The 137,662-nt window shown below is 52.5% G+C and overlaps 5 protein-coding genes and 4 long non-coding RNA genes across 39 annotated transcripts in view; 5 read left to right on the plus strand and 4 right to left on the minus strand.

Moving 5' to 3' along the window:
* The first annotated feature begins 18,220 nt into the window (after positions 1–18,220).
* Positions 18,221–22,402, plus strand: LOC103559914 (uncharacterized). The gene is made up of 2 exons (XR_547078.2): positions 18,221–18,374; positions 20,339–22,402. It is a non-coding gene; the product is annotated as an uncharacterized lncRNA (long non-coding RNA).
* A 5,235-nt stretch (positions 22,403–27,637) lies between these two features.
* CSF2RB (colony stimulating factor 2 receptor subunit beta) lies at positions 27,638–51,854 on the plus strand. 2 transcript variants are annotated; one of them, XM_070600621.1, is made up of 14 exons: positions 27,638–27,737; positions 34,579–34,827; positions 35,833–35,956; positions 38,352–38,542; positions 41,757–41,908; positions 41,993–42,161; positions 42,706–42,841; positions 43,003–43,160; positions 44,315–44,454; positions 45,423–45,585; positions 46,678–46,768; positions 46,995–47,052; positions 47,909–48,012; positions 48,695–51,854. In XM_070600621.1, exons 2-14 carry the CDS (start codon positions 34,752–34,754, stop codon positions 49,818–49,820), a joined length of 2,688 nt encoding a protein of 895 aa, XP_070456722.1. In that variant the 5' UTR covers positions 27,638–27,737; positions 34,579–34,751; the 3' UTR covers positions 49,821–51,854. The 2 variants fall into 2 exon arrangements, with proteins under 2 accessions (XP_070456722.1, XP_070456723.1); XM_070600622.1 differs by having other exon boundaries at positions 42,026–42,161.
* A 2,434-nt stretch (positions 51,855–54,288) lies between these two features.
* Positions 54,289–77,371, minus strand: LOC103544407 (cytokine receptor common subunit beta-like). 7 transcript variants are annotated; one of them, XR_011534834.1, is made up of 15 exons: positions 77,279–77,364; positions 70,909–71,125; positions 69,780–69,903; positions 67,930–68,120; positions 66,838–66,933; positions 64,961–65,096; positions 64,642–64,799; positions 60,856–60,995; positions 59,740–59,902; positions 58,730–58,820; positions 58,446–58,503; positions 57,486–57,589; positions 55,727–56,823; positions 55,365–55,494; positions 54,606–55,010 (listed from the first exon to the last, which is right to left on the minus strand). XR_011534834.1 is itself a non-coding variant. In XM_070600624.1 (14 exons), the coding sequence occupies exons 2-13, from the start codon at positions 70,982–70,984 to the stop codon at positions 55,743–55,745; spliced, it is 2,418 nt and encodes an 805-aa protein (XP_070456725.1). In that variant the 5' UTR covers positions 70,985–71,125; positions 77,279–77,364; the 3' UTR covers positions 54,606–55,494; positions 55,727–55,742. The 7 variants fall into 7 exon arrangements, 5 of the variants coding, with proteins under 5 accessions (XP_070456725.1, XP_070456728.1, XP_070456724.1 ...); XR_011534836.1 differs by lacking the exon at positions 66,838–66,933 and having other exon boundaries at positions 54,289–55,010; XM_070600624.1 differs by having other exon boundaries at positions 54,606–55,494.
* Positions 77,372–81,484: 4,113 nt separating this feature from the next.
* LOC139080177 (uncharacterized) lies at positions 81,485–92,763 on the plus strand. 2 transcript variants are annotated; one of them, XR_011534457.1, is made up of 4 exons: positions 81,519–81,688; positions 86,074–86,299; positions 87,945–88,743; positions 91,940–92,763. It is a non-coding gene; the product is annotated as an uncharacterized lncRNA (long non-coding RNA). The 2 variants fall into 2 exon arrangements; XR_011534456.1 differs by lacking the exon at positions 91,940–92,763 and having other exon boundaries at positions 81,485–81,688; positions 87,945–89,245.
* Positions 92,764–93,165: 402 nt separating this feature from the next.
* LOC139080178 (uncharacterized) lies at positions 93,166–101,472 on the minus strand. 3 transcript variants are annotated; one of them, XR_011534461.1, is made up of 4 exons: positions 101,153–101,472; positions 94,419–94,568; positions 93,837–94,022; positions 93,166–93,511 (listed from the first exon to the last, which is right to left on the minus strand). It is a non-coding gene; the product is annotated as an uncharacterized lncRNA (long non-coding RNA). The 3 variants fall into 3 exon arrangements; XR_011534459.1 differs by having other exon boundaries at positions 100,984–101,472; XR_011534460.1 differs by having other exon boundaries at positions 94,419–96,760; positions 100,984–101,449.
* Positions 101,473–108,355: 6,883 nt separating this feature from the next.
* On the minus strand, positions 108,356–124,787 carry CIMIP4 (ciliary microtubule inner protein 4). 12 transcript variants are annotated; one of them, XM_070599152.1, is made up of 9 exons: positions 124,636–124,765; positions 124,473–124,561; positions 122,912–122,994; positions 121,371–121,583; positions 120,845–120,904; positions 118,505–118,956; positions 116,552–116,696; positions 108,690–108,752; positions 108,356–108,505 (listed from the first exon to the last, which is right to left on the minus strand). In XM_070599152.1, the coding sequence occupies exons 5-9, from the start codon at positions 120,864–120,866 to the stop codon at positions 108,408–108,410; spliced, it is 780 nt and encodes a 259-aa protein (XP_070455253.1). In that variant the 5' UTR covers positions 120,867–120,904; positions 121,371–121,583; positions 122,912–122,994; positions 124,473–124,561; positions 124,636–124,765; the 3' UTR covers positions 108,356–108,407. The 12 variants fall into 12 exon arrangements, with proteins under 12 accessions (XP_070455253.1, XP_070455249.1, XP_070455252.1 ...); XM_070599148.1 differs by having other exon boundaries at positions 108,690–108,800; XM_070599151.1 differs by having other exon boundaries at positions 120,845–120,949.
* Positions 124,788–124,816: 29 nt separating this feature from the next.
* Positions 124,817–125,830, plus strand: LOC139080179 (uncharacterized). Its single transcript, XR_011534462.1, has 2 exons — positions 124,817–124,892; positions 125,534–125,830. It is a non-coding gene; the product is annotated as an uncharacterized lncRNA (long non-coding RNA).
* A 2,419-nt stretch (positions 125,831–128,249) lies between these two features.
* On the minus strand, positions 128,250–135,538 carry TST (thiosulfate sulfurtransferase). Its single transcript, XM_070600312.1, has 3 exons — positions 135,386–135,538; positions 134,146–134,777; positions 128,250–128,713 (listed from the first exon to the last, which is right to left on the minus strand). The coding sequence occupies exons 1-3, from the start codon at positions 135,478–135,480 to the stop codon at positions 128,415–128,417; spliced, it is 1,026 nt and encodes a 341-aa protein (XP_070456413.1). The 5' UTR covers positions 135,481–135,538; the 3' UTR covers positions 128,250–128,414.
* A 5-nt stretch (positions 135,539–135,543) lies between these two features.
* MPST (mercaptopyruvate sulfurtransferase) overlaps positions 135,544–137,662 on the plus strand; it is a 7,875-nt gene continuing 5,756 nt past the window's right edge. The window contains exons 1-3 of one of the 10 annotated variants that reach the window (XM_070600307.1): positions 135,749–135,855; positions 136,718–136,916; positions 137,356–137,662. The exon at positions 137,356–137,662 is cut by the window's right edge and continues 1,938 nt beyond it. Coding sequence is in view for 4 of the 10 variants with exons in the window: in XM_070600304.1 (XP_070456405.1) it covers positions 136,734–136,916 (183 nt within the window). In the remaining 6 variants the exon portion in view is untranslated. Of the gene's footprint in view, positions 136,247–136,406; positions 136,917–137,355 lie in introns of those variants that run through there. The other 9 variants (XM_070600304.1, XM_070600303.1, XM_070600308.1 and 6 more) reach the window with 9 other exon arrangements.

Raw genomic sequence — 137,662 nt, forward strand, 5'->3', positions numbered from 1 at the left:
ATTTAAGGCTGTTGATACTTATTAACAAGTAGCCCCATTGAAAGTTTAAAACAATTTACACTCACCAATAGTGTGTGAGAATTTGAGTTTCTCTTCTTTTACCGACACTGAAAATTACTACTGTTTTCAGTCCTTGTCATTCTCGTTGACAAAATGGTAGGAAGTGGTATTTTCTTGGTTAAACATCTTTTCGCATTTATTGGCCATTTGTATTTCTTCCTTTATGAATTATTGTTAACTGGTGTGTTCATATTTTTCCTTGTATCTGGAATAGCTTTGTTCAGCTTGAGATCAGCTCTGTACCTGGCATGTTTTGCAAACTTTTGTCCTCAGTTTGTCACTTTCTCCTTGTCTCGGAAGATGGTTTGTCGTGTCCTGGCCCCGTGCGATGGTACAGGTTAGCACAGGGGGTGGGGTCTCCTTTTTAAATTCTGGAAGGACGTCCCTCAGTACCTCCCAGAGGAAACCAAGCAATTCTCTGATCAACTTGGCCACAGGAATTCAATTGTCGTTTTTTTTTTTAAGTAGGAAAGTTTTTTTTTTAATGTGGTAAAATATATAGGACAAAATTTGCCATTTTAAGTGTACAATTTGTTGGCATTAATTATGGAATTCATCTTTTTATTGGACAATCCAGCCGCTTCCCCCCTCCCCAACCCTTTTCCTTATTTTCCTCCCGTATAGATAACCCGCCTGTGCCGGTTATTAAGCTGTCATCTCTCTGCTCCGAGTCCATCCGTCTGTGCTCCGCTTCGTTGCGATGCTGCACCTGGGACTCCCCAACCAGGTTTCCGCCCTATCAGCTGGTTCCCTGTTAGTGTCTGTTGATGGGGACACTGGAGGGAGGCTGGGAGGCTGGAGGAGGGAGAAAGGACCGGCTCCTTCCTGCCTGCACTCTGCCCCTCGCTTCCCCTGGCAGCAGTGGCAGCAGCCATTCTCTCCAGCGGCAGCAATTAAATCCAGTTTGTAGTTTTTCCAGCACTGGCAGAACCAGCTTCCCTGAGCAACTCCACCCACCCTGCTCCCCAAGACACCAGCACCAGCCGAGAAAGAGGCACCCTCTCCCCAGAGGCCTGTGTCCCCTTTATGGGGGCCCTCCTCTCAATATCTACATTCCTATAATTCCAAACTCTTCCCTTTGTTCTGCCAGCCCTACGGCTGGGAGCTGCTTCCTCCATGACACCTCCAAGTTCTCTCTCTCTCCTCTTTTTTTGTAACCATTTAGTTACCTAATTAACAAATTTAAACTTGATTAACAATTCCTTATGTTAAACTCTCTCTGTTCAAATAATTGGTGTGATTTTTGTCTCTGGATTGGACCCTGGCTTATACAATAAATATAAGTGAACAATATTTATTATATTGGGACTTAGAGGTCATTGTCTGAGACTTAGAAGGCCTGTAATGCAGACCTATTTCTATCATTAGTATAGAAAGTAACCAAGTCAACAGTCTCTTGAGTTGTCCTCTCTCTTACTCTGCTCCTTCCTGGGTTACAAAACTCTACCTGTAGACTGCTCTTATTTTGAGGAAATAATAGCAATAACAGCATTTATTATGAGTTTATTATTTACCACATAGTTCTTTATCTGCATTTTCTCATTTAGTCTTCAAAAAACCCCATAAAGTAGATCCTAGGATTATCTTCACTGTACAGACAAAGACATTGAAACCCAGAGAGGACTCAGAGCTCCAGGTGGCAGAGCAGGAAATCAGCCTCATGTGGGCTGACTCTAGAATCCACGAGCTTCACCTATTGGCTGTGCTGTTGTGAACAGAAACAGGCTCTGCCGCTAATGCGATGAGTGGCCAAGAGGCCAAGGTGTTGGATGGATCATCTTGTGACATGACGACCTAAGGAGCAGAGGGGAGAGATGGTGGGCCAGGCGCTCCAGTCGTCAGTGATTGACAGAGGTTGACTGGGGTGTTGGGAGATTCCAGAAACACAGAAGGGAGCCAGGGCGAAGTTTGATGCCATGAGCTTCAAATGAGCTATGGTTTTTAGAAGGCAGGAATGGGAGCAAAACATCCTCCACTGGAGAGAGCTGCGGAGGAAGCAGTGTCTTCTGGGAGGGCAAGCATGACTCAGAGCTAGAGGGACGCATTAGTTCGCTGGGGCTGCCCCAACGAAGTGTTGCAGACTGGGTGGCTTAAGAAACTTAAATTTATTGTCTCATAGTTCTGGAGGCAAGAAATCTAAAATCAAGGTGTCGGCAGGGTTGGTTCCCTCTGAGGGCTGTAGGGGAAGGGTCTGTTCCAGGCTTCTCTCCTTGGCTTGTAGACGGCCAGGTTCATGTTCCCATGGTGTTCTCTGCATGCGTGTCTGTCTCCAAATTTCTATTTTTATAAGGACTCCAGTCCTAGTGGATTAGGGGCCCACCTTGACCTCATTTGATCCATAATGATCTCATTTTAACTTGACTAACTCTGGAAAGAAAGATCTCCAAGTAAGGTCACATAATAAGGTATTGGGGGTTAGGACTCCAACATATGACTTTTGGGGGGATGCCATTCCCCATAACAAAAGTGAAAGAAACAGCCAGCAAAGAGACTAAGAAGGAGTGGGCTTTTGCTAGACCATAAGTTCCCACCAGTACAGGGCAAGGTTTGGGAAGGTTGAGGGATCAGACAAGGGGCCGAGTACTCAGACAGAGTACTCCTGGATGAAGGTCTGGGTTGTGGGGGAAGCCTGGACTTCTGGCAGGGAGTGGGGTAAACCAGGAAGTTGATGTGCTGGCCCTGGCCCTGATGGTCCCTTAGGGAAGGTGGTAACCAGTTCCAGTTGGCCTGGGGCCACCGGACAGCTGACCTCTCTTCCACTCTTGATAGTTCAGCACCAAGCGGACAGTGAAGGCCTCCTCAGGGGCCCGCTCTCTCGGGAGGCATTGAGGGTGCGTGGAGCTCCTCCTCCTAGAAGTAAAAGGACAGGAGGTCTCCCCCAAGGCCATCGAGGCAGAGTTCACTTCACTGAGCACACTGACCATTCTGTGCAGAGGAAAGGCAGGGTCCATGGAAGTTCTGGAACCTTTGTGACCTCCCTTAATTAACCAGATTTATTACCTCTGTCAAGTTTTCTCTTGTAATCAGTAGGAAAACAAAATTCTAAGAATATAGAATGCCCTTCTGGTAATTTGGAGACATCCTGCCTCAGTGGGTGTGGAGGGAGCAGGAATCCCTGAGACTGCAGAGAGAGTGGCCCCTTGAAGAGAGGCAGGTGATACGGAGAATTTCTGGAGCCTACGGGAGAACCAGCTGCATGGAAGACTGGGCGGAAAGGAGGGACAAGTGCTGAGGATCAAGTCCCTGAGCAACACCCAAACAGGAGAGGCCTGCGTGGCCTTGGACCCCATGCTTGATGGATGGCCTTGGATCTCATGGTTGATGGATGGCTTTGGACCCCACGGTTGGTGGATGGCCTTGGACCCCATGGTTGATGGATGGCCTTGGACCCCATGGTTGATGGATGGCCTTGGACCTCATGGTTGATGGATGGCTTTGGACCCCACGGTTGGTGGATGGCCTTGGACCCCATGGTTGATGGATGGCCTTGGACCTCACGGTTGATGGATGGCTTTGGACCCCACGGTTGGTGGATGGCTGAACCCCAGAGCTGATGACCCCACACAGTCTGAATCTACTGAGCTCTCCTCATTGGCCTCCCCATCAAAACCCAACCTCCCCCTGCCCTGTCACTGGAGACCATCTGGTGTCCAGTCAGCTCCCCGACACTGATACTAATCACCCCAAGACACATGCTGACCACTTCCTCTGTTGTACTCGAGAAACTATCAATTCAAAGAACCAAATTAGGCAACAGAGAGAGAGAGGAGTATAGAGATGTGACTAAAACCACAGTCTAGAAATCAGCAGGATCTCACGCAGGCCCCCAGGGAAGATGCGTTTGAAACCAGGAGCAGAGTCTGAGCACTCCCTGAGTTCTGAACAGGTCCCTGCCATGCCACGGTGGGGTGGGGATTCTCAGGGTGGGGAAAGGGGCCACGTGGGCCTCGAGCTCCCTCCCATCTCTCTGTCAACTCCCCCAACGAGGGTTAGTGTCTCAGGTTCCCCATGGCTGTGCAGGGCCCTAGCCCAGCCTGCCCTCTCTGAGCTCAGCACTCCACTTCCACTTCTCCCAGCTGCTCCATCTGCACCTCCACCCTCAGAATGTCCTCGTCAGAGGCAGCTCCACGCCTTGAGTCACACTCACAGGATCTGTCTCTCCCCAAGGCACTTCCTACCAGTCCCTGCATTTTCTCCCCAAGCACAACCTTCAACCCCACAAAGGTATTCTCAGCGATGCCCCCAGGTCCTCCTTTCTCCATGGCCAAGCCACTGTCCCCTCACTCCTCACTTGGAAGCTCAGATCCATCCTCAGCCTTAGGACCAGCCCTGACCCAAGGCAGGAGGGACTCAGAGAGTCGCAGCTGTTCTCCAGTCCTCCTGGAACCTCTGTTCTCACTCCTGGGTCTAGCCCTGCTTCTGAGAGCCATGGCCCACTTACGCCTGACAGCTGAATGCCTATGTTCCTTCTCATGCTGGAGCCTCTATGCTAAAAAACTCAGGATGATCCTTGACTGATAAAGAATATCTACAAAAGCCTACCACTCACATCATACCTAATGGTGAGAGACTCAAAGCTTTCCCACTGAGATCAGGTAAGGCAAGGATGTCCCCTCTCACTATCGTCTCCAACCTTTCACTAGAAGGTCTAGCTAATGCAGTAAGACAAGACAAGACAAGACAAGACAAGATACGCAGACTGGGAAGGAAGACATAAAATTGCTTTGTTCACAGAAGACATGATCATCCGTGTAGAAAACCTAAAGGACTTGACCAAAAAATCTCCTGGAAATAATAAGCAATTATAGCAAGGTCACAGGATACAAGGTTAATATACAAAAGTCAATTGCTTTCCTACAACCAGCAATGAACAAGTGGAATTTGAAATGAAAAACACAATGTTATTTATGTTAGCACTCACAAAGATGAAATACTTAGGTATAAATCTAACAAAATATGTACAAGATCCATATGAGGAAAACCATAAAATTCTGATGAATGAAATAAAAAAAAGAACTAAATAAACGAGAGCCTTGGAAGAGCTAGTATCCACGTTTATGGATAAGGAGACTCAATATTGCCGAGAAGTCAGTTCTTCTCAATTGATCCATAGATTCAATGCACTTCCAATCAAAATGCCAGGAAGTTATTTTGTAGATATCAATAAACGGATCCTAAAGTTTTTAATTCTTTTTTAAAGATTGGCACCTGAGCTAACATATGTTGCCAATCTTCTTTTCTTTTATTTCTTCTTCTCGCCAAAGCCCCAGTACGTAGTTGTATATTCTAGTTGTAGGTCCTTCTGGCTCTGCTGTGTGGGATGCCACCTCAGCATGGCCTGATGAGTGGTGCTAGGTCAGCACCCAGAATCCAAACCGGAAAAACTCTGGGCCACTGAAGTGGAGTGCGCAAACTTAACCAGTTGGCCACAGACCGGCCCCTGTGTAAAGTTTACGTGGTGATGGGAAAGACCCAGAAGAGTCAACACAACATTGGAGGAGAAGAACAAAGTTGGAGGACTGACACTACCCAATTTTGAGACTTACTATAAAGCTACAGCGATCAAGATGGTGTGGTATTTGTGAAAGAACAGACAAATAGATCAAAGGAAGAGAATGGAGAGCCCGGAAATAGACCCACATAAACACAGTCAACTGGTCTCTGACAAAGGAGCAAAGGCAACGCAATGGAGCAAAGGTAGCCTTTTCAACAAATGGTGCAGGAACAAGTGGGCATCCATGTGCAAAATAATGAATCTAGACAAAGACCTTACACCTTTCACAAAAATCAACTCAAATGGATCATAGACCTAAGTGTAAAATGCACAGTTATGAAACTCCTAGAAGATGACCTGGGGAAAGCCTAGATGACCTTGGGTTTGGCAATGACTTTTTGGAAACAACACCAAAGGCATGATCCATGAAAGAAAGAGTGACAAATTGGACTTCATTCGAATTAAAATCTTCTGCTCTGTGAAGCAATGTCAAGAGAATGAGAAGACAAGCCACAGACTGGGGGAAAATATTTCCAAAAGACACATCTGATAAAGGACTATTATCCAAAATATTTAAAGAACACAAAACTCAACATTAAGAAAATTAACTAATTGATTAAAAAATGGTCCAAAGACCTTAAGAGACACCTCACCAAAGAAGATGCATAGATGGGAAATAAGCACATGAAAAGATGCTCCCCATCTTATGTCATCAGGGAAATGCAAATTAATACAAAGATGAGATACTACTCCAGACGTATTAAAATGGCCAAAATCCAGAACATTGACAACACCAAATGCTGGCAAAGATGTGGAGCAAAGGGAATGCTCCTTGCTGATGAGAATACAAAATGGTACGGCTACTTAGGAAGACGGTTTGGCAGTTTGTTCCGAAGGAGTTGAAAACTTATGTCCACACAAAAGCCTGCACACAGATGTTTACAGCAGCTTCGTTTATAATTGCCCAGATTTGGAAGCAGCGAAGAAGTCCTTCAGGAGGTGAATGGATGAATAAACTGTGGTACATCCAGACGACAGAATATTACTCAGCGCTGAAAAGAAATGAGCTATCAAGCCATGAAAAGACATGGAGGAGCCTCAAATGCATATTACCAAGTGAAAGAAACCAGTCTGAAAAGGTTGCATACTGCATGATACCAACCCTGTGACATTCTGGAAAAGGCGGAACGACGGAGACAATAAAAAGACCAGTGGTTGCCTGGGGTTGGAGGAGGGGTGAATAGCTGGAGCACAGAGGACTTTCAGGACGGTGAAACTGCTCTGCATGGTACCATAGTGATGGATACATGTCATTATGCATTTGTCCAAACCCATAGAACGTACACCACCAACCCTAATGTGAGCTTTGCACTTTGGGTGATTATGACGTGCCTATGTAGGTTCATCAACTGTAACAAATGTGCCACTCTGGGGTGGGATGCGATAGTGGGGGGTGCTGTGAGTAGGGGAGGGTAGGAAGTACGTGGGAAATTTTTATATGCTCTGAAATAATAAAATCTTTAAAAAAAATTTTAAAGCTCACAGCAGAGGCTGCCTTGTTCTGTCCCTCCACAGCTGGCTTCCTACCCTTGCACCTGGGGCTCTTGCGCCCCAGCCCTCGGCATGGGGTCCAGCTCCCTGTTGACAGCCTGCCCCTCAGAACAAACTGGCTTTCCTGGTCACTGTAACCAGCCAGGGTTGGGGACATTCCTCTCCTCGTGCAACGGCTGCCCGCCACTGGTCATTGCCTGAAGTCTGCCAGCTCTGAATTCTCCCACCCAGAGACCGTGTGAATCAGCCCCGTCTCTCAGGACGGAGCCGTGTTTGTCAGGCAGGGATTTTCCTGTCACTCCTCCCATGAGGGCAGTTGTCCTATCTTTGCACAGATGAGCCGCTGACAGGCTCTTATCTTCCTCGTGACTTCAAACCACACAGTTCGGTTCCTGGTATCTCCTTCACCACCCTGGCCTACCCTCAAGAAACAGCAGGTGGTTTTGGGGGTGGGGATTTGGGGTTCCTCTACAGTTCCCCATTTTCAGCTCAGCATGCCTTACCGGTGAGGACATGTGTGTTGGATGCTGTTCTGGCCTTGGAAGAGCTAGCTGTCCACGGCAAAGCCACTAAGATGGTTCTGTGAGGGGCATGGTTGGCGGGGCTTGAGGGGGTGGAGGCCTCAAAACACAAATTCTCCAACTCCAGGATGTCAGACCAGCTCCCCCTACCAGGGAGACCAATTTCTTCCACAAATCCTGAAAGAGCATCTTCCACGCACAGGGCTGAGCACTGGCCAATGGTAACTGCCCTCGGAGGCCTCGTCCCCCCCAGACCTGCTCCTGCCCTCCACCCACCCACCCAGCTGCATGAAGAAATACCTAGTGCCACCCCTCCCAGCTCCGTAGGGTTATGTGATAATGTCATCACAAGACCCCAGGATTCTATTCTTTGAATGTGTCTAGAATCTACTCACTCTTCTCTCCCCTCTGGCACCACCAAAGTCCCAGCGAGCGTCATCTTCCTCCTGGTGACTGCCTGCTCAGTGGTGTCCCTGTCTCCAGACTGTTCTCAGCACGGCAGCCTGAGCCATCTGATCCAGAGGCAGATCTGATCTTATCACTCTCCTCTTTGAAATTCTCATAGCTTCTCAGTGCCCGTAGGATAAAGTTTCAAACTCTTACTCAAACTCAAAGCCCCTCAGAATCTGAGCTGTCACCTTACCTCCATCTCCTCGCATCCCCTGCTCGTCCACCTCCCCCTCTGGGCTCCATGCCCAGCTCTTCCAATTTCCTCAAATGCCTCATTTTCTCTCACCTCAAGGGCTCTTATCAGACACTCTCTTCCCCAACCGACTCCTGCCCTCCCTTCCAGCTCAGCTTGAAGGAAACTTCTTCCATGGCGCCTCCCGTAAACCTCCAGGCTGGATTAGGCCGCCCTGCCATTGCTTCCTGTGGCGGCCACGGTTTTCCTTTTACAAAACTTCGAAAGGCCCATCAAACTTTTACTTGTCATCTCTGTCCTGAACAAAATCTTGAGGTTCGCGATGGCAGGACCACGGCTGTTTTGTTCACTGCTCTATTCCCAGGGCCCCACACAGTGCCCAGAACACAGGAGGAGCTTACTGTATTGTTCAGTTAGGGTTGCATCCGTCTGCAATGGTTTAATTTTTTTTCACAGAGTAAAGCTGGAAGTGAGGGATAGCAGTGTTGGCTCAGTGCCTTGGTGATGCCAAGGCCGGTGTGTGAATGGTTCTCTTGGCTTTGCCTCATTTCTGTTGCTCCACGGCTAGCAGACAGCTGGGCTCCAGGCTTCGGGTCCCTGTTCAAGGATGGATGGAGGGGGAAGAAAGGAAGGGTACAAAGATACCTCCTCACAAACCTGTCGTTTTGTTTGGGAAGAGGAGCTCTGTGTGGCGACCATCCTTTCTGTTTCAGTCAAAGGTCAGAAGTTCAACCTTAGGCCAATTACCCAAGCAGAAGGCGGCTTCCAAAACTGCCTTATTGAATCGTTCTTCTTCTTTTTCTTTTTATATTCCTCCCCTTCTCCTCCTCGTCCTCCTCCTCTTCCTCCTTCTTCTTCTTTAAATTGTAATTCTTCTTATGGATCATAATAAAGAACCATTTTCCCTGAGTACAAGGGATCTCCCCAGACACCTGAAACACAATGGTTCTGCTAGAAGGGAAGAAGCTGAAGGGAGAGAAATACAAGAATTGTCTATCGCCTTGTATTGAATTGTCCCAAAGCTTAGCAATTGAAAACGACAAACATTAGTTCACCCAGTTTTTGAGGGTCAGAAATCCTTGAGGAGCTTGGCCACATGGTTCTGGTTCAGGATCTCTCATGAGGTTCCAGTCAAGCTGTTGGCTGGGCGGCTGTCATCTGAAGGCTGGGCTGGGGCCGGGGGAACCTGCTTTGTCGACAAAAGGCTTCGGTTCTTTGACAGGTGGGCTTCTCCACAGGGCTGTTCACAACATGGCAGCTGGTTTCTCCAGAGAGTCACCTGGGAGGGAGGGTGAGCAGGGAGAGAGAGGGAGTGAACACCAAGATGGAAGCCATAGCGTCTTTTATAACCTAATATCAGAAATGATATGCCACCTTCTGCCCAATTCTATTGGTCACACAGAGAAACCTGGCAGTGCGGGATTGGGATCACAGGAGGTCGTGAATTCAGGAGGTGAGGATCACTGGGGGTCATCTGGAGGTGGCTACCGCAGCCTGCAGAGTAGACAACAGACTTTGGCTGCCACAGTGCATGTGGGTTGAGTTGAACTAAATTGAAATGAAGGAAGCAACTTGAAATGAAGTGTTCTTGTTTTTCGGGTGAAGGGAAGGAAAAGGATAAGAAAGTTTACACTAATTTCATGCCCACTCTATGCTAGCCATGCTACACAGGTAATTTCATTGACTTTCCCCAACAGTGCTACTGCAAGTAGGTGGTGATGTCTCCATCATATGGATGAGAGCGCCGGGGAGGCCAACTGAGCACGCCTTGCCTGCATCTGAACCCTTCTAGAGCTGTCCTCCTGGACAGCTGGGTAGCTATCAGGACGCTTGGCTTAGTTGAGTCTGTTTGATTCTCTCTTGTGAACTTGAATGAAGAAGACTTGGTGAGAGAGCGAGGATGTGGGAGTGGGAAGAGAAGCCGAAAGCCACACGGTGGTGGACACTGATACACCACTGGGACGCTTCATCGGTGAAGGACTTGTTACCCCCGGAGCTGGGAACACTGTTGGCTCAGCTGACAGCCTCTCCAGGGGTGGCTGGGGAGCTCCACCTTGCCCAAGGCCGTGTCCTTTCCCAAGAGTGGGGCAGGGGGATATACAGTGACTAATGGGTGCAGCACAAACGCCTGGCCACGTGGCTGAAATCAAGACAACTCTGAAGGGACGTTCTAGCTCCTTCTGGGATCGGCCAGTCTGCTGTTGGGTCTGCATCACAGTTCAACTTCTCCCTCTGCTCAATCCTGCTTCCCTCTCCTCCCTGCCGTAGTGTTTGATGCCAAGGGCACTCCTTAATAAACACCCTGCGTACTATACTGTCACAGAGTCTACTTCCTGGGAAACTCGACTCGTGACAAGTGGTAGCAGGAATGGTTCAAGAAAGCAGGCACCAAGATGGGGTCTTGGATCTGCCCAGCTGGCAGGGAGGACCCCCTGACTGACGGCAGGTGGAGCATAAATAGCACCCAGCACAAAGTAGCAGTTCAATTATTAACACTTTCGCCAGTGACAAATGACGATGGCAAATCTTAGTGTCACTCTTAAAGATCTAACAGATGCAGGCGTGGTGTTCTCCATCATGCCTCCATTTAGTTCACCAGTTAATGGCCCCTGGAAAAAACATACAGGTCCTGGAGAATGGCAGTGATCTACTCCAAATTCACCCAAGTAGCAACAGCTCCAGTCCCAGCTGACGTGCCAGCTGTGAGGTCTTTGAAAGAGTGGAGAAACACGGCCTCAAGCGCGTGGCACGGAGCCATTGACTTGGCGAATGTGTTGTCTTCCATCCAATTGGAAAAAAAGGATCAGAAACAGTTCACACTGGCACGGAATGGACAAGGATATCCATTTACAGGTTTTCCCCAGAGCTGTGTTAACTCTTCTACTCTCAGTCATAATATAATCCAAGGACATCTGGACTATCTGGACAGCCTGTAGGACGTCACGTGGACCCACTGTGTCCATGACATCACACTCACCAAACAAGATGAGCAAGAAATGGCTGGTACGTTAGAGGCCCTTGATAAGACACATATGCTCCAGTGGGTAGGAAATAAACTTTATGAAAATTCGGGGCTCTCCATTTCAGTCTAATTTTTAAGGATCGAGAGGTTAAGAGAGTGCTGGAACATTCCATCCAAAGTAAAAGACCAAGGATTGCATCTTGCACATTTCACCATGAAGGAGAAAGTACAGTGCTCGGTGGGCTTCCGCAGAGCGTACTCCAAACCTGGAACTACTCCTCTGACCCTCCTACTGGGCTGTATAAAAGGCTGCCAGATTTGAGAGGGACCCAGAGAAGGGAAGGGCTCTGTAGCAGGCTGAGCTACAGCGTAAGCAGCCCTGCCTCTTGGGCCATATGGCTCAGCAGAATCTATATCAGAGGTATCAGTGGTGGGAAAAGATGCCACATGGCCAGCCCCAATGGGAGAATCAAAATGGAGACCCCTGGGGCCTCTGGGGCAAGGCTTTGCCATCTGCAGTGGAGGAGTGCATACTTTTTGGAAAATAATCCTTTGCCTGCTGTGCCTGGTAGAGACACAATGCTTATCATAGGGTGTCCGGTGACTACGTGGCCACAACTGGCCATTGTGAATTGGCTTATGTCCAACACGCCAAGTCATGATATGGAGCAGGCTCAGAGCGTTACATCATCAGATGGAAGTGGTCCACCTGGGATCCAGCGCAAAAAATACAGGAGGGCATAAAATCAACAAGCTATAGGAACAGGTTGCCTGTCTGCACCCACGCCTCTCCCTTACGTCATGCTTAGACTGTGCAGGGTGGGAGGGTCCCTTGGGACAAGCCAACAGAGGAAGAAAAAGCTAAGCTTGGTTCCTATATGGGTCAGCGGGTACGTGGGTGTCAGCAGAGAAGGAACGGCAGGTTCCCCACAGCCCCATGTAGGAATGGTCCTGAAAGACGGTGGCAAGGAAGAATCCTGCCAATGGGCAGAGTTTTGGGCAAAGCATTCAGCCACTTACCTTGTGTGGAAAGAAAAGTGGCCCAAGGTCAGAATAAATACAGGCTCATGGGCCAAGGCTGAGGCTGGGCCTGCATCACGACTCACCTTCTGCCAGCCCTGCTCCCTTTCCTTCCCTCCTACAGGTTTTGATCCCAAGGGCACATCTTAATAAACATACACAATACACCAAACTCCATCTCAGAGTCTGCCCGACAGGGACCAACCTGTGACATGGAGAGAGAAGCCAGGGGACAGAGACCCTGGGAGCCATGAGTAATTCAAGGCATTGGGCTGAGAGCGCCAACAGCAGTGGCAGGAGGAATAGTGGCAGAAATAAAGGAGAGCGGTCACAGAGGTGGCAGGTGCTGCGCTGCGTGGCTGACAATGTAAGCAAACCCTAGAGCCCCCCACCTACTGTCTCAGTTCTGCAAGGCTTGGCTCTGTGGGTTCCCAGGAAGCCCCATCATCCTGCGTGAGACAGAGATGCCCATTGTTCCCCAGTGTCAGTACCTCCCTTATCCCCAGTAAAAGAGTTTGTGCTGGATACATAGTGTCGTGGGTTGAACGGTGGCTCCCCCAAGAGATGTGCCCACATCTAACCCCAGAACAAGTGAATGTGCCCTCATTTAGAAAAAGAGTCTTTGCAGATGTAATTAAGGATCCCAAGACGAGCTCATCCTGGATTATCCAAGTGGGCCCCAAACCCAATGACGAGTGTCCTTATAAGAAAGGGCTAGAGGATAGAGCCAGGGAGAGGGCGGGAAGACCATGTGAGGACGAGGCAGAGACTGGAGTGATGCGGCCACAAGCCATGGGATGCCTGGAGTTACGAGAAGCTGGGAAAGGCCAGGACGGACCCTCCCTGAGTCTCCAGAGGGGCCACAGCCCTCTGACATGACAGTTTTGGACTTATGGCCTCTCAAGCTGTGAAAGAAACAATTTCTGTGATCTTAAGCCACCAAGGTTGTGGTAATTTGTTATTGCGACTCCAGGAAGCTAACACACCTAGTCGCCGTGAATAAGACAGCATTTCCCTGTCAGCTAAACGTGGCCATAGGACGAAGTCCTGGTCACTGGGAACAAGCAGAAGTGAGGTGCGCCTCTCCCACGCCCTGTTTCTACCAGACGAGGCAGCTTCGAGACACTTAGGCTCCAGAAGCAGAACAAAATATACGTGCAGAGACGCCCTCCCAGAAAGAGCAATAAACCAGCTGTTCCCAAATTTGAGTCCAAAGCCAAACTTTCATCAGTCTGCAGTCTAATGGGGAAGATAAAAACAATCATTTTGAATTTAAAGGACTATTCTTTATTCTTAGATTATGTCCTTTCCTTAAAAAAAAAATAAAGTAACATGCTTTCCCTGGTGAAATCAACAGTGGTAGATGGTGTGGTGACCGTTTTTCTCTTTTGCATCCCATGGTTCTTCTTATGCAACTAACATTCCAGGAAGGGGACTGGAGGAAAAGTTAACATCCCCAATTTAAGAATCAGGAACTGACAGCAAGTTAGGTGAGCAGCCTTGAACCAGAAGGGAACGGACCGGCTTGTGGTTGTTTTTGAAAATGTCCTTTGTTAGCACCACCCCTCCACCCAAATACCGGCAACCCTACGTTGCTCACTGTCATAATTTGGGGTAAAGTTACTGGCGTGTAAGACTGAGGTCCCTGAGATAGCCCACAACGGGTGGAGCACCACGGCCGGAACGTCTTATTCAAAGAACCCACTTCTGTGAGGGTTCAAGACGGGGACAGATATCGGGGTGGGGAATTAAGGAGGATTTCTTGGAACCAAGTGGGTTTGAAGGATGGGTAGAATTTATAATTTTTGTATATATTTTGAATAGGTAATACAACCAAAAATTAAATGTATAAATGATATGCAATGAACGCTGTCACTCTGATCCTGAGTCTTCCTCTCACCCAAGATAAAATTTAAAAATTTTATTGTATTTTTTTAGTGATTATAAAAATTCGGAAAAGTTCATGTAACCCATCTGGTTAGCATCTTTCTGCCTCTCTACACACCTCTCTATTCATTTTGCTTGGAGGGAAGAGAGTTTATTTCTCATCTGCTCTGGAGACATGGAGACCAGGGCCACTGTCCATGCCTGCACGTTATCCTGCCATGGCCAAGGCTATGCTGGCTTCCAAGGTCGGGAGGGCCAATTTGCAGCCCAGTGCTCTGTCCTTGGGGAGAGAGAAAAGGCTTTCAGTGGATATCTGCGATCATATCGAAGTAAATGGAAAGTTTACCATGCTGCCCATCTTGTGGAGGCCTGTCCAGGTTCTCAGCTGGACATACTAATTGATCAAGGAAAAGATGCCCAGTTCTTTTCAGATGCACGGTAACTTCCTGATAACTTCTTAAGGGTCTTTACAGAACAGAAAACTCCCCTTGTTTTTAGATTGTCTACTCCTTCCTTGCAGCCTTTCTTATCAATCAGCTCAGACATCACGCAAAATAGCTGAATGCGTGAAAAACTTCAGATGCTAGAATCCCTTCAGGATTCCAAAAGATTAGTTATAAATGGAATTGCAGGGAAAAAATTTCAAAATACTGGAGTTAAAAAAAAAGGTGTCCCGGGGCCGGCCTGGTGGTGGAGTGGTTAAGTTCCTGCGTTGCGCTTCGGCAGCCTGGGGTTTGCTGGTTTGGATCCTGGATGCGGACATGGCACCGCTTGGCAAGCCATGCTGTGGTAGGCGTCCCACACATAAAGTAGAGGAGGATGGGTATGGATGTTAGCTCAGGGCCAGTCTTCCTCAGCAAAAAGAGGAGGATTGGCGGCAGATGTTAGCTCAGGGCTAATCTTACTCAAAAAATTTTTTTAAAAAAGTGTCCCTTGGGTGGAAGCTGGGCAGCAGTAATGTCCCACGGCACCTTTTGCACAGGACTGTGTCAGGGCAGAGACGCTGGAGGCCTGAGGCTCACAGAGGGTCTTGCATCTGAGCACCAGGCAGGAAACACCAAAATATTGGGGGCAGGTATGGGGCATTGATCAAAGGGAGGGATCTGTGTTATGAAAGGAAGGGAGAGCATCAAGGAGTTAAATAGGTCAATTCAGTAGTTTAAGTAGCTTTAAGTGAAATAGTTTATGTTGGGCCCTTGCTCCGCCGTCAGATCTTGGTTGGAAAATAAGACAAGACGAAGCCAGAAACCAAGCATAGTGGAGGATGGGCTTATATCCTTTCACCCTCAGGAGTGAGGGGCCCTGGAGCAGAGCTGCGGCTTGGCCTGGTGAAGCCAAGGAGCTCGCTCGAGGCCACCCTGCGCACGCCCCACTCTGGCTGCATCACCCGCCCGTGGAAATGGATTTACAAAGAGAAAAGTCAAATACAGACGAAAGAAGCAGCAGACAAGGCGAGGCGACATGTGGCGTCCTTCAGCACTCCTCGAGCTTTCGTGTGCTCGCACGTCACCTGGGGGTCTCGTTAAAATGCAGATTCTAGTTCACTGGGTCTGCCGTGAGGCCTCACATTCCACTTTTCTATGAAGATGCCAGGTGATGCTGCTGCCAGTGGCCCAGTGGCCACACTTTGAGGAGCGAGGGCCTGGTTGGCATCACCTCGGGGAAGATCTGGGAGGGTTTGTGGAGCAGACAAAGGAGGACGTCATGAAGCGGGAAGAACACATAGGGTGTGAAAGGGTGCAGGAGTGAGGACTCTGTCAGCAGCAGGCAACCAAGAAAGCACTGAAAGTAGCTGAGCAGTGAGACACGGAGCCTGGAGGTGGGGCTGTACTGTGTGAGTCAGCTCAGGAGCTCAACCCCATCACGAACCCAAGTGCTTCCCCTCCCTCTGCTCCAACAGCCCAGGAAGTGGTGATGATGGCTGAGATGGCCCCACATGTCTCAGGCAGAGGATGATGTCCAGACACAAGAATGACACCTTTCCTCGCAAGGGAAGGTTTCCCTTCAAGTCTCATTGGCCAGATGGAGCGCACACGCCCCTTCCTAAGCCAATCGCCAGCAAGAGGAGAATTACCGTGAGTAGCTTAGACGAGTCAAGCTCTTGGGAGTGGGGACAGGAATATATCTTATATTCAAGATCTGATTACTCCAATATCTTCAGTTCTTGGGGGTCTGCTCCCACTGTTTGTTGTTTCTGCTTACTCTCACCCACGGTGGCTTGTTTCCTTGTGAATTTGGTGATTGTTAATTATGGGCTTATGTATGGGAGGATGTGGCTATGTGGAAAGTCAACATGGTTTGGCAAAAAAGTGGTGTCTTCTGCACGCAGTTAACTACAGCTGGGTGACTGACAGACATTTGACATTCAGATGCCCCATTGCCCCTCTGGGTGACTGGTCAAGTTGGTGTTTATAATACGTCATGTAGTTCCAATGTGGATTGTCACACCTGTTCTCTCTGTCAACATGGCTGCCTGGAGGGAAACCATGGAAAGTAGGAACCCAGGACAGGCCGAGAAGGATGTGCTCTCTCCTAACACCCTGTGCTGGGGTTCAAAGCAGTCTTGGCAGCCTCCTTTACCATGACTCCAGGGTTAGGTGTGCACAGAACAGGCCCTCCCCACCAAAAATGGCCATTCCCATTGCAAGGAGCTCTCACTGGTGGTCTCTTTCCCGTGCTTCACTTGTGACAATATTCTCAGGGTCTCTGTGCCCCACCACCAGCCTGCTCCTATTGCTCCTCTTACCTCAGACCTCAGGCCCTAAACCAAAAGCTCCACTGCCTTGTTCCTGCTCTGCCAGGGGACCTTCCAGATTCCTGAAACTTAGTTACACACAGCAGGTTTCTGGCAGGAAGGCAGGGGCCTCACCTTTCATAAACAGAAAGGAACCTGTAAATCTCTCCAAGAGTCAGGACTGAAACAGAGAGTTGGGTTTCACAGCACATACGTGGTTGAAACTCTCGAGGGGATACACAGCTTCAGTTGAGCCAAAGGCATGGGTGGGCCTTGGAAACACCATCACTGAAGGGCTGGGCAGAGAAAGAAGAGATGACAAAGGAGAAATAGAAGAAAATAGGAAAGTGTGGTGTCCTGGAGGCCAAGGCACAAACATGTGTCAAGAACTGAATGTTCTACAGCATCAAACTCTGCTTCCACAATGCAAAGCTGACCCTGGGTTTGCAATATGGAGGTCCTCATATGGAGGTCCAATATGGAGGTCCAATGTGGAGGTCGTCATATGGAGGTCCAATGTGGAGGTCGTCATATGGAGGTCCAATGTGGAGGTCGTCATATGGATGTCCAATGTGGAGCTCCTTGTTGGCCTTGTCGGAAGCAGTGTTTGTGGATCAGATTTCCCTGGGCTGAGGAATAAGTGGGAGGTGAGAAGTGATGACAGTGAATGTAGATGAGACTCTAGAAGTGGCAACCATCTCCCCTGCCCAAGGAGGCATCCTCTGACCATCCCATTTAATGCTGCAATCCGCTCTCCCCTCACCCACCCATCCCCCTTTCTCAGTTCGACTCCTTTTTTTCCATAGCACTTACCCCTTCCAAAATACTGTAAGCATTTTATCCTTTCCCAATTTATTACGTTCCTTGTTGATCACGTGTCTCCCTTTTGAGACCGTAAGAGTCCCGAAGGCAGAGACCCTCATCTGTTTTGTTCACTCATTCATCCTAAGTGCCTAGACTAAAGGCTTGGCACCCAGCAAGTGTTCAAAACATTGGTTGAATGAATGAATGAATGAACGAATGCAGGTTTTTTTTTGGAGATGGAAGCAGCCTGGTTATGTCTATCAGTTAGGGAAACTCTCCAGTATGAAATCACAGGAGAGAGAAGCGGGAATTAATGACTCACGGGCTCAGAAACGATGAGTTTCAGAGCACGCTCAAGAGAAGGATCTGGTTTGGGGAAGTTGGGAGTGGTGACATATAAGACTGGGCGGGTAGGTTCAGGGAGTGTTGTAAACAACTCTGACCGGCTCAGAGTCAATGCCTGGGTAATGGAAATTCCAGAGTTGATGGTCTTTTTGAGCAAGGGAGTGACAGATCACTCTGGTGACTAAATCAGGGGCACTGTGTCACACAACTCAGGAGACTCCATTTGTAATCCCATAGAGCACAGCGTGAATGGCGCGCCCTGGAGCTGGGCGACATGGCTGCCCTGTGAGGAGGGGCTGGTGCTGAGAGGAGCACAGGGCCGGACTGTCCCATACGAAACTCTTGGAGACATAGTAAGTCCTGACTGGTGGGTGGCGGAAGGGACAGGTAGAAAGTGATAGAAGCCTGAGTTTTGGCCCAAGCGGAATTAACACGAATTCAGATTTGACAGCAGGGAGGAGGATGAGAGGCTCAGAAGTATTGGAAGCAAATTGTTTACGGGAAGACCTTCAGACCAGGGACCGGCTGCGCTGGGGAGATAATGAACTGAGGTTTTGGTAGTTGCAGTTGCTCAAGAAAGAAGGAAGTCCACTTAGATAGCATAAATTTTTTCTAAAAAAGTATGATTGCAGATAAATCCCAGACAAGACCCATAGAGGAAACTTAGTACTTACTGAAAAAAGGACAATTGGAAGAGTCTGTGGCTCTTGAAATCGATGGACGGAGGCCACCTATGTCCTATGAGAGCATCCTTTGGTGCCTTACCATTCCTGTCTGATCCGGTCCCATCCTTTCCACCCCGCTCAGTTCAACTACATTCTAGTCCATTCAACAGACATTAATTGAGCATCTGTAACTCCTCAGCATCAGAGATAAGAAATAAGTGGTATGGTCCCTGCTCCTGACTGGCTGTCAGGCTAACAAGGGAGAGAGAAATGCAAGCAGCTGCAATGAACGTGGAAGATGCTAAAATGGAGGTTCCGCAGGGAACTGAGAAGGGGCAGAGGCAGGAGAAGGTTGGGACGGTTAGGATTCCTTCTCTGGCCGAGTTTCCTATGAAGATGAGGCAATGTCGAGCTTTCCTTGGTTCTCTTTTTTCCCAAAGTCCCAGGAGCTGGATTGTGCAGGGAGTTTGGGACGGGGGAGGGTAAAGAAAGCTCAGGATTCCACATTTGCTCCTGCAAGCCTTCAGTGTGCTCAGAGTCATAAGAGTTAGTGTTAGCCTCAACTCAACCGTTAACAGGCTGTGATCTTGGGGTGTCACTCACTGCCTGTGAGCCTGGAAGTGGGGGTGTGGGCCCAGTCTCATGTGGAGGGCCTCTTGACTGCCTGGCGCCCTCCTTAGCTAGCCAGGTCAATAAGTAGACCCCAGGGACGGTAAGTCCAAGGGCAAAAGTCCTCACCTCCAGGAAGGCTACCCAGATTTCCCTTTTCCTCTGCCCAGCAAGACCCTCCATAAACTCTGAGATCCAGCTATGGGGGTGCCTCCTCTGCGGAGCCTCCTCTGACCTCCCAGGAGATGAGTCCTCAGCTTCCACCGTGAGTGGGGGGTCCTCACAGTGCGTGGGCGGGAGAGGTTTGCACACCGCCCTCCCTAGACTGTGAACTCCGTGTGGTCAAGCACCGGGTTTTACTCATCTTCGTGTTCCACACAGCAGGTGCTCGATGCTTATTGAATAGAGGAATAAATGAATAAATGTCAAAATTTTATATCCTTCATGACCCAGAGCCAACGTCACTGCCCTTGGAAGCCCTTCCTTGCCTCCCTGGGTGGAAGTCATCTCTCTTTTCCTCGTATTCTCAGGGATGCTCTTTGAATATCTAAAACGGGGGCTGGCAAACTTTGTCTATAAAGCACAAGATAGTAAATACGGCTTTGCAGGCCATATGGTCTCTGTTTCAACGACTCGACTTTACCATTTACCGCAAAAATTCAGTGCAGCCGTAGACAAAATATGAACGAAGGAGAGTGGCTGTGTTCCTATAAAACTATTTATGGACACTGAAATTTGAATTTCATGTAATTCCCAAATGTCACAAAATATTATTTTTCTTTTGATTTTTTTCCAACCGTTTAAAAATTTAAAACCATTTCTAGCTCACAGGCTGAACAAAATCAGGCTGCAATCCATATTTGGCCTCAAGGCCATTTTGTACCAACGCCTGCTATAGAACTTATTAAGATCTGCTTGCTAACAGGCTTATTTAGGTCTCTCCTATTATTCCATAAAAAGAGGGGACTAATTAAGAACATGGTCTTTGGAGACGGATGGGCCTGTATTCAAATCCTGATTCCAGTCTCCCTCCCTTCCTGAAGTCCGCAGGCAGAGCTGATGAGGACAAGAAGGCAGCCAGGATCCACCAAGGAGGATGTCATCCTTTCTAGGGTAACAGAGTACCAAAAACTGGCTGCTCGAAGCAACAGAAGTGTATCGTCTCACAGTTGTGGAGCCTAGAAGTTCAAAGCAAGGTGTCAGCAGGCCTCTTCTAGCTTCCGGTGATCGCCGGCCATCCCTGGTCATCCTTGGCCTGTGCATATCACTCCAACTACACGGCCTGCGTGTCGGCACATCTTCTTCCCCCTGTGCGCGTCTCTGGGTCCAAATTCCCCTTTTATAAAGACACCAGTCATACTGGATCAGGGCCCACCCTAATGACCTCGTTCTACCTGATTGCTTCTGTAAAGACTGTATTTCCAAGTGAGGTCACATTCTCAAGTACGGGGTGTTAGGAATTCAATGTGTCTTTCTTGAGGGGCACGATTGGACCCCGTAATAGCGGGTGTCAGAGCAGGGAAGCAGCCCAGCAGGGAGGCAGGCTGCAGGTGGGCGGGGGAGCAATGAAGCACGAATGCTGGGGACCGTGGTCTGGTTTCTCACGGCCAAGAAGGGAAGTGCAGATACATCAGGGAGAAAGCCAGAATGAACCCTGCGGTGTGGGACTGGAATTGGGGAGTGTCAGTGTGAACTTATGGTTTTCAAAATGATAGATATAGAAATAAATATAGCTATAAATATGTGTGTTCATTCATGCGTGCATGCGTTCATTCATTTCCTGGCTCTGTCCACCGAGAGGGCCTGAGGGCAGTGACACCCCAGCAGCAGCGAGCTCTAAATACCATTCTCCACTTTTCAGGCTGAGGTCCTTGGAGAAGTGAGTGAAGCTGGGGTCGGAGAAGTCCAAGATGAGACGGGAGTATCTTATGGTGCCTGAAAATCAGGAAAGTCTTAAAGAATGGAGGGAATACGTCAGAAGGACACGGGAGCCAGTCTGAAGGAGCTCTCCTGGCCAAATCTGGGATGACTGAAACATCCAGACACATAATGATAGCAATTGATTGTAATCCATTTAGTAAAATAGGTTAAATAAGCGAGTAAAACATGGCGAGGGAAAAAAAAGCTCTTCCTTCCAGTAGAATGCCAGTTAACAAATGTAGAAGGAATGATGCAATTAGAAAGTCACCATTCGGCAACCATCACAATAATATTTAATTTGGTTAAGGAACATCATTGGCTGCTAAATCAGTGAGTGGGACGATGGATGGTGTTTTACATAGTCTCCAAGTCTCTCTCCACAAAATACTCATTACAAAAGGGGGGGAGGTAAGTTTATGATGGAGACACTTGGCTGATGCCATCTTAATCCAGTGATCAGAGTGAATGCCACCAGTAAAGGGACAAATTGAAATTGAAACTTCATAAGACGCACCGGGAAGAATCCAGCATCACTTCTATGTTATTCTGGCAAAAAATGCACAGTGTGGGTCTAATCATGAGGAAACGTCAGACGAACCCAAATCGAGAGACTTTCTGCAAAGCGCCCGGTCTTCAGGCTTCAAAGGGGTCGAGGAGAACTGAGGCGAATGTTCCAGATTGAAGGAGGCTGGAGAGAGGTCACCATGAAACGCGATGTGTGGTTCTGGACTGGATCCTTTGCCATAAAAGACAGCACTGAGACAAGGATGGAAACGCGAATGGGGTGTACACGTAAAGGGCATATGGGGGTTCTTTGGACCATTCTTAACACTTTCCACATTTTGGAATTATTTCGGAATACAAGGAAAAAGGGAAAAATGCAGTGTTGCCATAGACCAGCTATGTGACTTTCGACAAGTTATTTCACCTTCGATGCCTCAGTTTCTTCATCTGTAAGGTGAAAATAATAACAACTCCCTGAAGGACGTGGTGAGGAGAAGAAGAGATCGTGTGAGTGAAGCTCAGGGTTCGGGGTCTGGCCGTAGTGTCAATGCTCAATCCGTGGTCGTTACTCCTATTACGTTTTGTCGATATTTTACTGTATTCCATGGAATCTAAGATGTCACCAATTGTAAGACGTTATTATTTTATATGCCACTGGGGAAATAAAAATATTCCCAATTAAACTGACAAAGTGATTCTTCTCATTTAGAATTTTTAATCCTTATTAAGAGCTCTTTTAGACACATAAATGTAGGGGTTTTTTTATCCTACCTCGTTCTATTGATTATATAAGAAGGAAATTAGAGGCAAACTGAACTGGTTGACGTGTGCCTAAAACTTCTCACGTTTGGTTCCTGGTGCTCCTGAGCGTTTCATTCAGAATGTGTGTGTCTTTGCTTTTCCACCCAACAGCATCCTCTGTGCCATCGAGGGCATCGGCGACACAGCATGACTTCTGTGAATGCTCCACTGTCATCTCTGGAATTTTCTTCCCAGCCACGACCACCCACCATTCTGTGTGTATTCAGACTTGTTACATGAGGACAATGAAGGCAGAAAGGCAGAAAGAAAAGCTAGGGGGAAGGAGGTTAGGACAGACAGTGAGGACAAATTTCGCCTCTTTCTTACACATTTGTTTTATAGCGGGCATCTGATTATTCCAGTATCTTTGTTTCTTGAGACTCTATATCTATGGTCTGTTGTTTCTGTTTCCTCTCTCCGTGGCGGCTCCTTTACTCGTGAGCCTGGTGATTGATGCTTTCGGCTTGTAGATGGGAAATTGAGAACGCTCCCTCCAGAGAGATTTGCACTCGTTTGTGCTGAGGCGGCAACACCGCTGCTCTGGACTCGATTTCAGTCCCATCCAGGGCCCTGAGTTCACGGCGAGAATCTCGACTTCGACTGCCCGTGTTCTTGGGCGCCCACGGCTTCCATTTCAGATGGTCAGGAACAGCATTTGCGCTGAGAGCAAATTCGACATCACGTTTCCTGTTTCGCCTCACTATTTCTGTTGATTTTATTTTTTGCTTTCGGCTTTTGTTTGAAAAGAAGGGATGGCCGTGAGAATTCCTTCACCTCTTGCGAGTCCAGCAAGGCGTTTAAAGACTAAGCTGATCTGGGATCTGGGGGTTTTGTAGTAAAGGGGGCTCTCGGAGGCTCCAGGTTGTCACGCCAACTGAAGTGACAGATCTCGCCCTGTCTCAGGGCCCTTGACTCACTGCGGGAAGTCACTGTGGGGCGGCAGAGGCTGACCTAACATTCTTTTGATCCCATGCAGGTGGTGAGCAGGGGCCTTGGGGGCCTTCCTCCCGATTTCTGCAGGGTGTTACCTCGCCCCTCAGCTGGCTTCTCTCCACTCCAAGGGTATTTCTGTTGGGGTTATTGACTCACCCTCTTTCTCAGTATTGCTTCTGACTGAAGGGGCAGAGAAGCACCCTGTGCCGGCCTGCCAGCCTCTTCTGTGACTCCCCTCGCACTCGCACTGTAAAATCGAGAGCACAAGTTCACTTCCATGCCCTCGACTGCTTGCTTTAGCTGCTGCTGGTACATTTTTGTGCAATTTTCGTAACAGATTTTTGTCTTCATTTTGATTAGTACCTGACAGAGATAGTCTATGATTTTGCTGCACTCTCGCATTTAATCTGGAAGCCGAAAATCTGTGTTTTTAACAGCACCTCCGAAGTTGCAGTCGGTTGTTGGGCCAGAATTTCAGAGTCAGGTACGGGGTCACCCCCCGTATGACCAAGTGTGTGTGATTGAGTCAGAATGGACAAGCAGAACAGAGAGGCTTGTGGACAATCCTGGAATCAGAAAGGCTTTGCCGATCACTTTCTTTAATTGAAGCCCTTAAGATGCAACCAAGTATAGGGCGATGCCGTACAAGTGAGTTCAAAACCAGGCACCATTCAGTACAGCCGCTCCTCAAAAATTTAAACAGAAGCACCACGTGATCGTCAATTCCAGTCCTGGATGCATTCTCAAAAGAAGCAGAAGCAGGGACTTAGACAATTGTGCACCAGTGTTCATAGCAGCGTTATTCACAGTATCTGAAAAGTGGAAACAACCAGAATGTCCATCCACAGATGAATGGGTAAACACACTGTGGTATGTCCATTCAATGGAACCTTGTTCAGTCTTAAAAAGAAGGAAATTCTGACCCAGGCTACCAGGTGGATGAACCGTGAAGACACTATGGTAAGCGAAATCAGCCAGTCACGAAAGGACAGCTGGCGTCTGATTCCACTTACGTGAGGCATTTACAACGGTCACATTCATAGAGACAGAAAGTAGGGTGATGGTTGCCAGGGACCGGGTGGAGGTGGGAATGGGGAATGAATGGGTACAGACTTTCTGTCCAGGATGATGGAAAAATTCTGGAGATGGTCAGTGGTGATGGCTGCACGGCAATGTGAATATACGTAATGCCACTGAACTGGACGCTTACAAGTGGTAAAAATAGCAAATTTTATGTTGTGTGTATTTTACCACAATTTTAAAAAACGGACGTAACTAATTTACAGTGAAAGAAATCAGAGTAGTGGTTACCTTCGAGAGATGGGGAGGGGACACAACGGTGGTTATATGGGTGTGTTGATGTATCAATATTCTCTGCTGTACACTTAGGATTTGTGCACTTTAAAGCGTGGAAATTTAAATAATTTAAAATGCAAACACAGTAGAGAATTTTTTTTAATTAAATGAGCAAAACTTCATCAGTCCCAGACAGAGAGGACCTAGGCTCCACGACAAGGCAGTTGTGCAAGAGGCACAGAGCTGAGACAGCAAGCTTCTCTCAGACTAGATGGGATGCACGCCTCCTCCACCCCCTCATCAGGACCACACTGGGGAGCCACGCGCCGTCTCCCCCTTGGGATCGCTCACCCACATCAAAGGCGCCCCTCAGGAAGGTAAGTAAGCTTTTGTCTTGCTTGACTTGCTCTTGTTGCTTGCTTGTTCGTTTTCACATCTTTGGCAACTTTATTTTTTAAAGTCGAACAGGGTCAAATTCTGATATTCCATTTCAGGCCGCCTCACTGCTGGGTCCTCGTCACACCTCCTGGCAGTCCTGGTCACACAGGGAGCCCCGAGGCTGAGGTGCTTCCTTGCCCACCTGACGAAGGGGGATGACCGCTGCACTGGGAGGGGGAGCCGAGCTGCCAGGCGTGGGAGCAGCCAGTTATAGCAACAAGCCCAAACCTGGGAGAGGTAAGCCTTGCTCACTCGCTGCCGTGGGATAAGCCGAGTGCAAAACCCAGAGAGAGTGCTGACACCCCGTCCCCCCTGTGCCCCCTAGAACAGAGTATCTGCTGAGGGTCAGGGGGGCCCTCGGCACAGCACGTCAGCACAGACGTGGGTCCTGTCACTGTGTGAGAGCTGTCTTATGGACTCTCGGGTGGGGAGAGGGTGGGGTGGCTGGGAGTGGGGAAGTACAGGGAGCTGAGTCAGAGAGGGCAAAGGTGTCTTCAGGGGTCCCCTCCTTCCACCATAAGGAGGCCTCGGTGGAGGCACCTGAAGAAGGCCTCTGCCCAAGGCCTCAGATCAGAGGCCCAGGAATGCAAATATGTGAAGGAGCATGACGGGTCAGGGGCCTGAGTCCTTGACCGCAACTCCCTCAGAGACAGCCGTGCACCGCGTGTGCCCGGGCCAGCGTGGGAAGGCAGCCGCCCCCGAGGCCTGCCACGGGAAGCATGGCAGTGACCTGGGTGGGACCTGACAGTCACACACAGAACCAGAGTCCTCTCCGGCGTGGGCCTCTCAATGGGCAGTAGCGGGGGTCAGGCCTGCTCTCAAGCCAGCAAGAGGGAGCTTTTCAAGCTTCAGGGCAGTAGAAATCCCCCGAGACCTGAAGAAGTCCCTGCAGCCCAGCCCAGGTGTCGGCCTTCTCAGGTGCCAGGGCCCCGGGCCAGCAGTGGGCCGAGCAGACGGCGGGAGAACTCTGCCCACCTTCACCTCCGGGAGGGCCTCTCCCACGACTGGGCTCCTGGGGACCAGGCCTGGGTGTGGCCCCTTCTGGGGTCCCCAGCCCCCAGCCTGACCAGCACAACAGAGGAGCTCAGGGAGGACGGGCTGGATGGGAGCGCCTAAGTAGGAAGAAAGACCCTGCACATCCCTTCAGTTCCCTCCTCTCGAGCCCTGGACAGACCCCGCACCACCTGTCTATGATGGAAGGGACTGCACACCGGCAGGAGTGTCCCCAGAGAGCTCCCGTCCTACAGCCACCGCTCTGCCCTCCAGCGGGGGCTTTCTCTGCCCCGGTGGGGCATTCCAAGCTGTTCCAGGCCAGGCGTGCCCTTCCTGGCAGGAGGAAAGCAGAGACAGGCCAGAAGTCCAGCGGCTTTTTTATAGGTTCCCAGCCCCCCGCGCGCCCCTCATCCCTGCCCCTGCCCCTGACCCTCCGCCCTGGGAGGCATCCTCCTCCTCTCTCACTCATGTCTGCTCAGAGGAAACAGCACTGCTCTCTCTTTCTGCCTCAGGCTCCAACCTGGCTGCACACGGCACCGATACTCAGCCTGTCTTTATTTAAAACTTCCTATTTTGTTAATTCCGGATTTGGGGCATTAATTCTGATTTTTTTACAATGTTGCATTAAAATATTATTTATCTTGATTCTTGAGTGTTTTGCTGCCTCCCTGAATTTTACGCTCAAGGGGTGCCTCCCTCACTTTGCCTTAACCCCAGCCCTGCCGTGCTCAGGGAGTTACTCATTGAGTCACTCATTCGTTCATTCATTCATTCATTCTACACGCAGTCACTAAGGGCCTCCTCTGTGCCAGGGCATGTACTGGTTGCTGGAGAGAGAAATGTGAGCCACACACAAGGCAGGGTTGGGAAAAGACAGCCGTGAACACTGAGGACCATGGGGCAGTGTGGGGAGATGCAAGGCAAAAGGACGCGAGGGGAGTCAAAATAGTACTGGCCACACATGGGGGTTATCGTGCACCAGGCTCTGAGCTAAGGCCTTGCTGCACAGCATGCTTTGGTTCCCTCAATCCTTTGGGCCTTCCATGTCTGTAGATGCTTGTAAGTAAATAACAGATGGGGGTCCTGAGACCTGGCAAAGTTACATGCAGGTAATTTGCACAAGGTCACGCCGCGAGCAGTAGGGGAGGGGGAGTCCAGCCCAGGTCCGTCTGGCTCTGGGCTCTCACCTGCTCTGGTCGTTGCAGCCACCTCCCCCTGCATCCCCCTGGGGGTGTCCGGGAAGGCTGCATGGAGGAACTTTGCATTGAGCTGGCAGTTAGAGGGTGCGTAGGAGTTCACAGGGAGACAAAGTGGGGTACAAGCACAACATTACAAAGTCAGTGAGGCTTAGAAAAAAGTGGCTATCTTGCTGTCCACGATTCTGGGAAGCTGGGCAATCTTGTGAAGAGTCACTTGCACAGAAACAGGCCTGGGCCAGCATCGCTTCCTCTTTCTGCCCCTCCGTTTCCTAACGACGTCAGCATAAATAGGAAGCGTGAGAGGCGCTCTGCCGCCTGGAGACTGCAGCAGAAGGGCTGGTCTGTCCAGCGCAGAGAGGTATGGCCCGGCTTTCGCGGGCAGGCTACGGGTGGGGTGGGGAGCGGGGGCCGCGTGGGCAGCCTGGGATGGAAGGGCCAGGGAGGGCCTGGGGTTGAGTGGGCAGGGGAGCTCTGGGGCCCAGGGAGGTTAGAGCTTTGCCTCTTGGGAAGACCTGAGCCCAGACTCCTTGGGCAGCCAGTGGGTGAGGAGACAGCAGGGGGTGCGGACCTGCCGGGCTGCTGTGTGAAGAGCTGGGGAGGCTGGGCCTCACTGGCAGGATCCAGCTTTACTGACAACAGGGAGGTCGCCTGAGGTGGAGGGGAGCTCAGGCTGGGAGTCAGACATCTGTCTTTGCTTTGTCACTAAAGTGTTGGTGAGAGTGTCTTCTCCTGCCCTGGGCTTCTGTCTCCTCGTCTCTGGAGTGGGAACAGCACCGATAGGTCATGACATCCTGGTTTAGAAGGAGAGAGAGTGTGTGTGTGTGTGTGTGTGCGCGCACGCACATGCATGCGTGGATGTCCACAGGGATGCAGGGAGGCAGAGAGCCTGGAGGCGGAAGGTGAGGCCTGGAGCCTTGCTGTGCTCCAGCCCAGAGCTCGGGGAGCTTGGGAAACTGACTTTGGAATTTGAGGAGGGCCAAGTCCCTCGCCCAGGACATATTATTCCCGCTCTGGGAAGGGTTTTTCACTATCACACTCCGCCCTGAACTGCTGTTGCTTAGTGGGGTTTGGGCTCGGATGTGCACGTCTGTACCCAAGTCTGTTGTCTGGGTGGGTGGGCATCTGGGGGTGTCTGCATCAGGGTGTGTGCAGGTGTGTGCATTTGCCCTGAGGATGGGAGGACAGGTGTTTCTATGGGTCTGAATTGGAGTACAAGGCGCCAGTGGCAAGTTGCATCGCATGTGTGCAATTTTTAGTCATCAAACGCCCTGCTGTTATCTTTTTGCATATCCGGATTCTAATTTTCTCTACTGGCCATCTCTCCTGCTTTCTAATAGTTTTATAACGAGTAAAATCTATCCCATTAGCTTTTGCTCACTCTTGTTTTCATTCATCAGTTTTACTTACGGAGTGCTGTATCCACCAATACCGCAGGATATTTTGTGAGTTACTTAATATTAATCAAGTAAATACGTGGATATCTGCTTCATTAAAAATTAGAATGATCTAGAATTACACAGCATAAAAGATAAAGTCTCATTCATCCTGATGCCCTAGCCCCACATCCACTCTTTTTACCATATGTATGCTTCCAGAACATTTTCTAAGCATGATATAAGTATACAGTTTTTCTTTGTATGTAAATGGAATTATAACACACATACTGTTCTACGACTTGTTTTTTCATTTAATATTATATTTCAGACAACTTTCCACAATAATACACATTGATTTAACTTACTGATTAACCCTAAGAAATACGTGGCATTTATTGGTATGGACACTCAATGATTCACCAAATGCCATATGGATGAACACTTAGGTTGTTTCCAATTTTTCCACACTTATGAAAGTGTTTCTGCAGCCCAGATTCCTAGAAGCAGAATTGCTGGGCAAGAGATTTCGCAGGTTTAAAATTTTAGTAGATATCATGAGATCATCCTCAAAGCAGCTGAATTAACGCACAACCCCATGGTTGTGCATAAAAAGGCCAATTTCCCTTTAGGAAAACGAGCAATCTTTTAATTGTGTCCAATGTAATGGATGAAAATTATCTGATTCTTACTTCTGATGTGCGTGAAAATCTCCTCTGTCCATTTTTTGATGGGTTCTTTGTCTTCTACGAATTAACTTTGGGTGATTCATTTATTATGTGTATTAGCAATTTATTTTCACGTGTTGAAAATATATTCTTCCGGATTATCACTTGTCTTTTTTTTACCATGTTTAAGATATCTTGCGTCGTATAAAAATGTGTTAATTGCTTTAAGTCAAATCTGTCATTACTTTTTACTTTAAGATTTCTGGATTTGGTGTCTTGTTCAACTTCTAAGATTAAAGAAACATTTTTAATGCTTTTATCATTTTAGTTTTGGCTTTTAGATCTTTAATCTGTCTAGAATTTGGAAGGGTGAAGTAGCGTGTAAAGTAATAATCTAACTTAAAAAAATTATCAGGGGCCGGCCCGGTGGCACAGCTGTTAAGTTTGCACTTTTAGCTTTGGTGGTCCAGGGTTCGAGGGTTCAGATCCCAGGTGTGGACCTACGTACTGCTTGTCAAGCCATGCTGTGGTGGCATCCCAAGTATAAAGTAGAGGAAGATGGGCACAGATGTTAGCTCAGGGCCAGTCTTCCTCAGCAAAAAAAGAAGAGGATTGGCAGCAGATGTTAGCTCAGGGCTAATCTTCCTCAAAAAAAGAAACATTATCAGCTGATTGTCACGATATCATTAATTACGCGTGTGCAGCCCATCCTCTTTCTTCAGTGACTTGAAACTCCATTATTACTTCCCAAATTCCTACTTGGTTATTTTTCTCACTGTCTTCTGTTCCATTTGTCCACTATTATATGCCTTACTATTTTCTCGCTAATAGAGCAAGTCTCTCATGTTTGGTTTGTTATAATCCAGAATCAGTTTATCAAGCCTGTTAAAAATCCTTTGGAACTTGGATTCAGAGATTATTGAGAAGGAGTGGCCTCTGGAGATGACAGTAGCAGACAGCATTCTCCTGTCTGTGCCTTTGACAGGGACGGCACTAAGATTTCCCTTTGACTCCAATGTTGCAACAGGTTTCCAGTAGATACCCAGAAATCCCAACCTTTCTTCCTTTGCTGAAGTTTGTTTGTTTAATCAGGAATGGCTTTTGTATTATCAAATATTTAGGAGCGTCTGTCAAGATAAACTCACCCTTTTTTTCCTTTTAATCTGTTGATCTGTTTCCTTTCATCATAAATAGATTTCTCAATGGCTCTCCATCCGTTTCTGGAATAATCCCAATGTGACCAGGCTGCATTCTTCTATTAAAGTCTTTGTCAGATTGTCCTATGAAATTGTTTTTGTCTGGAACGAATTTGTGTTTTGCATTTCCAGTTTTTATTGCTACCGTTAAATTTCTTCAAGAGTTTGAGAATTTGGGTGTGCGTGTTTATTTTGCGCGAGAAGGCGTTAGGTTTTTCTCTTCTCTTTTCTCCTTCGCTCTCCTTTTCCCTTGCCTCTCCCCATCATCCTCTTGCTCAGTGCTTAGCTCTCACTCTTAGTGATTTTTAACCTTTATATTTTTAACATGCATATTTAATATATATCTTCCATTAGCATTTGGGCTTAACCTATAAATGCTTCTTCAAAACAACGCGAGATCTTTTGCAAGCTTTCAGTTCTCCTCTGCTTTCCACCCGCAGCCTCACCACCACCTCCCACGATAAAATCATCTGAGTTTTACTTCAATATTGCTATCATGTATTTATTTATTTTCACTTTATACGGTAAAACTTCTTCTTTACTTAACTACAAGTCTTATTGGTTTCTTTTCTCATGCCTGATTCCAGTATCACACGCTAGCTCTTTCTTGGACATTTTTTTTTCTGAAATAAATCTGAGAGTAATTTTTTCAGAAAAGATCTGAAAAACTTTCTTTCTCCTTACATTTCTAAAATGTTGTGTGTTTTTTTGCCCTCGAACTTCAAAGTAAGCTTGACTTTTTATTATTCTAGGTTTAAACATATTTTCCCTCAGTATTTTCAAGACAGCACTATCTAGAGTTCTGGGTCGCTTGTGAGAAAGTCTTGCCAACCTGACCCTTGTTCCATTGAAAAGAACCTGTTTGTTTCCTTCTGGAAGCTTCTAGGATTATGCTTTTGTTCTTGGATGACTGAGAATTCACCAGTGTATGACTGGGTTTGGCACTATTAAAAATGAATCTTTCTCTTCAGTTAGTGGACTCTCTCCTTGTAAGCTCCCTGAGATTTTCTTCTATTTCCAATTCCATCTGTTTGGTTGCACATGGAAAATCCCCAAACAACAGTGGCTTAACAATACACATTTGTTTTTCCCTCACATAACAGTTGTCCAGAGATAGGCCGTCTCAGGCTGGTACGGTAGTTCTACAGCAGCAAGAGGGATCCAAGTTCCTCTTCTTCTGTTGTATTATCCTTGTATATGGCGCCCCTCCTGGACGTAAACTTATGGTCCAAAATGGCTGCTGGAGCTCCATCCATCACTTCCAAGTTGCAGGCTGGAAAAAAGAGAAAAGGCAGGAGGGCAAAAATGGACCCTTTCTACCTGAGCCAACTTCCTTTAAAGCAGCCTTTTTTGGAAGGCACACCCAGTGCTTCTACTCGCATCTCCTTGGACCCCATTTAGTCACATGACCACACCTAGCTACAGGAGAATGTGGGAAATATAATCTCTTATTCTGTGCAGCAATAAGCCCAGCTAAAACCTGAGTTTCTGTCACCAAGGAGGAAGGGGACAGCTAGGTAGGGCTGACACTGTCTGTCATTCCTGCTCTCAATTCTCTTTGTCCTCTGCTTTCCACCCACAGCCTCACTGCCGGCTCCCACGATAGAGGCTGGAGCTCCTGGACGCCTGTTCCGGGCCTCAGCTTTTCTCTAAGGTTTTCCACCTCCTCGCCCATTTGCTCTGTCTTCAACATCTGCCTTTGTAACACCATCATTTGTAGCATTCATTCTGTGATTTGACCCGTAATTGAGATTTGTTTTTTGATTATGGATCTCATACCTTCAAATTCAAAGAACTCTGTTTATTTGTTCTTTTAAACGGCTCTGATGTCTCAAGTCTCCCTGAGGCTGCCAACTTAAATGTCTTAAAGTTTTGTTCTGTGTTTGCTGTATCTGTGCGTGTCCACAGAAGTGTCTTTTGAGACAGCATATGGCAAAACGGACACGCATGACACCGACGGTGGGGAAATTCAACCCCAGTCCGTCCCTTTCCAGTCGAGGATCGTGGACCATTTATTTAATGTCCCTATTTCTGTTTCCTCATCTGCAAACCGGAGATTCTAACAGTAACCTGCACATGGATGTGTTAACGTCTGAACAGCGCCCGGCTCACAGTGAGCACTTAATAATTGTCAGCTGCCGACACGAATTCTCTGCGTGCACGTAAATTTCATGCTTGTGTCCTTTGATGACACTAATTTGTTTTAACCGTTTATGGTGTAAAGATAATAATCTGTTCTCCATAATTTTGGCGCTTTTCTTTTTTTTGCCCTTTGTCCTTAGCTTTTTGCTTCTACTATTTTTCTAAAGTACAGAAGATTTTGCTTTCATGTACTATCTGCCAGCCTTTGTCTCTCTGATTTTTTTCCACTGCTTTTAAGCTTAAACAGTTGAAAAGTATTTGCTTCTATGGTCTGCAAGTTTAATACGATTTGACTTCTTACATTTGAATTTTTAATTAGCCTGGTATTTGGGGACTGGCATGAGATAGGGCCTTGGGCTGCTGTGTTTACGTTGTTACCCAATTATCTTAGCACTTTTTATGATTCCACCACTTCACATTTATTCATGATTTCTCCTTCATCATACAGTACATTTGGGGTAAAATAGAGTTTCTCTGGTCAGTATGGCCACTGATCCATCCTCTGCGTATATGTTTGTTTGTTTGTACGCACACAACAACACAACTGCTTTACTTATCAGATCTTTGTAATAAATTTTGCTATTGGGGTAGAGCCTCCTTATCTTTAAAAATCTCATGAACTGGCCTCATATATATATTTTTTCTTCTGAATTCTTGCAAAATTATCTTGTTAGATTTTGATTGGAATTGTGTTCAACCTATCACTTATTTGGGGATGAATTTCTTTCTTTACACATGTAGTGTTTCTACTTATGGTCAGATCCAAATAGAAGCTCTAAACTTTTAGGCTGGTCCCAGGTGGGCACAGCAAGCTGCACCAGCCCACACAGACGCTCCCTGGCCTACCCCGCGGCCTTGCCCCCGTCATCAGGCGCTAAAGTGGACAAATACTCTCCCCCAGCTCCAAACGAACCTGCTCTTTTTCCTATCGGACCGACTGCTCTGTCAACATCGCCGCGTGTGGTCCTCCTCACAGCCACCCTGTGAGCTAGGTGGACCTGTGCCCATTTTACAGATGCAGAGAGCAAGGTGCAGGGAGCATTGGTGCGTTAGCCCAGGTCACGAGCATGGGAGGGGCAGAGTCTGTGCTGAAGGCCAGGTTGGCTGAGCCCAGAGCTCTGCTCTTCCCACCACAACAGCACTGCTCTGGGTCTGAGTGTGTGCACGCGTGCGCACCCGTGTGTGTGCACGTGTGCGTCTTGAGTGAGTTTCAGACAATCTAATGGGGAGGAAAGAAGCCACGGCCATCTGTTGTGCTCTCCTGGGTACTTCCCAGGGCTGGACAAAATGAAAAGAGGAAATCCCCAGCCTTCTGCGGGGAAAAGGGAACCGGCATTCAGAACATGGTGTGGGAGGGTGACTTTAAAGGGAGGAGGACGGGGACAGCACCAGGTCCAAGGGTGAGAGTAAGTGTGTGAATGATCGTACATGAGTGAGGTCACACCCAGGGGAGGACACACCGGCCCCCAACACCCAACGACCCCAAAGCAGGGGTGGGTGAGCGGCCCATGGGGAGCTGGGAACAGATCATATGCCAGGCCACCCGCTCAGGCTTTCCCCTCGCCGGGGCATTGCCCAGGGGTACCCGAAGCTCGACCCAGCGAGAACCCACTTCTTCAGAGGTCATTAGTGCATCTCTCTCTCAGTCACGCCCCAGCCCCTGACTCAGGGGAAGGGACTGTCCCAGGTATCAGGCCGAGGCAGCCGCGGGGCGGGAGCCCACGCAAGGCCACTCCTGGCTTCACTCTACAGCACAGTCTGAGTCCCTGGGGCTACAGGATGGGGAGGGGGCAGCTCTCAGCTGATACCTCCGTCCCCAGGCCTAAGGAGCACAGCCCTGGAAGGAGGAGTCACAAGAGCCCATGACATGGGTCCGACCTGGCCGTCTGCCGGAGAGGAACATAAGATTCCAGGGCAGTGAGGACCCTGAAACAAGCTCAGACCTGGACCTACCCTGTGCCGGCCCCGTTCTCATCCAGACTTGACCTCAAAGATGGTGCTGACCCAGGAGCTGCTCCCTGTCGCCCTGCTGGCTCTGTGCTGGGGGCTCAGTGTGGCAGGGGCCCAAGGTGAGACCGATGCTCCCTGCCCTGGTCTGACCCCTCCCCACTGCTGGGCCGCTGTCCTGAGGAAGCTCTCAGACCCTATGGGCTCCCATCGTCCCTCCCTCCCCCCTCCCTCCGCCCTCCCTTGCCTCGTTTCTTCTCTCTCTCTGATCTTCCCTGGCGTCTCCCTCTTCCTCCTCCCACACTCCTGCTCATTCCTCTCTGGCCTCCTGTAAACTCCATCTCCACTTGCATCCCTTCTCTGCCCACATTTCTCAGTGTGGCATTCAAGGCCTCTAACCTCCAGGCCAGCGGTTCCAGTCTTTTCTCTGCCCCTCCTCCCCCACCAGACACTCTGCTGCTCTGACGACGACCTTGACCGGCTCCCATCTCTGCGCCTTTGCTCCTGGGGGATCCTTGGTCTGGGGGTCTCTCCCTGCTTTGGCCCCAGCATCCTCCTCCTGCCTGGAGGCCCAGCTGGGACGCTCCTTGGGCTCCCGAGGCCCGCGAACCCTCCTCCCCGGGGGCTCCCAGAGAACTTGGCTTCTCTGATAACCGCTGGAGCCACAGTCCCTTCTCCCACCATCAGGCCCGGCAGCTGGCCAGGAGACCAGGGTGGGGAGGTCAGGGAAGGGCTCCGCCACGCTGCCTCTTAGAGGGGCTTTTGTGCCTCTCCTCCCAGGCTGCCCCGAGGGTCAGGGCAGGGCCTGTGCCTGACGCACGTCCCGTCCTGGGGTGGGACGGAGACCTGGTCCAGGAGCAGGACGCAGCTGGGGCTCAGGGAACGCTCTGTGATCGACCAGAATATTCTGTTTCTCTCCAGACAGCAGGGTCCGCAATCAGGACCCTCACACACACAAAGCCCCCGGCCCCGCCCAGGGCCCCTGGGTTCTCTGCCTCGCTGCCGGGAGCCTTGACAGGACTCTGGGGGACCCCCCAGTGCCCGGCGCCCGGGAGGGGCAGGGAAGGGTGGTGGCTAGGACACCTGGAGGGGAGAAGTGTGACCCCTTCCTGTGTCCCCCTGGGCAGGGACCGTCCCGCTGCAGACCCTGAGCTGCCACAACGACTACACCAGCCGCATCGTCTGCAGGTGGGCGGACGCGCGGGACGCCCCGCGGTTCCTCAACGTGACTCTGCACCGCAGGCTGAACGAGTGAGCGACACCCCGGGGGCCCGGGGGCAGGGAGGGGCCCCACCACGTGGGGCTGTGCTGGGTGGGGGGCAGAGAACAGAGGAGGGGAGGCACCGCCTGGGAGCTCCTCCTCCGGCGGGCGGCCTGCCAGGCCCAGGTGCTGGTGTCTGATGTCGGGGTTTCCTGGAAAAGCCGTCTACACTAATGCGGTTGATGATGGTGATGGTGACAGTCTCATTTCATCACAAATTAACGAAACCGCCCCACGGAGCGTGTCTCAATCCACTGTCACTGTGAGGCAGGCAGGGCCGGGATGTGCCGCCCGGTTCACAGAGGAGGAGGCTGAGGCCCTGGAGGTGAGGTCCCTCCCCCGGCCACACGGTGGGCGAGCGGCTGAGAGGGACCAGTGTCTGGCCTGCGGGGTGGGCTCTGTGTCTCCCCGAGGCCCGGCCACCTCCAGGGTGTGGGTCTGCTCCTCTCTCCTCACATGGTCTCCTGGGCGCATGCTGTGTGGGAGGGATCCTCACACCATTCCGGGTTTGGGGAGAGTCTCGCTCACCATAACAGAGACCATTAAACAGCCAGCGTCACAGGGCGCCCCCCAGAGCCGGCTCCTCAAACCCCCAGCATCGCCCCTCAGCTCTCTCTCTTTCTCTCCCGGGAGCCTCCATGCTCCTTCTCCACTCTCCTGAGTCCCTGCTCCACCTTCCCCCCTCCGCTGTGACCCCTCCTCCTGCCCTGAGACCACAGACACCCCCAGAGGAGAAGCTCCCAGCCCCCTCCACGCTCACCCTGCCCCCACATCTACCCGCCTCCCGGGATCCGCCTGTGGGATTTCCTGTTCCTGTCCCTTCTGAGGCGGCAGCTGGGGTCCCATCTGGTCTTGCTGCTCAAGGACATTGCTGCCACCAGGGTTCCCACTCTCCCTGTGCCGTGGTTGGGCCCTCCCCCAGGATCATCCCCAGTCACTGAGCCCACGGGCCCAACCGGCTTACAGATGCCACCCATGGCTGCAGGCACCTCCTGACCCCCCTCCTCCGGCCGGGGCCACCCTCTTCTTCCCTTTGAGGTGACTCTCCTCTAAAGAGTTGTCTACACCACTGTCTCCAGTGCCTTTCCAGTTTTTCTCTCCTGAACCCACTCCCCCCGGATTCTGCTGCCCCCACCGGGCCACCTGAACGGCTCCTGCCAAGGGCAGCCAAGCCCTCATCGGTGCTGAGTCTGAGGGTCGGTCTCAGCCTTCTTCCTGTGGCCCCGCGGGCAGCCCCCGGCTCAGAGGGATGACTGCGTCCTCCCGGAGTGCCTGCCTCTCCTGCCTCCCGGCCCCCACACTCGCCCCTCTCCGGGTGTCTCCCTGGCCGGCCCTTTTCTGTCTCCGTGTCTGCTCCCTTCTTTAGTCTCAGTCTTGAAGGGGGAGGTGGGGAGTCCCTGGACCCCTAGTCTGATGTCTGACCCGGTGGGCGGAGACCCCACCTCAGGCTGAGGGCTGACGCTCTCCACACTCTCCAGCCGAAGCTCCAGGCCAGCAGGTGAGCTTGCCTCTCCCCACTGTCCCTCCGATAACAGGTGTCTGCAACCCCAATGTCCTGAACCAAATTCCTGCTCTGCCCGCAAGGTGTGCCCTCGCCCAGTCCCCCCATCTCACTTCACCAAATGGGGGCTCCTGTGGCTTCAGCCACACAACTGAGGGCTTTTTGGTTGTTGTTTTTTCATCTCTCTGGCCACTTTCCTTCCCCACCACGACATCCAACCCATCAGCCAATGCCGTCAACTGGATCTTCAAACAGAACCTGAATCCGGCAAATGCTAAGACCATCGCCCTGGTTCAAACCACATCCTCTTGCTTGGATATTCTAGAAGCCTCCTAAATGGGCTCTCTGTCTCCAGATTTGCCATCTCCCCTCCACCCAATCTATCCACAACCCAGCAGCCGGAGGAATCCTTGCAAAGCATACATCAAAATATGTTACTCCCTTGCTCTGAACTCTCTAAATTTTCCTGACTTATGGTGAAATCCAAATTCCTTAAATTCCCTTTAAGTGCTGGCCTCCCGTTCCCACACTCAACTAGTCTCCTAGACCTCCCACCCTCACGTACTCCACCCTGTGCACACTGATTAACTGCTTAGTCATGGAGCACTGCAAACCTGCACCTGCCCCAGGGCCTTTGCACTTGCTTCCCTTTACCTGAAATCCCCTTTCCCCAGAATTTGCATGGCTCCTTCCCTCACCTCCTTCAAGTTTCTGTTCAAATGTCACCTTTTCCAAGAGGTCGTCTCTGTCTCCCCATTTCAAAGTGCATCCTCCAACCCGGCCTTTCTGGTCTCCTCATCCCCCTTTATCGGTAAGCACTCAATAATGTTTGTGAATGACTCATTCTTCTTCACACTGAACTGACCTGTGTCCCCTCCTAACAGGGAGCCCCCGCAGCCAGTGGCCTGCCATCTCAGTGATGACACGTCCTTGTCAGACCACATTTATCCCAGCTCTGTGCCCAGAAGATGCGTCATTCCCTACAACCTTTTCGTCCTTGCTGACAGAGACTATTTCTCATTCCGACCAGACAGGCCTCTGGGTGCCCAGCTCAACATCAATCTGGCCCAGCATGGTGAGGCCCGGGGGCCCTGGCCAGGAGTGGTCCCTGTGTGGACGGTGGGCCCTACGGGTGGCTGGATGGCAGGAGGCAGGCCAGGGAGCGAGCGTCTTCCAGGGGTGGAGACCCTGGCTCGGGGTTGGGTTTGGTCTCCTGGGGGAAGAGTAGGTGGTCTCCTTGTGATGGGGGCGTTGGAGCAGGTACAGCGTGAGGGGCCCGGTCAGAGGCACCTGCCCCACCTCACCCTGGCTGCTCCACCGCCTGCCAGGACACTGCCTGCCAGCACTGAAGGCGTCCCTTCCAGAGCATTCCTTCCTATGCAGTCATAAATTATATCCTGAAAACTCTCCCATCAACATGATTTCATCCAATCTTTGCAACAACCCATCGTATAGATGAGGCACTTGAGACCCAGAGGGGCGACATGACTTTTCCAGAGCGCCCCCTCTGGGCAGTCCTGACAGTGATGGGTCAGACGTGCCGAGCGCTTGCTGCACTGCAGAGACGGAGGTCACCACCTGGTGGCCCTCGCTGAGTGGCCCCAATGTGTGCGCCACGTGTGCACAGCGGCCTATGAAAGCCAATGGTCTTGAGTGGGTGTCAGTGATCACTTTACATAGTTAGGCTTCCTTTGACTGTAGATTAGACAGAAATATAATGAGCACTTCAATCTCATTAATTCAATTTTATCTGTGCTTAGAATGAGTCTAAAATAAAGGTGTGTGTGGGAGTGGTCATTTTTTAAAGTTAATGAATATTCATCTTCATTAACTTTAAAAAATGACAAGAATCCTGCAGCTGGCTGGCTTTTAGGAAACACTGCTTGACATTCTCTAATCATCACAATAATGCGTGATGTGAGCGTGTGCTACTTTTTTAACCCCCTTTGACTAACGATGAAACTGAGGCTGAGAGAGCAAGAAACTTGCCCAGGGGTACCCAGATGCTGGTGACTTTAGCACCCTGGGTCCCAAACCCTGGGCCACCCTGCTGCCCTTGCAGGTGTCAGAGGGGAGGGGGCTCGGCCGCTGTTTCCGGCCTCTCTTCATCCCCGTGGCATGAAGCTGTTGCCTGGAAGAGGGGATGGGCAAGGCCGTGGTGCATTCATTTCAAACAATGTCTCAAAATGTGTGTTGGATGGATGAGAAAGAGGACGCTCCAGGTGGAGCTCAGGTACAGGCTGGAGAGGCCGGAAGCACCAGGTGTCCTCTTGAGTGATGGCTCACTGAAGGCAGGTATGTGCCACGTGCTGAGGGGCAGGGGGCAAGGAGCCCTTGGGGGCTCAGGACTGGCTTCCCAGATGAAGAGCTTCCCAGGGAGATCTGAAGGGTGGAAGGAGGAGAGAGCAGGAAGAGCGCTTCCGGCAGAGGAAACGGAGGGTGCGAAGGCTGGGAGAGCCCGGAGGGTGAGGCAGGTTGGAAAAGCGCTAATAACTGTGTCCCGGGAGCATCAGGGTCAAGAAGGCTGGACAGTGGGAGGAAGGAGAGGGGAGATGCTTCTGTGCCCTGCAAGGAGGTCACCAGTTAGGTGGTGGAGAGCCTCTGAAGGGGAGGGACATGATCAGACATAGGTGTGAGGATGCCGGAAGTGGGCGATGTGCAAGGTAGATGGCAGGGGCTAGGAGGGGGCAGGAGGCTGGAGCCGTGGGAGAAATGATGAGGCTTCAACTGGGGTGTGGCCAGAGGATGGGACACAAATCAAAGTTAGAATCTGCATGCAATTCGTTCACTATCTGTTCTTTCCTGGAGCACCTACGTCACCAGGAGAGGAGCCAACAAGCCAGGCAGTATCCCCGCCCCGTGGACCTATGGCCTGGTGACAGGGAAGGCGTCACACTGGAGATGGGGAGAACTTAGCACTGGGAGGGGAGGGTGGCGTATCGCCCCCTGGAGCGTATGTTGAGCAGGAGGTCAGTCCAGCCCAGACCGTTCTGGCAATGATTCTGGGAGGTTGCGAGGGGCTGGGGAGGGGACAGACGGACGTCTGATCTGCTCTGAGACTCCCACATTTGGAGATCTGGACATTTCGCTTCCTCTTTCAGTTTCTCCAGCCGTGAAATGAGCTGGTGGGCTAAAATCCCTCAGGTGGGATGAATAGGTTTTCGGTTGAGTTCCCAGTCGGTTCGATTGGTAGCAGCTTCCCAGAGCTCTGTGCCGAGAAGGGTACCCTCCATGTCAGGCTCAGGGGCCAGGCGCACAGCCAGTGATGAGTGACGCCTGCACGGTGGTGGGCCGTGAAGGGGCGCCATGTACCCCCCATTCTGGGCTTAGGATTTTCTGAAGGTTCCAGCTCTGACAGGCTCTCGCTCACCGTGTTCAGGTCCAGCATGGGACAGTTACATCTCGTTTGGGCTCTCTCTGAATTTTTTGGGTTTGAAAGTCATCCCTCAGCATTTAGACACAGAAGCTTCAGGAAGACAGGGGCCATGAATCACTGAGTCTGCTCGCCAACCCTGTCGGTCCCGGCAGGTGTTGACTTGCTGTTGGTTGATGGAATGATTTCAGGAAAAGTCTCTGGAGGTTGCTTACACGTGTTTATTCATTTACTCACTCAATCATTCGCTCACTTTGTCTCCCAAATTCCCTGGACCACAGCATCTCAGGCCCTGGGAATAGGGAAGGGGGTCAAGACCCAACCCCTGTCCCCCACGGGCTCCTCGACTACCCGGGGTGGCAGACATGGATACACATAAATCCTCCAGCCTTGTAAGGACCACACAACCGGCTATGGTGGGGCCAGAAAGGGCAATGGATTCTGCCTGGGGGACTGTCTGGGAAGATTCTAGAGGAGGAGACGTTTATGCTGGGCACCGAGAGGGCAGCACGCTGGGCAGGGGGAAAGGGAAGGAGAGCGGGCAGCGGGAGAGGCAGCGACGTGAGCCACAGCACGCTTTGCTGGGAAGGAGGCCACACAGGCCACATGGTGGGCAGTGGGGGCCCAGGGGCAGAAGGAGGCTCCTCTTACAGTTTCATTGTCAGCACCCCTGACGGAGCTCGTGTTCTGTGTACACAGCAATCTGCACAGCTAGGACCACGTTCCCACTGATCCCATGGTCCTGCAGCTGAGGGCCTAGGGCCCACGGAGGAGAGGGGTCTTGTCTAAGGTCACTGATCTGGTGGGGGCAGTGCTCCACCTGGAACCCAGGTCTGTCCACACGAAGGCCAGCAGGGCCTTGACTGCTGAGCAGGCTTCCAGCCCCTCATGGGCCCTTTGCTTCCTCTCCCTCCAGTGCAGCCCCCCGCCCCCAAGGAGCTCCAGATCACTAATGCCAGGGACCATTTCCTGCTGACCTGGAGTATGGCCCTTGGGGATTCCCAGAGCCACTGGCTGTCCAACCTGGAGTTTGAGGTGGTCTACAGGCGGCTTCAGGACTCCTGGGAGGTAGGGACCATGGCCAGCTCTGCCCCCAGCCCACAGGGACGCAGCCCAGCCAGCACATGCCCCACAGCCCCTCTCTCTCGACAGGACGCCCCCACCCTCCTCTCCGACTCCTTCCAGGCCATCCTGGGGCCAGAGCACCTGCTCCCCAGCAGCACCTACGTGGCCCGAGTGCGCGCCCGGCTGGCCCCAGGCTCGGGGCTCTCAGGACGGCCCAGCCAGTGGAGCCCGGAGGTCCGCTGGGACTCCCAGCCAGGTAACGAGGTCGAGCTGGGGCGACCCCCCTCTGCAGGGAGGGGGTTGTTACAGCTCCCAGGCAGAAGGGGTCCAGGGGTCCACACTGCGTGATTCCCCGGACCTCCCATGCTGCCTGTTTGGAGCCGCTCCCCGGGACCCCCCATCCCCAGGTGACCCTGCAGAGGCGGCAGCTGCAGCTTACTCACTGCTGGGCCCCAGGGTGCCACACACGTTCTGACGGGGAGCAATCCCAATAATAGTGACAGTGGCCTTGCGAGCAGCTCTGCTGTCCTGCAAGCTGTACCGCGTGCAGACACACCAGCGTCACTGTGTGACACCCCTACCCTGGAACGTGGACGCTCTCCCGTTCACACAGGCGTATGGAGGTCCACGGAATTCTCTCTGATCTGTGCTCACCCGGCCGGCAGGTTCAGGCTGACGTTTAAGCCCTGGGCTCTTTGGCCCCACGGCCCGTGGTCTCTCTGCGATGAGTCTCATGGTGGCCGCTGAGAGCCGGGCATGAGCGAAGGAGGGAGTGAGTGAGGGACTGTCTCCCATCCCAGGGGACGAGGCCCAGCCCCGGGACCTCCAGTGCTTCTTCGACGGGGCCACCGCGCTCAGCTGCTCCTGGGAAGTGAGGACCGAGGTGGCCAGCTCGGTCTCCTTTGCCCTCTTCTACAGGTCCAGCCCCGACGCGGGGTGAGTGCCCCCTCCTCTGTGCCCTCCCCTCCTCTGGCCGTGCCCTCTCCAGGCCTCCTCCTGGGTCTGGGGGCCCCAGCAGCAGCCTCAGCTCATCCCGAGGTCTCGTCTCCCCCGTGGTCCCCGCCTCCCCCCGTCCTCACCTCCGCTGTGGTCCTCAGGGAGGAGCAGTGCTCCCCAGTGCTGCAGGACCAGCCCGGCAGCCCCTACATCCTGCACCGATGCCAGATCCCCGTGCCCGACCCCAGGACCCACAGCCAGTACCTCGTCTCTGTTCGGCCAAAGGAGGAAGAGAAATTTATCAAGAGCTCAGAGAACAGTGAGTTTGCCCCCAGCCTTCTGTGCGAGGGTCTTGGGACAGCTCTGTTTTATTGTGTAACCCAAGTAAACTCAGGGCTCCTCATGGCCCAGTCTCCACGTGCGTCACTTTCAACACAAATTGGTCCGCTGAGAAAGTGAACAAAAGTGACTCTAATCTTTGTTCAAGGTTCTCAAGAAGCAATATACAACAAAGACAATGGCAACTCCTAGGAAGGAAAATTCTCTTGATAATCCCTAGGAACACATCCCTAAAATCTTTTGCCTCTGTTCCTTTGGCTCTGCGTTCCTCTAATTCTGCAGCTGCTCTGAAGCTCCTACTGGCCAGCAGGGCTTCCTGGTCCTCCCACCAAACTTTCCCTTTCACTCACTGATTGGATTGTTCTCTTTTAGGTTTCCAGAGTCCTCCACTGACTGATATTTGTAGTCTTGCTCTATGATTTACTTCTGCAATCAGGGAAGGGGTGCGTGCAAATAAATTGCAATTCCTTGTGTGTTAACATCTCTGATTCCTGTTATGTAGCAAGGACCCCAAGCAAAGGAAACTCCCACGTTGCTTGATCACGATGACCAAGCTCTTCCACCCAGTCTGTGCCCTGTGTCAGAAGTAGCAGCCAATTTCCCCCATGTCCCCTGGATTTGAATCCGCCACTTGCTCTCTGGGAATCTGCTGGGTTGCCATCTTTGTCCCTACCGCTCAGTAGCTGCCTGTCCTTGGCAAGTTACTCGATTGTTTTGGGGCTCAGTTTCTCCCTCGGTAAAATGTGACAAGTTGATGGCACCTACTACATAGAGTTGTTATTGGAATTAAGTGAAATAAGTCATGCATGTTGAGCATTATAACAGTGCCTAGATCATAGTCAATACTGTAGGATAGATCCAATTAATAGTGATTTTGTTTTTACTGAAATACTAGGAGCACCCCATGCTTTGGGTCAGCTCACTACAAACGAATGTGTCTCAGCATCTCCCAAGGGAAGGGGTGCTCGGGTCAAAATAGGTGACATGGTGAAGTGGGGGCACAGGGACCCCGAGACGGGCAGGACGTGGGTTCTGGGCCAGTGGAGGTGGCACCTCTGACCAGCATGGAAGACAAGGAATGTTCGATCAGAGGAATGTTAGGAACATGTTCCCTAAAAGTGTCCCTCCCTCCAGTCCAGATGCCTCCCCCGAAACTCAATGTGACCAGGAGCACAGACGGCTATGTCCTGCTCTGGAAAGCGGAGGAAATGATGTACAAACACATAGGCCATACCTTCCAGGTCCAGTACAAGAAAGACACAGCCTCATGGGAGGTGAGGGCCTGGGCCCCGGGAGGGGCTGGTGTGGGGAAGGGGCTGGGAGACAACACACAGGAGGGCGACACCTGCCAGGTGCCTGGCTCCCAGCAGGTGACCCGCAAGAGGAAGCCACTGGGACTCGGTGTCATGACCCCAGGTGGTCAGCAGGTCACCGTCCCATCCCTTGGTGAAGGAACTGAGGCTCCCGGAGGTCATGTGACTTGGCCAAAACTAACACAGCCGACTCAGAATTGCAAAGGGGGCATAGACGCCAGGGTGGGGAGGGCAGAGGGACAGCTGCATGAAGGGTTTGCCAAAGTCATAAAGGGGACAGTTCTTCAGAGGAATCTCACCTGGACTCAGACGTGCAGCTGGTAGAGCAGAGCAGCTTCTGTGGAGTCAGGCAGGGCCCCGGCCGGGGCTCCGTCTCCTGCCCCCACCCCCAGGCAGCCCTCGGGGCTGTGTCCACAACCTGGGGCTCCACAGAGCCCAGATCAGAAACCTGGCAGCCAGCCCCAGCCATTTAGTCTGAAAGTGGGAAACTGAGGCCAGGAGGGGTGGGTCAGTGGTGGAGCTGGGAGTGGGCCTGGGCTCCTGAGCCCCGTTCTCAGAGCCCAGAGTCCAGGCATTCTGCATCGCTTCCTGGGGAGCCAAGTGTGTGCAGGCTGCCCCGGGGGAGCTGGGAGGTTGAGGGGTCTCAAAGCAGGGGGACGTGTTACTCCTCGGAGTTCCTGGGCCTCAGTGTTGTCACGTGTCACAGGGTGCGTTGCGGGAGATGCAGCCTGGTCCTGGACAGTGCTGTCCCCCGTGGGGCTGGGCTGGTCCTCCATGGTGGGAGTGACCTGGGGATGTGGCTCCAGCTGGGGACTGGCACCTGGCAGGCAGGCTGGGGTGCTGGGGCGGGAGGGGCTGGCTGCTGGGCCCTCGTGCACCAGGCAGGCTGCCTCACCTCGGCCTGCCTGCTCACACACCTGCACCCACAGGACAGCAAGACAGAGTTGCTCCAGAACGCCCACAGCATGTCCCTGCCACGGCTGGAGCCCTCCACCAAGTACCAGGCGAGAGTGAGGGTCAAGCCCGCCCCCGGGGGCTACAACGGGGTCTGGAGCGAGTGGAGTGAGGAGCGCTCCTGGGGCACTGAGTGGGGTAGGTCTCCCCGGCCACCTCTCCCCCCGACCCCTGGTGCAGCCCAGCTGGGCAGAGGACAGGAGTGATACAGACACAGAGATGTGACCCAACCCCACCCAAGCATCCTTCCCTACCACCTGTCACTAGTCATTGGAAAGGGACGCCTGGTGAGCAACACAGGCTTCAGGTGAGGTCCTGAGAGGCAGAGAAGAGCAGGTTTCCCCATCACTCCTCCCTCAGACCAGACCTTAGCCCTCTAATAATATGGCCCACGTTTCATTCGCTGTTATGGCAGCCACTGACCCAGTGACCTCTCAGCCTGAGTTCCTGTTGCCATGGCAGCAAACAGCAGGAGCCGCAGACTGAGGCCTGGGACCAGAGGTTCCGGTCTGATTTCTTCATCTTCCCCACTTCCCTGCTCTGGCTGCTTTTGTTTCTCCCTCACATTTCCCCACAGGGGCCACCCGGAGACAAGGCAGGACTAGGTCCCCGAGGTGGCTGAGGAGAGGATGGAGGAGGTGGGGAGCAGGCACCCCAGTCCCAGGCAGCCCGAACATGGGAGGAGCCCCAGGGAGAGGGCCACAGTCAAGAGGAAAGGAGGGCTGGACATCGGGCCCCGGGGAAGGAGAGCCGGGGAGTCCTGGAGGGCCCAGCCTGTCAGTAGCTCCAGGCTGCCCGGCAGGAAGTGTGGGGGCTCCTGATGGGCCTCTGCACCTGCTGGTTCCTCCACCGGCACGGCTTTCCCCGTCTATGCCTCTCCAATCCTCCCGTTCCTCGAGGCCCAGTTTATATGCTGCCTCCTTTAGGAAGCCCACTGGGATTGCCATGGGCTGTGGTCACAGTCCCACTGAAGTAGCACCTCCGGCTACAGAAAGGCTCACCCCACGGTGCCCTCCTCAGCACTTGAACGCTGCATGGGGTGCAAACCAAGGCCCTCTTCTTCTTGTTTGTGTCTGGTATCTCTCCCTTTTGCACCCCCCTGATGCCCTGAGCTTTGGGACCCCTGAGCTGGCACCGACCACGGTAGGGCCCTGAGCATCCACCTCCTGAGCCTCCAGCCTCTCCCTCCCGAGATGCTAACGCTCCTTTTCCCCCCTTCCCGCCCGGAAGAACTGCCCATGTGGGTCCTGGCACTCATCCTGGTCTTCGCCACCCTCGTCTTGCTCCCAGCCCTGCGCTTCTGCGGCGTCTATGGCTACAGGTAAGGGGACTCCATGATGGGGGTGCAGTCCCCAGGTCCCCAGGGGCTGCCAGGCACCCACAGCCGGCTCCCTCCTGTCCCTGCCCTGCCATCCACTCCCTGAGGGCCATGGACAAATCCCAGCCTCTCCCTGAGCCTCAGTTTCCCCTCTGAGCTTGGGGAGTGTGGGCATGGCGCAGTGACCCACAGGCCTCTGGCGGCTGTCACCTCCCCACTGTCTTTCCAGGCTGAACCGGAAGTGGGAGGAGAAAATCCCCAACCCCAGCAAGAGCCACCTGTTCCAGGTAGGAGCTGCCTGGGAGGGTGGCTGGGTGGGCGGGGCTCCTCTGCACCCAGCCCCTGCCCCAGGCCAGGTCCTCCTCCCCTGCCTGTGGGCTTGAGGGCTGGGGCCTGGGCAGCCAGGGAAGGGGCGGGGAAGCTGCAAGAGCCGGGCCAGCACCTGCCGGTTCATCCCTGCCGTCCCGGGCCCTGCAGATGCCCAAGGGCCCTGCCCCCGGGGCTCCCAAGGACCAGGGGAGAGCTGAGTACATGGGGACAACAGGAGTGCAGGGTGGGCTCAGGGAGCAGCTAGTTCTACTGGGGATGGGCGGGGTCATGGAGACACGTGGCTTCCTGGAGGACAGGATGTCAGAGCTGAGCTCTGAGGGTCCGGGGTGGTGCCAGGTGGGAAAGGCCGCTGCAGGCAGAAGGTATGTGAGGCTGGAGACAGGAGCCCTGCAGGAAGGGCAGTGGGCTGGGCAGTGAGGCTGGGGCCACCACGGGAGGCTGCGATGACCTCGGGGTGGGCGCCCACACGATGGTGAAATGGTCCTCCGGTCAGGAAGGCGTGGCCGGCTCTGCCCCTGGAGGGGCCCTGGCCAGTGTGGGTGACAAGGGGTGAGGGTGGAGGCAGCATCACCCAGATCAGCAGACTCGAGGGAACTGGGGCCCCCGCCTCGGATGCAGAGGACCCAGGGAAGTCCCAGTCTTCTCTGGCCTCCCCTTCCTGGTGTCACAGGCCCAGGCTGGGCCTGACCAGGCTGAGATTCCTCCCATGTCTGGGGGCTCACTGAGGCCTCTGTCACCCCCTGGCCCTCCCCCCACCGTTGGTTTCTCAAAGGCCCCCACAGCCACAGACACCAATGTCCTTTCTCTTCCCAGAACGGGAGTGCCAGGCTGCGTCTCCCAGACAGCACGTGGACCCTCAGCAGCAGGAGCTCCCCACCCCAGGGGCCGTGGGGCGGCCGCTTCCCTGAGCTGGAGAGGTGAGTGTCTGGGCGTGGGATCCCTGGAGGGGAAGGGGGACACCATCGTGCACATCGAGGGCTCAGAGGAGGCAGCCTCGCGCCTGTGGCCCCTGAGGAGAGATCCTTGGAGGCTGGTGTGCACGACAGCAAGAGGCGCCCCAGCTGGACAGCGGGAAGAACCTCCTGATTCCTGGGTCAGGGAGGGACCTCAGACTTGACCCGAGGCGGGAGACTGGAGCAGATGGCTTCTCCCTGCTCTGCTGCCCAGGGTGACCCCACAGTGCCTTGACCTCTGGGGGTGGCTGAAGGACTGCTGACCCTCATGGCATCAGCATGCTGCCCCCAGCTCACCACTGACCCTCAGGAGAGGTGACTACATGCCAGGGAAGCAGGAAGGAGGGAATGACCGAGCAAACACAGGCTCGCAGTGCCCGGGGCCCTGACGCTGGGGCTGTCAAGGAGCAGAGGGTGCGAGGGTCACCCTGGCAGAGGACACCCTGAGCAGGAGCACGGGGGCTGGTGGGCGAGGTCCACGGGGACACTGAAGGGATGTCCAGCGTCCCCTCTGGGCCTGCCCCTGTCCTCGCCCTGCTCTGTGCTCCCTGTGAGCCAGGGTGTCTGCCCCCACCCCAAGCCTGTGTTGGGCCTGAGGCTTCTGCCCAGGGTGGTCTCCACATCTCTTCACCTGTTCTCCCCACAGGGTGTCCCTCATAGACTGCGGGCACAGCGAAGTGTCACCTCTCACCACAAAGGACCCTAAAGATGCCCAGGACTCACCATCTGAGCCTGACACGACTCTGACCCCCTCAGACCTGCCCGCCGAGCGGCCCCACAGCCCCCAGCCAGGCCTGGCCACCCCCTCTGGCAGGCCTGAGAGCCGGGTTTCTGGCTTCGACTTCAATGGTCCCTACCTGGGGCCACCCCACAGCCGCTCCCTGCCTGACATGGTGGGCCCACTGGTGGCCCCACAGATGGACATGGGCCAGAAGCCGCTGCCTTCAGGGTCCCTGGAGTACCTGTGTCTGCCTGCAGGCGGGCAGGTGCAGCTGGTCCCTCTGTCCCAGGCGATGGGACAGGGCCGGGCCCAGGATTTGGAGAAGAAGCCCAGCCCTGGGGCTGAGGGGAGCCCCTCCCTGGAGTCCGGGCCAGACCCCGTCCCTCCCGCACCTGGGCTGATGGTGGACGGTCAGGGTCCAAAGGACAGCCCCGCAGCTCTGCCCACTGCCTCTGGGGGCCCTGCGGACAGCGGCGTGGCCTCTGGTTATGTCACCACGGCCGACCTGACCTTCACCCCACCCACAGGGGCCCCGTCTGTCTCCCAGGCTCCCCGTCTGGGGCTCCCCTCAGACCAGAACGACAGCGTCTGTCCTGGACTAGCCGGTGGGCCCCCTGGAGCCCCGGCCCCCATGAAGCCAGAGTTTGAGGGCTATGTGGAGCTCCCTCCGACCACAGGCCAGACCCCCAAATCCCCTCTGGTCAGTCCTGCTCATCCTGCCACCAGCAGCCCCGTCCTGAGCCTGGGGGAGGCCCGGGCAGATGCCGCCCCCGCCTCCCCACATCCCGAGGGCCTCCTGGTCCTGCAGCAGGTCGGCGACTACTGCTTTCTCCCTGGGGTCGGGTCCAGCCCTCTCTCACCCCAGATTAAGCCCTCTTCCCCGGGTCCCTGTCCTGAGACTGGGGACCTGGAACAAGTGCTCCAGTCCAAGAAGCCCTCGGGCCAGGCCGTTCCCCAGGTCCCCGCCATCCAGCTCTTCAAAGCCCTGAAGCAGCAGGACTACCTGGCTCTGCCCCCGTGGGATGTCGCCAGGCCTGGGGAGGTGTGCTGAGCCCCTCCAGACCCCGGGGAGGCGAGCGCAAGGAGGGGCGGCCTTCTCTCCACTTTGCTTTTCTCTCCCCCCAGCCCTCGTCCCTTCCACAGTCATTTCTGCAGAGCCAAGGGACGGCTTCCACATCGGGGCAGACAGAGCCTGGGAGAAGGGTCCACCACTCGCCTTCTCCCTTGACCTTCAGCCAGTCGCTTCTCTCCTCTCTCTGTCCGTGCGTCCCTCCACACATGGGCACACATACACACACACACACATTTTTCTTTCAAGTTACGTTGATTTTAGGTTCTGAATTATTAGAGCGTTCCATCCATCCTCATTCCATTTGCCCTCATTTTCTTTTTTACCAGGTTTTCTTACTTTTGCCATTTTCCTCTTTCTCTCTTCACTGATTTATTATGAGAGTCAGTTTGAGGTCCGAGCTAAGCGTGTTCTGAGCTGTTGTGGCACCGTCAGAGCCCACACGGATGCCGCCAGGGCTGGCCACGTTGGAGGACCTGTGTCTGCGGCCTGTCCCCAGCAGCGCGAAGGCACGGGACAAGAGTCCAGCCCAGGAACAGGAGGCAGGAGGCACAGGGAGGGGCCGTGGGGGGGGTCACGGCTGGGAAGAGCAGCCCAGAACTAGGCACGCTCACAGCTGTGCAGCCGCAGGCCTGGTGGCACAGCACCTGTGTGGATTGTCACTCCAAGGAATGGGCGTGGTAAGGGAAGAAGTGTTCTGAGGTCACGGGGAGCCCTGCTGGTCTCACGGAGGGGACTGGGGAGCAGTGCATAGAGGCCATGGAGCTGAGCATGCTCCGTGCTGCCTCCGGACTGAGAAGCTCTTTCCACACCAGGCTGGTGGGCCCGGGGAAGTTCGGGAGGGGAGGGGAGTCGGGGACCCAGGACTATTATAGAAAACCCGGCAAAAACTGCTCAGCAAAGAAAAGTGATCCAAGGGCATGTACGCTTTCAGGCTTACAGTCCGAATTGTCTGGCTGCCCTCTCTCCAGAAAGACCTCACAACTCTCACTCCCACCAGCCATGGACAGGGGGCTTCTGGTCTACCGTCCAGACCCATACGGGGGATTATGGTCCTCTGAAATCTGCCTTTCTGATATGCAAACAAATGGCATTATATTGTTGAAATTTGCATTATTTGATAATTATCAAGTTTGCACGTATTTTCATATGTTTCTTGGGCATTGGCATTTTTTTACTGGGCTAAGCTCATTACAGTCTTTGTTCTGCTGGGTGTTCATCTTTTTCTGATTGAATTTTTAAAACTATTTACGCATGGCCTTTCATGGATGGTGCAAACCTTTCCCCCAGTTTGCGGTTTGTCTTTTAATTTTGTATATGAAGCTTTCAGTGTCCACAACGTCAGCTTTTCCGTATCGTCGAATAGATGTACCGAGGATCTCCTTCCGGGCTCCACTTTTGGTGTCAAGATTGCAAGGCCTTCGGACCTGCTTCAAAACTGCATTTGTCTTAATTTATAGTTTTTCTAGTTCTTTTTGTGTTCCGACCTTTTCATGTGAAATTGTAATGATTTTGGAATGTAAGCCTGTGCGATGAAGAGCTAGCTTTTTGTTTTCCTCCAACAAGTCGCCAAGTGTCCTCGTGACATCTGTGGAATTGCTCACGTTTGGTCCGTGTGTCTGAAAAGCCACTTTCATGATATAAAGTCCCCGTATGTACTCAGTCGAATTCTAGGCTTTCAATTTTCTTACGTTGTTCTCTAGATGACACCCCACAGCTCTGACATTCTAGTTTTACGTTTTAATAAGTGGCAGAGCAAACGTTCCTGTCACTTTTGTTCCTGCATCCCCGTGCATTACAGCAATGTTTGTGGTCAAAGAAAATTACAAGCAACTTAAATATCCACCAATCGTGACGTTGATAACAACATTTTAGTACATTCTAAAGTAGAATCCTGTGTTAAAAATGAATGAGGTGGACCCACGTCTTAGAAAGGAGTCCAAGATATTAATCCCCAAGTATCCAGACATTGGTAACTGAAAAAAATTGCAATAAAATATTTTTACTAGAAAACAACACCCACCCCTAAACTTGTGTGTGTGTGTTGGTGAAGATGGGGAGGGGGGCTATCGGAAACCACAGCTGCCTCGAGGAGGATGAATTCTTTTAAGCAAAAGGGCCTTTGGTCTTTGAGGCACACAGCGAGTTTGGGGACAGTCGAGACGAGAAGAGGAAAACTGTGCCTCACAGAGCGAGAAGCGGGTGGGCTCCTAGGACAAGCCAGGAGGGAGGGAGGGGAGGAGAAAGACAGCGCCAGGGCGAGTATAAGGGGCCCACCCACTCTAAAAAAATCATTCACTGTTATTGGAAATTCAAATTTCATTGGGCGTCCTGTGTTTGATCTCTAATGAGACTGGAGAACCACGTGAGAAACTGAGGTCCCCATAAAAATAGCTGCGGTTTGTCGAGAGCTTATTCCTGGCAGGCCCTGCTCAACTGATTTAGTGGGATCAACTCATTTAATCTGCACAACTCTCTGAGGCAGGTACTATCTTTATCTCCTTTTTTGTAAGTGAGGAAACTAAGGCACAGAGAGGTTACGTAGCTTACCCCGGGTCAACCAGCGGGTGTGTGGCAGAGTCAGGATTCGAGCCCTGGCCCTGTGTTCAGAGCCTGCCCTCGAAAGCAAAGGCTTTCCCCTGAAGATCCACACATGGACACGAGATGATCCACGTTGCTTGGAAAGACAGAAAAATCCATAAACGGAACTGCTTCTGTGGTGGGGGGAGGTTGAGCCAGAGGTGCCCATGAAAAATATTTGTATTTCTCTGGGAGCTAAATAATAAGGATGAACGTTCTCATTCATTGAAGTCCCGAGAGACCTTGTATTTAGAACGATGTCTCCCTCACCTGTATGCCCCTGAGAACCCAGCCCAGAGCCATGCACGTAGCGGGTGATGATAAGGAAGTGTCACAGTGTGAGGCCTCCAGGAAGCCGTCCCTGAGATGGAGGGACATGCAGAGGACTTACAGGGGATGAAAGGAAAGAGGAGAAAGCAAAGCTGGTCAGGAGGAACCGTCAGACCTTCCAGACCTGGCGAAACACCTGCCAGCCCATGGGAAGCTCGAAGCAAAAATTGCCTGTTAGGAAGATCCCACGGTGGGCAGAAATGGCCAGGCCCCGGGGCCCTTGTGGGCTCGGCCATTGGCTGGGGGCGCCCTGAGAAGAAGGAAGGAGGCAAAGTTGGAGGCTACCAGCAGCTGGGTGGCTGGTCCTCTCCTGAGGGGGGAGCTGAGGCGTGTCTGAGTCTTTCACATCCGTTCATCTACTAAAGGATGTCTTGGTGGCTTCCAATTTGGGTGATTAAGAATAAAGTGGCTATAAACATCTGTGTGCAGGTTTTTGTGTGGACATCAGTTTTCAACTCCTTTGGGCAAACACCAAGAAGTGAGGTTGCTGGATCATATGGTAGGAGTATGTTTAGTTTGTGAGAAACTGCCAAACCGTCTTCCAAAGTGGCTGCACCATTTTGCGTTCCTGCCCGCCGTGAGTGAGCATTCCTGCTGCTCCACGTCCTCGCCAGCACTTGGTGTTGTCGGTGTTCTGGATTTGGGCCATCCTGATAGGTGTGTAGCGGGGTCTCACTGCTGTTTTAGCTTGTCATTCCCTAATGACAGATGACGTGGGGCATCCTTTCGTGTGGCCGTTTACCATCTGCACAACTTCTTCTGTGAGGTGTCCGTTCAGCTCTTTTGTCCGTCTTTCAATTGGGTTGTCCGTTTTCTTGTTGTTGAATTATAACAGTTCTTTGAATATTTTGGATAATAGCCCTTTATCAGATGGGTCTTTTTCAAAGGTTTTCTCCCAGTCTGTGGCTCGTCTTCTCGTACTCTTGACCACGTAAAGATCAAAATGGCGAGACACCATTTTGGTGGGAAATCGTTTTTCAGACAATATGAAGCAAAGCGAAAAATGCACACCTTTTGACCTCGTGATTTTGTGTCTAACATTATTTGGGAAATATGCCCTAAAATATAGGTACATGGATGTTTATTGCCATGTTGTTTGCCTTCCAGAAAAAGAAACCATGCGAAGGGCAACAATACGCTCCCTTCGTTACTGCCTGGGATGGAAGAGCCACGGCACGCCCATCTGGTGGGAGACTGTGTAGTCATTGAAAAGACTGACTATTGTGGAAAGATCTCCAAGATACAGTAACTGAAAAAACCAAGGCCCAGAACAATCCGCTGAGTAGGACCACATTTTGTAGAGGGGAGAGGGAAGTAGTCAATCTAAGCTCCCGTTTATAAATGCAACAGGAACACTTTTCGAGAACACACAGCAACCCACGAGAGGGCTTCCTCTGGGGAGGGGATGGAATTGAGACATCTTTATTCTACAAACTTTCAAATTGAATTTTTTATGTTTATGTGTTACCTGTGTAAATAAACCCAATATTTTTTAAAGTGTATTAATGTATCAAAAGCAAGGAAAGTGAAAAAGAAGAAATAAAACAAAAAAGCAAATATCTATTTGCTATCACAAGAAAAGCAAGCAGCCATGAAGACAAGGATCCTCAGACCGGAGTGGATGTTTTTGAACACAGCTCTCGCCTGTTTTCAAGACACACCCCCTCAAAGACAGGACTCGAAAGTTGAAAATACTGGGATGGAAAAGATATACTTAGACAAATGCTAATGACAATAACAACAATAAAATGCAGGTGGTAGTGTTAATATCAGATTAAACAAAATTTAGGGCCGAGAGTATTAAATAGGAGAAAGAAGGATATTTACAACAGCAAAAAATAGCAATCCTTGACGATATAATGATCACAAACCTTTTTAAACTGAACAGCACAGGGCAATCCGTAAGGCAAATCCTTATACATATAAGAGAATTTGATAAAACCGAAATCCCAGTTGGCAAATTCAACACACTTGTCTCCTATTTGGCAGATCACTTAATAAAATAAATATTTGCAAGGAGTCATGGAGCTGGCCCGGTACAAGGCACACAGCAGACATTCGATAAATATTTGTGAATGAATGAGAGAAATTATGTAAGAGCTGACGGTTATCACTCCATTTTACAGATGAGAAAGCAGAGGCATGGAGAAGGTTGAGAATTCATGTAAAGGTAGTAAGTAGCTGAGCTGGGGTTTGAACTCAGACTGTCTCACTGTAGAATCAGGCCTGCTGTCCTCTTCTGTCTGCTGCCTCTGGAAACAACTTACATAAAACAATAATTAACAAGTGAGACTATACAGGTGACTATGTATATTTGTAAGTGTATAACATATAATATAACATAACATGTATGTAATACATAAAGAGAGATGATCCTTTCTTGCTTTCTTCTCTTATTCCTAGGGAATTTATATATAAAAGTGGATCTACTTAGCTACAGGGAAAACTTCAAAGAAATTCCAGAGTAGGAATTTTACATTTCCTGCCGCAATACAATAAAATTAAAAGTCAGCTATAAAAAGGTAACAAAGAATCAAAACTCTTGATTACGAGCAATCCCTGCCCACTACACAATAATTAGACAATGCAGATGTGGGCGATGAACGACAATCGCACCTGCATCATTCAAGAGATGCTCGAGGGTCCAGCGTGAGTGGTGGGCAGAGGGAAATTGCTGTGTTAGCGCTTTCTGCTACACAAGGGGGTCCTCAGGGTGCGGTCCCCGGATCACCACCATCGGCATCACCTGGGATGGCAGGAAGACAAACTCACAGATCTCTCCCAGGACCTACTGAATCAAAACCTTTGGGTTTCACAAGCTCTGCAGTGATGCTGGGGCGCGAGAAAGTTTGAGAACCGCTGCTCTCACCACTGTGGGCTCCTCTGGATACACAGAAAATTCAGGGGAAGGAGCCAAGGGGTGGAACAAGGAGAAAGGCAGGACCCAGAGGCTCAGCTGAGGCAGGGTACGGCCGCACCTCTCCAGGCCTGTTGTCACCCCCGGGTGATGGTGGGTCCGGCAGTGGCTTGATGCCTTTCCAGCAGTGACACCGGGTCCTTCACACTTGGCCGGGCCAGGGCATTGGGCCAGGGGATCTTAGTCGGAGGTCCCTCTTCCACGAGTGGAGGGCTTGCCTGGAGGGGGAGTGGGCAGGCACCAAAGCTGAAGGGGAGGCAGTAGTCGCCCACCTGCTGCAGGACCAGGAGGCCCTTGGGATGTGGGGAGACTGGGGCAGCATCTGCCCGGGGCTCCCCCAGGCTCAGGACAGGGCTGCTGGTGGCAGGAGGAGCAGGACTGAACAGAGGGGACTTGGGGATCTGGCCTATGGTCGGGGGGAGCTCCACATAGCCCTCAAACTCTGGCTTCATGGGGGCCGGGGCTCCAGGGGGCCCACCAGCCAGTCCAGGACAGACGCTGTGGTTCTGGTCTGAGGGGAGCCCCAGACGGGGAGCCTGGGAGACAGATGGGGCCCTTGCGGGTGGGGTGAAGGTCAGGTTGGCCGTGGTGACATAACCAAAGGCCACGCTGCTGTCTGCAGGACCCCCAGAGGCAGTGGGCAGAGCTGCGGGGCTGTCCTTTGGACCCTGACCGCCCACCATCAGCCCAGGTGCGGGAGGGACGGGGTCTGCCCGGGACTCCAGGGAGGGGCTCCCCTCAGCCCTAGGGCTCGGCTTCTTCTCCAAATCCTGGGCCCGGCCCTGTCCCATCGCCTGGGACAGCGGGACCAGCTGCACCTGCCTGCCTGCAGGCAGACACAGGTACTCCAGGGATCCTGAAGGCAGCGGCCTCTGCTTCATGTCCATCTGTGGGGCCACCAGCAGGCCCATCATGTCAGGCAGGGAGCGGCTGTGGGGTGGCCCCAGGTAGGGAACACTGAAGTCGAAGCCAGAAACCCGGCTCTCAGGCCTGCCCGAGGGGGCAGCCAGGCCCAGCTGGGGGCTGCAGGGCCGCTCGGCTGGCAGGTCTGAGGGGGCCAGAGTCGTGTCAGGCTCAGATGGTGAGTCCTGGGCATCTTTAGGGTCCTTTGTGGTGACAGGTGACACCTCGCTGTGCCCACAGTCTATGGGGGACACCCTGTGGGGAGAACAGGTGAAGAGATGTGGGGACCACCCTGAGCAGATACCTCAGGCCCAGTACAGGCTCGGGGTGGGGGCAGACACCCTGACTCACAGGGAGCACAGGGCAGGGCGAGGACAGGGGCAGGCCCAGAGGGGATGCTGGACATCCCTTCAGTGTCCCCGTCGACCCCGCCTGCCAGCTCCTGTGCTCCTGCTCAGGGTGTCCTCTGCCATGGTGACCCTCGCACCCTCTGCTCCTTGACAGCCCCAGCGTCAGGGCCCCGGGCACTGCGAGCCTGTGTTTGCTCGGTCATTCCCTCCTTCCTGCTTCCCTGGCATGTAGTCACCTCTCCTGAGGGTCAGTGGTGAGCTGGGGGCAGCATGCTGATGCCATGAGGGTCGGCATCCCCTCGGCCACCCCCAGAGGTCAAGGCAGGAGGGCAGGGAGAAGCCATCTGCTCCAGTCTCCCGCCCCGGGTCAAGTCTGAGGTCCCTCCCTGACCCGGGAATCAGGAGGTTCTTCCCGCTGTCCAGCTGGGGCGCCTCTTGCTGTCGTGCACACCAGCCTCCAAGGATCTCTCCTCAGGGGCCACAGGCGCGAGGCTGCCTCCTCTGAGCCCTCGATGTGCATGATGGTGTCCCCCTTCCCCTCCAGGGATCCCACGCCCAGACACTCACCTCTCCAGCTCAGGGAAGCGGCCGCCCCACGGCCCCTGGGGTGGGGAGCTCCTGCTGCTGAGGGTCCACGTGCTGTCTGGGAGACGCAGCCCGGCACTCCCGTTCTGGGAAGAGAAAGGACATTGGTGTCTGTGGCTGTGGGGGCCTTTGAGAAACCAACGGTGGGGGGAGGGCCAGGGGGTGACAGAGGCCTCAGTGAGCCCCCAGACATGGGAGGAATCTCAGCCTGGTCAGGCCCAGCCTGGGCCTGTGACACCAGGAAGGGGAGGCCAGAGAGGACTGGGACTTCCCTGGGTCCTCTGCATCCAAGGCGGGGGCCCCAGTTCCCTCGAGTCTGCTGATCTGGGTGATGCTGCCTCCACCCTCACCCCTTGTCACCCACACTGGCCAGGGCCCCTCCAGGGGCAGAGCCGGCCACGCCTTCCTGACCGGAGGGCCATTTCACCATCGTGTGGGCGCCCACCCCGAGGTCATCGCAGCCTCCCGTGGTGGCCCCAGCCTCACTGCCCAGCCCACTGCCCTTCCTGCAGGGCTCCTGTCTCCAGCCTCACATACCTTCTGCCTGCAGCGGCCTTTCCCACCTGGCACCACCCCGGACCCTCAGAGCTCAGCTCTGACATCCTGTCCTCCAGGAAGCCACGTGTCTCCATGACCCCGCCCATCCCCAGTAGAACTAGCTGCTCCCTGAGCCCACCCTGCACTCCTGTTGTCCCCATGTACTCAGCTCTCCCCTGGTCCTTGGGAGCCCCGGGGGCAGGGCCCTTGGGCATCTGCAGGGCCCGGGACGGCAGGGATGAACTGGCAGGTGCTGGCCCGGCTCTTGCAGCTTCCCCGCCCCTTCCCTGGCTGCCCAGGCCCCAGCCCTCAAGCCCACAGGCAGGGGAGGAGGACCTGGCCTGGGGCAGGGGCCAGGTGCAGAGGAGCCCCGCCCACCCAGCCACCCTCCCAGGCAGCTCCTACCTGGAACAGGTGGCTCTTGCTGGGGTCGGGGATTTTCTCCTCCCACTTCTGGTTCAGCCTGGAAAGACAGTGGGGAGGTCACAGCTGCCAGAGGCCTGTGGAGCGCTGGGCCATGCTCATGCTCCCCAAGCTCAGAGGGGAAACTGAGGCTCAGGGAGAGGCTGGGATTTGTCCATGGCCCTCAGGGAGTGGATGGCAGGGCAGGGACAGGAGGGAGCCGGCTGTGGGTGCCTGGCAGCCCCTGGGGACCTGGGGACTGCACCCCCATCATGGAGTCCCCTTACCTGTAGCCATAGACACCGCAGAAGCGCAGGGCTGGGAGCAAGACGAGGGTGGCGAAGACCAGGATGAGTGCCAGGACCCACACGGACAGCTCTTCCGGGCGGGAAGTGGGGAAAAGGAGCGTTAGCATCTCGGGAGGGAGAGGCTGGAGGCTCAGGAGGTGGATGCTCAGGGCCCTAACCCGGTCTGTGCAGGCTCAGGGGTCCCTATGCTCAGGGCTTCAGGGGGGTGCAAAAGGGGCAGGAGGACGGACACAAACAAGAAGAGGGTGTTGGTTTGCACCCCGCGCAACGTTCAAGTGCTGGGGAGGACACCGTGGGGAGAGCCTTTCCAGTAGCAGGATGTGCTGTGGGGAGGACAATAACTGCAGCCTATGACAATCATGGAGGACTTCCCCGGCTCTCCTTCCCCGGGGCCCGATGTCCAGCCCTCCTTTCCTCTTGACTGTGGCCCTCTCCCTGGGGCTCCTCCCATGTTCGGGCTGCCTGGGACTGGGGTGCCTGCTCCCCACCTCCTCCATCCTCTCCTCAGCCACCTCGGGGACCTAGTCCTGCCTTGTCTCCGGGTGGCCCCTGTGGGGAAATGTGAGGGAGAAACAAAAGCAGCCAGAGCAGGGAAGTGGGGAAGATGAAGAAATCAGACCGGAACCTCTGGTCCCAGGCCTCAGTCTGCGGCTCCTGCTGTTTGCTGCCATGGCAACAGGAACTCAGGCTGAGAGGTCACTGGGTCAGTGGCTGCCATAACAGCGAATGAAACTGTGGGCCATATTATTAGAGGGCTAAGGTCTGGTCTGAGGGAGGAGTGATGGGGAAACCTGCTCTTCTCTGCCTCTCAGGACCTCACCTGAAGCCTGTGTTGCTCACCAGGCGTCCCTTTCCAATGACTAGTGACAGGTGGTAGGGAAGGATGCTTGGGTGGGGCCGGGTCACATCTCTGTGTCCGTATCACTCCTGTCCTCTGCCCAGCTGGGCTGCACCAGGGGTGGGGGGGAGAGGTGGCCGGGGAGACCTACCCCACTCAGTGCCCCAGGAGCGCTCCTCACTCCACTCGCTCCAGATCCCATTGTAGCTCCCGGGGGTGGGCTTGACCCTCACTCTCGCCTGGTACTTGGTGGAGGGCTCCAGCCATGGCAGGGACATGCTGTGGGCGTTCTGGAGCGACGCTGTCTTGCTGTCCTGTGGGTGCAGGTGTGTGAGCAGGCAGGCCGAGGTGAGGCAGGTGCCCAGCAGCCCGCCCCTCCTGTCCCAGCACCCCAGCCTGCCTGCCAGGTGCCAGTCCCCAGCTGGAGCCACATCCCCAGGTCACTCCCACCGTGGAGGACCAGCCCAGCCCCACGGGGGACAGCACTGTCCAGGACCGGGCTGCATCTCCCGCAACGCACCCTGTGACACGTGACAACACTGAGGCCCAGAAACCCCGAGGAGTCACACGTCCACCCACCTGGAGACCCCTCAACCTCCCAGCTCCTCCGGGGCAGCCTGCACCCACTTGGCCTCCCCAGGAAGCGATGCAGGATGCCTGGACTCTGGGCTCTGAGAACGGGGCTCAGGAGCCCAGGCCCACTCCCAGCTCCACCACTGACCCACCCCTCCTGGCCTCAGTTTCCCACTTTCAGACTAAATGGCTGGGGCTGGCTGCCAGGTTTCTGATCTGGGCTCTGTGGAGCCCCAGGTTGTGGACACAGCCCCGAGGGCTGCCTGGGGGTGGGGGCAGGAGACGGAGCCCCGGCCGGGGCCCTGCCTGACTCCACAGAAGCTGCTCTGCTCTACCAGCTGCACGTCTGAGTCCAGGTGAGATTCCTCTGAAGAACTGTCCCCTTTATGACTTTGGCAAACCCTTCATGCAGCTGTCCCTCCACCCTCCCCACCCTGGCGTCTATGCCCCCTTTGCAATTCTGAGTCGGCTGTGTTAGTTTTGGCCAAGTCACATGACCTCCGGGAGCCTCAGTTCCTTCACCAAGGGATGGGACGGTGACCTGCTGACCACCTGGGGTCATGACACCAAGTCCCAGTGGCTTCCTCTTGCGGGTCACCTGCTGGGAGCCAGGCACCTGGCAGGTGTCGCCCTCCTGTGTGTTGTCTCCCAGCCCCTTCCCCACACCAGCCCCTCCCGGGGCCCAGGCCCTCACCTCCCATGAGGCTGTGTCTTTCTTGTACTGGACCTGGAAGGTGTGGCCTATGTGTTTGTACATCATTTCCTCCGCTTTCCAGAGCAGGACATAGCCGTCTTTGCTCCTGGTCACGTTGAGTGTCGGGGGCGCCATCTGGACTGGAGGGAGGGACACTTTTAGGGAAGATTATTCCTAATATCCCTCCGATCGAACATTCCTTGTCTTCCATGCTGGTCACTGGTGACTCCTCCACTGGCCCAGGACCCTGGTCCCACCTGTCTCGGGGTCTCTGTGCCCCGAGTGGGGCATCAGCATCTTTCCTCGGCTGGGCAGCCCTACCCCGGGAGGTGCTGAGGTAAACTACTGTCTGTTGGGCAGTGGCGCCGTGGCTGGGTTCCTGGTTACTCGTGCTGGTGGAAGTCCCAAGTTTGGCCCTCTTGGGCCTTTTACTCTGAATTAACCTGGCGGATTTGGAGTCATCGCTCTGAGAGCGTCTCTCCCAGACACTTGCCTTTACGCCACCTTCAAAAGGAGAGAAGGCCGAGCGCCTGGCCCCGGAAAGGACCTCTCTCCCCCATGACTCCAGCCTGTCCTTGCTGCTGCCCACATGGGTTTGCTGGGCACAGAACGGGCGCCTGTCCTCCTGAGATGGGATGCAGTGCAGACTCTCAGGAGGGAACTCAGAGGCACTCACTGAGGACACGTGTCCCCTCATTAGTCCTGGACACAGGTCAGGCTTTTCGGGTGGCCCTGTGTCCACTCCCCCTCAGGGTGACCCTCAGGACGTGCCATGATGAGAGGTTGTGGAAGCTGAACAGCAGCCCCTACGGAATCCGGGTCCTGCCCCCGGAGCTTGTTACCTTACACAGCAAAATGGACCTTGTGATGGGGACATCATCCTGGATTATCCAGGTGGGCCCTCAACGTAATCACAGGGGTTCTGATCAGAGGAACGCAGGAGGGAGGTCTGACTACAAAGAGAAGGCAGAGAGGCAGAAGCAGGAAGAGATTTGAAGATGCCACCGTGTCATCAGTGCTGTCGAGTCCATTCCACTCCCACTGACCCTGTGGACAGCAGAGCAGAACCCTGCCCGGTCTTTCTGCGCCATCCTCTCAGCCTCCTGCACTGTATCAGATGGTGCTCCGCTGCCACTCACAGGGTTTTCACGGCCAATTTTTTGGAAGTGGGGGCCAGGTCCTTCTTCCTAGTCTGTCTTAGTCTGGAAGCTCTGCTGAAACCTGTCCACCATGGGTGGCCCTGCTGGTATTTGAAATACTGGTGGCATAGCTTTCAGCATCACAGCAACACACAGCCGCCACAGTATGACCACCGACAGACGGGTGGTGTGGTCCCGACCGGAAATGAACCCGGGCCGTGGTGGTGAGCGCTGAATTCTAACCACTCGACACCAGGGCCAGCTAGTGCAGCTCTAGAAGCTGGAAAAGGCCCAGAAATGGATTCTGCCCCAGGGCCCCCGAGGGCGTGCAGGCCTCCAGCACCTTGACTTTAGCCCAGTGAGACCAACTGTCGTCTTCTTGCCTCCAGGACTGTCAGAGAAAGTGTGTGTTGTTTAAGCCACTATGTTTGTGGTCATTTGTTGCAGCAAGAACCGGAAACTAACACAGAAGCGGAAGATTCTAGCCAGGGCTCTGCACTTGCTGTGTGACTTCATCCAGTTGCCTCCCATCTCTGAGCCTCAGCTTCCTCCACTGTGAAACAAAGACCACGGTCACCATTGCTCTGCTGCCTCCCCTCAAGTCAGGTGTGAGGGTCACGGGAGAGAAGGGCGAATGTGAGTGGGCTAAGAGTGGGCTTTCTGCCCACTGACCAGCGGGCTGTCACGGGGACTGCTGGGCTCAGAGGGGAAGGAGCTTGTGCACCGGGTCCGACAGGACAGAGCGGCCTTCCTCTGCAGGGCTGGCCTCATTCGTCTCAGGTCGGAGCTCTCTCAGGCTTCAGGCCGTGCAGAAACAGAAAGACTTCCAGTTCTTTGCAGCAGGAAATGCTCCAGGATTTTTCTGGAAGGGTGAGGGGTGGCCAGGCAGGATCTCCGAATGGAGAAGGAGGCAGCCTCCAGAGTCAGACCTGGGCTCCAAGGCTGATCGCCTTCTTTCTTGTGTGACTGGAGCCCCCGTTTACGGGGACAGACACCGGGCATTAGCGAGGCCGCCAATCTAGGGGCGACCCGGAGACTCCAGCCTGGGTCTGTCCGGCAGACCCGCTGCCTGACCCAGTGCCCAGAGGCTCGGCCCTCACAATTAAAAGGACACAGCACGGAACACTCTGTAACATTAAAGTGCGACGCAAGTGTGAGAGCTCTCTTCTCTTTGGGGCCTTCAACGGACGGCAGAGACAATAAGAACGATAATAATAATATCATATTTACCTACATTGTTATTTTTTATCCGCGTTTTCCTTCAAAGGCCTCAAGAAGGAGAAACGCCTTCCTTCCATCCCCCTCGTCCCCACCGCCAGCCTCACCCCTTCCTCCCCACCCCCATCCCAGGAAGACCCACGGCAGGTAGAGGAGCGAGGGAGGACCCTGGAGGAAGAGGGGGACAAAGGACAGAGAGCAGACAGCAGATGGGGGAAGGCCTGTACTTTCTGGAATGTTTGGACATTGGTCAACACACTTTGAGGGCCTGCTGTCTGTCTTGCGCTGCTAACGTGGGCACAGGAAGAAAGCAGTAACCAGAGCAAGCCCCTGCCCTCAGGAAGTGGACACACTGGATAAACGCGTGTTGGGTGGTGGTAAGTCCTGTGGGAAAGGGAAGTGAGACAAGAGGGTGCATCATGATTTCCAGGTGGGAGAGCTGTGTTGAATACGATTTTCCAAGAAGGCTTCACAGAGACTGCGATATTGGACAAAAGCCTGAAGGAGATAAGGAAGGAAGTCCTGATGACCTGAGAGAACAAAGCTTCCCAGCAGAGGAAACAACAGTTGCAAAGGCCCTGAGGCAGGAGGGTGCAAGAGATTGTCACCAACACAGAGGAGGCCCTGGGGCCGGGACAGGGGAGGAGGTCTGTGACAGGGACTTCGGCTGCTGCTCTGTGCAGGATGGAAGGATTTGGAAGTTTTCGGGTAGAGGAGGGGCACAATTTGATAATGTGTTAAGAGAGTCCCACAGGCTGCTGGATTGGGAAGACGCTGAAGGGAAGGCTAGGAGGTAAGAGGGGGGGCTGGGAGGAGCCAGGGGTGAGGATCCGGGATCCAGAGAGATGGTGGCTTGTACCAAGGCGAGGTGGTAAACAGATGGGCCTATTCTAGGTGCATTTCAAAGGTACAGATGGCAGAATTTGCTGGTGGACTGGACGTGGCATTTGAGAGAAAGCTGTGATCCCAAGGTCTCTGGCTTGGACAAGTGAAAAACAGACTCATCATTTAGAGAGATGGTGGGGAAAGCGGAACAGCAGATGGGACGGACAAGGGAGCGTCCACCTTGGAGCATAGGAGGGGTGGAATGACCACAGACATCTGAGGGGTGACGTGCAGAGGGCAATTAGGACCAAGTCGGGGGGCTAAGAGGTCCAGACACTGCAGGCTGAGAAGAGAACACAGAGCAGAAGTAATGGGGGGAGTATTTTCAGAATTGTTCTGGCATGTTATCAACTGCATCACTTACGTATTTTCTGAGAACTTCAAATAACGATTAGAATGACTTCAGTTTGCATTGCTGGACTGCATTGTGTTAAAAGCGACGCACGTGGAGACTGGGCCGTGAGGAGCCCTGAGTTTACTTGGGTTACACAATAAGACAGAGCTGTCCCAAGACCCTCGCACAGAAGGCTGGGGGCAAACTCACTGTTCTCTGAGCTCTTGATAAATTTCTCTTCCTCCTTTGGCCGAACAGAGACGAGGTACTGGCTGTGGGTCCTGGGGTCGGGCACGGGGATCTGGCATCGGTGCAGGATGTAGGGGCTGCCGGGCTGGTCCTGCAGCACTGGGGAGCACTGCTTCTCCCTGAGGACCACAGCAGAGGTGAGGATGGGGGGAGGCGGGGACCACGGGGGAGACGAGACCTCGGGATGAGCTGAGGCTGCTGCTGGGGCCCCCAAACCCAGGAGGAGGCCTGGAGAGGGCACAGCCAGAGGAGGGGAGGGGACGGAGGAGGGGGCACTCACCCCGCATCAGGGCTGGACCTGTAGAAGAGGGCGAAGGAGACCGAGCTGGCCACCTCGGTCCTCACTTCCCAGGAGCAGCTGAGCGCGGCGGCCCCATCGAAGAAGCACTGGAGGTCCCGGGGCTGGGCCTCGTCCCCTGGGAGGGGAGACAGTCCCTCACTCACTCCCTCCTTCGCTCATGCCCGGCTCTCAGCGGCCACCATGAGACTCATCGCAGAGAGACCACGGGCCGTGGGGCCAAAGAGCCCAGGGCTTAAACGTCAGCCTGAACCTGCCGGCCGGGTGAGCACAGATCAGAGAGAATTCCGTGGACCTCCATACGCCTGTGTGAACGGGAGAGCGTCCACGTTCCAGGGTAGGGGTGTCACACAGCGACGCTGGTGTGTCTGCACGCGGTACAGCTCGCAGGACAACAGAGCTGCTCGCAAGGCCACTGTCACTATTATTGGGATTGTTCCCCGTCAGAACGTGTGCGGCACCCTGGGGCCCAGCAGTGAGTAAGCTGCAGCTGCCGCCTCTGCAGGGTCACTGTGCGGATGGGGCCCGAGGAGAGTGACTCTAGACAGGTGGCACAGGAGGTCCGTGGAATCGCACAGTGTGGACCCCCTGACCCCTTCTGTCCGGGAGCTGTAATGAGCCCCTCCCCGCAGAGAGGCATTCACCCCAGCTCGACTCTGTTACCCGGCCAGGAGTCCCAGCAGACTTCCAGGCTCCACTGGCTGATTCACGGTATGTTCCAGAAGGCAATGCTCCCCCCTTCCTAAATTGTGCAGGTCTCCTCCACCATGAAGCCTTCCTTGGTTTCCAGACTGTAAGCTCCATGGGGACAAGGATGCTGCCCTGCTGCTCGGTGCTCTCTTGGCAAATGTAGATGCCCAGTGGTGGGACATCAGTGAATGAATGGATTCTCTTCCCTAACTATGCTTTGCTCCTCCAACTTCCCTTCATCCGGGCTGTACCTCATCCTTTCCCTCCAGGGTGAATCTTCACACTGCTTCATGGGCTCACTCATCCAGCCTGGCTCTCACTTCCCACCCTGGACCCATACCCTCGTAGCCCTCGCCTCTCCGGGCTTCCTCACTCATCGGACCATGGGACGCTCCCTCACTGGCTCCCACACTACCCTCTGGAGCAGGGTTGGGTAAATCACGGCCGAGGGACAAATCTGGCCCACAGCTTGTTGTGTGGCCTGAAGCTGAGGATGGATTTTTACATTTTGTCACAATTCTTTTTATCAGAAAAATATCTTGCCACGCGTCAAAACTAAATGAAATTCAAAATTGTGTGCAAACTAAAGTTTTATCAGAACACAGCTGACACGTTTACGTGTTTTCTACAGCTGCTCTCACGTTACAACGGCAGAGTTGAGGATTTGCAGCTGAGACCATCTGGCTGCAAAGCCTAAATTTCTTCCGATCCAGCACCATGCAGAAGTTAGCTGATCTCTGGAGAGAGGGTGACCTCTAACCTCTTTGCAGGGCACAGAAGCATCTCCCCTCTCCTTCCTCCCGCTGTCCAGACTTCTTGACCCTGATGCTCCCGGGACACAGTTATTAGCGCTTTTCCAACCTGCCTTACCCTCCAGGCTCACCCAGCCTTCGCACCCTCCGTTTCCTCTGCCGGAAGCGCTCTTCCTGCTCTCTCCTCCCCCCACCCTTCAGATCTCCCTGGGAAGCTCTTCATCTGCAAAGCCCGTCCTGAGCCCCCAAGGGCTCCTTGCCCTTCAGCACGCGGCACACACCCGCCTTCAGTGAGCCATCACTCAAGAGGACACCTGGTGCTTCTGGCCTCTCCAGCCTGTACCTGAGCTCCAGCTGGAGCGTCCTCTTTCTCACCATCCAACACACATTTTGAGACATTGTTTGAAATGAACGCACCACGGCCTCGCCCGTCCCCTCTTCTAGGGAACAGCTTCGTGCTGCCGGGATGAAGAAAGGCCGGAAACAGCGGCCGAGCCCCCTCCCCTCTGACACCTGCAAGGACAGCAGGGTGGCCCAGGGTTGGTGACCTCGGGCGCTAAATTAAGACCTTCCTGGGTTTGAATCTCAGCTCTGCCACCAGCCGCTGAGAGGCTGTGGGTGTTCACTTCCCTCCCTCCGTCTCATCACCAGTCAAATAGCAACAACAATAGCAACTAATCTGGTATTGTTTTGAGGGTTCCGTGAGAACCAGCAGTGTCTCCTAAAGGCCAGGAACGTATGTGGTTTTGACCGTGTCAACACATGTGGTTTTTGCCGTGTCAACGTAACTTTTATATGACTCGTCTTTTTAATTTAGCCTCATTCTAAGAAATTGTTACCTTGCATGCACCAGTTTGAAGAGTCGGTTATATTTCTTTCTAATTTATTGTCAAATAAAATCTAATTATATAAAATGATCGCCGACACCCACTCAAGACCATTGGCTTTCATGGGCCGCTGTACACACGTGGCGCACACATTGGGGCCACTCAGCGAGGGCCACCAGGTGGTGACCTCCGTCTCTGCAGTGCAGGAAGCGCTTGGCACGTCTGACCCATCGCTGTCAGGACTGCCCAGTGGGGGCACTCTGGAAAAGTCATGTCGTCCCTCTGGGTCTCAAGTGCCTCATCTATACAATGGGTTGTTGTAGAGACTGGATGAAATCATGTTAATGGGAGAGTTTTCAGGATATAGTTTATGACTGCATAGGAAGGAATGTTCTGGAAGGGACGCCTTCAGTGCTGGCAGGCAGTGTCCTGGCAGGCGGTGGAGCAGCCAGGGTGAGGTGAGGCAGGCGCCTCTGACCAGGACCCTCACGCTGTACCTGCTCCAACGCCCCCATCACAAGGAGACCACCTACTCTTCCCCCAGGAGACCAAATCCAACCCCGAGCCAGGGTCTCCACCCCTGGAAGACGCTCGCTCCCTGGCCCGCCTCCTGCCATCCAGCCACCCGTAGGGCCCACCGTCCACACAGGGACCACCCCTGGCCAGGGCCCCCAGGCCTCACCATGCTGGGCCAGATTGATGTTGAGCTGGGCACCCAGAGGCCTGTCTGGTCGGAATGAGAAGTAGTCTCTGTCAGCAAGGGCGAAAAACTTGTAGGGAATGACGCAACTTCTGGGCACACAGCTGAGACAAGAGTCATCTAACCAGGACGTGTCATCACTGAGACGGCAGGCCACTGGCTGTGGGGGGTCCCTGCCAGGAGAGGACACGGGTCAGCCTCAAGTGAAGAAGAATCAGTCGTTCACAGACGTTACTGAGTGTTACCACGTGCGAGAGTTTGTCCAGGGCCATTGACCAAAACACACAGAAATCCCTGCCCCCGGAGCCACATCCTGGTGGAGGGAGACACACGGGACATGTGAATAAAATATGTCATGTTTCAAACAGAGAAGACCTAACGTCAACAGCACCGCGGGGAAGGGGGGGCTAGGGTGCAACTTGAAATGGGGGGGTCAGGGAGGGCGGCGTGAGCAGGCGGCATGAGCCCTGGAGCATCCCACGGTGTAGGGTCGGGTACCGGGGTGAGCCAGCAAAAGAGCTCCGGAGGCTGGAGAGGCACGGGGCCCACCTGGGATGGGACGGTCCTACAGGTCGAGTGGAGAACACTGGGCTCACCTGTGCCAGGTGAGGCTGACGGGTCAAGTAAAGAAGACAGAGAATGACCTTCAGGTTCAGCCACACGAGGTCACAGGTGATCTTGACAGAGAAGCTGGCTGCCAGTGTGGGGGTGACATCCTTAATCAGAGTGGGCTCAGGGGAGGTACATGGGAGAAGGTAGTGTAGTGTTGATGCAAAGGGAAGCAGAGGACAGGCCCGGCCAGAGGAGGGGGTCAAGAGGCACTAGGACCTGCAGCCCTGGGCGGCATCTGTAAGCCAGTCGGGGCCGTGGGCTCAGTGATTGGAGATGATCCCAGGGGAAGGCCCATCCACCACACAGTGAGAGTGGGCACCAGGGTGGCAGCAATGTCCTTGAGCAGCAAGACCAGATGGGACCCCAGCTGAGGCCTCAGAAGGGACAGGGACAGGAAATCCTACAGCCAGATCCAGGGAGGCAGGCCGATATGGGGGGCCCGGTGAACATGGAAGGAGCCCGGGAGCTTCTCCTTTGGGGGTGTCTGTGGTCTCAGGGCAGGAGGAGGGGTCACAGCGGAGGGGGGAAGGTGGAGCAGGGACTCAGGAGAGTGGAGAAGGAGCATGGAGGCTCCCGGGAGAGCAGGAGAGAGAGCTGAGGGGCGATGCTGGGGGTTTGAGGAGCCGGCTCTGGGGGGTGCCCTGTGACGCTGGCTGTTTAATGGTCTCTGTTATGGTGAGCGAGACTCTCCCCAAACCCGGAATGGTGTGAGGATCCCTCCCACACAGCATGTGCCCAGGAGACCACGTGAGGAGAGAGGAGCAGACCCACACCCTGGAGGTGGCCGGGCCTCGGGGAGACACAGAGCCCACCCCGCAGGCCAGACACAGGGCACTGGTCCCGCTCGGCCGCTCGCCCACCATGTGGCTGGGGGAGGGACCTCACCTCCAGGGCCTCAGCCTCCTCCTCTGTGAACCGGGCGGCACATCCTGGCCCTGCCTGCCTCACAGTGACAGTGGATTGAGACACGCTCCGTGGGGCGGTTTCGTTAATTTGTGATGAAATGAGACTGTCACCATCACCATCATCAACCACATTAGTGTAGACGGCTTTTCCGGGAAACCCCGACATCAGACACCAGCACCTGGGCCTGGCAGGCCGCCCGCCGGAGGAGGAGCTCCCAGGCGGTGCCTCCCCTCCTCTGTTCTCTGCCCCCCACCCAGCACAGCCCCACGTGGTGGGGCCCCTCCCTGCCCCCGGGCCCCCGGGGCGTCGCTCACTCGTTCAGCCTGCGGTGCAGAGTCACGTTGAGGAACCGCGGGGCGTCCCGCGCGTCCGCCCACCTGCAGACGATGCGGCTGGTGTAGTCGTTGTGGCAGCTCAGGGTCTGCAGCGGGACGGTCCCTGCCCAGGGGGACACAGGAAGGGGTCACACTTCTCCCCTCCAGGTGTCCTAGCCACCACCCTTCCCTGCCCCTCCCGGGCGCCTGGCGCTGGGGGGTCCCCCAGAGTCCTGTCAAGGCTCCCGGCAGCGAGGCAGAGAACCCAGGGGCCCTGGGCGGGGCCGGGGGCTTTGTGTGTGTGAGGGTCCTGATTGCGGACCCTGCTGTCTGGAGAGAAACAGAATATTCTGGTCGATCACAGAGCGTTCCCTGAGCCCCAGCTGCGTCCTGCTCCTGGACCAGGTCTCCGTCCCACCCCAGGACGGGACGTGCGTCAGGCACAGGCCCTGCCCTGACCCTCGGGGCAGCCTGGGAGGAGAGGCACAAAAGCCCCTCTAAGAGGCAGCGTGGCAGAGCCCTTCCCTGACCTCCCCACCCTGGTCTCCTGGCCAGCTGCCGGGCCTGATGGTGGGAGAAGGGACTGTGGCTCCGGCGGTTATCAGAGAAGCCAAGTTCTCTGGGAGCCCCCGGGGAGGAGGGTTCGCGGGCCTCGGGAGCCCAAGGAGCGTCCCAGCTGGGCCTCCAGGCAGGAGGAGGATGCTGGGGCCAAAGCAGGGAGAGACCCCCAGACCAAGGATCCCCCAGGAGCAAAGGTGCAGAGATGGGAGCCGGTCAAGGTCGTCGTCAGAGCAGCAGAGTGTCTGGTGGGGGAGGAGGGGCAGAGAAAAGACTGGAACCGCTGGCCTGGAGGTTAGAGGCGTCAAATGCCACACTGAGAAATGTGGGCAGAGAAGGGATGCAAGTGGAGATGGAGTTTACAGGAGGCCAGAGAGGAATGAGCAGGAGTGTGGGAGGAGGAAGAGGGAGACGCCAGGGAAGATCAGAGAGAGAGAAGAAACGAGGCAAGGGAGGGCGGAGGGAGGGGGGAGGGAGGGAAGATGGGAGCTGCTGGGGTGTGGGAGCTTCCTCAGGACAGCGGCCCAGCAGTGGGGAGGGGTCAGACCAGGGCAGGGAGCATCGGTCTCACCTTGGGCCCCTGCCACGCTGAGCCCCCAGCACAGAGCCAGCAGGGCGACAGGGAGCAGCTCCCGGGTCAGCGCCATGTCTGTGTCAGCTTCAGATGAATAGGGGGCTGGCACCGGTGGGTTCTGGCTGTGGGTGGGGTTGAGGGTCCTCGCTGTCCCGGAGGCCAGGCCTATCTCAGCAGCTCTTGTCCTCCACCCACTGCTGTTCTCCCCCAGGGACTGGAGAAAGAGATGGGACAGGCTGAGGCCCCCACCGTTCTCTTCTGCATGAACATGACTGGGGTGAGGGGGTGAGGGGGTGAAGGCCTTGACGGGAGGGGAGTAGGAGGCCTGGCCCCCGGCCCTGCTGCTGCCCCCGCTGGGACCCTGGATGAGGGTCTCCTCCTGTGGACCCAGGTGGTCCCTTCAGCCGCAGCTTTCTACCAGTCACCCCGGTGTTGGTGTGAGCACTGCGTGTTCGAAGAGTCAGCTGCGGGGTTGACACGTGTTTTGGGTGGGTGGGCTTTGGGGATCCAGCTCCTTCACACGGAGCCTTTCGTCTCCTAGGTCTCGAGGACACACAAGCACAGCCTGGGCCCCACTCAGCCAACACCATGACTCCGTGTGCTTGCTCCCCCTCCCACGTCGCCCGGGCGCTCCCTCTCCCCTGCAGGAGGCTGAGCCGCTGGCCTTCCCTGATCTGTTACAAGCAGAGCAGAGTCAGGCGTCTCAGCTTCTCTTCTTCCTCAAAATTTCTGAAACCTACAAAACTCACACCCGCACCCAGGCTCTGGGACAACCACGTGGGGACCAGCTGCCCCACGAGGGCTCCTATAAACCCTGGGGGAGCTGGAGCTGGTCCCTGACCCAGAGACTCTGTCTGGCTTCCTTCTCCTGGGAGCCTCTGTCGGACAGTGGGAATACTGTCCTTCCCTTACCAGCCAGGTCTGTGATTACATCCCAGTTTTCCAGAATTCGATTAATAATTTCTTGTTTAGCAATACATTTCTTTAAAGGCAGCCCTTTAAGGAAAAACCAGGGAAAGATTAACAAAGAATTCGGCACAGCAGTTATCTCCTGCCTGGGAAAGGTGGTAGGAAGGAGGACGTGATGGAGATGGGGTTTGCAAGGAGGAAGCAGGGTTTCCGGGTACAGAAATTGATAAGTATCTGTCCTCAACGCCCTCCCACCTCTGTCTCTCCATCTTGGCAAACCACAACTTTGTGGCTGACTCCAACTCTCCACTTAGCTGTCCCTGCACAGCCGAAATAAACCACATCAACTGGTCTTGCTTTAAATCCTTGACAGTGATCCAGACGTGTTGCCAGACCCCCCACCCGACGCTGCCCTGGTCCACTTGCTCTTCCCATCTCCCGGGAGGTGGTTTCACACCTGCTCCTCTCCCCTTACACCTCCAGTTCCACTGCACCCATTCTCACTCTCAGCCTCCACCTGCTTTCTCCCTCCCTGGGAAAACTGATCAGAAAGCCCCACAGGCTCTCATCACCAGCATCTGCAGACGTCTCATGACCCACACACTCTGTGCCCTTGCCTGTTGCCACCAATGGACTCTCCATCCTCCTGTCCAAAGCCACCCCCCCAACTACTGCACAGGATCCACCCATGCTTGCCTCCTCAAGGACACGGCTCCAGAAATCCCCCCTCCTTCTCTCTCCGATAGCATCAGTTTGGGCCTCTCTACTGGATTACTTCCATCAGCTTACACCAGTGCTGTAATTTCTTCCATCTTTAAAAAACACTTTTTCTTGGTCCCACTTTCTCCCGCCATCTTGCACCTTATTTCTCTTCCCTTCTTTTCAGTAAACTCCCTCAGAGTTGTCTGCATTCAGCATCCCCAAGCCCCATCCACCCGTTCTGTCTACTCTGACCAGGATCTCGCCCATGCCAACAACCACTTTCTTCCATCCCTACTGGCAACCCGTTGGTCCAAGTCATCATCATATCTCATCTGGAATTGTGGGAAAGCCTCCTAACAGATTTTCCTGTTCCCATCCTCACCTCCCCTCACCATCTATTCACAAGACAGAAGCCATAAACAGATGTCAATCCTCTGATAAAAACTAGGCACTGATTCTCCCATTACAGGGAGCATACAAGCAGAGTCCTTCCAACGGCTTACAAAATCTGCCCCCTATTTCTTCTTTGTCTCCTTTCCTGCTGTTCCCCTCCTAGGTCACTGTGCTCCAGCCCTACTGGCCTCCTGAGCGTTCCTCAAACGCTCCAGGCATGCTCTTCCCTTAGAGTCTTTGCTCTGGCTGTTCCCTCTGACTGGGACATTCTTCCCTTCAATATCCACGTGCCTAATTGCCTCACCTCCTTCAATTCTTTGCTCAGTGAGACATACCTCGACCCTCCTCCTCCCTCCTCCAAACCCTGGTGTTCCTTACCCAGTAGAGCACACATTATTTTCTAACACACTATACAACACTTATTTTTTGTGTTTGTTATTTCTCCCTCTCCGTTAGCTCCATTTCTTTCCATCATCTTTCTCTCCCCCCATGTTCCAGAAGGGCAAACATTTTTTTGTCTTCTCTTTTCACTGATGCATCTCATTACTTAGAACAATTCGCAATGCATATTTGTGGGAGGAATACATTTCTTAACGTGAGTGATGCGTAGCCACGTGTTCATTTTATTATTTTTCTGAAATGGTAACTGTAAGCTTTTGTGCTCTTCTGTATGTACAAAGTAAGATGTATAACTTAAAAAAAATTAGAAAAAAATGAAAGAACTTGCTAACTAATGAGTAGCAAGTAGTTAAACTGTTGAAAACCAGTGATGAAAGGAAAATCTTCAAGGCAGCCAGAGAAAAAAGACATTGCATACATAGTAACAAAAGTAAGGCTGATAGCCGACTTCTCATCAAAATCTATGACAACCACAGGACAATGAAGGAAATATTAAAGGTACTAGTGAAAAAAAAACCCTGCCAACCTAGAATTCTATATCCAGTGAAAATATCTTTTGACAACAAAGGTGAAATGAAGACATTTCAGACAAACCAAGGCTGAGGGAATCATTGCCAACAGACCTACACTATGAGAAATGTTAAAGGAAGCTCTTTAGGATGAGGCAAAATGATTCTAGATGGAAATGTGAATCTACATAAAGAGATAGAGCACCAAAAATGATAAATATGGGTAAATATAAACTATTTTTTCTCCTTTTTAATTTAAAAGATCATTGATTATTTAAAGCAAAAATCACAGCAAGGCATCATAGGGCTTATAATATTATGGAAGTAAAAATGTGACAGCAATAGCTCAGAGGCAAAAGGAGGAAGTGGAAATATTCTGATGTAAATTCTTACATTACATGTGAAATCGTAAAATATAATTTGAAGCTAAACTATGATAAATTATAGCTGCCCATTGAACATGTACAGCAGGGTTTCTCTATTGTGCAGGGCTGTCCTGTGCATTGCAGGATGCTTACTATCATCTGTGACCTCTGCCCACTGGATGCCAGTAGCATTCCATTCTTCTGCCAGTTGTGACAACCAAAAATCTGTCCAGACATTACTAAATGTCCCCTAAGGGGCAAAATCGCTTCAGTTGAGAAATACTATTTTAGAGTAGTTACTAAAAAAAATTTTTTAAATAAAGCAAGCCAATAAAGGAGATAAAATATAACCCTAAAAGAAGTTCAATTAAAGCCAAAGAATGCAAGAAAAGAGGAAGAAAGGAATAAAATACATATAGGACAAGTAGAAGAAAAACAGCAAGATGATAGCCTTAAAAACAACCATAGCTATGACAATTATAAGTGTAAATGGCACAAACACTACAATTAAAAGGCACAGATTATGAGACTGGATATACAGATTTAGACAAACAAGACCCAACAAAATGATGTCTTTAAGAAACCACTTCAAAGTCACAGAAAGGTTAAAAGTACAGTGATAGGAAAAGCTATACCGTGATACTATGCAAATACTGATCATAAGAAAGCTGGTGTGGCTATATTAATATCAACATACAGCAGAACAAAGATTGTTATCTGGGACAAAGATGGACATTTCATAATGCAAAAGGGGTCAGTTCATCAAGAAAACGTAACAAACTAAAATAAGTATGTACTTCACTAGGGAGCTTCAAGGACATGAAGCAAAAATTGAAAAAAGTGAAATGAGAAATAGACAAATCTAGAATTATAGATGGATATTTCTACAGTCCTCTCTCAGTAATTGGTGAAACAGTTGCTAAGAATAGAAAAGACTAAAACAATACTATCAACCAACTGGACCTAATTGACATTTGTGGAATATTCACCAGCAACAACAGAATAAACAATCTTCTCAAGTCCACGTGGTCATTCACCAAGATATATTATATTCTATGTCAGGAAACAAGACTAAATAGATTTAAAAGAGTTGAAATCATATATAGTGTCTTCTGTTCAAATTAGAGGTCACTAACAATTATAGATAAATACCTGGAAAATCCCCAAATATTTGGAAAATAGATTTTCCTAAATAAGCCTTGGGTCAAAGAAAAAGTCACAAGAAACATCAGAAATATTTTGAACTGAAAAAAGTGAAAAGGGACTCAGCAGAAACAGTATTTAGAGAAAAATTTTATGCTTTAATTGATTATCTCAGAGAAGAAGAAAGGTATAAAACTGATGATCTAAACTGCCAACTTAAGATGCAAGAAAAAAAGAATAAATTAAACACAAATAAGTAAAAGGAGGAAATAATTAAAATAAGAGAAGTCAATGAAATAGAAAACAAGAATAATTAGAGAAAATTCAAATGCTATTTTCTTTTTTCAATCAATGAAATTTATAAACCTCTAGCTAGGCTAATCAAGAAAAAACAAAAAGAGAGTGAGAAGACGCAAATTACCAGTATCAGGAAAGAAGCAGGCATCACTACAGATTCTACAGACATTAAAGTGATAATAAGAAAATATTACGAGCAACTTTATGCCCATGTTTTTGTCAACTTAGATAAAATGGAAAAAATTCTTAAAAGACACAAATTGTCCAAACTAACTCAAGAAGTATTAGAAATTTTGGATAAGCCTGTATCTGTTTAAAATGTTGACTTTATAATTAAAAACCTTCTCACAAAGAAAATGCCACACCCAGGTGGCTTCACCAATGAGTGCTAATGAATAATACGAATTCTACACAAACTTGGAGGTGGGAACACTTCCCAACTCATTTTATGAGGCCGTTAATACCCTTATAGCAAAGACACTACAAGAAAAAAAAATTACAGATCAATATTGCTCATGAATGTAGACATAAAAATCCATGACAAAATATTATCAAGTTGAATCGAACAATATATAAGGAAGATAAGACAATTGGATAATGTGGGGTTTACACCAGATAGGCAAAGTTGGTCTGACATTTGAAAATCAGTCAATGTGATTTAGCACATTAACAGACTAAAGGAGAAAAAGCAAATGATTATCTCAATATACACAGAAAAAGCACTTGACGAAATTCAACACCCATCTATGATACAAGAAAAACGAAACACCTGCCAGTAAAGTAGGAATACGAAAGCATTTATTCAGCCCGATAAAAGACATCTATGAAAAAGCTACAACTGCTTTCCCCCAAAGATCAGTAAGAAGGCAAGAATGTCCACTCTCACCACTGCTATTCAACATTTGCTGGAGGTCTCAGCCAACGCAATCAGTCAAGAAAAAGAAGTAAAATGCATGCCTTTTGGTAAGGAAGAAATAAAACTGCCTCTATTCACAGATGATACTCATGTACACAGAAAACCTTAAGGAACCTACCCAAAAAAGCTATTAGAACCAAGTGAATTTAGCAGAGTTAGAGGGTGCAAGGTCAATATACAATGTTTGGGGGGAAAAGAATGATTGGTGCTCAAGGACAGTCAATGCCCTTGGACAAGGTCATCTGGGCAAGAGACAACCCTGCTTAGCTCCTAAATTGAGCTTACTGAGCCACACTGAGCTTTGAGTCTGAATGGAGCAGATCTCCAGGTACCACCTTCTGCATCCCTCTTCCTCTGCCCCCACACCCCTCATGTGTACTCACGTACCTTCACACACACAAACATACACCTTTAAAGCCGTGTGTCAGGGACTGTCAGGTCTAATACCCTATTCTAAAGATAGGGAGACAGAAGCCCAAAGTGGAGGGGGAACATTCTCACTGTCACATCTCAGTGGCAAACCAGGGGACAGCACAGATATCTGAGTCCAGAGCTCTGTCCTCCACCCCCTAGTTCCAATGCCTGGCTGAGTGGCCAAGCCCTAACCTCCCCAGACCCTGGAGCTCCCCTGCCCACTCAACCCCAGGCCCTCCCTGGCCCTTCCATCCCAGGCTGCCCACGTGGCCCCCGCTCCCCGCCCCACCCGTAGCCTGCCCCCGAAAGCCGGGCCATACCTCTCTGCGCTGGACAGACCAGCCTGCTGCTGGAGTCTCCCGGGAGCAGAGTGCCTCTCACGCTTCCTATTTATGCTGACGTCGTTAGGAAATGGAGGGGCAGAAAGAGGAAGCGACGCTGGCCCAGGCCTGTTTCTGTGCAAGTGACTCTTCGCAAGATTGCCCAGCTTCCCAGAATCGTGGACAGCAAGATAGCCACTTTTTTCTAAGCCTCACTGACTTTGTAATGTTGTGCTTGTACCCTACTTTGTCTCCCTGTGAACTCCTACGCACCCTCTAACTGCCAGCTCAATGCAAAGTTCCTCCATGCAGCCTTCCCGGACGCCCCCAGGGGGATGCAGGGGGAGGTGGCTGCAACGACCAGAGCAGGTGAGAGCCCAGAGCCAGACGGACCTGGGCTGGACTCCCCCTCCCCTACTGCTCGCAGCGTGAGTGCTATGGACTGAATTGTGTCTCCCCAAAATTCACATGTTGAAACCCTAACCGCTAGTGCAACTGTGTTGGAGACAGGGCCTTATGGAGATAAGATTAAACGAGGTCATAAAGCTGGGGTCCTGATGCAATAGAATTAGCGTCCTTATAAGAAGAGGCATCAGAACGTCCTTTCTCTCTCAAGGTCTCTCACTCTCTCTCCACTGTGAGCGGACACGGTGAGAAGGCGGCCAGCCATCTACATGCCAGGAAGAGAGCTCTCACCAGGAATGGAATTGGCTGGCACCTTGATGTGGGACTTCTGGCCCCAGGACCATGAGACAGGTGGTCTGTTGTCTGAGCCACCCCGTCTGTGGTATGTCGTTACGGCAGCCCAAGCAGACTGACACGGCGACCCTATGCAAACGCCCACCTGTAACTGCTCCGAGCCCCAGCATCTTCACCTGTTACTTGAAGATGCTCATCTACAAACCTCAAAGGGGTTTTGAAGGGATCAGAGGAGATGATGCCCGGCACGCGCTAATCCTCAATTGGCGTGAACTGAAAGTGCTTTTATCCCCCTTAGTTCCTCTTTTCCCCTGCACCTTCCCACACTGTCCTATGGTCCAGTTTCCATGTCTGCCCTCCAACCTGGCTAACGGCTCTTTCTTTGATTGTCCACACCTGGCCTGGCACAGAGGTGCCACCTGGGACTGCGTGTGGAATGAATAATCGAACAAGTGAACAAATGAATGAATAAACGAATGAGTGACTCCTTGAGGACAGTGACTCCGGAGCTCATGCCTTCTCCCTTCTCTCTCTGGTTCTGTCCAGCCGGGCACAGGACCGGGCACACCAATGGGGGAGCCTCACTTGGTGATACAAGCTGGGTGCAGTGTGTAGACCACAGGGATGGGCAAGGAGTTCTGATGCTCAGAATTCCTACACTGGTATCCCGTCTTTTCCTGCCTTTTTCCTGGGATGGGAGAAGGGCAGAGAGGAGGGGAGGGAAAGAGTGGGAAACCGTTGGCAATCTCTCCTGTTGGTTCTTTGATTACCTCCTGCCAGCGAAGGTACACCTGGCCAGGAAGACTGTCGAGTACCCTTCCCTTGGTGGGGAATCTTGGCTCGAGGACAGGAGTAGGGGGTCAGCCTGGTGCTCGAGGCACACACGAGGCCTCCTCCGGGATCCAGCGCTCTCTCTGGCACTCCTGCACGTGTGTGGTCACCGTCCCGGCACGGAGAGGTCATTCAGAGGTCCAGTGCAGGACGCAATGGGTCTGAGCTGAATCCTGTCCCCAGCCTTCTTCCTCTCAAAGTGCTCCCACTCAGCTTCCTGGAACCGCTTTGCTGTGCTGGGGACCCAGGAAAGTGCCAGGCACAGGGCTGGCCTGGGAGAGCTCAGTCTGGAGGAGTGGAGAGCAGAGGTAGAAGGATGCTCCTCAGAGGATGGCTGTCCCTCTGTGTTCTCCGCTCACCACCACGTGGGAAGCATCAGGGCCTGGGCAGACGGACACGGGCGCAGGGTCGGCCGGGAATACTGCTGCCTGCCAGCTCAGGAAGCTGCATCACTCCCCCGTCACCACCAAGAGGGGGCTCAGAGGTCACACCCCGATGCCTTCCCTGGTGAGCGAAGGTGCCTCTCGGCCTCCCAGCTCCCAGCCTGTCATGAGCTGAGACCCCTGGCCAGGCTGCAGTGAAGTGGCCAGTGGAAAATGGGACACCGGGAATGACCAAAGCAAGACTTCCTACAGACATTGTAATAACTAAAAATTTTAAAATATTATCTTTTATAAATATATTAAAATATTAAACAATAAAATGTCTAAAAATTAAACAATGATAAGGGAGCCTTGTGGGAAGTCCTGGGTCTGGCTATGAGACTCAACCATAAGCGTAAGTTTGGGGCAATCATTTCCCGCCACACAATTCTGTGGAGGCGATGTCAAGAGAAACAACGTCCTGTAATGAATGATTAACTGCGGGGCTGGAGATGGCTGATCTGAGTTCGAATCTCAGCTCTGCCACTTGCCAGCTGTGTGACCTTAGGCAAGTTACTTGGCCTCTCTGTGCTCAGTTTTCTGTTGTGTAGCATAAGGCTGGTAACAGTTCCTGGCTCGCAGGGTTATGATGAGGATTTATTAGTAGGTATATATAAGGCCCTCGGAACAGAGCGTGGCATGTAGGTGCCCAGTCTATCTGACCTAGTTGTTGTCCTTGAAGGCACTGGCTCACATCCAAGTGGCATCTGGAGAGGCCCATTTCTCAATCCCTGGACCACAGGCCCCTCTGCCTGGGCCCCAGCCATGCTTCCTCGTTTCATCCACGAGTTTTGACTAAATAATTCTCTATGCGAAGCCCTCCTGTCCCCAGAATTGTTCCATGCTGGCCCCGAAGGGAGAGACTCGCTGGCTATTCACACTGATAAAGGCCATGAGATGGGTTCGGGGCGGGATCACTGCCCCTCTGGACGAGGTGACTCTCCAGCCACCTCATTCCCCTCTTATTTGCCTTGTCGACTTTCTAAGTTTCTGCCGGTTTCTTTCTGACAAACTGCAGCCCCGCTTCCATGAGAGTGGGGTCCGGAGGGGGCTGCCGGGGTCTGAGATGTGGCAGACAGGGAGCACCCTTGGTGGAGCAGGAAACGTCTGGAAGGGGAGTGGCACGTAAAGGGAAAAAGGATGGCGTGTTTGACCCTCGGGCTTGAGACAGAGACACAGCAATTCTGAGTGAGAAGTCAGGTGGGGTCCCCTTCCCCCAGGGGGCGTGTGGAGGTGGGTTCAGGCTGACGATAAAATGAAGAGATTACTGGATTCACAGATTCTGAGCTCACAACAGAAAGGCTGTTGGAAACAGGACCCGAGAAATCACAGGAAGGAGCCCCGGGGCCCAGGGCTGGCTTCCAAGCCCAGACCAAGGGGAGCCACATTTTGCCCCAGGAAGCCCCTCCGGGGGTCAAAGCTGAGATCAGAGCTCCAGCCTCGACTCAGCCTCTGACTGGCTGTGTCACCTTGGGCGTGCCACACTGTCTCTGAGTCTCACTTTGAGGTCTCCCCATCTGTAAAATGTGGATATCAGGTGGCATTTGCCCATCTGTGCCCCAAGCCTAGCCCCCACGTGCCTGGGGCCCCCAGCGCTCTCCGTTGTGCTGACACCCCCATCAGCAGAGCCCAGGGCCCTGAGGAGGCCAAGGCAACCATCAGCGTCCTGACCAGACTTCCAGGATCTAAGAATGAACCTGAAACGTTATCCACCAGAAATGGAACATTGCTACTATTTTATTATTATAAATGTGAGTCTCCCAACTTTAACTGCTGACATTTTTCTGGGTAATAGTAATAATTTCTCAGCACTGCAGCGCCTGAGGGCGCCTGGGAGTCCTCTCCTTCATCCTACGATGCTTAATAAACACTCCTGTCCAGCCGGCCCGTTGGATAACATCCCTCATTGTTCGGTGCACAGCAGAACATCGTTCAGGCAGACGTTTCTGACAATATGTTTCCAGAAGGAACTCCATCCTCAAGGTTAACGGCTAAGGCAAATCCCCAAAGCCTTCATCTCTAACTTCTGAAAATGGTTTTGTTTGAATTTTAGCCTCCAAAGACTCAAAACTATGGGGAATGGCCTTCCTAAGGCATTCTTATAAAATCTGTTGTTTTGAGGTTTGAATAATAATAAGAAAATGTACACGGGGTGCTTATCTGTGAAACTGTTTTCCTTTCTTCGTTCTCTTCGTCATCTTTATCATGTCTGCCTCAGAGATAGTTTATCATGGATATTATACTCCCTTGAACTTTTTCTCTTTGTGAAATCTGGATGGAGCAAAGCTGACAGTTTGCTTATCACTTATTCTCACAAGATGTGCACAGTTCTCAAACAGGACCGTTTCTTGCAGGATCTATGGCCTGAAGAGAATGAAACCACTGAAAAATGAAATAGAATTCTTCAAGGGACTCTATTCCACGGAAAGAATGTTGCTACTGGAAAACTTCTACAGAGGTTAGAATTATAATATAATTAAATCTCTATTTTCTGCCTCTTACTGTTTAAATTTTATAAGCTCGAATAGTCTATAATATTCTTCCTGAAATTATCAAGCAAATACTCTCTTAATATTTGTATTAGCCATCAATCTAGCTCCCTATTCAACTATTTAAAGCTCTTAATTACTGTTTTTCTTCATAAAATTAACAGCTTTCACAATCAGTAATTAGTGCAGGCTTTTACTCTTGAAATAATGAATATGTGTTTATACTTCAATGGACTGATTCAATTTCAGCTTTAAAAAGTACGTAAGCAAACATCGCAAGGAGGAAAAAGAGAAGTAGAGTCGGGTACCTCTAGGTTGAAAAAAGAAAAACTATGGTATAGTGTCCAGACATGTGGACTGGATGATCAAACCATAAAGAAAAGTCAGAACGTGACAGATGCTGCCAGAGAAGTCGGGACGCTGGTTTTGGGGGGCTGCCGCACTTGTGTGAGAACAGCGTGGGGAGGGTTCTGCGTGGCTGGCACTGTTCTGTCACCTGTCCTGGGTGAGGGGGCAGTTACAAGGATATTCACCTTAGAATAATTTATTAAGCTACACATGTCTCGTGTGTTTGGGGTACTCTGTTGTATTTAACAATAAAACTGGTTTTTAAAAAAAGGATAAAATTCCAATCTGAAAATAAGAAAAAGACCTGGAATATAATACATGACGTCAGAGGCGCTCCCTGTATAAATTCCTTTCTCCGGCTTCCTGTGTTCCTTGGTGTTTTTCTCTCCTCCTCCTGGCCCTGGTGCACCCCTGCTGGTGTTTCAACCCTCCTCTGTGAGTAACTTGTTCTGTGCCTCCTCCTGCCTCAGCCCCTCCCGCCCCTTCCACCTGAGGGCCCCGAGGCCCCCCACATCCCCTGCTGCAGCCCCCACCACCACAAATAGAAATCTCTCTCCTCTCGCCTTTGTCTCTGATTCCTCTGAATCAGCCTCAGAGCGGGAGCCTAGCACAGGCCCGGGCGCAGAGCAGACATCCGCTACGTGAGGGTTAAACGTAACATCCCTCTCTGTGCCAGTCACACCTCAGGCTCCACTCTGTGATTTCCAACACTTATTCGAGGAGGGCAATGTATCCTCCAAGAATTTTCACTGTCAGACAAGGGGTTTCTGGCCGAAGGCGTTCCAGGTTGAACCGTCAGTCCAAAAGTCTGTGGGGTCACAGGCCTGGGGTGCATTTCCTTTAGGGAATTGGGTTTTTGGTGACTGCCATTTTCCCTTTCTGTGAAGCCTTTTGTCATTTTCCCATAATAAGTGCAAAATTTACATAATAAAAGAATAAAATATAATGTTCATTTAAGATGATTTTTTCAATTAATTTGCATTCCCTGAACAGTTAAAAACACATAGGATATTTTCACTGTAAATTATCTCAAATGCTTGCCTATACTTGAAGACAAATGTCCAGTGTAACACGGACTCCTGAGACACGCTGTGGTTGGCTGCTTCCGAAGATGGCGGCAACAGTCCGTCCCACCCCGCACACCCTTCCATGCTGTGACTTTGCGGGTCCTCATATTAACAGCTGGAGTCTGTTTCCCCTCCCCTCGGGTCTGAGCTGCCTTATGACCTGCTTCAGCCAGTAGAATGCAATGGGGGGAAGCTGTGTGGCCTCTGGGACAAGGCCTTATGGCTCGTTTTGCTTTCTCAGAAGCCAGTCATTGGGTAAAGCGTCCCGGGCTCCAGCTGTAGAGGCCACATGGAGGAGATGTCCCCATCACAGCCAGCGAGGCCGTCCCTCACCTTCCAGCTCTAGCTGAGCTCCCAGCTAAATGCTGCCACTCGAATGACAGCTCCTGCTTCGTGGAGCAGAAGAACCACCCAGCTGAGCCCAGCCAGCCCACAGAATGACGACAACCAATCAGTGCTTGTTGTTTCCAGCCACAAAGTTTGGGCATGGTTTGTTGCACAGCGATAGGTCGTTGTTCTTAAGACAGACATCAGTTAGCTGGTTAGTCGCAGAGCAACCTCTGGCATCACGTGGTTGGTCACACAGAAGCAACGTCAGAAATGTCTTTCCAGGCCCAACTTCAGACTGTCCCTATTTCCCCGTGACCGTCTCCCTCTTTCCCATCCTGCGCCAAGTATGAGCTGGAGTCCGTCCTCCCGTGTCCCTCACCCCATCAGTCGATCCCCTCTTTGTCTTCTATCTCGTAAATTTCTGGCATGTTCCTCAGACCTGAAAACATAATCAACTCTCTTTCATCTTCAAAATAATGCCCCGCCCCCTGACCCCCACCAAGAATCTATGTTAAGCTTCTATGCCACCTCTCTCCTCCATTTCCAGTCATCGCTTCCAAAGAGCTGTCTTCATTTCCCCACGTCCTCTCCACTACAACCTGGCTTCCACCCCACTGCACCCCAGCACTGTCTCGCCAGCACCACCTAGGAGCCTTGTTTCACTTCATCCAACAGACTCACCTCCACCTTGACTTCCCAGACTCAGCGTCCAACACTGTCACCTCTCCTAGCGCCTTAAGCAGCTATCCCTTTGCATGCCTTCCACCTCGCTCAGTCTCTCACTTCCTTCTACTGCCCCTTCTCCGTCCCTTCCCAGCCTCTCCCGTCAGCCCAGTGTCCCCAGGGTTTGGAGCTCCCCTCCTCGTCCCACCCCGCCTGGACAGCCTCCTGCTTTGAGCTCTGCCTGCAGGTTCTTGGGCTCTCTCAAGTTTTTCCCTCCATGGTTCTCTAGTCACTTCTCTCCTCCAAACCTGAGAGCCAGGAATCCAGCTCCATGAGGGGCACCTCCCCTTGGGTGCTGCACAGACGCCTTGAATTCAGCACGCCTGACCGTGACCCCACGGCCCCACTGCTTCTCCTTCGGTAAGTGGCCTTGCCCTGGGCCACTGGTTCTGCAAAGGCCAGAGAAGTACCGGGCACATGGCTACTCACAGGCAGGGGTGGCCTGAGCCAAAAATGGGGCACCTGAGAGGAGGCCCCAACACACCCCCTGCAGTCACATGCCGTTTATCAATGGGGGGTCAAGGAGGCACAGGAAATACCAGGAACCGAACTGTGGTGGCAGGAAGAGAAGCCCTTGTCAGTGTTTGTTCTATCCAAAGACAGACAAGATGCTGCCCCCACTGTGGACAGAGTCCGGGCCTGGGACCCGGCAGCCCTCCCTCCCAACGATGGGGCTGCGCTGGCGGAAATCCTCCCCACTCGAACTCTTCACCAAGAGACTCCCGACTGGATTTATAACCTGGAGCTGTGGAAGGAGTACTGGCTTTGCGGTCACACAGGGGCTGAATCCTGCTCTGTCACCAAGCTGTGTGACCCTGTGTCACCGAGCAGTGAGCTCTCTCTGCTCCCCATGATCTGCGCCAATTAATCACGAGTTAGGGATCGAGAAGGGAAGTTTTGATTCTATTAGCTGGCATAATCGGGAAGATGGCAGACAAATGTCTCAAGAAAACCATCTTCAGGAACTACAGAATCCCGAGGCAGTGACATAGGGAAAATGGGCAGTAAGAAGGGGCTTCCTTCGGGCATGACGGGCTCCAGGCATCACTTCGTTCCGCTCTTCTGTCAGCTGTGACGGGTCCCTTGCAGGTGTGTTTCCCGCCTGTGTCAGCCTTTTCCTGGAGAGAAACGCAGAGAACACAGGTTTAACTTATCGAGCTTTCGGGGAGTGCGTACGTAAGCGGAGGCCCTAAATCAGGAGGGCACGTGACTGTTTTAGAGACCGTGCAGAGCAGCGAGTGGTCACACGGAGGAGGGGCCGCTGAGGCCGCTTAGTGAAACAAGATGGCCTCCCTTATGCTCATGTGCACCTGAACGAGTGACTTGACCTTTCTGTTTCCTCATCTGTCAAACAGAAGCAATCGTATTTGCTTCTCTACTTCATGGAGTTATCGCCAGGTTAGTGAGATTAGCAGAGTCCCCCTTCCACGAGGCCTTGAACTGTTTCCTGGGGGCCTCTTGAGGGTGAGGAGAAGCCAAGGGAGAAAAGGGCTTTTGTGTCTGCGGACCATGGAGGGTGCAGGGGTGCCTGAGGAAGAGGCCCTGCGTGGGGTCTAGATGCCTGGGCCTGTCCTTGAATGCAGTGCGTTGGAGCCGTCAGGGCCACAGACCGGAGGAGGGGCTCCTACCCCTGGGCCAGAGCCCAGGAGCTGTGCTGGCTGGGGAAACACTCCAGACCCCTCCAAGGGGTCAGTCACCCGGACCGGCTAGCAGCTCAGCCTGCCTTGTTGCCCCCCAGCACACACAGAGTTCATTTCAATATTCCTAACCTGTAAAGGTGGCCGTGTCTGTTCTTTGGACTCTCCTTGAACTGGGTGTGGCAACTACTTGGTTTTCTCATTAATAATGAATTAAATGAAATCTTTAACATTGTGTTCATTTTATAGCTGCGTGACTTTATCGTCTTTTAAGATTCATCAGCATTCAGCGGAGAACCAGACAGAGAAAAAACGTGGTATGATCTGCGACATCAAGGCAAAGGGCCCAAAAGTTGTTCTGGCCCAGGGAAGGGGTCCCAGAGTCAGACTGGCCAGCTTTTACCACGGCTGATGGTCCAGCATGCCGGCCGGAGCCCCCGCCTCCTTGGGGCACCTTGAGAAGACCAGGCAACAGGTCAGTTCTTTAGGGCCCTTCCATCAGGAAAGAGACAGTGGGATGGCGAGTATGTTCGTTACCATGGTTGTGGTGATGGGGCAGTCCTGGCAGCGTGGGACCCCAGGACCTGATGGTCCCCTACAACCTGGGTCTACTCAATCCCCTCATTTTCCCAGCAAACTCTAACCCCTTACCTCCCTGGGCCCCTTCTGGTGTGAGTCAACCTTGTGTCTAAGCTACCTCCATCCTAACCTCTCAAGTACATGCTTACCACTTCCCCTCCCTCATTCAAAAGAAATTAGGGGTCAGCCCAGTGGCCTAGTGGTTAAGTTTGCATGCTGCACTTCTGTGGCCTGGGGTTTGCCAGTTCAGATCCCAGGTGAGGACCTACATACCACTCATCAAGCCACGCTGTGACAGCATCCCACATACAAAAAACAGAAGAAGATTGGCACAGATGGTAGCTCAGAGCCAATCTTCCTCACCAAAAAAAAAAAAATAGATAGATAGATAGATAGAATCAAATTATACAATGCAGAGGGAGCAACTGAAAGGTCTGGGCTAACCACAGTCCATGGAAAGGCAGGTTCTCACACTGGCCCCCAAGTTCTGTGCATTTGAAGCTAGGAACTCAGGATGCAGAGGCTGGGCACTGTGGGACCTGGGCAGGTCCTTGCCAACGCTGGTGACTAAGGGAATCCCCAGGATAGGGAATGAGCACTCATTGGCCTCGAGCTCCCTCCCATCTCTCTGCCAGCTCTCCCGACCAGGGCCAGTGCCACAGGCTCCCCATGGCTGTGCAGGACCCCAGCACCCCACACCCACCTCTCCCTGCTCTTCGGTCGGGACCTCCACTGACCAGCCCTGGATCAGAGGCAGCTCCGTGCCCCGGGTCACACTCATGGCATCTGTCTGTCCGGGTCTCTCTGTGCTCAGTGGTGATCCATCTGCCTCCTGCTCCTGGGTCCTCCTCTCCCCTGACTGAGCCACCTGTGCCCCTCCTCCACTGCCCCACTGGATACTGAGATCCATCATCAGTCCTAGCCACCCCCACCCCCCGGGCCAAGGCAGGAGGAACGCACAGGACCACCGCGGTTCCTGCTGTCCAGGAGCCTCTGTTCTCATCCTGGGTCCAATCTTATTCCTGAGAGCTGAGGCCGCCCTGCGCCAGCCTCTGACGGCTGAATTCCTGCCTTCTTCCCAGCGCTGGAGTCTCCGTCGGAAAGACTCAAGAGAAAGTTGTGCCTTGTTCTGCCTCTCCTCAGCCCTGGAAGTGCTTCCTGCTGTGCACCCTGTGTCCTGGGGGTGGGACCCCCTTCCTCCCGGAGGCCTCCTCTCAGAGCCCCCGATTAACTAGTGGGAACATCCTCTCCCTCTATTTCTGCTCATTTCTTGGCTTCCACGCCTCTACAAATGTGGTTTCCAGACCTTGAGTTTTCATGGATAGTTATAAGTAAAAGTAAAACATAAAAAAAAGGAGGAGAGTGCCAACTTTTTATTTTTAAATCAAGAACAATTAAAAAGTAGCTATCATTTACTATCAACATCATCTTGTATTTTCAAAAAGGACATTTAAATACAAAGGAAGTAGAAAGAATTCTAATCCACAGGATGATCTCTTTCAAAAAAAGGCAGGTGGCCACTTAATTTCCCTCTTTTTCAGGGAGAACTTTATCCTGGACCCATCTTGGTCTCCACAAGGAGCCTGGGGACTTGCTGGCCGCAGTGCTCTATCTGCTGGCCTGACGAGTTCAACCAGAGACGGACCCATTCTAGCCTGGGTGACAAATGGAAACTGTTAAGATTGTGATCAAGAGAGTTTACGAGGTGGCATTTATCACGGGCATGATCCATATCTCGGCCCCAGCCTCCCAGGGCCAGAACATCTGTTTCCGGGGTCCCAGAGCTGACTGGACTCCAGGAAGTCAGCTCCAGTTTATGAAACTCACAAAAACATGTTTGTCATGAGCAATCCAACAGGCGAGCTGGACGGAGTGTCGGGCCGGCCCACCCAGCACACCGCAGTCCATGGGAAATCTCGCTGGGCAGCCACGTGACAGCAGCAGGATGCCACTCAGCCTTGAGCACCACACAGTGAGGGGCTGGGCAGCCAAGTGTGGCATGGCATCAGGCTCCGACCAGGACGAGAGCTGGTGACACCAGAGGCTGGCAGAGCACACCTGTGGGCCAGGATGTCCTTTGCCAGGGAGGGCTGGAAGCCAAGGTGGACCTCTCTGTTCCTGTGTGCCACGGGGACGGTCAAGGTCGGGAATGCCTCCGCTCCCTGGACTTTGATTCTTCCTGATCCCCGTGAAATGACAACAGTTGCCCACCACCAGTAGATTGAGATGAGTCAAAGAAAGTTCGTCTTTATTTTCTATTTCTTGTGTCGCCAGATGCAGTCCAGACATCAGCACTGTTTGCAGTCCTCTGCTCGAAGGCGGGGCTCTGCAGCCTCCTGGGCACTCCTGGAGCCTGGCTTTATACCGCGTCTCCTTCTGACGGTGGGACGCCAGTGGGATCTGCCCCAGGCCCAAGAGACCCCTGCAACAGCCAAGTGGAGAAGCCACCAGGGCCTGCGTGACAACCAATCACAAGACCCTTTTACCTCACTTGGGATAATGATGCAATCGCTCGTTTCTAATTTTTAAGAAAAGCAGACACAGCAAGCAAGAGGAATTCCAACCACAGAGGGCTTTTTTAAACGTAATTTTGAGAAGGCAACTTTGAACAAAGAACTTGCAGACATGGTGTAACTCCTTCTTATTAGAGATGAGCAAGCTTTCCTTGGAAGGACGTGAAGCCCTTGGCATAGGCTGCTTAAGAAAAATAGTTAACTGCTTAAGTTAAAATAGTTAAGACAACAGTTAACAAGAAAGAGAGAAAGAGAGAGAGAGAAGAAAGAAAAGAAAGAAAAGAGAAAGAGAGAGAGAGAAAAAAAAAGAAAGAAAAAGAAAGAAGAAAGAATTCCTTTGAAGTGTAGTCATCAGGGAAGCTGGCATCTTTCTCTCCCCCGTCACTGTGGGAGGGGAGGAGCCAACTTCAGTGGGCGTCTTGCTCCAAGCTGTAAAACCACCTCCTGTCATAAGATCAGAGAAAGTTTACTTCCTCTTTTTGGTAAAGCCAGTTGGCAAACACAGATGCCCACCATCACCCTCTCACGCTAGCACCTCAAATCCCGCCTGCACTTCTGTTCCAGCAGAGTCCGTTCAAACTTGGTTCCAGTGTCTCTTCCCTATCGCAACAACCTTGAATCAAGTTTTCCCCGTCTGTTCCGCTTTTCTGGGTACGAGCTTTGCTTTCGCAATTCCCAGCTTGGTGACATGGCAGCCACGGTGGTCAGACTGTCCCTAGGAACCCCAAACCCGCCAGGGAGACCACTGGCGCGCGGGTTATGGGGAGACGCCTAACGTCATGGGATTGACTGGTAGGGTCCCTTCTCTGGTTTACCGGGCTGACTGATTTCCTCAGTTGGCACTGTCACCGCATTATTGGAATGAATTCTATGCAGCCAGCTATTCCTTTTAAACACTGCTGGATTTGACTTTCCAATATTTTATTGATGATTTAGCATCTGCATTTATAAGTAAGGTTAATCTACAGACCTCTTTTTGTGCTGGCTTTATCAGATTCGGGGAGCAGAGAAGAAAAAGTTAAAAATGATAATAATAAAAGAAGCATTGCTTTATCATTTGGATTTCGGGAGAAAAAAGCTGCCAAACATCGTGTTGAAAAACTCAGTTATAGTAAAAAGAGAGCAGAGGGGCGTCTCTAAATGCCGCAATCATCCGCTGAGGCTTCACGCTCTCTAAATACCACACTTCTTTAAGAAATTTGCTAAGCCTGCTGCTGAATCATTTATGTATACTGACATAATTTTTGAACCATCATCAATTTTCATGAATTACAAAATTTAGCCTGAGCAATGTTTCACAAGAATTTGAGACAACTAAATTATTCAGAGTCTTAACATGGGAAACAGAGAAAATTAACAAGTCTATTAGCATCAGAGAAACGCATTTTTTTCTGAGACAGGAATGTGAGCTCAGGTAAAGCGAAAGGCACTGGCTTTGCGGCCTTTCCTTAGTTTTAAACGCTGGCCTGCAAACCCATTTCTGATCAGCTGCCGGCCGACCTCCAGTCTAAAAAGGACCTTCTCCTTCCAGATCTTAGGTTTTCTTTATAAAGCTTTCTTCCTGGATGCCCTCTCCCCACATTTCAGGAATGTGATGGCTGCGTTGAACAAATTGGGAAGTTTTCCTTCTGTCTTTGTCTTTCTTCTGAGATTGTCTAAATAACACGGGGACGACGTGTTGCTTAAAAGTCACTTGCCTTAAAAGAACGGAAAAACTTAAATGAACTTAAAAGCTTAAAAGAATTTGTTAAATTATCTGAGCCTGATGCGTTTATACGTGGTTAATTATTAAATTATATTTTTCCTTTTCTTCTATGATGATTCTGTTTTTTACTATTTTATTATTCAAAGGGAGATGTTGCTGGTTTTTGAAAAGTGCTCTTTCTTTCTCCACATGACAGCTAGCATTCACCTCTCAAAGATCTGTGTCCAAACCACAGCCACCCCCCAACTAAGGAGCTGTGCCTGTCACCCGTGGCATAGTATTAATTTAATGTGCTTCGGTGGTATATTATTAGCATTTCTACTTCTTTTTAAATTGGTTTTGGTAAGTTATATTTCACAGGATAATTGTACATTCCATCTAGATTTTCTAAATTGTTGGCGTAAACTTGCACATAATATTTCTTATAATTCTATTAATTTTATCCATCTCTATGACAATATCTACTTTTCTCATTTGTACATTATATGCTTCTATTTCCTCTTTTAAAAATTTGATGTAGGCAAGGGCAGCATTAAGGCTTCTAAAACATTTAGAATAAAATTATTGATACAATATATGTGTAATAGAGAAAATTATTAATACCCTCAATGAAGAAATGTTTTCTAATCTGGAAGTAGAAAGAGTCCTAGTTATGACTTTATCATATTAACATTCCACCTGGGCAGGTCGTTATCAAGTTCCCTTGAGAAAACTCTACGTGGAACCTAAGACCTCGTGGTACCAACTTATCAGGACTTTCTCCTTCTGCTGGGAAGAGAGAAATTATTCTCTTTCTTTCTCTCTCTCTCTCTCTTCCTTCCTTCCCTGCCTCCCTCCCTCCTTTCTTTCTTTTTCTCTTTCTTTCCTTATTTCTTTCTTTCCCTCTCTCTCTCTTCCTCTCTCCCTCTCTCTCTCTCTCTCTTTCTTTCTTTTCTCTGTTGTCTATTTCTCTTAAGCAGCCTATGCCAAGGGCTTCACGTCCTTCCAAGGAAAGCTTGCTCATCTCTAATAAGAAGGAATTACACCACGTCTGCAAGTTCTTTGTTCAAAGTTGCCTTCTCAAAATTATGTTTAAAAAAACCCTCTGTGGTTGGAATTCCACTTCCTTGCTGTTTACATGTGTATCTGCTTCTCTTAAAAATTAGAGACAAGTGATTGCATCCTTATTCCAAGTGAGATAAAAGGAACTTGCGATGGGATGTCACGCAGGCCCTGGTGGCTTCTCCACCTGGCTGTTGCAGGGACCTCTTGGGCCTGGGGCAGATCCTGCTGGCGTTCCACCGTCAGAAGGAGACGCGGTATAAAGCCAGGCTCCAAGAGTGCCCGGGAGGTTGAAGAGCCCCCGCCTTCGAGCAGAGGACTGGAAACAGTGCTGGATGTCTGGCTTAAAACAACACCACTTATCATCTTATCATCTCTGGGTCAGACCAGATGTGGCTCAGCTCACTCAGCTCAGGATCTCTGGTAAGGCCACAGTCAAGGCGCCAGCTGGGGCCACGGTCATCTCAAGGTTCAACTGAGCCGGGATTCTCTTCCACTCTCACTCAGTGGCTGGACGTGGGATTCAGTCCCTCATGGAGGGCTGAACTAAGAGCCTCAGCTCCTCCCTGACGATAGGCCAGAGCCTGACCACCCTCAGTTTCTCAACACATGAGCCCATCCATGAAGCAGTTCCTGACATGGCAGCCAGCTTGACCAGACTTAGCAAGTGAGAGAAACAAGAGAGTGCCCAGAGGAGAAAGTCACAGCCTTTCATGAGCTAATACCCGAAGTGACATCCCATCCCCCCTGCAGAATTCTGTTGGTTAAAGGCGAGACCCCAGGACCAGCCCACACTCCAGGGATGAGGATCACACAAGGGCATGGACTCCAGGAGGCAGGGACCACCGGGAACCATTCGAAGGCTGCCTACCAAGAGTCTGAAATAAAACCAGGTATCTGTGGGAACTTACTGTAAGACAAGATGTCACTTCAAATCATGGTGAAAGGATAGACTACACGCACACAAAATTGTTGAGATAGTTACCTCTCATCTGGAAGTTAAGTTCCCCACCTCACACCATTCACAAAAATAACTTCCAAATTGGTTAAAAAAAATCTAAAAATAAAACAGTATAATACCATGAAAGTGCTAGAAGAAAATACAGGCAAGTATTTGTGTGATCTTTGGGTGGGAATGTCCTTCCAGAACTGACTAGAGCGTACAGTTCATGAGAGACGAGAATCTGTGTGGTTTTGTTATTCTTGGTGTCTCCCCAGAACTAGAAACTGTATCTGGTGTATCGTAGGTGTTGAAATAACACTTGTTGAAAAATGACTTAAGGAAGGAAACCTAAAAACGGGAGCAGAAAACACTGACAGGTTTGACTATATACGATTTAAAATGTGTACAGGGTGGTGGACGCTAAAAAGAAAGTCAAAACGAGACCATAAAGCATCTGTGCCAGGCGTTTGGGACGGGGTCCGGCGCCCCCATCGTACCACTTGAGGCTCTTCCCCTCCCAGGTCCTTCTCGCTAGAAAACATGAGGAATTGAGCCAAGTGGAGAATAAAACGTTAGCTTTATTAATGACTGGAAACTATTCAATAACCCCAGCTTGCAAAACTTCTGATAAAACACGTTAGGTAAAAAGGAAAGTCCTTTGACTTCCCTCCTTGAACCCAGAGTCTGCAGCCCATAACAAACCGGTGGGCAAGCTGGGTCTGGGGTCCTCACTCGTCCTCACTGACCCGCTGGCTTCAGGCAGAGAAGCTGGGATGGGGTGGGCTGGTCCCAGAAGAGAGGGAGGAAGGCGGGCCCACTGTGACCGATGTTAGGCTGCCCAAGAGAACTGGAGGTGGCCGTGGACACGCCTGAGCAGTGGCTCCTTAACCAAGTGTCATTTCTTCCCTGGAGAAAAAAGGAAAAGAAAGAAAGAATAGAGGAAAAGGATGGAGGGGGCGTTAGAACTCCTGTCCTCTATGGACCTCAGTGAGAGCGTGTGAGTGGGGGTGTGTGTGCGTGTGCTGGGGAAGGAGGGATGTTCTCTCTTCCCAATATTTCATGACAACTGTGGCCCACAAAGGATCACTCTCTACATTATACAAAGGATTCCCTCAAAGAAATAAAAGAATGGTATAAAATTGAAAGAGAAAAATATAGATGAGCAGCTAGTTTACAGAAGAAATACAAATGGCCAATAAAGATGTAACAGAAGGAGATTTTTTCCCCTCACCTTCTTGCCCTTACCACCTCACTCCTGGTGGAGAGAAGGCCTCTGGCCATTCAAAGATTGTTTGTAGGGCTGGCCCCGTGGCTGAGTGGCTGAAGTTTCGTGCACTCTGCTTCAGCAGCCCAGGGTCATGGGTTTGGATCCCAGGCACCAACTTACACCCTCATCAAGCCATGCTGTGGCAGCAACCTGCATACAAAATAGAGGAAGATTGGCACAGATGTTAGCTCAGCAACAATCTTCCTCAAGCAAAAACAAAACAAGAAAGAGAGAAAGATTGGCAATGGATGTTAGCTCAGGGCGAATCTTCCTCAGCCAAAAAAAAAAAGATTATTTTTAGCATAAGAGCACATCAAAGTTATGCTATGATAGATGTTCAATATGAGCACATTTATCGGCTTCAGTCAGGAAAACAGAAACCATTCCAAGCATTTAGAATGTGAAGCATGGAATACAGGAATTGGGGTTTTTCACAATTTATGGAAGAGTAGAGAAAGTAAAGATCAGAGAAGGCACAACCAAAGATCTCAGCCTCAAGCATGAAGGGGATGGTTCTTGAGAGTTTGCCAGGAAGGTCTGACTCACATGCACTCAGAGTCTGGCTGCATCTACTTCCAAAGAATATGCGTTGATATCTCTTCCACCTTCACATCCCGCAGAGTGCCTTCACTGGCAAACTTCAACCCTGGACCACACGGGGAAAGGGTTCTGGGAATTGTAGTTCCTGCTTCTCCGCTGTAACATACAAGGGATCTTAGATGGAGACGGGGGTGATGCCCACGTGATTCAGACGGTCCAGCATGGTGCACCAGGATCCACAGACAACTCTTTACCCATATTTAACTTCCAAAAACAGGCAGTAAGAACATCACGCTTCTGCATAACGTGATCCAACTCCCCCTCAACCAAAGGCAGCTGTGCTCGCTCTTTCCCAAGGCCCAGCTCTCTCTCCAATGTCTCATTTATCTCTTAGCCGTTCCCAGCCCAGTCACAACTCCCCTGTAACATCTTATAACATAAATGTTGAATCAAACATACCTTGTGTTAGATGGAGAAGATTGGGAAACGAGAAAGAGTTAAAAAAAAGAGAAGGAAAACGGTCAAAGAGCAAGCCAATTTTTGGAAGAATGTTTTTATGAGCAGCTTCCCATTTAATGATGTATTTCAAACTAAGATGTCCCTGTGAATCCCTTGACAGAACCTTCTATTAATCAAATATTGAAGCACAGATAAAATTGACTTGACTTTGTGGATGCTGAATGCATCAGAATACTCTGTCTCAATGTTTCAATAAACAATAAAATGAAGCATAAGTTTAAAACAAAAAAGGAGAAAAAAACTGAATAGCACTTGCACAGTCCTCATTTCTGCAACTGGCCATGTGGACATAACTGGAATTATAACTCTTTCTTCTACCACCTGTTCTGTGTTTTCCTTGCCCGCAGCCAGCATTTCTGCGCTCACAGTTCTTTGCCCGGCAGGGTGACCCTAACCGTCCTTGAAGGTGGTTCTGCCTCACTGGGTTGCTGTAGTTTCTTACTAACTTTTACACGTAACATTTAGAAGCATCCCAAACAACGCCCTGGGTTCCAGACCTGCTCTCCCCACCTGCGTCGTGTAATAACAATCTTCTTCCCCCTGGTGGCCACAACCACTCTCTCCAAGTACAGCAACTCCCTTCTTGCCTGTGGGTTCAGTGGTACGAGAAACCCCAGGCAGCCCGGTGGCAGCCTCAGCTTCCAGGACGATGGAACCCTTGTTGATGTCCCCTGCTGGAAACAGTCCTCCTTTGGGAACTACGATCTCTAAACCAGCAAAGCCCAAAGTTGCTGAGACAAGAACAAAATTGTTGCTGGTGGACGGCTGAGAAAGGACAGCCTCAGTTCCGGCCCTCGTTCCTGGACCGGTCGGCCTCACAAAGTCTGGGTACTTTCCTTTCCCCAATGCACAGTCCCTTTGGAGAAGGCTAGAAGGAACACTGACCGTAGACATTTTTGGCAATGTGGCAGGATCCTTCCTTGAGGGGACCGAGCCATCCCTCCAATCAAGGGGCTCCGTGAGCTGGCTCAGTTCTAGGAACGGGATGAGGGGGCATAACTCCCTAGTGAGGTGACCCACGTCCTACCTCTGTTCACTAGAGTTAGAGTTTTTTCACTTGTACAGGTTAAAACTTTAACAGGCTGCCCCACTATTTCAGTTCTAAGCTCACCATGACCAGTTAAGGTTTGCCAGAGGTCCCTCAGGTCAGGCTGTCCCTGGCCCACCCATCTCTGCTTCCCATCCTGCTAACCACATCCATGCTCCGAGTTCTTTCCCTTGGCCGCCACTACACCTGGATCTCATCCTGCCCCGCTGAATGCACGGAACCCATTTCAAGGGGGCGTCTCCCACTGTCCCTGGTCTGTAAAGCAAAACCACCTTTCAAGGAGGCTGGCATTCCCCTTACCACTGCAGCAGGAACTATCACACTTCCAAACGTCTCTACAGCATGTGGTTTACTTGATAGAAAATGATACAAATAGACTAAAGCGAATAAGGAGTATGGTGATGCTAATGGTCCCCCAGTCAAGCATTTTGCTGCTTCTGTCTCCCAACAGTCAATGACACCTTCCCTTAGTGTCTCTGCGGAGGGGCAGGCGGGGGTGGTCACACCTGAAGGATCCGGCTAGCTTTATCAGGTACCAAGTGCTTGCACAGCTTCACCAATGATGTCCTGTTATGAACTTGTTCTGAGGACGATTCACTCTGAGCAGACACTCTGGATGCTCATTAGAGAATATTTTTGCCTCGTGCAGCTGTGCATCTGCACTGCAGAGCGGCCCGTGTCCCCGGATGACTCACGGGGACCAGGCTTCTCCATCCTCAATCGGCCTCGCCACACGTCATCACACCAAAGCATCTTTATCTTTTTCCCCAGGTTTCTTGAGCTATGAATGACACATAAAAATTGTACATGTTCAGGTTGTATAACGTGATTTTTTAAGGTGCGCAATGTAATGATTTAATATTCGTATACATTGTGAAATGATCACCACAATCAGGTTAGCTAACACACCCATCACCTCACGTAGTTAGTGGCGACAACACTCGAAATTTACTCTCTCAGCAAATTTCGAGTCTACAATAGAGCATATTAACTATATTCACCAGGCTGTACATTAGATCTCCAGAACTTATTCATCTTGTAACTGAAAATTTGTACCCTTGACCAAACTCTCCCCATTTCTGCCAGCTCTCAGCTCCTGGCAGCCACCACTCTGCTCTCTGGTTCCATGAGTTTCCACATATAAGTGAGGTCACACATTATTTGTCTTTCTATGTCTGGCTTATTTCACTTAGCATAATGTCCATCAGGTTCATCCATGTGTCACAAATGGCAGGATTTCTTTCTTTCCTTTTTCAAAGAATGGCACCTAAGCTAACATCTGTTGCCAATCTTCTTTTTCTTATTTTTTTCCCTTCTTCTTCTCCCCAAAGCTCCCCCCGTCCAGTACATAGTTGTATATTGTACTTGTGAGTGCCTGTGGTTGTGCTCTTTCTTTTTTATGGCTGAATAATATTCCACTGAGCACATATACCCCATTTTCTTTACCCACTCATCAGTCAACAGATACTTAGGTTGTTTCCACATCTTGGCTAGCGTGAATAACGCTGCAGTGAACATGAGGGGTGCAATTATTTCTTCAAGATACTGATTTCATTTCCTTTGGATAAATATCCAGACATGGGATAGCTGGATCATATGGTATTTCTATTTTTAATTTTTTGAGGAATCTCCATACTGTTTCCACAGTGGCTGCACCAGTTCACATTCCCACCAGCAGTGCCCTAGGGTTCTCTTTTCTCCACGTCCTCGCCGACTGGGTACCAGTTGTCCTCTTGATGACAGCCGCTCGAAGAGGTGTGAGGTGATGTGTCACCGTGGTTTTGGTTTGCATTTCGCTGATGATTAGTGATGCTGAGCTCCTTTTCAGGTACCTGTTGGCCATCCGTATGTCTTCGTTGGAAAATGTCTATTCAGGTCCCTTGCCTGCTTTTTAATCAGGCTGTTTGTGTTTTTGTTATTGAGTTGCATGAGTCCCTTATATATTTGGGATATATGTTGGGATATTAGTCCCTTATTAGATGTGTGGCTTGCAAATATTTTCTCCCACTCATAGGTTGCCTTTTCATTTTGTTGACTGTTTCCTTCACAGTACAGAAGCTTTTAGTCTGACGTAATCCCACTTACTTTTGCTTGTTTCCTGTGCTTTTGGGGTCATACCCAATAAATCATTGCCAAGCCCAATGTCAAGAGCTTTTTCCCCGTTTTCCTTTAGGAGTTTTACAATTTCAGGTCTTAGATTGAAGTTTTTTATCCATTTCAAGTTAATTACTGTATATAGTATAAGATCTAATTTCATTCCTCCGAATTTAGACAAAGAAGTATCAAGGACTCCCCATCTAAAAAGAATCACAAACACCAGGGGTCAGAGGCCCTCTCTGGGTTCTGCAACCCCAGATCATCTGCAACTTGCTCTGGCCATGCCCCTCCTGCCCCCCAGCTCCATCCCAGAAGCCTGGGTGGAGAGGAGAGAAGATGGTCAGAGACATGAGTGCCTGGCCAGGCAGGAGGAGCTGAGGCTCTCCTCCTCCGTCCCCATGGGAAAGGGGTTGGGTGCTTCCACCACCCCAAACCAGGAGAGGATGCCTCCCAAGAGTCACTGGTGGAGGCTGGGGTGCCTGTGGAGGCTGTGCCTGCAGGGCACTGGCTGCTCTCCCTTCTGATGCTCTGATCAGGGAGGAAAGGGAACTGGGGAGAGATGGTGGGTGGAGTGGCGGGGACGTGGGGCTGCCTGTACTCCCCCATCTGATGCACAAGCATGAGGGAGCTGCCCAAAGTTCAAGTGGACTCTGAGGAAGGTGACCAGGCTTGAGTGGCCACCCAGAGCCCACCCACGAAGGTAGCCCGCTGGGTGGGGACACCCCAGCAGGCAGAGGCTGCAGGGTATTCCACGGAGGAGGGCAGGAGGAGGTGGGATGGGGAGGGCTGAGCCCTTGAACCCTCTCATCAGGACACTGAGCAGAGGAGATGAGCCCTCGGAGCGCGCATCCCTTCTCCCAAAGGGACCCCAACAGCTGGTCAGAGCCAGCCCAAGAAGCAGCAACAAATAACAGAGGCTGACCACAGAGACCCTTCTCCAGCCCTCCCGCCCAAGCTCACCGGCCAGAACCATGAGCAAGAGAGATGATAAGGACCGAGTGACCAAGGCCCCCCGCTTTCTGGTTCTCTCAGCCGTAGGGCAAGCCTTTGGGGGAGGAAGAATGAGACTGAATGGCTTTTAGATGACTGAGTGGACTTTTAAAATGATTAACGGTGGTCAGAGAGCTGGGGAACTTGCCCAATGTGTCATTAAGGGGTGTGCAGGGGAGAGGCCACACAGCCAGGTGAGGATGCCACGATGACAGATGATAAAGCCGCCCGGTGGTTGCACCCGCTGAGTGCAGACTGTCCGTGAACTGGCTAAAGCCAGACTTAGGAAGATGAGATTGCAAATGTTTAAAAGCGGAGGCAGGTCTATCTATACACACAGACTCGAAACGTGACTAGGTCATATTAAGCGGAAAAGTGACCCGAAGAACGTGTGCAGGAGATGCGCCTCTTTAAGAAGGAGACACAGCAGGTATGTGTACGTTTTTAGGTGTACAGGAGAAATCGGGTAGGGTCTTCAGTGGAGGACAGAGTCTGGCAGGGATGTGCCAAGTCATCGGAGGAGAGGAGAGGATGTCACCTGCTTTTCCGGCCTTAAAAAAAGTGTCAGGTTATGGATGATTTTTACTTTCGTGTGTGTGCTATTTTCTACAATAAAATGTGCTGCATTTGTAATCCGAAAATTTTAAGAAATAAAACAAGAAAACTATTACAAGTGAATGGGAAGAAAATGAATCGAATGAAAATATAGGCACGGAAGAATGGATTGGATGGCCCCTTGGAGACTTGCGGTGCTTGGGAAATCGCCGCGCTTTCTGGAAATGGGTCGATTCCGGGAGGGACAGGGCGACACCGAGTCCTCCGCGGAGCCCCCGCCCTTCCTCCCGGGCCTCGCGGCGGTTTGTCCCGGCTTGGTGCTGCCACCTAGAGGCGGGCAGCAGGCATTACTTCAGCCCCCGTCTGGAGGGGCAGCGCCCCCAGCGGCAATTCTCGGTTTTCGCTTTAAGCCCATTGGTTTCAGGGCTGAGGATGGCGCTTCGTGGGAACTTCCAGTGTGAAGACAAGACAGGAGGAAGGAACAAGACAGAAGGAGACAGAGTACACCTGTGTGTGCATCGGTAAGATTTCAAAACCACGACAATAGGGCATTAAACTAAGTGTGGGGCCCTCCTGAGCACTGGGCCCTATGTGGCAGCATAGGCTGCACACGCATGGAGCCAGCCCTGCTTGCATAGTTGTATTTGGATGTGCGTGTGTGTGTTAGTGATGCTTTTGCATGTCGTGCACATGTGGGTATGTGTACAAACATGTGCATTTGGGTGTACGCATTGCGTCGATGTGCACTTGTCTGTGCCTATGTCTACATGCATTTCCTTAGGTGACTGTGTGTGTGTCCATGTATGGTGTGTGTGTGTGTGTGAGAGAGAGAGAGACAGAGACAGAGAGAGGGCAGCTTCCTGTGTTCCAGGACACGGGAGCCACGGGTCTCAGACTCGGCTGCTGGGGCGTGGCAAAGCAGTTGGCTTCCTCGACGCCACCTGGCTCTCCCAGCCCAGGAGGACTCCGTGCAGACCCCGCCCTGGGAGATGGAACTGCAGCAAGGCCGCTGGTCCCAGGCCCACCCAGCCCCCACCGAAACGCCAGCCTGAGAGCCCACGGCTGCTGGAGACTTGACTGCTCCTTCTAGCCGACAGCCGACCACAGGTGCCTGCCCTCCCTTCCTAGAGCCTTCACTAGAAAGGGCTTCCCACGACGCATCCTTCCTCTGTCCCTTGAGACGGCTCCGTAAGTCCTACCACCCAGATGCTGGGTCTTTCTCAAGGACCTGAAGGCCAGTCCTTTGACATGCAGTCACAAGGAGCACAGGCCTCTGTCCCATGGAACAGTCTCCGAGGGGGGACGGAAGCCCACCTTCAACGATGACCAGCCGGCAGACACAGCTGGCCTGATGGCACTTACATCCAAAAGCCCCTGTGAGTTTTCCTTTGATCCGGGCATCTCCCTCGTCCTCCCTCTGAATCACCGGCACCTGTGCACAGGGCTGAGCTCTCCGCTCCTGCCTCTGTCGGCAGAAGAGGCTGAGCACCATCTGTTTTCACCACTTTGACTCATGGCTGGCTTTGCTGACCTTTGACACAGTCGCCCTGCGAGGCAGGTCCTCTGTCTGTCCCGTTACAGACGAGCAGCCGAGCCTCAGAGCAGCCTTCAGTCACTCGCCCAGGGTCTCAGGGCCGTTTCATAGCTGAGCCGGCATCTGGAGGGAGAATCCTGAGACCAGAGTCCGAGCTGAGTTAGCAAAGGTAAGGGGGTCACTGAGAGGGCACATCAACTCTCCATTGTGTGCCTCAGTTTCCCCATTTGTTAAATAAGGGGGTACGGAGGTGTCTCTAAAGGCCTTCCAGCCTTTGCCCTTGTACCCCTGTTCAGGGAGGGAGCACGTGGTCTAATGACCTCAGGTCCACAGTCCGGGACGCGCTGCCCGTCTGGTCGCCTGTAAACACGGCTCGGGGTAATTTTCCGTGTGGCTGTGGCCTGGCTCTCACTCAGGTCAAGCACTCTGCGGCTTTCCCTCCCCCTTCCCCCAGCTTTAAAAGATCGCTGGCATTTCACTAACAGGAAGAATTTAAGGACTAGCAGCAAATATGAAAATCTCTGTGTGAACTTCCTGCTCTGGACTCAGACTCTTTATGCAAGCGTTCTAGAAGCCTCGCCTCTGCCCACACTAATTTCTGAGAAAATTATTGTTTACCCTTCCTCAGAGCAGAGTAACCTAGTGGTTAAGGGTATAGAGTTCAAAGTTAGACTGGCTGGATTCAAATCTCACCTCCAGCACTTACTCGCTGTGTGACCTTGGGCAGGTGACTGGACCTCTCTGTGCCTCAATTTCTAGATCTGTAAAACCGGGACAATGAAAGTACCTCCCTCACAGGGGTGTTGTGACTGAGTTACGGCATGTAAAGCTGCGTGTCGTGCTAGCTATTCTTCTTGGGGGGGGTCACCTAGGTTTCGATTCTTTTAAGCCTGAGGAAATAGTCTCTCCACAGTGACTCAGCATTTCCGCGGTAGACACTTGCGGGGCGGGGGGAGGGGGCTGAGGAGTGGGGAGTCACCCTGAGCAAACGGGTAAGCAGACCTAACCGAAAGTAAAACAAAGCCTGGGGAAGAGCCCTTAGGAGTCCCAAGCGAAGAGAAATGGAAGGAAGTGTCGACTGAAATAAAGAGTCCGGGTGATACAACAATCCGCATGAGATGCACCAGCGGCTGGAACCGCTCCCGGGGGCTGGGGCTCAGCGCAGCTGGTGGCTCGTTCACAAGCAGCGCGTGCGCAGGGAAGAGGACGAGAAAAAGCTTACGCCTAGATTTCTTAAAAAAGGGATACAGTACATCTGGGCTTTTCTCTAGATGATACGTTGGAGGGAACATACACAGGACTTTCTTGATTGTACATCGGGCCAGTGCAGAGATGCTGGCGTTATCTGTGTGGAGGGAGGAAGGACCGGGGTCCTTAACTAGTCCCTCGGGCTCTGAGAAACGCAGCTGGGAAACGTGAGAGCAGCTACCGTGTATCTTTCCCTTTTGGGGATCAGTCCAGCGGGCGTCTTCAGTCCCGAGATGTGGGGTGCGAGGCCCTTGGACCCGACTTCACAGAAAGCAGGGACGGTATTGTGCTGGCTTCAAGCCCCTGCGGCTTGCTTGCCCGATTTGCCCGATTTACCGGGGAGAGGGGTCCCCAAGATCTGTCCACAGAAGAAACATAATCATGAGGGCTTGAGGGCTTAGGGCCAGCCGGGGAGCAAGTCAGCAGCTGTGGAACTCTTCACTTCTGACCCCCAAAGGCCAGCAGTCCCAAATTCCCTTCTCCCAGATCTGGAGTGTTCTACCCCATCGAATCTACACCAGGACCCTGACCTGCTCAGGGCTCCAGCAACATTCACCCTAAATCGCCTGCTGCCTGGGCCCACCGCTCCTGACTGTCCATCCTGGAGGCCCCAGCACCCCAAGCGGCCCCCTCTCTTCCCCTCCTGTCCTGACCCTCTCTCTCCCCTGTATTGTCATCTGTGTCCCCCATTATCACACTCTCCTGGGAGCCCTCTGAGCACAAGGACTAGTCATCCCTGTCTCCCTTGTGGTACCCAACACCCAGCAGTAGGTGCTCAGTAAACGCAGGCCCACTGGGAAGAGACTGGGAATGGGAGAGGCCCAGGCCTGCCTCCTGGCCCTTGCCTGGGACGGGTCATCCTCTGCCTGTAACCCAGGGAAGCCAGCAGCACAGGGCAGGGAGGCTGGCACGGCCTCACCCAGCCTGATTTGGACAGCACCAGCCATGCGACTCACCCCCTGGTCCTGAGGACAGGCTCGTGCCTTCTCTGATTCCTTATCTGCTCCCAGGGGGGATGCCTGCAGGGTTGGCCAGAGGGAGGGGGTGGCCAGGCCGTCTGGCAGGCATCGTTCTCCGGGACCCTCGATCATGAGCATCCGGGTTTACACAGCAGTCTATTAAGCAACTCCCCAGAAACGGGGCCACTCTTCCCAGCTGACTTCCCAAGCTTCTGAACCTACAATTTTAATAAAATCATTATTATTGTCACAGCTATTAGTCACTCACTCTGTCTGTGTCAGGCCCAGTGGGGAACAGCAAATACCAGGCAAACATTTGGAGTGACACGATGAATTTTAGCATATTTCACTTTCCAAGAAATCTTGCACAAAAGAAATCTATTTACTGTTATTTAAACGAGCATAATCCCAATTCATTTGACAATGGGACAGTTTTTCCATTCACATCTATTAACATGTTGCAGTGTTCCCTGAAACATGGTTGGGAAACCTGGGCCTGAAGGAAGGGAAAAATAAGCATTTATTAAGCCCTGTGAGGGCCATGCTCTCCTCCAGGTCCCGGATGTGCATTCAGCTAATCTTAGAAGGACTCTGAGAGAGGTGTCCGTCCCCTACCGTGAAGGAGACCCAGGCTCTGACAAGCGAGAGGGTCTTCGCGAGGACTCGAGCCCAGGCACAGTCCCCTAGGCCTGCAGAGCCTCTCGTTGCCTCTTGGCTGCACACCTGCATTTGGGTTTTCCTCTGCATTTGCTGCAGCTTCTGCATCACAGAGACAGTGGTTCCTGCCTCCCTGCACCATCGCTGACTTCGGATTTGTGAAACTGGCCGTGTGGACGGCTCACTTCCAGATAAGACATAACTTCGCTCAACTGAGCCTCAGTTTCCTCATCTGTGAAATGGAGCTATGGGTGCGGGGCAGGAAAGACATGGTTAGAAAGGTGTCTAAATGGTCTCTAGTTCCCCTCCTTAGCACGCACTTCCTGGATTTATGAGACCTGAGTACTCACCCTGCAATTTAGAGACACTGCCACCAGGAGGCAAGCTGGACTAGGATAATAGCCGTATGGGGCTGGTCAACTGGGTCTGTCAGAGCATCCGAGGCGGCTTTTTATGAAGATGGTTCTGAATCACTGTGAGCAAATGAGGCCCTGCTTGAATTGAAGGCTGAATAACTTTTTCACTATGTGAATTAATGCTGCTTAAGACCTGGTCCCTGTACCTCCTTGAAACTTAAGACTCACTGTAAATCCCACCATCTAGGGACCTCAGAAGCACAAAGAACAAGGAACACTGTTGGAAACAGCACCAGTGGGATAAAGGCCTTGCTTAAGCTTTCAAAATCTATGCGTGTTTTATTTTGCCTAGATTGCAGCATCTCTCGCTCCAAAGTATTCAATGTTTAATTAAAAAGGGTTCCACTTAATGTTCTGAGAGGAGATCTTTGACTGAGGCAAAGTCACGAAGCCTGTTACATTTGTTTCCTTACGTCAAAATGGAAACTGCTCGCTTCACTTTACAGCAGCTGGCCAGCGTTCTGTTTCTCGGCCGCTCCTTCTAGCACCTGAGTTCTCTTGGAGGGCGTTTGGGCTGCTCTCTCTTGCAGTGATAGAAAGCAAAGCTGTGTCTGAAAAGGGCTAAATTAAATATGACGTGAAGCTGAATTTCTGCAGTGTCCTTGCAGTCCACCACACACGCTCTAATGGCATCCGCAAGCAAGGGAGTGGTTCCGTGTGTGCCTTTTGGAGGTTCCGTGAGTGGGATGTTTCATATCATAGGCCTACAGACTGTCGTTTCCACGCACCGTGATAGGCTGTGAGGTCTTTCCGTGTGGTGTATGTAGAGGGGTCATCCTTTCCCCTGCCGTAGATCCTCCATTTGTGCATTCGCCTGCTCACAGACGTGTCCGTGGTTTTCCTGTTAGGAACAGCGCTGCACTAATATCTCTGGGCGGGGCTTCTGTTTGCCTGTTTCAGAGTTTCTCTAGGCTGCCAAGAAATGGAATTTCCAGGTTATAAGATGTAACTGCAATTTTGTCTGATTCTCCCTTGCTGTTCTGGGCTCCTAGTTCATCGAGTGGATGGGTGGTCCCATTTCCCTCCTCCTCCCCTACAGTTACATTTTAATGTCTGCCAACTCGAGGAATTTATTGTTTTAATTTGCATCCCTCTGATTATTGGGGATATTGATCATCTTTTCTCTTCCATGCTGCTTCTTCAGTTACTGTTAGCCCTTTATGTTCCAGTCAGAGGGACAGTAACTGGAGGTGGGGGCTGGGTCTCACATCTCAGGCCCTCGCAGGGCGCAGCCCCATCCAGGCACCTTTCCCACCTGACCTCTGTGCCCCACCTTGGAGCCCTACCCTCCAAGCTTAACAAGCCACCTGCTCCTCCCCAAATATGCCATGCTGAGTTTTTGTCACACTGTGCCCTCTGTCTGGAAGGCTGTGCCTTTTCCAGTCCACTCAAACATATCTACTGACGTCCCAAGACTCATTGCAAGAGGGACCTCCTTGACAAGGCCTTCTGTGACCACCAGCGCCCACCCCATCCCAGGTTCTCCTTTGTGCTTCCCCTGGCCCCGTATAACTTCTCGCTGCATGGGGAACACTTCTGAGCATCTATTTACTGATGCATCTGTCTCCCCACCAGACTCCAGACTCCTTGAGGACAGGTGTCGTGTCTCATTCACCTCTGAACTCCCAGTTCATTGGTCAGGGCTGGGCAGAGGGCAGATGCACAGCACATGTTGGATGATGGATAAGCCTCAAAGCCAGCCCCTTCCACATCGGTCCTCTGTAAAGTCCTTGGGGACGAGGACTGTGTTGGATTTGCATCACTGTCCCCCTCAGTGCCTAACAGGGCCGAGTGTTTGTGTGCTCAGTGTGTATTTGTTGCTAGGATGGCAGGATTGCCTGGTCGAGGAGAAAATCGCTTTGGTCAGAAATTCCTGGACTTTCGATCCCAGCTTCCTCTTGTTATAACCTTGGGCGATTTACTTGGCCTCTCCAAGCCTCAGTTTCCTCATCTTCATAAAGAGGATAATCACAGCTTTGAGGACCGGTATGAGGATGAAATAAGGCCGTGTGTGCAAAGCATCTGGCACGTAATCATATGCGTCTGGCGTATTATAATTGCTTCGTCAGGACAGTACAGGGTCTGCTTTAGCTGCAAGACTCTGGGCGGCTCGTTTTTTTCTGTCGCTCCATATGATAAGCAGGTGGTAGCTACTCCATAAAGATGAAGTCTGGATTTTCCAGCACGAGAGCAGTGCCTTGCACAAATTAGGTACCAATAAAGAAGCTGAGCTGAACTCAGCACCTTGCAGTTAGGTACCCAGTAAATACTAAATCAGGCCAAATGCACCTCCCCATACTGCATGCTGCTCCAATCCTGTGTTAGAGAAGGCATTTCCTTTTGTGGGGGAGGGGCAGCGCCTCTTTTCCTGGCGATGAGCTTTTGATTTTCCCAAAGCGTGATGACCGCTGTGTTGTACCGTGGTTGCGGGTCCCCAGTGAACCGCTCCTGCCCATAAGAGTCTCTCTGCAGTCTCCTCCCACTACACTTCTGGGTTTGACCACGTCCTTTTGACTACGGGGACATCAACAAGCCAGTGCCAGGTGTGATAAGCTCTTACACATGGAGTCTTGGAACCCAGTGGCCATGGCTGGAAGAAGCCCAAGCTAGCCAGGAGGAGAGGCCCCACGGAGAGAGAGTGATGCCCAGCCAGCCCCCAGCTGTGGAACTCATCCCGGCCGAGACGCTGGGCACTTGAGAGAAGCAGCCATCTTCACAGCAGATGCCACAGGGAGCAGAAATGAGCCAGGCTGAGCCCTGCGCAAATTGCACAATCATAAGCTAATAAATGGTTGTCGTCGTTTGAAGCCACTAGGTTTGGGGGTGGTTTGAAAGATGGCAAAAATAATAACGCGAGAGCACAACTAAGAGTGCAAGTCCGTGATCTCGGGGGCGGGGGGGGGCGGAGGGGGCGGTGTGCACTGGCTTGGAGAGCCATCAGGCAGTCAGTTCAGGAGCAGCTGGTAGACGTGACTGTCTAACCTAGAACCCCTTCTCTGGGGCTTTCCTTTCTAGGGCCCCAATTCCCAGGTCCCTCCGCTGTTGCTACCAGGGACCCTTATCGGCTAAGGATGAGTTTGGCTGCCTAAACAATGAAGAGGTGTCCAGGCAGGCATTATCAGACGACCAGAGGTAGGTGGCTTCTGGCCTGGTGGATGGAGCAGCTCAGTGAGGTCACAGAAGACCCAAATTGTGCCACAGCGTCGGCAGCTCCTCTGGTCATAGAGTCTGCCAGGAGCAGTCTGGGTTGCGTGCTTCCTCATTCAACACAACAGGAGACGGGGATGCTCTCCCAGGAGAGAAAAGAATTTCCCAGGAGGCTCCACGCACACCTCTCCATGCATCTCATTGGCCCAAATTGAGTCACGTGCCCATTTCTGAGCCAATCACTTTGCGTGGTGGGGGGGTGGGGGTGGGGAAGGATTAGAATTACGTGAGACCAATCACGCTATTCCCGGACTGGGGACGGGGTGAGGGGGCCGATTTCTTAGAGGTTCCTGAGCTCGCGGTAGAAGGAAATGGGTGTCCGGAAATAATTGGAGTTCTGATCGGGAGGACGTGCATGGTAAGATCGAGCGGTGTCACTATGGGACTTCTCCACGCAGGGCGGGAGGGAGAAGCCAGGCACACGGGGCTTGAGACAGAGTCTTGCTCAGCCCTCACACCCTTTCCTGGAATTATGGGGGAAGGTGTGGGGTGCATGGATGTGTGTATGCGGGATGGGGGAGGTGTGGGTGTGCGCAGGTGTGTGGGCGGAGTGTGCAGGTGTGTGGGTGTATGGGGGGTGGGAAGGGGTGTCTGGAGGAAGGTCTGGGGGAGAGTTTGGGCCCTCGGCGCTCCAGTCCTAGCTCAGTTGGTCTCTGCAGCAGAGCCCGTGGCCCCAGCGGACACGAGGAGAGCCCCAAGCAGGGAGGAGAGACTCAGACGTGCGCCTTTCTTTATTGTCAGCGCTCTCCTGAGTGGAGGGCGGATCTAGAGCTTCGAGCTCTTGGTTTTGTTCTTCTCTCCGTATTTCTCATCCAGCGCTTTCTGCAAGTTCATGTTCATAGCGTTTTTCTGATGCCACCGTCCTGCAGGGAGCAGGAAAGGGGTCAGCACAGATCACACACAGGATCTCTGGTGTGCCCAGGCTCCAGCAGTGACCCACCCCAGGGGCCCCCTCTGCTGCTCTGGTTTGTCTCTGGACCTCGGGGCCGGCACACCCTGCCCAGGGAGGGGAGCCCCCGCCTCCCATGCCCCCAGAACCCCACCTACCCAGGTCGTCTGTCTTCCTGCCGTGCCAGTGCTCTAAGTCCCTCACCGACTTCTCGATCACCTCTGGGGTGTAGGAGGCCTTCATGAGACTCTTCGTCTCCTGGGGGGCCCCTGTGGGACCCCATGAAGAAATCCCCAGATGCCCCAAGTCAACGGAGGTCAGGCACTCTAGGGTGCGCGCCTGGCGGCCAGTTTCCTCTAGGGATGGTGGATGGTGAGAGGGCAGGGAGTCGGGAGGGCAAGGCAGCAGAAGGCAGACCTGGCTCCAACCCCAGCCCCTCACTACGGACAGCGTGGCCTCAGACAAGGTTTTAACCTCTCAGAGCTTTGGTCTCTTCAGCTATTCAAAGGAATAAATTTTCTTACAAGATTGGCAAGGTCACATTATTGGACATTCATTGGGGCACCTGGCATGTGGCAACGAATACCTGTATTTTCAGAAAACTTACCTCTGTGTGTAAAGTTAAACATACACACATACAAGGAAATAGCTTGCCATGTTCAAGAGTCAGCAGAAACATCAGAGGACCAAATCTCAAAAGACAGCAAGGATTTGAATGATGAATTGCAGAATATAAAATAAGTAGATGTAATGTTTGAAGTCATGAAAGACAGAGAAAAGGTGTAAGCAAAGAATAAGACACTACCGAGAAAGAACACACAGATTAGTAAAAGAAGCAAGTGGAATATCAGAAATGAAACATAATAAATGAAAGGTAAGTTCAATGGATAAGAAGCCTGGGATTTGCTTCAAAGTAATCTGGGGCAAGCGTGGACTGGTGGGTGGGAGAAAAGATGAAACAAGCTTGGCCGTGTATTAATAACTGTTGCAGCTGGGTGATGAGTACAATATCTATTTGTTAAACTAGGCTGCTTTCCTTTTAAGTTTGAAAATTGACATCGTAACATTTAAAAACAATGTCCAAATTCGATGGACAGGTGAAATAGCAGATTAGATTCAGCTGCGAAAAAAATTGTGAACTGGAAAATCTAGCTAAAGAAATTGACTAGAATGCAGCACAGAGGGGGAAAATATGAAAACGTTGTTAAAATGAAGGTTCAGTAAGTAGGCCTAACCTATGTCTACTTCGAGTTCTGAAGGAGAGACGGGAGAAGATGGGGTGAGGCAATATTTGAAAAGATAATGGCTGAAATCTTTCTAGAATCGATGAAATATATGAATCCTTAGATTCAAGAATCATAATTCCCCACTCAGCATAAGCCAAAAGAATTCCTTATGTAGGTACATCCAAGTAAAATTTAGAACAGCAGAGACAAAGAAATCTTAGAAGCAGCCATAGAGAAAAGACAGATTACTTACAAAGAATAATGATGAGTTATCAGAGCCAGAAGGACATGAATTAATAACATCCAAATGCTGACAGGAAACAATCATCAATCTAGAACTGTTTACAATAACTGTTTCCGAGAATAAGGGTGAAATAAAGACTTTTCTGAGCCTAAAATTTACCAATAAATAAATCTCACCAAAAAAACTTCTAAACAACATACTTCAGAAAGAAAACAATGATCCCGGAAGGAAGATCTGAGATACAAGAAGGAATGGTAGGCAAAGAAAATAGAACCTTGAAGGAATCTAAATATACATCAGTTATAATAACAGCCTCATTCTTGGGGCACAATAATGATGACAATGATAGCTAACCATTTTTGAAGACTTACTGTGTGCTCAGCACAGTTCTCATAGCTTTACAGAACTTAGTGCATCTTCTCAACAACCCTAAGAAGCATGTTTAACTATTATCTCCATCTTACTGTTGAAGTCACTGAAGCACAGAAAGGTTAAGTCATTTGTTTAAAGTCACACAGCTGCTAAGTAAAAGGTCTAGGACTCAAACCCACATTGTGTGCCTCCAGAATCCACAGCTGAAACTACTTTGCACATGTAGAATTAAAATTCTGTAAAATAGTCACACGTAAGCCAAGATGGGGGTGGGGAGAATAAAGTTGAGGCTTTCTAATGTCCTCATACTGTTCAGGGAAGCTGAAATCTCTTGATGGACTGTAGAATGTGTTAACTACACGTGTAAACGTGTCAAAAGTAACCACTCAAAAAATAGGAAGAGTAAGGACAAAAATTGAATTGGGGGAGAAAAGAAAGCTCACTCAAATCCAAAAGAAGAAAAAAAGGAGGAAAAAGCAGCACAAACAGAAAACACAAAATAAGGTCCTAAGAATCAATCTAAATATATTAGCAATTAAAATAAATATAAATGGACTAAATCCATTGATTAAAAAACAAGTGATCAGACAATGGAAAATATTTTCCAGAGATGTAATATTTAAAGCATACTTTCAAAAAAAGAAAAAGGACACACAGAGAGAGGATGAACATGAAAGTACAGAAAAAGATACATACTAACCAAAAAGCAATTTGGTCCCAGCATATTGACATTAGGCAAAATTGACTGTAAGGCAGAGGCACTGTGAGAAAAAGAAACGACGGCCGTTCATTCAGGTCATGCAAGAATTCTGAACTTGCTGCATTGGAGTAATCGTGAAACAAGTAAAGCAAGATTGACAGAGCTGCAAGGAGAAATCGACAAATCTGCTATCCTGGGGAAAGACTTAGAGACCCATCTTTTAATAATAGATCGAGTGGAGAATATTAACAAAGAATTAGAAGGTTTGTATAGAAATAATTAACAAGCCTGGTCTATTAGACAAACACAGAACTCTGAACCCGAGAGATTATTTTCAAGAGCGTATTGATCATCTACAAAAATTCATGATCTGCTGGGCTATATGGCAAATCTCCGCAATTTCAGAGGACCGAATTCATCACAGGCTGTGTTCTCTAATGACAAGGCCATCAAGCTAGAAATCCACTTTTTAAAAGCAATTTTTATTGTTTGTTATTTATGCTTTAAATACTCACATAACAGAATGTTAAGTTAGAAATCTGAACTGAAGCCCTAAGTGTGATGGAGATCAGGTATGCAAGTGAGCTGTGGGGCAGACTCCTCTGGATGGACATTCAAGATAGGCTTCTAAAAGCCTGTTGAAGTTCCCCGCATTCAGGTATAAAATGGTCAGATTTAGAAAACTGGCTAGGAAGTTTTTTGTTTGTTTTTGTTTTTGTTTTGAGGAAGATTAGCCCTGAGCTAACATCTGCCACCAATCCTCCTCTTTTTGCTGAGGAAGACTGGCCCTTAGCTAACATCCCTGCCCAACTTCCTCTACTTTGTATGTGGGACGCCTACCACAGCATGGCCTGATAAGCAATGTGTAGGTCCGCACCCGGGATCTGAACTGGCGAACCCCAGGCTGCTGAAGTGGAATGTGCGAACTTAACCACTATGCTACCAGGCTGGTCCCCGCCTGGGAAGTTTCAAGAGAATTTCTTTGGCTTGTTTTGTGCTGAGTCACCCCTCCCTAAAGTGAAAGCAGTGCCCCTCTCACGTTAAATCTAATTAAAAGGGCTTCAGTGGGGTCCCCTGGGGAGGTTGATATAAAGCCTGGGAGTTTGGGGGACACCAAAGGTTGGAACAGAAGGCGTTGGCCTGAGATGGCAGGGCAGAGAGCATGCCATACTCCCACAGGTGCCTACCCCGCAGATACAGAAACAGCTCTACTGTTTCTGTGGACCAGGTGTGGGCTGGTGGGGAGACGACTGGCCTGGAGTCCTTTTAAATTCTACCCCCGATCTGATCTTCCTCACTGCTCTCCTGCTTCTGCTTTTCCCCACTCTGTTCCATCCAGTCTCAACACAACAGCCAGATGGATGCTTTGGAACAAGTCACCCCCCTGTACACAATCCTACAAAGGCTCCCAGTAAAAAGGCCGGGAAGAACCAGTGTCCTCGGCGTTGCCGCCTCTGCTGGGCTGACCTGCTCCCTTCCTTCAGGTCTTTACTCAAAGATCACCTGTCCAAGTCTGTCCCAACCGGTCTGTTTAACACTGCTGAGGGGTTCATGCTTGGGGCTAATGCTATAAAAAAAACCAAAGAGATATTAGCAAAAGCCAAAAGTCAGGTGATGCAGCTGGGAGAAGTACGGGAGGGGCTCCCCAGCTTCCTGGACGGCCCCCCCTTAACTGGGGAGGTGGCACACGGCTGCTTATTACTTATTATTCTTTAAATTGCACTTGTATGTTCTCGACACTCCTCGATGTCAATGGTAGTTTTCACAGTTTAGAAAGATCTGCATCTGCACTGGTTTAAGTGCAGGAATACAAGCCTCGTTTAATATTAGAAAATCAGTTAATATAATTTGCCGTCGACAGAGCAAAGGAAAAAGTCACATGATCATGTGAATAACTGCTGTATAAATACTTAATGACACTCGACAGCCATTCATAATTTTTTAGAAATTAACATGCAAACTGAATTAAAGGGATCTCTCCTTAATCTACTAAAAGATGTCCTCAAAATCCTTTTTAATATAATATATTTAATGGTGAAATTTTAGAATCAAGAATGAGATAAAGAGACCTACTTTCCCTGCTTCTATGCGCCGTCGTCCTGGACAAGTCAGCCCGGACAGATGGTATAAAGGTGGGAAGATCCTAGTGGTTAATAATGTGAACTATGGCCCCAGGCTGCCAGAGTTCAAATCCCAACTGTGACCAGTCCTGGCTGTGTGGCTTTAATCAAGTTATTTAACCTTTCTGTGCCTCAATTTTTCTATCAAAAAAAAAAACAAAAAAAAAACCCCTGCAAATTATAGCACTTGCTGCATAAGGTTCTCGAGAAAAGTAAAATGTATACAAAATACTTAGAGTAGCGCCTGGTACATGTGACATACTCTGCATCAGTGTAGCCATCGCCATCATTAAAGAGAAGCACTGAAGACTCTACAGACGAATGATTGGGATGAACAGGTGAGCTGAGTAAGGCTTCCAGATCAGACATGCAAGTGAGCTGTGGGGCAGACACCTCCGGATGGAAATTCAAGACAGGCTTCTAAAAGTCTGTCAAAGTTCCCCCCATTCAGGTGTGAAATGGTCAGATTTAGAAAATTGGCTAGGAAGTTTTTTGTTTGTTTTATACAAGATTTATGTAGAAAAGTCAAAATTGCCCCTGCATATGTAAGCAACAAAGTTAGAAAATGTAATTTTTGAAAAGATACCATTTGCCAGAAGCAGAAAGTAAATTCTCTTAAATAAATCTAACAAAAGCTACATAATCTTTATAGTAAAATTTACAAAATATTATTGACAGGTATTAAAGGAAGATTTAAGTGAATGGATCTGCACACCATATTCGTGGTTTGGAAAATTGATTGTCATAAAACTGACAAGCGCCGCTAAATTGAGCTGTAGATTCCATGTATTTCGATCGTAATCCCAACAGGGTTTTTCATGGAAACTGACGAGTTGATTCTAGGGTTTATAGGCAAGAGTAAAGGATCCAGAATAGCCACGATGGGAGCTGGGGGAGGCAGGGGAGGGCGTTGCAGGGAGATCCCCCAACCAGTATCAGACGACTTATAGTACCTTGGAATTAAAAGTGTGGTATTAGACCGGGGGACGGAACAGAGAGCCTGGAAACTGAGCCGCCCACACGTGGAAACTCGATGCATAGACAGAGGTACCCCTGCAGGTCCCTGGGGGGCAGGAGGGGACTGTTCAGCAAAAGGTGCTGAGATACCACAACTAGAAGGACCTACAGCTAAAAATTCACAAATAGGTGCTGGGGGGATTTGGGGAGAAAAAAAAAAAAAGAAAGGTGCTGAGACAATGGCTAATCCACATAGAGGAAGAATTAAAGTAAATCTCTGCTTCACACTAAAAAGAGAAATCAACTCCAGGTGGATTACAGACAGAAATGTGAAAAGCAGAACTAAATATTTTAGAAGACTATGTAAAAGATTATCTTTATGACTCAGCATGGCATAGGATTTCTTCAACCCGCTCCTCCTGGAACGTTCTCTATCTCAGGAAATGGCCATTCCATCCTTCCAACAGTTCAGGTCAACAACCTCGGCATCAACCTTAATTCCTCCTCACACACCCCAATCCATGCACTAGCCTATCCTGTCCGCTCTACCTTACCCAGATACCCAGAATCCGACAGCATCAGGCATTACCTCCCTGGGCCTCTACATTGCGCAATGGCGCCCTCCAGAGTTGTGCAGTGTACAGCTCTGCTCCCTAGACCAAGCCACCATCATCTCTTGCACCTGGATTTTTGCGGTCGCCTCCTCACTGGTCTCCCTGTTTCTGCCCCAGCTCCCCTACGTCTGTTCTCAACACGATAACTGGCGTGATCCTTTTCCCTGAATCCAACAATGCCATTCTCCTGCTTAAGACACACCTTGGCTTCCCCTCTCACCTTCCAGTGGCCTCCCCCATCTGGCCCGCATCCTCTCTGATTTCCTTTTCAACCACAGGAGCCTCACCACCCCAGAGCAGCAAGCACAAAGGCCACCCTGGGTGGTGGGAGCTGGAGGGATGCAGGTGAGCCACGCTGATGGTTCTGTGCTAAAGGTAACGCTCTAATTGGTGATGCTTGCCAATTTCTGGAGCGCGTGTGTTACGGTGGCCAATTGTAGGATAGCACTGTGATGCCAAGCAGTTCCAGAAAAAATTCAACAACCATCTCTTGTGAGCTGGTGGAAGCTGGTAAGAGCTGGTTCCAGCATGCCCTTGGCACAGTTGCGATTCTCAGGCTGGATGATGAGCAGGGCGTGCGCAGACATTTCTTATGCTATTCTTCTGCATTTGTGCAGACATTACCGTATAAGGTTGTATAAGAACTATTTGGTGGTAACTGTAAAAGAGACAAGTGGAAGGCCGATTCCTGAGTCCCAGGACAGAGGACAATCTGAGCTGTATTCTCTCTTCCCCCCTCCAGCCCCTCCCCTTCCCCAAGCTCAAAGAAAAGCCCAGAAAGTTCCAGTGACTGGCTGGTTCCTTGGGTGACGGGGCTCTGAGCCAGGTGAGGAGGTTTGCCAGGCCCCAGGGACTCTGGAGAAGGCCTGAAATGAGGTGGGAGGAAGGAAGGGGGCCAGACAGACTTGCCCATTTGCCGTGGGGCCCAGCTAGAATGTGAGGGCAGAGAGAAGCCCCCGAATGCCTGCCGTGGACCCCCATCCGACCAATCCGTTAAACCCTCGGGGAAGGGTCGCAGCTAAGGAAGTGACTTGGGGCTGGGGAAAGACTCTGGAGTCAGAAGAAAAGCCTCGATCTGAGCTTCAGACCCACCTCCTCCTGCTGAAGGTCCCGGGCAAACAGGACGCCGGCTGACCCACAGGACGCACCGTAGATGTCAGTCTCCAGCCCACCCTTTCCCCAGGTGCTGCCACCACCAGGCTCTGGGACAGAGAGATAATGGCCTGCCAGCCCCTGAGTGCTCGCTGGGAGCCACAGGCCAGGTGCCTCCATTCAGCCCTTCATAGAGCCCTGCTGATGACCCGATGAGGGCCATATCATTGTTATCCCCATTGTCAGGAGGGCAGCTGAGGCTCAGAGGTTAAGGATCCTGCCTGAGGCCACATCCAGTGAGTAGGTGAGCTGATCTTTGAACCCAGAAATCCGGATACTGTCACTATAACTAGTGCCCAGGCCAGAGGTGCCCGGGCCTCCTCTTGGCAGATTAGGACACCCGAGCTGTTTGGGGGAATGATTTGGGGGAATGACAGGCTGACTGGTAATAGGATGCATGGTCTGCATGGTGGGGACAGACTCTCCATGGGGCTGGACATTCCCAGCACTCGGTACCGGGCCTGGCATAGAGATAGACCTTGGTGGCTGTGAAATGAGCATCTCTGGGGATGTGTCTTGGGGTTTCAGATCCCATCTGGGGTCCAGGAAGGGGTGGACACATAAAGGGCCTTCCCCGCCCAATGCCTTGGGGACCATGGGTGTTCACAGCCCCCACCCTTGCCCTCTGGCCTGACCTTGAAACAAGTTTGACCTCATGTTGTAGCCCAGGTCGTAGTAGTCTGAGAAGATGGAGGACACTTGCGTGGGACTCTGGGTCCTGCTGGGCCACGAGCTTGCCCTCTTCTGGCCGTCAAAGGCTTCGCCAATGGCCCTTCGAGCCTGAGGCGGGAGGGAGGGAGAAGAGACAGGGGTAGCGAAGCGGCGCCAAGCCGATGTCTCCCCTCTGACTCCCCGCTCTGCTCCGCTTCACCACCCCGTACCCCACCCTTAGCCTTCAACCAGCCCCCGAGGCTGGAGAATGGAAGAGCTGAAGGCCCCTCATGCCCTCACCCCACCCTGCCTCCCACATGGGCATCCTCCCTGCATTGAGCACCCTCCGTGCCCCTCATCAGGAGAGCTCTTTACGAGGTGATGCTGTTCCTGCCATTTTATAAATGGGGAGCTGGGCCTCAGGGCAAGGACTCCCCATCACACGGCTGGTGAGCCCCAGAGCCCCAGAGCCCCAGGAGGCCTTCTGGAATCGAAGCCCCACACATGTCAGCTCTAGTGGCTCCTTGCATTTCATCGGGGCCAACTCCTTCCTTGTACCAATGGGGAAACTGAGGCCCAGAGTGGTTGAGCCCAGGCCTAGGAGCCAGGAAACCTGGGTTTGAGTCCCAATTCTGCCATATATCAGCTACTGACTTTGGGCAAGCCTCTGGATCTCTTTGGGCCTGAGTTTCCCTGCCTGTAAAATAGAGGAGGGGGCGGAACCTGGATGATCTTTGAAGTAGCTTCCGGCTCTGATATCTGCTGGCTTGATACACTTGCGATCTATAGCACAGCTGGACAGAAAACCAGATCCTTTGATCCAAGCCCAGGACAGTGATGACCAGAGAGAGAACCAGCACCTTCCTAAGGCCAAGGGGGCAGTGAGAGACAGGGACGTGCAGCCAACCTCAAATCGGGACATGATCCTCCAAGTGGGGCAGACTAGCAGGTGGCTGAGGTCACTGCACCTTAAGATGACCAAGTGGGAGGGGCCCTGGCCCACAGCCTTTCTGACCCTGGATCCTCCTCTTGCTCAGAGTGACCCTGAGCAGATCGCATCAGCTCTCTGAGCCTCAGTTTTACCATCTGTTAAAAAGGAAGCAATAACTCCTGCCTGGCCTGCTGCACAATATAGTTGCTATGAGGGTTGAGATGGGGGCTTTGAAAATATGCCTCAGATTGCCAGAGACATTCTGAGGGAGGACCCTTAGCCTGTGACTAGAATGGAAGATAAGTTTTGTCTCAACTTTCAGTTAACCAGTAGTGACAGTATCCAGTGGGCAAAAGTGCTGACATTGATTAGTGATGTCTGCCATGAATGCAGGCTCGGCAAGTTATGGTATGCATGTCACGTGTTTGCCAGCCTGATCCAGTGCAGCTGCCTCACCTTACAGATGTAGAGACTAAAGCCCAGAGAAGGGCAGTAACTTAACCAAAGTCACTCAACATTCAGGCACAGAGCGAGGATGAAAACCCAGGTCTTCTGATTCCTAAACCATGCGGTCCATCCACTCAATGCTGCTTTCTCTTTTAAGGCTTATTCGAGTTAAAAGAATCTAATTCAAACGCAAGACTTATAACTGCAAAGTCATGAAGGGCCAGGGCTCCAGAATCCGCTGACCCTGTTTGGGTCTTCATCCCACACAGCCAAGTGAGTTTGGGGAACTTACTGAGCCCCTGTGAGCCTTGGGCCCCTTAGCGTAAGATGAATGTAATAACAGTGCCCCCTCCTTGGCGAGAGTAAATGAGCTGCTGTGTGTGAAGACCGTAGACAGTGCGCAGCGCCTGGCACACGGCAGGTGTTCAGTCAACTCCACTTTCTAAGGATATCATTACAGGGACCCTGTGCTCAAGAGGAGGGGCTTGGGGGTCCTCACTACAGGTCTCCAGGCCTCACCTTCCCGCCGCCCTTTGCCTCCCGGGCCCCGCCCTGACACCTGCTCCTCAGAGACCAGCTGGTCCACCATGCTGCTCCCAAACTTGTGGCGAATGTTGTCAGGAATGATGCTGCTCCTCTGGCTCAGGCTCCTCGGGCCCTGGGCCCCCACGTCGGGGCCTTCCTCCAGCCTCTGGCACGGCTGAGGCCCCTCTCGGAAGGAAGCCCTGCTCTCCCTCGAGGACGGTCTGTATTCCCCCTTCTTCAGGGACCCAGGCTGTGGGTCCATGCCGGGGGAGTCCCGGCTGATAGCCGTAGGGGGTGGAGGCCGGACCTCCTCCAGGTGGGCCCGCCCTAGGGGGCTGCCTCCCCGGTGCAGGGACGTCTGCGGGCACACTGGGGCCTGGAACTTGAATTTGGAGGTGTCCGGGGGGCTGCGGACTGTTCTCCAGGAGTCCGTGTCCTGCCGGCCTTCCTTGTTGTTCACACGGGCCCTGGTCAAAGTGGTTGTACCTGAACAGGGAGAGGGAGGGAGGGAAGGAGGCAGACAAGTGCAGACAGTGGAGGGCAGGAAGGGAGACAGCAATGCGGGTGAGGAGGGGGGCGGACGGACACAGAGCCCCAGAGATTCAGAGCAGAAAAGGGGATGGGGACAGAGTGAGGTCATGGGACCCAGAAGCATGCGCAAGAAATCGTGAGACAAAGGGAGAAGCGTCTGAGGGGACACGGTCATCCCACACTGCTTCTGTCGATGGGATCTGTAGCCCAAGCCTGTCCAGCCCGGAGGCCTATCTGTGTGACCGTGAGTAAGGGATTGGACCTCTCTGTGCGTTAGTGTCCCTGGCTCCATTTGGTTTGTTCCTTTCCCCTCCTTGAACCCCCCAGCAATCCAGTGAGGAAAACCAGCAGCCACGGAAGCTGGCAGAGGGCATTCCTGGGCTTGGCCAAGTCGAATGGCTGGAAAGGACCAGAGCTGGATTTGGGCTCTGGTCTTTGCTCCCCATTCGGAGCTGCTCCCCAACGCCCACTTCCCTCCTCTATCCTCCTGGCTAGTGGGTGGTGTCACTCCAACCGCTTCTGGGCTCTCACACTCCCACCTCTCCCCTCCCCTCCTCCTCCCTGCATTCCCGCTCCTGACTCTCAGGCCCAGGGGGCTTCTCTCTCCCAACTTGCGATGTCCCTTCCTCATTCTCTTCCCCCATCCCTGGCTCCAGCCAGATTGCGGCTTCTTCTCCACCCACGTCTTGAGCGTCCCCCCTCTCAGCGTCTGCCCAGGCTGGTCCTGCTACCTGGAAGGTCAGCCCCTCCTTTTCCCTACGTCAAAATTCTACGCTCCCTCCTCTCAGCTCCACAACTCTGTTCCCAACACGCTCCACGCATCGCTCACCACCCTGGGTTTTCCCTTTCTCCATCGTTGTGAGCTACAAACCATCTCATTTCCCCTCCTAGATGGGGGGATCATTGAGAGGGGTCCACGAGTCAGACAGTCCTGGACCTCCCACAGCACCCGCTAGAGAGCCCTGTGCATCCGAGACGTGGGTGAGTCCGTCAGTGAGCGAGTGGATGAGGAGGTGGCTGCAGGAGCTCAGACCCAGAGAGACCCTGCATTCCTGCATTCTAAGTGTCCTTCCTTCTCGCGTCAGCACCTCTGACATCAGCCTGCATCTGACAGTCAACGGCCCTGTCTAACCAGCAGGGTTTTCTCTTTCTTAGTGACACACAAACGAGCATCTTACGGCCAACTGGAAGCCACTCAAAAGGCACCAGCAGTATACAGATTCTTCCTTACTGTGCAAAACACAGAAGACAGTCCCCCACACAGCGCGCCCCCCACATCCTCAACCCCAGGTTACAGCTGTGAGCGTGTTTGGTGAGCTTCCCTGCGAAGCCTTCTAGACGGGTCCTCTAGCCCTCTTGCTGGGCACATAGTTTTGTTCCACTTCTGTTTATAAGTGAGGTCGGATCCTGTGTATTGCTTTGTAACTTGCTGTTAGAAAAGTCAACCCTGTGTCTTGGGTCTCTACTTCTGGCAGTAGATGCAGACCTAGCCCTCCTTTCCGACTGCACATGCACGTTAGCCGCTGCCCCTTCGGTGCCCTCAAGGGGCAGCTGTTTGCCCTCTGAGCCCCTGAGGAGGGCGCTGTAGCAGGGTCATCATCCTCGGGCCTGGCAGATGGGAGGGGCTTAGCCACATTCCTGTCCCTCCCTTTTTCTTCCATCTACAAACAGCATGCCCCGAGGAAGCCAGGGCAGGGCCCCACTGCGGGTCTAGAAGCCAAAGCAAGACAGAGGGAGGGGGGAGGGGCCGGTCCCTGCTGCCCCAGAGGGCCCCCCAGAAGCCCTGACGTGCATTCAGTGTGTTCCCGGTCAGCCCTGGTCAGCCCTGGTCAGCCCGCCCTACCTGTTCGTGGGCCCAGCTCCATTGATGCTTGCTCTGGGACAGGCAATTCCAAGCTCAGCCCTGTAGACAAAGAAACACACTCCGACGTCTCCGATGACACAGTCTCTGTGAAAGAGGATGAGCTGAGAGCCGGACACGGAGCCCTGAGGGAGTCTGCCCAGCCCTGACCCGAGGGCCCCATGCTGCTTCCGTCCTCTCCGGCACTGTCCACCCCCAAGGAGCCCTGTGCCCATCCACCCATCACCTCTGGCCCTGGGCCCGCCTCCTGAGCCCCTGCAGCCTCTGCGACTCTGGAAAGCCCTGGCAACTCCCACCACCAGCGCCTCAAAGGCCCTTCTCAAACAGCCTGGGGGCCCTGGGCTCCCTTTCCTCCTCAGTAATCATTTTTTCCGTCTTCTCCCCCATCTGCACCTCCCAACACTCCCCTAGGAGCCCCCAGCAGGCCCCTGGTTATGGGGTGCCTTGCCCCAAGCCCCCCATTCTGGTGACTCTTTGCCTCCCTGCAAATAGGATTTTGTCCATTTACCAGCTGGTCAGTCAAGCTCAAGGGAAGGGAACCAGCTTGGCCAACACAGGAGAACCGGGAGCAGGAAGCCACGCTGGTGTCACCTCGGTCTTTCCTCTGAAGACAGGCCGTTGGGCCAAATTTTGGGGGGCAGCTCTGGCATCTTCAAAAGCCTCTGCAGCTTTCAGGTTTGTGATCCTTTTTCCTAGGTGGTCTTTTTCTTACTCATATTCTCTGGTTTTATCACATTTTTTAAGGTTTTTGTGAATTTTATAATATGAATTAAGATAAAACAATTTATCATATCGTGGATAATTAGTACCTTGACCTGAGTTGCCAGCGTCTTTGTAATAAGGACGCACAGGAGCAGCAAGTTGAAGCTGGAAGGGATCTTTGAGGTTAGCTAATCCAAGCCCTCATTTTACAGATAAAGAAACTGAGGCTCAGAGAGGGAGAGTGACTTGTCTAAGGTCACCCAGCAATTTGGTCTTCTGGTAAGCTCAAAGCAGGTTAAGAACCAGAGCAATTTTATTCTCTTGAAAAATTGCCAAGCAAAACATCCGATTAATTCAACACTCTGACAGCAGCAACTGCCACGTTTCGAGCTGTCCGAAGAACAGGCTTATGTGGCCAGTGACTGAGGGTGGCCTCCGGACAGCAGCTCATAAGGAACAGAGACCCTTAGTTCAATGGTCCTCAAAGAACTGAATGAATGAATGTTCCTTCCCCGGTTGAGCCTTGATATGGGGACACAGCCCAGTTGACACCTTAATTACAGCCTGTGGGAGACCCTGAGCTGGAGGACCCAGCCTAGCCACACCCGGGATCCTGACCCATAAAAATATGAGATAATAAGTTTGTTCTTTTTTTAAGAACATAGCTTGTAGCTGCTAAGCCTTGTGGTAATTTGTTAGCAGCAATAGATAACTAATATCTATTTTGGTACTAAGAGAGGGATGCTACTGTAACAAATACCTAAAAATGAGGGAGTGGCTTTGGAATCAAGTAGTAGTGGAGCCTGGAAGGATTTCAAAGAACATGATAAAAAAGCCTGAACTGCCTTAAACAGACAATCAATAGAAATCTGGATTTGGAGGATGCTGCCAGAGAAGGCACAGAAGGAAGTGAGGAACATGTTATTAGAACCCGGAGGAAGAAACGTCCTTGTCACTTAGTGACAGCAACTCAGAGACACTGTCGTCTGTGGTACGTGGACGGCAGAGCATGTGACTGATGAACTGGGCCGTCTGGTGAAGGCGGTCCCCAAGGAAAGCATTGCAGGTGGCGCTGGGCGCTTCTTGCTGTTTGTAGTGAAATGTGAGAGGAGAGAGGGAAATTGCAGGAAGGACTATTAAGCAAAAAGGAGACAGGACTCAATGGTTTTGGAAATTCTCATCCTCTGCAGATGCCAAAAGATGCTAAAATTAAGAAATGGCTTCAGGGCGGTCAGGAAAATGCAGCTGAGGGCATGACTGTGCAAGCTTTTGTTAAAACCTTAGAAAGACGAAAGGATCCGAGTATTATTCAGTCACACAAAGGGCCCTTGAAAGAGCTAAGGATACGCCCACCGATGCTCTTCATGGAATGACGGGGTTTCTAGGAAGCTTCCAGGAAGGATGCTGTCGCTCAGCAGGAGCCCCAGTGTCTGTGGAGTGAACCCCTATAAGTTTCACAGTTTTTGAAAAAACTCTACCAGCAAAAGTACTACCAGCTTGGAGTGAAAGGGACAGAGACTGTACAATGTTTGGGGGTGCCAGTGGATGCCCAAATTCTGCTGGCAGAAAGCGATCTGAGAAAACTATTCAGATGCAAGCCCATGCTCCCTTCTATTTAAAATAAAATAACTTAGAGAGTGGAAGCACGGGGCCATTAGTCAGAGCTGAGAGCCACGGAGAATTATTTCCAGGCCTTGAAACCAAATCAAGCAAAGTCCAACATTTGCCTGGCTGGAATTCAGAATTGCTATGGGCCGGTGACTCCTGCCTGTCTCCACTTTCCTCAGTTTTGAATAGAAACGTCTACAGCTCTTATCCGATGTCTGCCGCACCATTGAATGTTGGGTGTGTTCAGGGCAGCTGGCTTAGTCCCACAGATCTGCTGATGGAGGACTGAACTCAAGAAACGACGCCCAAGGAGACTCGTCCACACCTGGGCCTGACTTACGGGACCAGGTTCTAGATTACAAGCTGATGCTGTCATGGGATGAGACTTTTGGAGATCTGGGGAGGAGGTGAATGTACTTTGCCTGTGGAAGGGACGGACATCATGGGGGGCTAGAGGGTGGACTGAGGGGGGCGGTTGCCATGGCTCCCAATGATCCCATTCCTTAGTTTTCACACGCTTGGGGAATCCGCCCCTTGACTGTGGGCTGGACCTACTGACTTCTAACCAATGGAATATGGCCAGTGGGATGGGATGTCACTCCAAGATGAGGTTATCAAAGCCTGCGACTGTCTTGTTCCCACTCTCTCTGGCTCTTCCTGGCTCCCTCGCTCTGATGAAAGCAACTTCCTCTAGTGAGCTGCCCTCTGGAGGGGCCCACACGGCGAGGAGCTGTGGATGGCCAACGACTCGGGGGGAGCCGAGGCTCTCAGCCCAATACTCCGTGAGGAACCAAGTCCTGCCGCGTGGGTGGCCTCGGAAAGGGGTCCTTCTCTAGTGGAGCTCTGAGATGACACTGAAGCCCCAGCCAGCATCTTGATCACGGTCTGTGAGAGTCCCGTGGAAGCTGCATCTGTGTTCCTGACCCACAGAAACTGAGATAACAGATGTTCCTAAGCCGCTAAGCTTGGGGTGATTTGTTACACAGCAAGAGATAACTAATACAGCTCGTATGTTAAGCGTTCTCGCAGCTAGCAGTCTATCCTCACCAGGACTCAGGTGTTCAGAGAAAGTAGTAACTCACCTCTTTCACAGAAGGAGAGACTGAGGCTCAGAAAAGAAACGGGACCTCCCCAGGGGGCGCTGAAACCAAGCCCCACATCCTCTGTCTCATGTGAGCCTTCTGCTCCTGTCCCCGTTCCCCATCCCCGGCAGCCCCCTGTCTGCCCCAGTGGCACCCCCCGGTCCAGAGCAGCCTGGACTGGCTGGAACAGAAGTGTGGACTCGCTGCCAGTTTCTGACCTGGAGGGAAAGGTCTGGAGAGACGTGGGTCAAGGAGGGAGGGAGGGAGGTCCTGTCACAGTCCGGGCACTCTTCAGTCACAAGCAACTCTGAATGCGGAGAGACAAGATGGAATCCCATGTCCTGGCGGACCCCTGGCCCACCGCACAGGTGTCCGCCTCACCTCTCCACCCTCTTTCATAATGTCAGAAAGCCCGTGAACCACTCTGGTGTGCGCTGAAGCCGGGAGTGCAGATCCACACTGCAGAGCTGCGGTGGAGACCACCGGATGGTTGCCAGGGAGCAGCCCTCCCGGCCCCCCATTGGAGTCGCCATGGCGACCGCGATACAAAGGGCTCTATTACCTCAGGGCTGATGGGCCCACCACCCTAGGGAGCGAGACCAGCGAAAGCCCCTACTGAGCAGGCAGGGGGCCCTCAGGTGTTGTGCACTCTCTCATTCACCCAAAATGTCCCCTGTGCACTCACCATGTCCCAGGTCGTGTGTCAGGCCCAGAGGGCTCTGATGCCATCAAGTGGGAAGGAAGTGGTTGGGATTACAAAGGGTTCAGTAGAGAGAGTGATTAGTTCTGTATAGGGAAAAGGAGGCGGAGCTCAGGGAAGGGCCATTTGAGCTGGATCTTGAAGGATGTGTAGGAGCTTAACAGTTTAGAAGGGACTTAAATATTAAAAGCATCGATGTGTTTATGGGCATAAACGTAGGTCAAGGGGAGTGGGGAGGGGAGGGAGAGATGCACCTGGAGTTGTCTGAGCTGGACAGGAAGGGGTCAGGGACCAAGGAGGAAATTAGAGTAGAGGTGGGACACTGAGGGTCTGCTCTCCTCCCCTTGAACCGCAAGGGTTACAGAAGGTTCACAAAGTTGAGGGACTTCTGCAGGCTCAGTCCTGTCTGGCTGCTGCTCAGCTGGGGGTGGGGTGGGGAACGCCGCCTGCAGGCCCAGCCTCTCAGGACCTCCCCGGGAAGCAGAGAGCCTGGTTGAACTTGGGGTCCCCAGAGTCTGGGCCTGCTTCTTATGAGAAGAGTGACTTTGGCCAAGTTCTTTAGCTGAACTTTCCTTGTAGGTGAAACGGATATAGCCCACCTCCAAGAGTAAGAGCGAGGACTGAACGAGGGCATTTTTGTGAAATACCTGGCACATTGCCTGGCACAGAGAGATGTCACCTGGAACTCTGAGCAAGGCCTCCAAGTACACCAGACTCAGACTTTTATCCCCTCCACACCTCCCCCGGCTCCCGTCCAAACCACCACTGCGTCTCGCCAGGGCTAACACTCTTGCCTCCCCACTGGTCTCCTGTTTTTGCTCTTGTCGCCTGTATTATCTATTGCTGCACAACAGCATTACCACAAACTCAGCTCCCCACGCGTTCCTTCTGGCCTGCTTTCTGCGGGTAGGGGTCAGGGCGTGGCTCAGCTGGGCACCTGCTTTGGAGTCTTAGAGCTGTAATCAAGGTGCTGGCCGGGGCCACACTCTCATCTGAGGCTAGACCGGGGACGATCTCCTTCCGGGCTCCTGGGGCTGTCGGCTGGACACTGTTTCTCACCGTCTGTTGGACTGACGGCCTCAGTTTCTTGCTGGCTGTCAGCCAGAGGCCACCCACGCAAGAGGGGCATTCAAATCTTATGTATTGTAATCCCAAAAGCGTCATCTACTATGGACTGAACGTTTGTGTCCCCACAAATTCATATGCTGAACTGAACCCCCAAAATGATGGTATTTAGAGGAGGGGCCTTTGGGGGGCAATTGGGTTTAGATGAGGTCGTGAAGGTGGGGCTCCCATGATGGGATTGGTGTCCTTATAAGAAGGGAAAGGGGGACCAGAGCTCCTCATTCTCCACCTTGTGAGGACACAGAGACAAAGTGGCCGTCTGCAAGCCAGGAAGAGAGCTCTTGCCAGGGCCAGATCTGCTGGCCCCTCGGTCTTGGACGTCCCAGCCTCCCGAAGTGTGAGAAATACACGTCTGTTATTTAAACTTGTTACAGCAGCCTGAGCTCAGACAGCATCCCATCGCCTTGGCCACATTTTCTTGGTTAAAAGCAAGTCACAGGCCCCACCCACGCTCAAGGGAGGGGACCACTTAGGGCGTGCACGTCAGAAGGTGGATCTCATGGGGATCCCCCTGGAGTCTGTCCATCAGATCCCCTTACAGTCTTTTCTCACCTCAGCAGCCAAGCGATTCTGTTAAACCTTTGTTGGATCATGTCACCTCTCAGATCAAGACCTTCTGGTAGCTTCCCACCTCAACCAGAGTAAAACCTTAAAGTCCTTCCATTTATCTGCAAGGCCCTATCCATGCCCCCACCCCCACCCCTTTCACTGACCTCAGCTCCTCCCAGTCTCCTGATGGCTCCCTTGGCCCCAGCCATGCTGGCCTTCTCTGGTTCTTGACCACACCAAGCACAGTCCTGCCTCAGGGCCTTTGCATAGCCGTTCCCTCTGCTGAAGCTTTCTTTGCCCGGATATCTTTGCCCATGACTTTCTTTTTCACCTCCTTCAGCACTCTGTTCATCTTCCCAGACCACCCTTTACAAAATCATCCTAACCACCCCCCCACTCCCCAATCCCCCATCTTTTCTCCCATAGTGCTTGTCACCACCTGACACACTAGATACGTATTTATTCTTTCCCCCAGTGGGATGGAAACCACATGCGAGTGGGGAGGTGACTGTATTCACTGCCATGTCCCCAGCATCTGCACCAGCGCCCGGCTCACAGCAGGTGCTCAATAAACAAACGTGTTGACCAAGTGATCTCTGGGATTGGAGGAGCAGGAAGAGGAGGGCGAGGAGGAGGAGTCATCCGCCGAGGCCGGCTCTTTGGCCCCTCAAGGCTCCAGTAAGAGACCTAAAGCTGGCATGAGGACTGCATGGAGGTGAAAGGGGACAGCCACCCAGACTGAAGACCAAAGGCTCTAGCCCTCTTCCACTGCAGACCCCAAGGGCCATCAGCCCCCGACCCAACACACCAGCCCCTGAGCCAGCCTCCTCAGCTCTCACTGAGCGCCCAATTGCCCCGATGTCCAGCTGGAGGCTGCGGCATAGCACCGCCGGACTCGGTCCCTGCCCTCCAGGGCCGTGTGTTAACCCAGGAAGGCTGGACGGCAGGAGCAGGGGATCCCCAGTAGGTGGGGTCTGGAGTCATCTCACAGCCCCAAAGGAGGGCTTCGAGAAATGTTTCTGGGAAGCTCGAAAGCCAGGCACATGGGGCCGGTCCACCAGGTTTTTCTTCTCCTGTAGCTTCCTGGTTCACATCACACCGCCCGAGCTCTAAGACCCTCCCCGGGCGCTGAACTGCTTCTCCAGCACCTTGCCCCATCGCTCCCAGAATAAAAGGGTCTTATTCTAAGCCAGGAAGGGCACCCAGGCAGAGTCCACCTTCCTTTGGGCTGCTTCTGAGCATCGCCTCTTCGGAGAGGCCCCGGGGCCTTTGCTGTGTGACACCTCTTTGAACGCCCATCTGGAAGGCCAGCTGCCCCCCGTCCCATCCCGCCCACCCAGAGGGCTGGCCTGGCAGAGGGGTTGGTGCCTGGCTAGCCGTGGTCTCCCCTCTCTCTGGCCTCCCGGTACCCCTTCCAGGTAGGTCCCAGCACCCTCCGCCTGACGTGGGACAAGAAGCGGCTTCCTTTGCAAAAACTAAATAATCGAGTGGTGTCTTCAGTGTGGCTTCCCCAGCTGGGGGCTGCCACGGAGGTTTCTCTCCTCGGTGGGGGTCTAAGGAACAGGAAGGAGACAGAAGGGTGGGGCAAGGATGGAACCAGGGAGAGACAGGCAAACACAGCTCCTGGGAAAAGGCCAAGTTTATTCCAGTGCTGCCAGGGGAAGGGGGGCTTGACAGCAATCCTACCACGTGTCAGTCTCCTCTGCTGGAGAGCATGACCCAGTGGCAGGTCACGCTGGGGTCACTAAGCACGGGAGTCACGGGCCGTGGGAGGAGAGCCCACCGCTCAGGCCTTCCCGCCCTTCCACTGGGACACCCGGGTCTCCGGCGGGGCCCGGCGGAACCACTCGGACCAGGAGCCGTCGTAGATGGCCACGTCGGGCTTGCCACAGAGGTAGGCGGCCAGGGCAATGTGGCAGGCAGTGACACCCTTCCGGCAGGTGGCAATGAGAGGCTGCTCGAGGTTCACCTTCTTGGCCTCGAACATCGCACGGAGCTCCTCTGGGCTCTTCTCGAAGCCGTCCTCCGTCAGGAAGTCCATGAACGGCATGTTGACCGAGCCTCGGATGTGGCCTGGCTCCAGTCCTGGGCAGGGGCAGAGGACAAAGGGCAGGACAGGGTTAGGAGGAACACGGGGGTGGGGGCGAGTGGGGCCCAGAGGCTGCCACCTGTCCTGGATATAAGGATAGAGCGCTGCGCAAATAAAAATAATGTCTTTGCCCTTCTTGGAGCTCAGTTTATTCCTGGCCCTACCTACATTCAGTGCTCACGACTTAAGACAGAGTGTCCCCTCCCCCAAAACCAGCCTTGAAGGAGGAATGTCCACCATCCTACCTGCTTGAGAGGTGTGAGTATCAGCTCTACTATTTACTGCCCTTTCCCCTGGGCAAACCACTTCACTTCTCTGACCTCAGTGTTCTCATCTGTAAAATGGGCTCTGTGGTACGTACCTATCTCACAGGGCTCTTGAGAAGAGGAAATAAGATGATAAATGCAAATATGCCGTGCTGTGCCCATTGCTGAGAACACAGGGGTGAAAGGGAGAGACATGGCCCGGGCTCGCAGGGGAATTAGTCTAGCAAGGAAGACAGGTGTGAGACGGACAGCCACATAATTCATGACGTATAATGTCACTCCATTTCACAGACAAATACACTGAGGCTCAGCAGAATGAAACAGCTCGCGTAAGGCCACACAGAGAGGTAAAGACAGACCCAGGACCAAACCGAGTCCCGTGGGTTCCTGTTAAGCACACAGTTGTAGAAAGAGCATGTGACCTGGTGTTAAACATAAGTTCCAATCCCAGCTCTCGGGCCAGCCCGGTGGCAGAGTGGTTAAGTTCGCACACTCTGCTGCCCTGGCCTGGGGTTCGTGGGTTGGGACCCTGGGTGTGGACCTGCACGCTGCTCATCAAGCCATGCTGTGGCAGCATCCCACATACAAAATAGAGGAAGACTGGCACAGATGTTAGCTCAGGGACAATCTTTCTCAAGCAAAAGGAGGAAGACTGGCAACAGATGTTAGCTCAGGGCCAATCTTCCTCACCAAAAAAAAAAAAAATCCCAGCTCTGCCACTTATCATCAGGGTGACCTTAAGCAAGTCATGTCACTTCTCAGTCCTGAGGCCAGCCCACCCACCCTGGGGGGCAGGTGAGAATGGGGGCAGTGCAGGCCCTACAGGCCCCTGCTACCAACCCTGAGAGGCTTGGATGGAAGCAGAATGAGGGTCTAGGCTGGCTCGGGGGTCCACGCTGGAACTGTCTCTGCACCCAGTGAGGCCCTTCTACCAAATCTGGCTCCAGAACAGTCAGTAAGTGGGGCACAGGGGACTGGGCCGCTGCCAGAGCTGGCACTGCCCACGGGGTCAGGGCCTCGGTCCAGCGCCGGCAGACCCAGGTCACTGCTCTCCTCCTCGAGCAGCCCCCACCCAGGCAGTGGGCACTGAGGCAGCTCTGGGCGTCTCTCTGGGCTCCCTTTCCTCCAAAATTCCCCACCACCCCATTAAATCGAACCACGGGGCAAGGCAGGACCAGTGTGGGTGGCACTGGGAGGGAGAGAAACTGGCCAGAGTGACAGGGCACACAGTAGGGCAGTCTGCAGCCATGCTGGCCCTGCACCTCTCAGCCTCAGTTTCCCCATCTGTGAAGTGGGGAGACAACCCCCCTAGCCCTCAGGCTTGTGGGGAAGTCAGCTCCCGTAGGGAGAAGACCCCAGTGACCCTGGCACACCGTCGACGTGCAGTCACAGAGCCACATCCCATTCCCCTCTCCCCACGTTCAAAGCGGGTTCCGGAATTCACTGGCCTTCGATTGAACAGATGGCCCCACTTAGAAAATTACAGCGATTTCCTCCTGTTGTGATTTCATCTTTTTGTCTGGAAGCTAATCTGAGATGGGACGTGTGCGGACCCAGGCAGTGAGGAACACTTGATGTGTTGGCCTCGAGGGTGTTCTTTGCCAAGAAACCCAACTTCAAAATGTTTCGGCATCCAGACGATGGGCCGGATTTAAGTGCGTTCAAAAGCGCCCGCGGTCGTTCAGTCCTGAATGCTGTGTTGTTTCGTCCCCCACCCCCGATGAAACAGCCCATCTGGTTACATCAAAGGCACCTCTGCCGAGTAAAGAAGTCAGGGGTCCCGTAGGCTCCGGCCCCCCACACTCGGCCGCCTCGGGAGGAGGGGTCCTCCTTCCATCTCTGCCAGCAGGGGCTCAGGCCCTGGCTGAAGAATTCAAATGAGCAGGAACTGACTGCCTGCGTGTGGGGAAGGCCGGATGAACCTGGCCCAGAGAACCTTGGAGCAGAGCCACCGGAGGGAAGACACACAGGGCCCAGAAGCCAGGGGCTCCTACCGTTCTTCTCCCAAATCCAGCTTCAGCTGCAGGCTCGTGGCTTTCCCTACCCCCAGCAGGCAGGCCACCATGCTCATAATCTCGGGCACCAGGTGCCCAGACAATGATGATCTCAAGAACTTTATCTTCCTCAATCCTCACAAAGCTGGGGAGATTATCCTCCTGCCACCAATGGGGAGCCTAGGCTCAGAGAGGTGAGGTGACTTGCCTTAGGACACACAGCAAAGGTGTGTAAAGTGAATTCAGGTCTGTCCCACCCCAAAGACTGCGTTCTTTGACCACCCTGAGCCTTGCTGGGAAAGGGGGCCGAGGCCGGGAATGGATGAGATGACCTCTCAGGTTCCTCAGCCGCTCAGAGGTCTGGGACTTTGTGGTCCAACTCTGGCCAAGAAGATGCCAGACAAGTGCATGAGTAGACATCCCTCAGGTCACTGAGCGAGCTGAGTTTTCAAGGCCAGGAAAGCCTGTTTGGCTCTTTCTTGCTTTCCTCCTAAAGCCACTAAGGAATCCAGTGCAGGTGGCCCCAGTGGGCAGCCCCCGACCCAGGAGGGAGAGACAGGCAGAGGGGCCCCAGGATCCCATGAAAGGACACCAGCACCGTGGAGCTGTGACCTTTCCCCTGTCCCTGTGTTTGCTCACAGCAGTGGCCTTGAGAAACAGCCACGCTTTGATGGCTGCCAACTGGGGTTACGTCTTGGCCACTCTGTGCTCCCATCCCCACCTGCAATGTGGGACAGGTTCCGACCCGCTGCCTCCCCTGCAGGGCCGCTGTAGGTGGCAAGGAGAGGATGTGCATAAAGGAGTCCACAAATGAAAGTGCTCATTAGGCGGCCAATACCCTCCCTCTTCACCCTCACTGACCCCGAGGGGGGAGGAAAGGAGAATAAGGTTGAGAAAGATGCTGAGTGGATCAACTCCCACCTCCGTTCTCTCCTCCCCCACAGCTCCTGGAAGGTGCACAGGGTTCCTTTCATTAAGGAGAAGGGTTCAAAGGTGAGGTGACTCGCCTGAGGCCACACACAAGTGCCACACCAGGGCATGAACTCAGGTCTGGCTGACTCTCCCACCTTGCACCCCTCATGAACAGGACCACAAGCACCGGAGCAGAGAAACTGAGGCCCGAGGGGAAGCTGCTTGCCTACGGTCAGCAGAAGGGGTTGGCGGTTTTCTGAGGCCCCGCATCCAGCTCCTCCTGGGGGTCACTCCTCCCAGGGCTGCCTGGGGCCTGCCTGCCACTCACACTCCCCTGGGTGTTACATCTGGACCGTTAAGCCCACGGGGGGACCTCCCAGATCCCAGCCCAACCTGGGGACCACGAACTCAGCAGAGCCTGGTGCGCCTCTGCATCCAAATGTCTCGTGCAGGAGGCCAGCAGAGCCTCTCAGAGAAGGAGGGAGGGAAGTGCCATGTCCTCCAGGCCTTTCCCGGTGGCCCTGGCCTTTGCAGTTCTCAGGACACTCCTCCAGCCACTGCTGCACTGAAATAAACCCACAGCCGGATGGGGGGGGGCCTCACTCTTCTCGTTTCTTATAAGGGACCCAGAGAGGCCAAGCAATTAGACTGAGGTCCCACCACAAAGGAGGAGCTGAGCTCAAATCAGGATCCCCGCACTCCAGATGGGGACTGGGGGAGGGACTTTAGAATTTGGGGCTTGAGGAGGCATTCCTGGGGCAGGCTGTTGCCCCTCTCTGAGCCCTACAATGGGAGCGGGGAGACTGGCCTGGCATCTGCACACTCTCCCTCCTCTTACTCTCAGGTTGCTGCAGGGCAAGCTGGGAGGCAGCTGAAGAAACTAGTGCCCGTTCCTCCCACAGCGGCAGCCGAAGTCCCCAGGAGAGAGGGCCCAAGGGGGCTGCTGGAGTTCTGCGTCAGGAGTCTCTGCAAGGTGCCCAACGAACTTGGATCTTCAACTCCAGGCCTCCAGCAAGCCCAGCAAGGCAAACACGGGGCCTGGGAAAAGCACGATGGGGAGGCAGAGCCCGGCGCTCTCCTTGCTCTGCCCTGCCGCTAACCAGCAGCCTTGACCGGACCCTTCCTCTCGGTGCCCCCCCCCCTCCCCGCACAGAAAGGAAGAGACGTTTTTTAACAAGTTAGGCAAAATGTTGCACAGGACTTAGATTCCCCAGAGCAGTCGACTGAGGACAGAGCCACTGCCCCAGGAAGTGCCAGCCACCCCAGGGGCTCAGGGCAGCCTGGACCACCAGGGGCCCCCAGAGCAGTGAGGTCCTGGCCATCAGAGGTGCCCAGGCAGGGGCTGGAGGGCAACCAGCAGGAGCGAGGGTGAGATCTCTGCGGTTCTGTTAGGAGATTCCAGAACCCAGCGTTTCCTCTCCTGAGGCCCCTCCCACCTCCAGCCTCCCCTTTGTCCATAGGAGAGGACTCCGGAGCCCACTCCCTGCCGATGCCTGGCAGAGGGGCTCCCTCCTGGCCTGGGAGCTGGGCGTGGGGCAGAATGGTGGTGCATGCTGCTTTAGAGCATTCGTTTGAAACTAGGCAGTGCTGGGTTCAAATCCCAACTCTGCCACTTAACTGTGTGAGAACTTAATGTCCTGGCACCTCAGAGTCCTCCCGTCTAAAATGGGGATATTAAGCTTTGTTAGATGAGATAATGCAGCGTCAAGGGCTTAGCATGAAATGGCAGCTGCTGTTACGGCTCTGAGGCAGGCTGCAGCTGTTTGGAACGGTCAGGGGGGCCCCGGAGAGCTGCAGAGGGAGGGGTGCTGGGAGAAGGGCATTGTTGATGTCCATAAGGGTTTCTGGGGAGCTGGAGAGGCCCTGAGAAGCTAGGTGTCCTTCTGTGTAGCAATGCATGTGTTGGCTCATGGACACAGCCCTGGGCATGAGGGAGCTAGTGTCTGGGCACGGATGTGGGTGGATGTGTCACCAGTCCTCTCTGCAGATGCCACCCCATACAGATGCTAGGTTGCTTGTTAGCGTGTAGCTATGGGAACACGCACATAGCTATGGGAACACATACACAGGTCCTCATGCATCAGAGCTGAAAAAGCCTTTAGGCTTAGCTCTAACCTCTCATTTTACAGATGGAAAGACTGAGACCCACATGGGGGGAACTGAGGGCAAAACAGGAGAGGGTCCCAGACATCCTTACTCCCCATCCTTCCACTGAGCATGACTCCCCAGGGACCACCCACCCTCTGGGACACCTACCTACTGCGTCTGGCTCTGGCTCAGTTCCCAGGTACCGCCCCTGGGAACGTGAATCCACCAGCTGGAACCTCTTAGATTTCAGGTTCTCCAGCACCTGCTCGTAGGTCTTGAGCAGGGAGCGGTCCAGTGTGGCTTTGAAGATGGCCGGCTCTGGGCGTGAGGGCTCAGATGTCACCGGGTGGCCCTCCTTCAGCCAGTTCCGGAAGCCACCATTGAGCACAGACACCGTGCGGTGGCCAAACACACGAAACATCCACCAGACCCGAGGCGCGTAGAAGCTGCCCAGGTCGTCACCATCATACACCACCACGTGCGTGTCGTTGCTGATGCCCAGGCGGCCCACGTAGTGGGCGAAGCCCGCCTCGCTGGGCAGCATCATCTCATAGGGCGACGCCGCGTTCCGGCACTCCTCTATGTCAAAGAAGGAGGCGCCGGGCACATGGCGCTCTAAGTACTCCTTGCGGGCCTCGCGGGTGCCGGGGGAGTACCAGGACGCGTCCAGCACCCGCAGGCCAGGCCCCAGCTTGCCAGCCCGGACGGACTCCGCCAGCCACTTGGTGGACACCAGCGCCCGGTAGAGGACCTGGTGAACCATGCTTTCAGCTCTGCACGTCACCTGGCGCGGATGGGAACTAGGAAAGAGACTGGAATGAAGCTGTATGTGCAGTGGAGTGGGGCCTGGCAGGACGAGCTTTTTCCCTGCCGCACCTGTTTACAGCAACCCCGTGGGGCTGGGGCGTGCAGTGGGGTAGGTTCAAAGTTTCCCCAGGACAAGCCTGCTCCGCCCCTCCCTGGGTCCCTCCCGCGCAGGAGGGGGTGGGGCTTGAGCTGCGGAGGGCTCCATTCGGGAGCTGGCTGGGAGGGCGACAGGCCCAAGAAGCTATAGTATTCGCCCTCGGGATCGTGCCAGAAAAGAGCAGCGAAAAGAGGCTCAAGATTGGGGAGAGATGGCAACTCGGGCCTGGAGCCCGCTTTCCCGGGAAGGCAGGGGAGTGGGCGCGCGGGGGAGGGTCCGCGCCTCTAGCAAACCCGCCCACCGCCTCGCGGCAGCCTGCGCTCGCCCGCCTCCAGAATGCGCTAGTCCAGCCCCGGCTCCGTGCCCTGTGCCCAAGTTGGGTCCGGGCTTCCCGGAGCACCCCGACCTGCTCTCGTTACGGGGACTTTCCCCTGGATCGCAGGTGGCCTGGCCAGCGGCCCAATCCCGAGCGGCCTGCCGCCGCCCCCACCCCGCCGCACTCACTCGCCCTCGCCGCCGCGCTGGAGCTCGCCCTGCCCGCTGGAGAAGTTGGCGCGTTCAAAGCCAGAGCCCACAACAACCCGGCCGGCCCACACCATAGCGTCGCCGCCCGAGGGGGGACAGAGCGCCGCCCGCCGCGCCCCCGCGCGGTCCCCGCCCAGCCGCGCCCGCCCCGCGCTGCCCACCAGTGCGCCGCGCCTCTCAGAGCCCCGGGGACCCGCCGGGGGCGCGGGGCGGCGCTGGCCGGGCGCGGGGCAGAGCGTGGCGGCGCGGGCGTCCCCCCGGCCCGGCCAGTGGAAGGCGCGGGGCAGCGGCGGCTCCGAGTGGCCGCAGCGGTGGGCTGTGCCGGAGTCTCCTCCCTTTGGCCCGCCGCAGGTTGGTGGCGAGAGGAGGGGACGGCTGCGGGCGCGGGGAGGGGGTGCCCTGCCGCCGGGGCCATGGCCAAGCCCGGAAGCCGGGAGCCCGAGACCTGGGTAACTGCTGCGGCGTCGCGCTGGCCTGTCCTTAGGGGGCGGTGGATCGGTGGGGTGCGCGGCGAGGGGCTCCCCCGCGGGGCCTGAGCGGAGGAGGCGGCCGCAGGCTGGGAGGAAAGGCGCGCCCCTCGGTTCGCCCTAAGGATGGCCATGCGCGGCAGCCTGGGGAGGCCTGCAGGGGGAGGTCTGGGTGAGTGGCGGGTGGGGAGCCGTGCGTGGGGGTGGGGATCATCGGGTGGCGCAAGAGAGGGCGGGCGGGAGGGAGGAGAACTCATAAAGCCGGACAGAGAGGCCAAGGAAAGAGGCCAGCTGACCCAGAGGCTCCAGGAGGAGAAACTGGCAAAGAAGTGCCCGGAGTGTAATGAAACTAACGTGTGTCAAGGCCTGCTTGGTGAGGCACTTTGCTGGGTACTCGGACGGTGTTCCTACTTCCCACAAGAGGCCTGCGCGGTAGGCCAGGAGCTTATTTAAAGACCAGGGAGAGAGGCTGGCCGAGCCAGTCGCTGGGGACACGTGGTGGAGTTGAGGCAGCCTGTTGTCCTCCCAGATCTGAAGCCCCGTGTGTCACCGGCTGCCTTGGTTTTCCCTTGCTCAGCGCCAAAGCCTCAAACTTCTGAAAAACTGCCTTTGGTTTTAATTTAACCTATTTAATTGTGTTTATATGATTTAATTTTTAACAATGGCTGTGTTTAACAACCGGTTGGCATAATTCCTGGGAATCCAGCAACTAGTTCTTTGCAAGCTGGTGGGACACCCCTGCCCCTACTCGGCTGTCTGCCTGTGCTGTTCCATATGCCTGGGGTGCTTTTCTCATCTTCCTTTTAAAATTTCTTTTTATTCTGAAATAATTATATTCTCACAGGAAGTTGCAAAAATTCATGCTTTGGGAACATTTGCCCAGCGCATCCTCTGAGCTCTGTGCTGTGCAGTCGGGGGGCAGAGGGGTCCCGGGACCGACGAGGCTGGGCAAGTCCTCGAGGAACACCCAGGCTCAGTGGAGCCCTACTCTTGCAGGGCCAACCCCAGATGGCGGCCTGGCACTCCCACGTCCCCGAGTGCAGGTGTGTGCTAGGGGATCCCGAGGTGGGCCCAGGGCTGTCCTTTCTGTCCTGGAGTCCTTCACTCCCACAGCATCCCCACCTGCAGTGGTCCAGGCCTGCCCAGCACACAGCGACCTGGTCCCCGCCCTTTGCCCTTCGCCCTTTGCCCTTCTAGACACACAGCCTGCTCTCCCAGACCCTCTACCTCCGGCAGTCCCTTGTGAGAACTGCCAATCCAGCAGGGAGGGTGGGGCAGGATGACCTCCAACCTCTGAAGTCCCACCCTATCCTGAAATCCTAATTCTGCATTAGCTGCTGTCCGTTCAAAGGCCACCTATGAGAGCAACGTTGAAGAAAGAATGGGATTTTTATTAGACTGTTTTTAATGATTATTAAAACCAGCCACGTGCAGTGCATAATGATGGCCCCTCTACATTCATGATTTCATCTTCCCTCTAAGAGGTGAGGGTCGGAAGCCCAATGGACACAGCCCAGGAGCCGAACAGGCCGGACCTCACACAGCCCGTTAAGCACCGGACTTACTTGGGATTTGTGCTGACTTTGGGGGCCTCTGGCTCCCAAACCAAGGTTCTTTCTACTCTAAATGGATCCTTGGGGAAGAAAACAAGGAGCCCCAAGAATGGTGGGGGGGCGGGGCTGTGGTGGCTCTCAATGGGTCCTTCAAGAAGCGGCCTGTGGCATCTCCCAGCATTATCCAGCTGTGGGGAACCCCCACCGAGACTGGGATTGCCCCTCAGCCAGAGCCC

The sequence above is a fragment of the Equus przewalskii genome, chromosome 29, assembly GCF_037783145.1.
Source record: "Equus przewalskii isolate Varuska chromosome 29, EquPr2, whole genome shotgun sequence".
NCBI classification, from domain to species: Eukaryota; Metazoa; Chordata; class Mammalia; order Perissodactyla; family Equidae; genus Equus; species Equus przewalskii.

What these genes read in the sequence shown, in the direction of transcription:
- CSF2RB (XM_070600621.1), top strand. Translation starts at nt 34,752, where the DNA reads ATGGTGCTGACCCAGGAGCTGCTCCCTGTCGCCCTGCTGGCTCTGTGC. An exon ending in GGCTTCAGGACTCCTGGGAG is followed by an intron (nt 41,909 to 41,992) that starts GTAGGGACCATG and finishes CTCTCTCGACAG; the next exon opens with GACGCCCCCACCCTCCTCTC. An exon ending in TATCAAGAGCTCAGAGAACA is followed by an intron (nt 43,161 to 44,314) that starts GTGAGTTTGCCC and finishes CCCTCCCTCCAG; the next exon opens with TCCAGATGCCTCCCCCGAAA.
- LOC103544407 (XM_070600624.1), bottom strand. Translation starts at nt 70,984, where the DNA reads ATGGCGCTGACCCGGGAGCTGCTCCCTGTCGCCCTGCTGGCTCTGTGC. An exon ending in CAGCGTGGCAGGGGCCCAAG is followed by an intron (nt 69,904 to 70,908) that starts GTGAGACCGATG and finishes CCCCCTGGGCAG; the next exon opens with GGACCGTCCCGCTGCAGACC. An exon ending in AGGTCCAGCCCTGATGCGGG is followed by an intron (nt 64,800 to 64,960) that starts GTGAGTGCCCCC and finishes TGTGGTCCTCAG; the next exon opens with GGAGAAGCAGTGCTCCCCAG.
- CIMIP4 (XM_008507656.2), bottom strand. Translation starts at nt 120,866, where the DNA reads ATGGAGCTGGGCCCACGAACAG. An exon ending in GAGGTCAAACTTGTTTCAAG is followed by an intron (nt 108,801 to 116,551) that starts GTCAGGCCAGAG and finishes GGGGTCCCACAG; the next exon opens with GGGCCCCCCAGGAGACGAAG. An exon ending in CAGGAAGACAGACGACCTGG is followed by an intron (nt 108,506 to 108,689) that starts GTAGGTGGGGTT and finishes TGCTCCCTGCAG; the next exon opens with GACGGTGGCATCAGAAAAAC.
- TST (XM_070600312.1), bottom strand. Translation starts at nt 135,480, where the DNA reads ATGGTGTGGGCCGGCCGGGTTGTTGTGGGCTCTGGCTTTGAACGCGCC. An exon ending in CAGCGCGGCGGCGAGGGCGA is followed by an intron (nt 134,778 to 135,385) that starts GTGAGTGCGGCG and finishes TCTCTTTCCTAG; the next exon opens with TTCCCATCCGCGCCAGGTGA. An exon ending in GCCAGAGCCAGACGCAGTAG is followed by an intron (nt 128,714 to 134,145) that starts GTAGGTGTCCCA and finishes GCCCCTGCCCAG; the next exon opens with GACTGGAGCCAGGCCACATC.